A 144,179-nucleotide genomic window follows, 5' to 3' on the forward strand; every position below is an offset into this window, starting at 1 on the left:
AATAATTAATTCTTCATTGTCCATGTACATGGAGAAGTTTTCAAATTGTGCGTTAAATAGTTTGCTGCTACTCGTCGTAAGCAAAACGCGCATCTTCTGAAATGGTTAACAATAGCTTGAAGATAGGATTTCAATTGATTTGTTTCTTAGTACCATAAAATCGGTGATCAGTTTTATGTCGACGGTCGACTGGTCAATTGCTTGTAAACCTCATGAAGTGTAACTTTAAACACCAAATTGTATCTCAAAAATTTCAGAGTGACCCTCGTATGTACGTAACTGACTCTGCCTTATCAAGAGATTGTTTAAAATAAATGAACAGAGCATCGCGAAGTCCAGATACATCGTTGTCAAGGAGAGACCACGTAATCAGAGTTCGTCCACAACATGTATATGTACATTGATAGGAAAAATTAAACTGGCGCTAACGCCGCTAAGATTCATATACCGCATAAAAATAAATCGCACAGAACCAAAATCGCATAAATAAGGACCGCACAGAAACAGGATTTACTGTATTTGTAAATTTTAATTACTTCTCCTGGTCATCATAGGTATGTATAAAATTTTAAATATATTCTAAGTAAACTAAGAAATATTGAAAAAAAAGGAAAAATCTGAAATAGACTAAAATTATGGAAGAAAAAAAACTTAACGCTTTTTTTTTTTTTTTTTTTTTGCATCCTGACTGAATTAGGAAGTAATATGACCCTTCATCCATTAGTTACATATGTAGTTTTAGTTTAACACAAAAGAGAAATTCTTGGAAATTGATCATGATCCGATCTAACTGTACAAACAAGTACGCTTTTAAAACATTGCCCCTGTCCCTGAAACTGATATGCCTTCAACCATCAAGATTAGAAGCAAAGCTATTTTAAACTGAAAATATTTTGCCAAAGTAAAAACGAATTGACTATCCTTTAATGGCAGAAAGGGATGTTTGTCCTGAAATGTATCGTAACATACATTCCATTCGTTTTTCAGCCTGGAATGTACAATGCGCAACAAAAGGAAAAAAACAACGAACTGGACCACCCTGAATAACTTTTGATTTGATGATAAGATGTCTAGGACTTGCAAGTCTGTACTAAAATTAGGACATTTGAGGTCACCATGGTGACCTCAAATGTGCTAATTTTAGTACAGACGATATTTTAAGTGCCAAAATTAAATAGAAATCGCACTTTCTTCCAATAAGCATACCATTTTTGACGGATTTGGATTTCTAGACCCCAAAATATACGGGTAGCAGCAGTCCATGAAATATGGCGGTCAAGAAAGTGCTCCAAAGTTTGGACCTCTTAATGTTAATTTTACTTTACGCATTGTGTTACATCAAAATTTTTTAAGCGAATCGAAGAAAATTTTCACACACTTATAAAATTCATTTATCCAAAAATAATTGTTAGTTAACTTTCATTATTTTTTATTATTTTATTCAATTTTGGTAAAAAAAACTTTTGAAAAGTTATCAAGTTTTTTTGCATCAGTTTTTAAATAATATAATTTTACATGGCAAAATACAAAATTTGAGCGAAATCAGTCGAATAGTCTCTTAGAAATTGAATTTCAAAAGGGCTAGATATTTAAATTTCGATCTCTCAGGAACTATTCGATCGATTTCGCTCAAATTTTGTCTTGTAAAATTATAATTTTTAAAATGGGTGCAAAGAATTGTATACCTACTTTTAAAAAATTTTTCAACCATTATTGAATAAAATAATGAAAGTTCACTAAAAATTAATTTTTTGCATAGAATTATCTAATTTGCTTTAAAAGTTCTCGAGATGTAGCGAAATACACAAAATAGTAAGATTTACATTAACTTCTCCTGGCTATAAATTGTTGCCGCTTCCACCTATATTTAGGGGGTTCGTAAATCTGTCTGTAGCCTTCCAAAAATGGTATATGTTTATTCAGAGAAAGTACTTTTTTTTTTTTGTCTGACTTCTTCGTAACTTAAAATATCGTCGACTCTTATTAATTAGCATATTTGTGGTCACCCATCTCTTGAACCATTAAGATTGAGCCCTAAGCGTGAAGGCCTCTGATCATTAGATCAAAAGTTATTCAGAGTGCCCTTAAGGATAAATTGAGGTATTTTTCAAAGGTAAAAATGAAATTAATATTTAAATATGTCATTAGGTTGAAAAGGGTTCAAATGAATATCTCAAAATTTACCTCAAATATACCTCCAGAGGTATATGTAACAACCTGAGGTGTTTCATCTTACATTTGAGGAGAGGTAGATATTTACTACTTTAAGGTGTTTCTTTTTCAACCTTAGGTTATTACTTATCAACCTGAAATATAATTCTTTACACCTAGCTATGGAACTATTTGTTCAACAACCTTAGGTGCTTCATTTTAACACTTCAAGTTATTCTGGAGCTGCCTAAAGTGTATTTTTTGACAATTGTAAAGGTAATATTTCATTAACGTGAAGTGTTCGCTGCTCTACTCATTACAGATATATAACAAGAAAACTGACTAGAGCCTAAAATAGCTATTTTTAACGCAAGTAAGTAAGAATGTTGGGCCCAAGCGTTATAAATGTGAATGCACACTTTAAATATTGCCAATGATTTCCCCATCATTTTAAATTTAAAAACATTAATCTGAAGACAAAATGTTGAGTGTAGATATAGATTCCTAAAACACGGTTTCAAAGTATCTGTCTTTGGATGGAGCTCCCACTCTGCATTTTTGCATTATAAAACCAAGTGAGAGGTTTTCTTGGACGATGGGTTGGATTTTGTCATTGGAATCCGTCATTCACTAAGAATTTTGGAATTAAATGACTAAGCAAAATTAATTACTTTTGATAGTTAAATAAGACAAAAATTAATTTTTTTTGCCATTAAATCCTCGTTATTGGATACATAATTTATTGAAAAAAGTTATTTAATCTTCATTTAATTTATAAGTCAACCACCGAAAATAAATTACATAAAATATATTTGATCAATATGAAGTTAATAACATTAATAATTTATAAGGCAAAATGTTTTCTCTCGCAGTCCCAACAATTCTCTACAAAAATAAATAACTATTAATATTAATATATTATGTTCAAATGCTAGATGTATTATAAAAAGCTGTATCGCAAAACATATTTTCATATATTTTAATGGTATACCATTAATTCCTCTGTCACTTTATGTAGTGTATAATTATTATTATAAAAACAGTTGAATTTAAATTATAATTATGAAATATTATTATTAAAAAATATTTTTCAACCAGACAATTAAGTTTAATATAATTTATTTAAATAACCGTAATAGCTATCGCCCCTAAAACTGTCTCAAAAAATTTATAAATTAAAAGAAAAATAATAATTTCGAAAATTTTGGTACCCTTTGAAATAAAGGATAAATAAAAAATAGATATACTTCACCAGAAAAAAAAGTAGGAAAAGACACCTTTATTTGTACTTTAGTAAAAACTTTATTTAAATTATTAATCAAAATATAAATGAGTCGAAAGAAACAATTAATATATTTAAATAAATCCAATATAATGTTAATAAATAATTTAGTTTTTAAAAATTCTATGAAAAATTTTATACGCTTTAAGGAAAAAAGAAATAATGTTCTTTTATTTTTAAATTTTTTGTTGTTAGTGAAACAATAACAACCCATCAAACAATGACAACCCATTACCAATTTCACATACACAGGTAGAAAAGCATAACTTATAGCTATTGTACCGATGAATTAGTTTCTGTAAAGTGGCGCTGTTGTCAACGTCGGCGCGATAGCTCTGAGGCTATCTTACCGATAGTCGGTGCAATAGACACTGCCAATGAAAATATACATATTTTAGTCAGACGCATACGTTATATGGATAGGATTTAATAAGTAAGTTATTTAATCATAATTATGTAATTTCAAAGTAAGAATATGAATTAGAATTATCTATTAACATACGCCAATGCTGTTGCATGATTATATCTCATGATTATGTTAACATAACCTTTAATTCAGCCGGTTTTACTGCTACTACTTTCGATACAAAATGTAAATAAACGATGTTCATAAACCCGTAAAGTTGTATAATAACATTCTAAGAAGATGATAGAAATTTTAAGTAGAATATTTTTATAAACTTTCTTTATATGTATAATGAAAACCGATTATTTTTCTTCTTTACTTAATTCGCCCACTTCAAATTCTTTCGCTGTAGTTACTTTTGATTTGACACTCGGTAGAAAAATTTAGTTATTTTTTTTTTTTACACTCTCTTTAATTGAAGTACTTTATTGATAATCTTCTAATATTGTGGGTTGTCTTGAATATTTACTTGGGATTTAACTGCATTAAAAATTACTTGCTTCGGAAGAATAAATATCGTGATTGCTCTGCATTTGGTATCACATGGAGTTGCAATGTGTGTTGTTCTATGAATCTTGTCATTTACATATGCTTCCATTTTTTCATAAGTATTTAATGAAAGTATGTTATTTCCTTTAATATTTTTTATTTAACTTGAATTTAAAGGATTTTAAAAACATTCTGCTTACGTTTTTTTTTTTAATTCTTTGAGGCACTTTTAATGATTTTATATAACAAATAAAAAAAAACTTATAAAATTCCCCAAACAGGTTGTTTAATGAATATTCTAATGTTAGTTGCTTATGGAACCGGAGTTAAATCAAAATGGAGAATTACGTTGCAAGTGGCTTACTTTTGTCATCTCCTTAATTCTCCCTTCTAACATTTATTTCAGTAAAAAAAATATATTTTAAAACAATAATTATTATAATATAATTTAATTTGTGATATAAATTCTTATGACGTTTTATTGATGGCTAGATCATAATTTTTTTGTTGTCTGTCTCTCATTGCTATTTATATTAATATAGGAAACATTGCTTGTATGTTGTAACCTATTGGTAACGTTCTCAGTTCATGCATTTTCAACTTCTCATGCTAATTATTGAGATGTTCTATTCATTGTTTGATTGCACATTCTTATGTTGTTTCTTCCTCATTTTTTTTCTATTAATGTAACATATTTACATAATTGTTTTCATTGAAATTGTGGAAGTACTGTTTTTTATATTTTTGTTGGTCTGTGTTCCTAATTTTTTGTTTTGTTTGTCTCTGACATATAACAATCTAAATGCTTTGCATTTATAAAAATAAATAATTAGTGTGATTTTTTTTAATTTATATATATGTTTTAATGTAAATTTAATAATTCTGAAATATATAAACAACTAAAATTTTAAGAATTTGAGGGGGAAAAAACATTTATACAGGTGAATATATTATAGCATATAAAAGTTACTCAGAAAAAAAACTAGTTTTTTACTAGATTTAGATTGCCATACCAGAACACCTTTATGTACTCTTTAAATTGTTGTTGAATTGTATTAAGTTGACCTTTTAGTAGGAATACTAGGTGTAAGCCTTTAGTTTAATGATTGCAATTGATTGATAATACCTATAGATTATCTGTTCAATTGCTTTTTTTTTTTGACGTTGTATGCAAATGTATGTATGCTGTAATCTATAGTTGGCAGGAATTGCTAGAAATTATTGTTTTTTATACCCCAACTCACTTTGCTACTTTTTTTAAATGTGGCATACAACAAAGTGAGTTGGGGTATAAAAAACAATAATTTCTAGCAATTCCTGCCAACTATAGATTAAAATAGCCATGTTTTTTGTACCATGTTGTTTGATTTGATATCCATGTAACTTGGGTTAAATACCCTGGGTATTTATGAATTTTTTTTAAAGTTCAATAATCATTTCTTTTGGATTTTACAAAATTATATATATTTAAGGTATAATTAAGTTTGCTTACATTGTTAATAGTTAATTAGTAAGAAAAAAAATTCCTTCAATCAAGTATGAAAATTATTTGAATCATTGTATTTTAGTTTTTATTTGAGAATGGCTATGGTTTCATCGACAGTCCATATTTCAATTCATAATTCCCATTATTTGTAGTTTAAAAACTAATTGTTCATTTGCAGTCTAATTACTGCTAATAGTCCAAATTACTAAATTTGCAGATCCTCCAAGCAAATCTTGAAAATCAATGCTAAACAGAACTGAAAGGTTCAACAAAAATTGATTGATCTGCTGGAGTTGACTATTTTGAGTTGGCTTACTTTTAGTAATGTTTCAGTCCTGAAGTGCTTCTTACAAATTTTCAATTTTTTTTAAAATTATTATTATTATCATATTAGTCAAGCCAGCTTTGCATTTCAATAGAAAAACCAACTTAAGGGACAAAGAATTCAAAATTGATATTTTTATATGTTTGGTAGCTACTTATTATAAAAGACTTTTTTTTTTTTTTTTCAAAATTAAACTTTGTTTTATCAGATTTTTAAAATCCTATTTTAGCGTTTTTAGCAATAGAAGGGAAATGGTAATTTTTTCGAAATCTACCAGGAGCGGTTTATTTTTTCAATTGCACTGCTGATCTGCGGTGTTATATTTACATTTTCATTGGTCGTTATTAATAAAATATTAGATTTTCCAGCGAGATATGAAGTGAACAGTTACGCGTTTTAGATGACATTGTCAAACTCCATAGCTTCAGAAACTAAATTTTTAAGCACTTAAAATGTTATTGCTGTAATTTATAAAGAGAGTATTTATCCAAAATAGTTTTATTGCATTTTATAGATTTAGTATAGTTTAGTATTTATTATTACATTTTATAGGTTTAATATAGTTTAGTATTTTTATAGATTTCGTTTATGCAATAACTAATTTGTTTTGTTTCACTATACAAGAATTTTGTTCAATTTAAAATAGTAAAAATGATGATTTTTAATATTTGAAAAAAAAAAAAAAAAAAACTTCAGTAGTCAGAACAAAATGATTTGTGATATGTTCACCTATGTACTACAATTTTTTTTCCCTTTGAACTAACGTTAGAAAAATTTAACAAATGAATTAAATATGAAGCACATTGGATATTTCTGATTTGTATTTAAATGCTTATTAAATAATGGTCATATAAAGAAGACACATGTAATCTGATTCTGCAGTCTGATTTGATCTGTTGTTGAATCCTTATCTTAATTAAGTTACAGAATTCCAAAAAAGGAATTTAAAACGTTCGGAAAATATAGTTGCACCATAAAATGTCATGATTTTAACTATTTTTTTTTTTAAAAAAAAATGGAATTTACCCTCCCCCCTCCCAGTTTCACGTTGTTCAGAATATCTGAATTGGTAACAACCCCCCCCCCCCTCATAGTCATATTTTATTAAAATATAAAATTTTTTTACCCTGTTCTTTAAAAACTATGATGTTCTTTCAAAAAATGAAAGAAAGAACATCATTTCTAGAGTGAATTATCTTTTAAACTTCTCTAATTTCAGGATTTTTTTTTTCTTTTTATTATTTATTTTTCATATTTTATCAATTTGAAATTCTAGTTTAGGCTTTTTGTATTATACACTTACTTTTAAGAAGTTACCCTGTTCTGTAAGGTTTAAGTAACTACATATATCTATAACTGTATTTAGTTAATTTGCTTTTGTATTTTTTTTTAGCTATTTTATTGCTTCAACTCTTTCGTTTTTTACGTTTAAACTCATTAAATATGAAGATGCAGAGTATAACAGTTTTGGTTATACCTATCATTTCTATTAATGTTATTATATAATGCTTTTTTAAATTTAATGTTGTGTTTTTGTCCGAGAAAATAGTAATTTCCGTAATTCATGAAAAATTCTTCGAATTGTTCATGGAAAGTCATGGATTTGAAAAATCTTAAATGTAGCAGATACCCTGATCAAGGGTCTGTTTAGAAATAATTTGGGTCCGTTAACGGACCCTTCACAAAATATCTTTTCATAAAAACGGACCCTTCACAAAATATTTTAACTTAAAAACGGACCCTTCACAAAATAATTTATCCTTTAATCCGACCCTTCACAAATTTTGTTTATCTTCATTATTGTTTTGTTAATCGAATAAACCCTTCCCAGGAAGGAGGGGGGGGGAAAGACAGATGTAAACAAACTAAATTTTCTCTTCAGCAGACGCTTCTTCCTTTATTCGCCCGAAATGAGTATTCTGCGTTCAGCAGTATAGGCTAAATACCAAATATTTGTATGTTGCATCTCTAAGTAGCAGCAGTTGCTGTTTATTTTTTAAAATTTAATTTTTTTAATTATAATTTTACAGTGTTAGATTATATAATCAGATTATATAATCAGTGTTAGATAATATTATATCAGTTATAATTTTACAGTGTTACAGATAGCTCGCCTCACGTGTTTTAAAAATTTCTTGAAGTATTCGTAGTACATATAAATAACAGTTTTTACGTACTTTTCGTTTTTAACATAGTCAATGCAGAATAATAATGGTGACCTAGCACAGCTCGTCAGCGCGCATTGGAGAAAAATTTCACTACCGCGAGTAGTGCTCGTTACTAACCAGTCAAAATCTTGCTCCCGTGCGGCACTCGTTCATTATGAGGCACGATTTGATTGCGAGCTGAACTCGTTCATAACCGTCAAAGGGTTAATCGGGCCCTTCACAAAATTGTTTATCTTCATTATTGTTTTGTTAATCGAATAAACCCTTCCCAGGAAGGGGGGGGGAGGAGAAAGACAGATGTAAGGAACTAAATTTTGTCTTCCGCAGACGCTTCTTCCTTTATTCGTTCGAAATGAATATTCTGCGTTCAGCAGTATAGGCTAAATACCAAATATTTGTATGTTGCATCGCTAATTTAGTAGCTGCAATTGCTGTTTATTTTTTAAAATTTAATTTTTTAATTATAATTTTATAGTGTTGAGCATAATCTTGTATGTCTTTACAATTTAAAAACTCCTTGAAAAAGTTTTTTTGCAATAACGGACCCTATTTGCACAAATTCACAAAAGCGGACCCTGGTTGAAAGAATGTGACTTAACGTTTATTTTATATTCACAAATTACGAGTAATTTTCTTCATAATTTTACAGAAGTGGACCTTTCACAAAATGTCTGGGCAGACCCCTGCTGATTATAGCTTCTTTTTAAAGTGCTGAGTATAAAAAAATTTCAAGATTTTTAGTGTATTTTAAAGTAAATAAGTACGAAAAATATAGTGTTCTGAAAAAAAGACTCCATAAATATTAGATTTCCATAATAATTGTAAAAATTATACATTTAAAAGGATGTTCTTTTAAATGGAATAAATAGAAATATTTTTTAACACTTCTTTGGTACTTGATCTGTCGTATTCTAATAGGCTGTAATTGATTGATTTATAGCTGAACTCTCGATTTGATTTTAACATTCTTTTTGCAAAAAAAAAATTTATTCAGAGTTTTTCTTTAACATTCAGAAGACAACAACCGCGACGTTTCATTGTAGAAATAGTAATAAATTTTATTTTATAGACCAGGAATTCTTCTCGATTGTTGTTTCGAAATCAAAGCTCGAGATAAGCTAACCCACATGAAATGACATTTTGCACGCGTATCACCAGTTGCGTGATATGTTCGGTATGCGACGACGATTACGGCGACAGAAGCATTGGTTCTTAAACGTCTTATTTATTTTAAACAAAAACTGGAAGACAATATTTGTTATCAGAGATAAGAATAAAAATGGAACTTTTTTTTCTTCTCCATTTAAAAAATTCTTAGTGTGCAAAGTCTGTAAAGGATGACGAGTCTTGTTATATGGTAGTGTTTTGTGACATTTAGTGACAAGCAGTTTTACTGAATTTATATTTTAAGTAAAAATAAATGCATATCGGCCAGCTCTCCAAATTTTTCGGGAAATTTTTTTTTATATTTAATGTGGTTTTAAAACTTATGTTTAAATATTTAATACTTGTCTTAATAAGCAAATAATTTGAATCAGTAAAGAAATCCTGTACATCTTTTTTGGTTTAAATTTTAAATGTTATTAATATTCATTATTGTAATAATTTTTGCTCAAATTTTTCAACTAAATTGCTAATTACCATTGAAGAAAACTTGCGTCGGAAATTATCGATGCTGAAAGCAGAGTTAGCTAAAATGAAAAACTTTCTGCTAACTCAAAATCTCTATTTAAGCATTGTATTGATTAACTCTTGTAACTACTAGTTTCAATCCTTTATTCGTCACCTCATTTTCGCGAAATTCGTTTGGAAATCACTGATTTTTTTATTTTTTTTAATGTTTAGTTTTTAAAGAACTCCGTATTGATTCATTCCACAGGGATGAGTTTTCTAAAGAAAAACAAAACCAAAAATGCTTCAACTAGAAATCAAAAATGTTATGTGAAAAAACACTTTTTAGATAATTGAAAAAAATACCTGAATTTTAGGCTAGAAAAAAGTGTATGTTGAAAACATTTATCCAAAGAATGTTAACAGCGCTTTAGTAAAAATAATGATGCAAGATTTTATTTATTTAAATTATGTGAATATGAATTTCAATGTTTAATTTTTAAATCGTCTAAATACAAATCTCAATGTTTAATTTTAAAATTTTTAAGTCACAGAATACAAAACGCGATAATTTGATATAAAATCGTGAAATCACGATGTGCGATCTTAAATTGCGTTAAATAGGAATCGCAATTTATGATTTTATATCATGTGAATGTGATTTTAAATCACGTTTGCATTGGTAGGAAAAAGCGTAAAAACGAATCTTTTTCTCGGGAAATAATTCGTTAATTCTTTCTTTGAAGAAGCGGATTACTTTTTTCTTCATTTTTTAGTAATAGTAAAACATTTTCCGCGATGTTGGCAAAATTTCTGCAAATGGCGTTCGTGTATATTATACAGGTCTCAGGGGTTTGTTTAGAAGAAATATGGGTCCGTTAACGGACCCTTCGCAAAATATCTTTTCATAAAAACGGACCCTTCACAAAATATTTTAACTTAAAACCGGACCCTTCACAAAATAATTGATCTTTTAATCGGACCCTTCACAAATTTGTTTATCTTCATTATTGTTTTGTTAATCGAATAAATCCTTCCCAGGAAGGGGGGGGGGAGAGAAAGACAATTGCAAACGAACTAAGCTTAGTCTTCGGCAGAAGCTCCTTTCTTTATTCGTCCGAAATGAATAGTATAGGCCAGGAGTGGCGAACCTTTGTACACCAACGTGCCATTTTCTCTAAAAAAATTGCTTTATGAGGTCATAGACGTGCCGTCAAATAATTTTGACTTCATGATTATTGGGAAAATAATAATACTAAATACTATCAACTCAAAACTCTATATTCACAATGAAAAAATATGCATTTTGCAATAGCTCAGTTATACGCGTAATTCAACTTTCAAGTAACATCAGTGTGACTTCTGTTGTTGCAGATTAGATGACAAATAACTTATATTAGGTTGTAAGATGTCAGTTTAAGCAGGACTGTTAATTTTTTTTGCTAGTTATTTATTGTTTCTTTATGGTTATTAATTGTTTTTTTAGCATTATTTTTTATTTTTTTATTAATATTGTTTATTATTTTTTTTTTTTTGTGAATTTTAATTTAATTGTTACATATGCTTCAAAGTGTAACAACAATTGTGAACGGTGGAGTGTCCAAAATATTGTGTCGCGTGCCATTGGTTCGCCATCCCTGGTATAGGCTAAATACCAAATATTTGTATGTTGCATCTCTAAAATTGTAGCAGCAATTGCTGTTTATTTTTTAAAATTGAATTTTTTTAATTATAATTTTACAGTGTTGAGCATAATCTTGTATGTCTTTTTTAAAGACTCCTTGAAAAAGTTTTTTTGCAATAACGGACCCTAATTGCACGAGTTCACAAAAGCGGACCCTAGTTGAAAGAATGTGACTTAACGTTTATTTTATACTCACAAATTACGAGTAATTTTTTCGAAATTTTTCAAAAACGGACCTTTCACAAAATTTCTGGACAGCTGGGTCTGGTTAACAGCTAAGTAACTGATATTTTTTCATTCCTTAGAAAATTCTGTACAGATATACGACATGTTTTACCATTTAACTAATGTCGAGTCCACCTGCGAGGTGGTGTACACAATTTATTACATTCGTTGCAAGGTAGAAAATAATAAAAGTAATAGTTTCAAGATCATTTCTACCTGCAAGTTTTATACGCTAATTGCTTCCATCTTAGCATTTTCTCAAACTAACTATCCATCATTGAGAAAGTCATAAAATTTTGATGCTTAAAAGAACAAATTCGTAAAGAATGGATAAAAATAACAAAATGGCTTCTGAAAACATGAATAAATATTTTCTTAATTCCCCTTCTTTAAATGAGCCAATTTTTTTTCTTCTCAAAACCGTTTTGAGCATGGGCGTAAATTAAATAATTAAATTCCCAATCTAAGTTTGTCTTCTAAAAGTAGTCACTATATTTATATAAAAAAAAAAGGTAGTTGCAGTTAATTACAAAAATACTGTAGTTTTTCTAACCACTGGTTACTAGACCAATTTATTTCATACCTTTATTATCTTTTCATGGTTATTCATTTAACTTATTTCGATTTTGATAACTATTTCATTTTGATAACTCAATGTGTGCATTTTGTTCTGCTGTTTTGTAAAAATACGATGCCAAAGCCATGTGTATTATTTTTACTGTATGACAAGAATTAGAACACAATCAGGTTGATTTTTAATTGTTTTCTTTTTTTCTAATTATGATGCTTTTTAATTTTTTTTCTTCGTCTCCCTAGATCAGTGATTCTCAACCACTGTGCCGCGGCACTTTTGTGTGCCGCCAAATTTTTAAAATGTGTCGCCAAATATTAGAAATGATACAATAAAAATTAAAATGCTTTTTTTATTACGAGTAAAGTTTAAATTAAAGAAAAGTGTATATTATGTATAATATCATATATATATATATATATATATATATATATATATATATATATATATATACTTTTACAATTTTTCCGGGCTTTAACAGCGTGAAAATCTTTGTCATCGATTGTCTTGTGTCTGACAATCTCAAAATAAGTTAAAATAAGAAGGAAGCATTTAAATTTAAATTGTCTATGGCAATTTCAAAAAATGTTGAAATAAGTAGAAAATTTAATGACCATTAAAATTATTAATTAGCAAAAGAAAGAAAACTAAATATGATTTTCAAACGGAAATAAAAGCTAATCATTAAAGTAAGCTATGCAATTAATAGTTATAAAAGTGAATTAGCAAAGGATAACTAACAAAAAAACATGCTAACAATTAATTAGCAAAAAAACTAGTTAACAAGAAATCACACAAAAATAGCAATGTAGAAAAACTAACAGTTAATAACTGTAGAAAACAAGTTAACAATTAATAACTAGCAAAAAAATAAATAACTGTTACCAACTAATACAAAATTAGTCGAAAGAAATAATTATCTCTTAATAAACGTGCTTTTGTTGTACATATTATTTTATTTCACATTCAAAATTATTATCACTAACTATTTAACACAGTGTATTATAGGTAAGTAAACAACTTTTAAACTAATTTTTTTTTATTGTGTGCCGGCAAATTTCGAAATCGTTAAAATTGTGCCGCCACAAAAGAAAGGTTGAGAATCACTGCCCTAGATCTTAATTTTATAACCTTGATAATTTAAAATATATTTTGGTATTGGGATGAGAATTTTAATTAAATCTATTTTTACATCATATAAATCTGTACAAAGTTGGAGCAATAACGTTTAAAAATCTGGCTTATTATTGGATGTTAGTGAGTTTTATGTTTCAAACTTCATTAGTTACAATACACTGATTTTAATTGAGTTGATAAATGTCACGAGTGCAAAAAGAAAGTTATTGTGCTGTTTTATTTATTTATTTTAATCGCTTTACTTTCGTTTTCGCATTTTACGAGTGATATACGATTCAATTATCTTCGCGTGGTTAGTGTTTTATTATTTATAGCAATTCCAGATATGTATTATTAAAATAACGTTCGACAATTAACGCCTCGTTTTCACTGGGGCACATACATGCCACTGTCTCGACATATAATTTGATCGCCTATCACAATTGATCCCCTCCTCTAACCTAAAATAGAAATTGCGTGGGGAAAAATCAATACGTGCATGCTCATAAAATATAGACCACGTAGCAGAAATGAAGAGTTCTTTTCAATTTTGTTTGCTATCGAGGCTTATCTTCGATTTGTTTTTCTTTTTTAATTGATAAAAATACATTTTAAATGATTATAGTTTCGAAACTAAAATCTGTTTACTCTAAATATGCAGATTAGAACGCTGACGTCCTTTATTTTATGATTTTTTTTTCAGACATAATTTGTTACACTGGTTTCTTGACTTAGATTGCGTAGTATCATTTACATTTGACACATTTTAATATTCATTATTATTATTATTTTTTTTTTATAAAAGTTACGAACTTTATTGCTGTTGTTGCCCAGTTCCAAAAGTTAATGCTGTGAGAAGAGGTCTATTAGAAGCGTCTAGCAATAATTCTGTTTTCCAACATTTAATTTGATTTTAGCGCTTAATCCCATCATAATGATTCACATAAATATTGATTCTCTAGAGCAGGGGTTTCCAACTAACATGAGGCCGGGGGCCACAATTAAAAGCACAAATCAAATGGCGGGCCGCAACTTTATAAAAAAAAATTATGTAGGACTCTTTTATGTTTAAAAGAACATTAAAATATTACTGTCAGATTTTTACCAAGTTGTACAAAACAAAAATATTGAATTGCATATTAAAACATTCGGGGTACAATGACTTTAATGTGCACCTATGTATTAAATAATTGATGTGCAACAGATATCTAATTGTTAAGATATGAAACTTTAAAAAGGTTGGTATTAAAACTTACATTGTAGCACACAAAATGTTCAATAAGAAAATTGAGGTTTGTCTACTGCAACCACCAGAGAATCGATATTTACATTTTAAATTTACAAATGTGTGTGTAAATATTTTCGTTCAAAATGAGTGGTTTAAAAAAGTTAAATCGGAGAATTTCTTCGAGAAAATTTCTGATACACACATGCTAAATTATATTCACAAAATACAAAAAAATTAAATAAAAAAGAGCAACATACACAATTATTTTTGTAAATATTTTCTTAGATGCAAAACCTGAGAAATAAATTTTTTCGCAGTGTTGGTATGTAAAATTTCGCAGAAACGAAGAAATTAAGTTTTTATTAAGGAGTCAAGTATTTTAAACCCATATAGATTTTTTACGAAAATTGTCCGCAAAAAAATGACATCTAATATATTTTAGTTCTCGGGCCACAAAAAAAGGCTTCGAGGGCCGGATGCGGCCGCCAGTTGGAAACCGCTGCTTTAGAGTTTGATTAAGCCTTAACTATTCTTTTTTCCTTCCCTTTTTTGTCAAAAATAGTATATATTTATGAATCTGTACCACCCGTAACTAATATATATATATACCTCCTAATATATACCACCCGCAATCTATATTTTTAGAATTCTTTTTCAAATATGAAGTGAAAAAAAAATATATAAATTAAGGATTTCAAATTAGCATTAGGGCCAGAAAAACAAAAACACTATCTTAATTACTTTTGACCGACCATTACTAGCGTTTTGTTTGAAATCGTCTCTGGAGGAGATGTTTTAACTCAGAAATTAATAACGATCTATTTCATCAAGAGTATTAAAATTAAAAGATTGAATTGGGCTGTTCATATTTCCAGACTACATAAAAAAGATCTACTAAAGGAAATTTTTGTGTCAAAACCCTTAACTAGTCGAAAATAAGAAAGGCCAAAACAATGATGGCTTGATTCTGCAGAATTGGATTTTAAAGTGATTGGAATAAAAGATTGGTAGTCCAGGCTCAAAAAATAGACTGTCTTTGTGGGATCTTCAGCAGAGGGCTTTGGCCCACCTTGGGCTGTTTAACCAAATAAGATGATGATGGTTGTAATAATTACTACCGAGGAAAACGGGGATGAAAACTTCAGAACCTGTTTCATTGCTAGATGAAAAATAGGAATTTAACACAAGAAAGACTGAAACGTAGTATATAATTGCACAAAAGCAGTAAAAATGACTGGATTGTAAAAGAATAAATAACGTGTAAAAAAAATTGTTTAAAATTAATTTTTTTATATTATTTACAGTTATATAACAAGTTATTAGTAAACATTAACAAAAAAAATTATATGTTGTACAAAATTCTAAGAAATTGTGTCATTTTGTACATCATTATTTTTCGAATTGAAATTAAAAGCAGTCAAAATGACTTCCTTAGGCTATCTAGTGTTAAAGGTGATAATTAAAAACACCTCTAAGTTTCGGGAATCAAATTGGTTTTTAGTTCCATTTTCTCTTAGTGACTCAATAAAGTTTTTGTCCCCTTTCTCTTAGTGACTCAATAGCGTTTTTGTCCCCTTTCCCTCTAATATTAATTTGCAACCATTTTTTTTTTTCGACTAAATTTTGTCCAAGATTTTAAAAATACATACTAAGAGCTGTCATTACAGACCGTGTTCCACTTTTTCTTCTTTATTTATTTTTTTACTTTCAAAGATATTTAGTTTTAGAAAATTACAAAGCATTCCAAAACGAGTTATTTAATTTTGTTATCTTAGATTTATTAAAAAGTAATCATCGCCGAAACAGTAAATCGTTTAATTAAAAAGAAATTAAATTATTTCTTTCGCAGAATATTGCATTTTCCAACAAAAAAAATGTGAAGTTGTTACTTTGTTTTAAATATTTTTAGCAATTTTCAAAACAATACTCTTGCAATTTTTGAAACAATAAAAATCTTCATGCACTAACATTTTTATTTTTCGTTTTCTAAAAATGATTACATGTACTCAGTTATTATCCGTAAAATATTTCCAGCAATGCATAAATTCACGTTTAAATTGATTCATTTTTTAGACTTAATTAAGTAATGTTCCTTTTGCTGAAAGCATGTGTTCAGTTCGCGTTCATAATCTCAGAAAGCCTTTTCTTTCTTCATTTTCATAATTTTTCAATCTATTCGACGAATGAATTTATTATCCTTTATTTAATTATAAAGTATAAAGCGAAAGTGCTTTATGAAATTCTAAGAATTTCTTGTCACTTGCTTTTAATAATGTTTACTTATGATTAATGATTATGTCTGATTATCTTTCTATTCTTTTTTTACCCTTTCTTTTTGAGTAGGGAGGCTGGTGCACGAGAACTTTAAATGTATAAAACGTACTTTAATGATTTTCAGTATTGTACTATTCTAAATTAATATTTTTTCACCGTCACACTATGAATTTTATAGAACAAAAAATTTTATTAAGGTGTTCATCACCCTCATTAATTTTAGATTAATATTTGAAACCCCTCTTAAGTTATTTTTAAAAGTAAAGTCTTAATCTTTGTTTGGCACATCAATCAATGAAAACAAGAAATATTCGAATTTGCGGACAGGTCACGTGATAAAATACTTCCGTGAATTGCTATAGCAACACTCTAATGTATAATATTTTCCACCCAATTGTGAATTATTAATGTATCGAACGTTTCCTTCAGTCATTTGTAACTGCTTAGAATAAAAGAAAGACTTTCTAACCTGGAAATAATAATTCTGTTCTTGCAGAAACTCGATTTGGTGTAAAAATAATTTCATATTTTTTTTACAAAAAAGAGAAATTATTTCAATATTCTTACAAATTATTATTATTACCTATTTCTTACAAAGTTTATGTTAAAATTTATAACTTGAATCGTAGATCACAAAAATATGACTAATTTGAAAAACTAATTAAAGAAATATGGAAGTAGATGGATACGGTTCCCTGCGTTTTGTTTGGAACACTACGCTTTCGCTTTTTTTCCTTAACAATTTTCAAAACTATTTACTATGTTCGTCAACAGATGGCCTTTCTAGATTTAAAAAAAAAACTAGAAAACAATATTTGGACCAAATAACTCACCAGGTACAGCAAAAATTGGCGCAGTCTGATGCCAATTTAACTGGAGGTTGCGCGAAAATATTATCTATGATGATCTGAAATGCAGCAGAAATATATTTTTATATTTTCTAGTACGCAGTGCCATCTGATGACAAAATTCATAACCACATTTGAAACTTAGTGAGGATAAAATGCTAGCTTCCGAAGCAGAACGCAGTCAACTACAATTTTATCTATTTTACTTAAATTGATTTTTTAAATCGTTAATATTTTTGTGTCACTCGGTACGGTATGCCGCAATCTGAATAATAAGGTCCAAATAGTTTGGTTAAGAGAGCGGTATGGTAAGTGTGGACCCCTTAATGTTTAGCGTATTTCACCGTATCTCGAGAACTTATTGAAATTTGATTTCGCAAAAACTGTTCGACCAATTTCGCTCAAATATTGTTTTGCCATTATATATTGTTTTGTCTTTAAAACGACGTAGAAGATTGTCTACCTTACAATTCAAAAAATTTTCGTGTATGATTAAATAAAATAATAAATATTTATGAAAAGTTATTTTTTACAAATTATTATATTTGGATAAGCTAATTTTATACAATTGTGTTAAAAAAAATTTTCGATTCGTTTAAAAAGTTTTCGAAACATGGTGAAAAACGCGAAAAGTAAAACATTAAGTGGTCCAAACCTTGGACCGGTCTCCTGACCAAAATATTCTAGCCTTATTTCCCAGATTGCGGCTACTCTCTATTTATGGAGTTAGAAATTTGAATCTGTCTAAAAAAAAGTTTATTCAGAGAAAGTACGTTTTGTGTCTAATTTCGTAACTTAAAATATCGTTTGCACTGACTAATTACATATTTGAGATAATAATCCCTCGAACCTTTAAGATTGAGTCCATGAACTTGAAGATCCGATCATTAGATCAAAAATCAGTCGCACTGCTGTACATTTTAGCGCGCACTCATAATATAAATAAAAAAAGGAATTTATATCTCAATAAAAACGAGAATCGAGGATTTATCTGCAATATTGATCTCTTATGTAATATGCATTCATTTTATCCTAATTCTAGTTTGTATATCTCCAAAAAAAATCGAATCAGTTATGTAAATTATCTACATCTTATCTTACAGAATGAAACAGATTATACACTAGAGCAGTGGCTTAGCAAATAACTGATTAAAAGAAAAGTGAAAGGGAATGAAAAACACTGCTCCTCTGTAGAAAAAAACAGAAACTGAAATAAAAATACTTTGGAACTTCGCCGACTAGTCCGCACGCCTCTAGGGTAAAGAGAATAAAAAGAATAACGATGGTTGAACTTCGGTTGCTAAGTAACCGGAACATCCGGGTGCTCGCAACTAAATACCACTTTTTTTTTATTGTTTAATATCGCTCCAACTTTCTTCTTTGATATGTTTCACTCATCATTTGTCCGAGGAGTGTTTAACTTATCGGTTATCACTGTGTGTTTATTGACTACAAATTGCTAGTGTGACTGGTTCGAAAAAAAGTTTTGCTCGTTCATTCATGACTGTTGGATTAGGAATAACTGGATTTTGCTGTGGAATAAATATATTGTGTTTTGTGTGTGCAAATTAAGAAATGATTCCGCGTGTGCTTGTAAAATTGAAGATATGATTTTGATGAGCGATTTCTTGCAGTTAATTGCTGGAACATTTAATTGGTGAGTTTTGTATCTCTACACCTGCAGTTTCCGAATTTTTTGGGCCACTGAACCCTAAATGATAAAACTTCTTTTGGTAGAAACCTTATCGGTTAACCAATAAAAGACTACTTGGATTAGTTTAATTTTGGATTAAGATTAGTTTTTGTTTTGAAAATAGGAATGGGAGGAATGGAATTTTTTTATTGTTTTGTTCATTACTAGTCTTGCAGTTGAATTTGCACTCTAGGAGCTGTATCTAATTTAGTTTTAAATTTGTTTTTGTAGGAATAGGGTTTAAAATTATGGTTTAAATAGGGGCTTAAAGGAAGGAAAAATATTTCTTTATTAATGGTTTTAATTTTATTTTGAATTGATGCAAAGAACTAATGCAGTTTTTCTTAAATGCGGGTTCCTTTCATAATTTATTCATAATATTGTTATTAGAAAAATGATTTAAGTGCTTACTCTCGGAACGCTAGGGTTCCACGGTATACCATTTAGGAACCCATTTTTGATCGCATCATTTCAATAAATATTTTTTTATTAACGCTGGGACTTATATTTTTCACTAATTTTATTTTTCTGCTATTGTCAAGTGTTCTAAAGGCAGCTATGCGAAGATAGCCCCCGAAAATGAGGAAAATCAAAAATTCAAACTGCATTCGTTTGACCATTTTTTGACCACAAATGACCACCCTTTAAATTTTTTTGACCACCCTTATTTTGGACATAATCCTGAAAATTAAATTCGGGGGCTAACTTCGCATTTTCACGCCAAATGAATAAAAATCAAATTTTTATATTGTATTCGTTTGACCACAAATGACCACCCTTTAATTTTTTTTGACCACCCTTATTTTGGACACAATCCCAAAAATTAAATTCGGAGGCTAACTTCGCATTTTTTCGAAAAATATATAAAAATCCAATTTTATATTGTATTCGTTTGACCACAAATGACCACCCTTTAATTTTTTTTGACCACCCTTATTTTGGACATAATCCTGAAAATTAAATTCGGGGGCTAACTTCGCATTTTCACGCCAAATGAATAAAAATCGAATTTTTATATTGTATTCGTTTGACTACTTTTTGACCACAAATGACCACCCTTTAATTTTTTTTGACCACCCTTATTTTGGACACAATCCCAAAAATTAAATTCGGAGGCTAACTTCGCATTTTTTCGAAAAATATATAAAAATCCAATTTTTATATTGTATTCGTTTGACCACAAATGACCACCCTTTAATTTTTTTTGACCACCCTTATTTTGGACATAATCCTGAAAATTAAATTCGGGGGGCTAACTTCGCATTTTCACGCCAAATGAATAAAAATCAAATTTTTATATTGTATTTGTTTGACCACAAATGACCACCCTTTAATTTTTTTTGACCACCCTTATTTTGGACATAATCCTGAAAATTAAATTCGGGGGCTAACTTCGCATTTTCACGCCAAATGAATAAAAATCAAATTTTTATATTGTATTCGTTTGACCACCCTTATTTCGGACATAATCCTAAAAATTAAATTCGGGGGTTAACTTCGCATTTTCACGCCATATGAATAAAAATCAAATTTTTATATTGTATTCGTTTCAGGGTTCGCCAAGTGGGCCCACCTTGAAAAAACCCACTTGGAAGGATAAGTGGGTTTTTTCAAAAAAAAATATTTTTTTTTTACTAAAACTTATTGTTTTGCATTTACTTTTATATAATTTATAGTGCAGCATAAATTTGTCATGATTTATATGATTAAGTTTTTAATATTAGTAAAGTAAAAGAAACTGGAATCTTCATGTAATTTTATAGTAGGTATCTACTATTGAAAACTTCAAATGGGTTTTTTCAAAAAGTAATATTTTAATGATATTAAATCAAATAAAAATTTAAATAATATACTCTGAAAAGATCAATTTTTCAAATATAGTTGCATGCTTTATATAATTATAAACAGGTTATTATTATTAATTCATATGTTTAAAAAAATTGAAAAGAAATTTTTTTCTTCTTTTTTTACCAAGTGATACATTAACAAATTTAAACAGTTTTATTTTCTGGCTTTAAAAAAAAAAAGCTAAAACTTTTTATAAGAGAACTTTTTAAAATTATTTATCTAAAAATGAAATCATTTTCCTAAGGTTAATTATTTGAAAACAAATGGGACAAGTAACTGATACTCTTTATAATTATTCGTAGTTTTAATTCCACTTTCTATTAACCTTATTATAAAAACATGTAAGACCATTAAATATTTATTTCAGTTTTTTATTTAACTCAAGTCAAATGAAATTTTAGTTTTTACTGATTATAAATATTTACAGATTATTATTTTATAATAGGTAATATCCATATGTTTAATAAATATAGTAAATAAATGAGTGTGAAAACAAAAAGATTAATAAACTTGTTCCTTTTATATTACTGCATTTATATTTTATAATTCCAAATTTAAAAAATTATGAAACATAATGCACTTAACAATAAAGAAGATTCAAATAGGTAGTGATAATGCATTATTTAAACTTAATATAAAATACATATAACCAGGGTTCCCCAAGTGGGCCCACTTTGAAAAAACCCACTTGGTGTTTTTTTACAAATTGGTTTTTTTAAATTTGATTCAAAAAGAAGTAGCTCCTAATACTATCATTGGACACATCGTTGAAGTTAACAAATATTTTAGAAATGTGCATCAAGCACATGGATGGACAAATGAAAAAAATGATAGGTGGAATTCATATTATGAGCACGTAAAAACTTTTGCCAATAATTACCATAAATATGAAGAGAGTGTTCTTGAACATCAAAATGAATCTAATAATAATACATCAAAAATATTAAATAATGTTGGGCTTTACCAATAAACTATCAATTGGGAAAAACAGATATCAATTGTTTCTTAAGCTTTAAAAAAGCTTCAATCAGAAAACATTTCAATTTCAGAAGCTGTAGAAATATGAATTAACTTACTATCGTGTGATGAATTAGAACCTCATAAACATTTTGTAAAAAGATTCAATCAGGCTGCTCAGCCACATCATTTATTAGCATATGCGTCCTGGATCCCGAAACAAGGGGACAATTTTTAAATGATGAACAAGACCAATTAGCAGAAAACTGTCTTTCTAAGCATCATCCAGAATTCCTGCCACGTGTTATGGCATTCAAAATTTCCGATCCTGAATACTTTCCAAAATCAAAGATGCTTGAGTGCAAAAAATAGTGGAAAATTATGGCAAAAAAAAAAAAAAAAGTAAATAAATAAATAAAATTCCTAGCTTCCACAAAATTTCTGTCAATTCTTTTTTATTTGAACTCAGCACCAGCATCCTCTGTCTCTATCGAAAGACACTTTTCAAGTTTCGGTTTGGTGCAGAGTAAACTTCGAAATAGATTAGGAATAGATAAAGCTACAAAACTCGTAAAAGTGTATCACCATCTAAGAGAGAAATGTAGACCCTTTGAATCTGTTGTATGATAATAATAATAAAGGAAAAAATTGGACTTTTTTTTTAAGTTAACTCTTAACATCTGCTGACAATTTTTAACTATTTGGAGAAAGTTTATCACAATTAAAAAACAGTTAAAAATTAAAATATTACTTTAAAGATTTTTTAAATATTATTTTTAAGATTTCATTTGAATACAATTTATTTTGTTTCTTTTAATCATGTCTAAAATAATGAAAGCAAACAAAAAAAAAATTTCTATTAAGTGATACATTAAACAACAATAAACAAATTTAAAGTTTTATTTTCTGAATTTAAAAAAATAAGCTATAACTTTTTATATATGCTTTTTTTATAATTTTAAGATTAATTTGTCTTTTGAAACTATAAAGTTAAAATGTATCTAAAAATGCATATATTTATCTAAATATTTGAAAAAAGGGGCAAATAACTGATACTCTTTATAATTATACGTAATTTTAATTTCACTTTCTGTTAATCGTATTATAAAAACATGGAAGACCATTAAATATTTATTCCAGTTTAATTTTATTACAGGTAAAAGTCAGATGAAATTTTAGTGTTTACTTGTACAACTCTATTTAATAAATAAAAATATTTTCACAGTAAAATTTATGAGCACTAAATGAAAAAACCCAATTTCCCCCGGGTTTTTTCAAATAAAACCCAATTTTCCCCGGGTTTTTTCAATAAAACCCAGGTGGGTTGGGTTTTTTCAAAAATCCCCGGGTTTTTTCAAACCCTGATTCGTTTGACCACAAATGACCACCCTTTAATTTTTTTTGACCACCCTTATTTTGGACATAATCCTGAAAATTAAATTCGGGGGCTAACTTCGCATTTTTGACGTAGATGACGTTCTTTCGGGTGAATCCACAATCGAAGGGACGAAACTTCTTCAGTCTCAACTTGTAGAATTGATGAAACGAGGAAAAATGAACTTGCACAAATGGGGTGCAAACCATCCTGAACTGCTTGCTTTCGAAAATAAGGGCATTACTGAATATAGTTTCAGCGATCAGCCAGAATGCGAGTCAGTTAAAACTTTAGGTGTTCTTTGGAACACACTTACAGACTGTTTCTTGTTCAAAATAGAACTACATGAGAAGGACTCTTACACAAAACGAGATGTCCTTTCTCTCATATCAAGAATATTTGATCCCCTTGGACTGATTGGCCCTGTTATAACAAAAGCCAAAATTTATTTGCAAAAACTTTGGTTACTAAAAATAGACTGGTATCAAATGTTACCAGACTGTATAGAAAAGAACTGGATTGACTTCGTTTCAACGCTCCCAGAATTGAAAAATCTCGCAATTCCGAGGTATGTCTTTCGAGAAGAAAGCATTGTGATTCATGGCTTCGCTGATGCCTCTTTAATGGCCTATGGAGCAGCGATTTATGTGCAATCGATTCCAACTGATGGAATACCTACAGCTAGACTTCTTTGCAGTAAATCTAGAGTTGCTCCTTTAAAATCACTCACCATCCCACGCCTGGAATTAAGTTCCTGTCTTCTGCTGGCTCAGTTGATGCACAAGGTTTTGCCTTCATTGAAAATTCCAATTGAGAAGGTGATCTTATGGACAGACTCAATGATTTGCCTCGCATGGATTGGTAAATCACCGCATGTTCTGAAAACTTTTGTGAGTAATCGAATAGCTGCAATCCAAGAACTTACAGAATCGTATGAATGGAGACACATTTCTTCAGAAGAAAACCCAGCAGATATAATATCTCGTGGATTAGATGCCAAAGACATTTTGACTTGCAAACTTTGGTGGGATGGCCCGAGTTTCCTTCGTGAAGAAGGCCCACCAGATAGGAACAATTCAGTTGAACTAGACTCCAACAATGACTATATTAGTGAATTTAAAACCACCATTGACTCTAACTTTGCCACTCTCAACTCTAATTCCTTTGTGAATAATTTTCTAAATCTAAGCAATAATTATTTGAAATTAATTCATGTTCTTAGTTTTATTTTCAGATTCATAGGAAATGCTCGTAAAGATCAAATAAGGGTTGTAGGTCCCATTACCTTGGAGGAATTAAGGAGGGCGGAGCAAGGGGATCAAATATTCTTGATATGAGAGAAAGGACATCTCGTTTTGTGTAAGAGTCCTCATGTAGTTCTATTTTGTACAAGAAACAGTCTGTAAGTGTGTTCCAAAGAACACCTAAAGTTTTAACTGACTCGCATTCTGGCTGATCGCTGAAACTATATTCAGTAATGCCCTTATTTTCGAAAGCAAGCAGTTCAGGATGGTTTGCACCCCATTTGTGCAAGTTCATTTTTCCTCGTTTCATCAATTCTACAAGTTGAGACTGAAGAAGTTTAGTCCCTTCGATTGTGGATTCACCCGAAAGAACGTCATCTACGTCAAAAATGCGAAGTTAGCCCCCGAATTTAATTTTCAGGATTATGTCCAAAATAAGGGTGGTCAAAAAAAATTAAAGGGTGGTCATTTGTGGTCAAACGAATACAATATAAAAATTTGATTTTTATTCATATGGCGTGAAAATGCGAAGTTAACCCCCGAATTTAATTTTTAGGATTATGTCCGAAATAAGGGTGGTCAAAAAAAATTAAAGGTTGGTCATTTGTGGTCAAAAAGTGGTCAAACGAATACAATATAAAAATTTGATTTTTATATATTTTTCGAAAAAATGCGAAGTTAGCCCCCGAATTTAATTTTCAGGATTATGTCCAAAATAAGGGTGGTCAAAAAAAATTAAAGGGTGGTCATTTGTGGTCAAAAAGTGGTCAAACGAATGCAATATGAAAATTTGATTTTTATTCATTTGGCGTGAAAATGCGAAGTTAGCCCCCGAATTTAATTTTCAGGATTATGTCCAAAATAAGGGTGGTCAAAAAAAATTAAAGGGTGGTCATTTGTGGTCAAAAAGTGGTCAAACGAATACAATATAAAAATTGGATTTTTATATATTTTTCGAAAAAATGCGAAGTTAGCCTCCGAATTTAATTTTTGGGATTGTGTCCAAAATAAGGGTGGTCATTTGTGGTCAAACGAATACAATATAAAAATTTGATTTTTATTCATTTGGCGTGAAAATGCGAAGTTAGCCCCCGAATTTAATTTTCAGGATTATGTCCAACATAAGGGTGGTCATTTGTGGTCAAAAAGTGGTCAAACGAATACAATATAAAAATTGGATTTTTATATATTTTTCGAAAAAATGCGAAGTTAGCCTCCGAATTTAATTTTTGGGATTGTGTCCAAAATAAGGGTGGTCAAAAAAAATTAAAGGGTGGTCATTTGTGGTCAAAAAGTGGTCAAACGAATACAATATAAAAATTTGATTTTTATTCATTTGGCGTGAAAATGCGAAGTTAGCCCCCGAATTTAATTTTCAGGATTATGTCCAAAATAAGGGTGGTCAAAAAAATTTAAAGGGTGGTCATTTGTGGTAAAAAAAATGGTCAAACGCATGCAGTTTGAATTTTTGATTTTCCTCATTTTCGGGGGCTATCTTCGCATAGCTTCTAAAGGCATCTATAAAATATTAGTGTTAATTTAATAATTAAGAGTAAACACTTTTTTTTGAGAAATTTTTAAACTACGCTAGTTTCTTGTTAACTTAAAACTAGTTAACTTGAGTTGGTTATTGACAAATACTACTCTTTGAATATTTAAAACTACTCTTTGACATAATTAAAAACTAGTGTATAACCAGGGTTTGAAAAAACCCAACCCGCCTGAGTTTTTGGGTTTTATTGAAAAAAACCGGGGGAAATTGGGTTTTATTTGAAAAATCCCCTGGGAAAATTGGGTTTTTTCATTTAGTAAACATAAACTTTAAAAGTTTTACTGTGTAAATAATTTTATTTATTAAATAGTGTTGTATAAGCTTAAAAATAGAAATAAATCCAAAAAATTAATATAAAATACATATAACAAAATTAAAATAAGTTTAAATAACGCATTGTCACTAATACATATTTGAATCTTCTTTACTGTTAAAGACATAAAGTTTCACTATGTTTAATTTAGTATGTAGTATGCTTTGTTTAGAAAAACTAAATTCATGGCCTGCTTTTTTGAACCTTTAAATGTTAAAAATTTTTATGTGTTTTTTCTTAAGAATTGCCTATTATTAGTACATATTAGTTTACAAAAATTGAATGAAATATAAGGTCAAATTTATTAGTATATCATATTTTACTTATGTTATAAATAATTATTTTGTAATATAAGTATTTTATTTAGTATAAGTATTATTATGAAGTAAAAATCGTATGTAATTAAACATGTGAATTAGGTTTAAAGTTAAGACCAGCGAGGCCCCAGCTATTTTCTGACTGCACAAGTTATTAATGCTTATAATAAAAGCCCACAACTTATAATATTTATAAATTGAAAAAAAAATCTTTATTTTTTAAAGTAAATTTGCTGTCACTAAAGGCAGAATAAATGTTTTACTTATTGTGCCTTTAAGTTTTGCAATTGTTCGAAATTCACCAAAATTTAAAGTTCAGAATATTAATTATGCATTGAATAATATTTTCTGTTTCGTTAAATGAAATGGAAGAACTAAAAGTGGTAGTAAATCTTGTAAAATGCGTTATGAATAGTTTCCCGTTTTAGCTTACTCTTAAGTTTGTAGAAGTCATATCAGAAGAATGTCAAAATGCATCCCCCCCATTCTCTACAGTCCCCCCCCTTTACTTCATTTAAAACTGATTAAAAATGTTGCCGCTTATTTAAATTTTCTTAATTAATAAAAACATCGAATTGAGAAATTTTAAATTATATTATTATGTATAGCAATGAATCTCGATCTAAGCATTTAACTTTCAAAACTGTTGTAAGAAAAAAATTAATTAAAATTTTAAAATCAATTTAAAAAGTTAAAATCATTCATTCAATTTGTAATTTAAGAGAGAGCTATGTTAAATAGCATTTTTAAGTATTTGTGAAATTCTGCTTTTGTAAAGTTGAGAAACATATTCAAAACACATACGAAACATCACTGACTAAAGCATATGCTCATATTCGAAAATTTTGTGTTTTTAACATTTTACATCTATTAAAATTAACCTAAAGTCATCATTTATTAATGGAGTAAAATTTAACGCTATAAAGTTTTATTAGTATTTTAAAATTATTGTTATTTTTTTTTTTTTTTTTACTTAAAAGAAACAGGGTTGCTTAAAATTATCAGGAGTTCCCTGGACCACCAACCAATTAATGTAAAGGGTTGTTTGATGTATTATTGATTACTTTCTTCAAGACCAGTGAGAAAATTTTCTTAATTTCTCTCCTTGAAAGATATTGAAGTTATATTTACCTTGTTCATGACTCAAAAATTTTCTTCATTATGTTCCTTTTTCGAATTCTTCTTTCCCTCTCTTACTTCTTCAGAAACAGAGACTCAGTAATTAACCCCACACACATCTAGTCCAAGTTTTTATTTTTCATTTTGGCAATTGTAAAAATGTTTGCCAAAATGAACAAAAATTAATAGAGAAAATTTAGACCTGCCTGTAGTCTAATAAATATGTAAAATAAGAAAGTTATGAAATACTTTTAGATTGGTAATGGTCTGTCTAATGACATAATTAGTTAGACATGGAAAAGTGTGCAACCATTCCACAAGAAGTCTGTCAAAACCATTGTACTACCGCTATAGTAAGAGTCTATTTCTCGGATATTGGAGGGTTGAGAGGTCTTGATTCCCTCTATATATGAAAGTATGAACTATTTGAACTAGGGATTCGCTATATGCTCTATCTATAATATCCGAAAAAATTGACCATTATGATAGCGGAAGCCAAATTGTCTGGGCAGAATTTTTATTAAATGACGGCTGCACATCTCTCCTTGTCTTTAAGCGAGGCAACTGGTTTGGTTTGAGATATAGGGATAATATCTTGGAGACCCATGTTCGCTTTTCACCGATGCAGTTAGCCTTTGTTTCATTTTAATGGCAACATTGCGCGACCGCATAGACCTCTTGTAATCGGCAATTTTCTGGAAAGTGAAATTTCCTGCCAAAAGAACACGCAGCATCTCTCTGAAAACCATCTAAGGACAGAAAACAGCATTGCTAAGCGAATGAGAACGTAAGGAGACGCATCAAGGGCACAGCTTCTGAACTGTTTCGTTTTATCTGTAAATGTTTACCTTAACTTTTTGTTGTTGTTGTTGTTATGATCCGGGAAGGAGTTTCGAACGTTTCTATTGCGTGACGCACTTTGTTTGTAACGAGCAAATACTCTTAAATCCGTTATTTGTTTAGATTTTGAACGAAGTTGCTGCAAATATTTTACAATGTTTAAAAACGTCTTAGCTATTTTAACTTTGCTACGTCACAAAATGTAAATATGACTTTAGTCGTCCATTATCTCAATTTCTAAACTGCTTTATTCCCAGTACGAAACCAAGTTCTAACACTTGTCTATTTGCAGCTATACCCACAAGCGTTTTTCTAAATCAGACGTCTTCTAAACCCTTATGTAGCACAGCTCGCACTTTCTCGTCAAAATTGGCAGATCAGTTTATTCAAGGTTCCGTTATTCGAACCAAAAGTTTAACTAGATATGGAATTTTTTTTTTTAGGTTACGACTTAAGAACAATTTAAATTCTCCCATTATCAATAAAACATTTGATCCAATTATATTTTATTTTATAACCGTCGTTGAACAGCCGACCCAGTTTTATGGGTTTACGACTACTAATATTCAACTCCGTATCCTTGTAATTTTGAAAAAATCCAGAAGACAAGGGAACTTCTGGATCAAATATTGGGAGAAATTTGCCTTTGTGGAGGACTTTTTGATGGAGCTAACCCGCATTAACGTTACATGGAGAGGAAGACCTCGAGAACCTCGCACGGTTAGCCTGACGGCAAGGGGACTCTAATCCATGATCCGTCTACCACTGAGGATATTTCACGTCAGCACTGTGGTCGGTGCAAGCCGGATGTGGAATTCGTATCGACCAGTCATCGCCGGGATCAAACCCTGGTTCACCTCATTGGAAGGCGAACGCTCTGTGCTCTGATCCAATTATATATAGGATTAGTACCCCAGAGATATTGATTTGTTATGGGAACATGTAGGGCTTTGCGACTCTACGATTTAATGTGCATCAGTCACCTTTTACTACACGGGGAGTCTTCGGCCGGCTGGGATCGAACCCACGAATCCAATTATAGACTTAAAAGAAAATTCTTTGACCTTCAACAGGGAAAATTAAAGTAAAATACAAGCACAATAAGAAATGAGCAGAAAAAAAAAGAACGCCGAGGTTTGATAGTTTTTAATTGTCTGTAACATTAACTAAGTTTCATTTTTTAAGGAAAATTTTGTTTTTCTTACTTTCGATAAAGTAAACTTAATTTGTGGTAGAAAGTAAGATCATTATATTTTTATAACCGGAATTTAAGTTGGAAACTTGCACGCCTCATTAACACAAATTGATACGTATTCTTCATTATTGCAAACTTACAACATGTATTATTAAATTATAAACTACGGATGTTGAGAATTTAATATTAATTATTCATCATTTTCATGGGTAAAAGTTATAGTAGAATCAAAAACTATTAATATACATTAAAAAAGATATGTTCTTAACAATACCTTACTAAAAAAAGATTCCCCCCCCCTCCCTTAAATCATATTCATTTGATTGTACAATTCTGCAGTCAAATAAAATATCTGACAAAATGGCTTTAGTTAGTTTCCGAGTTTATAAAACTATCTCGATATTTTCTCTCATACAAATTGTTAAATTAATGTAAATAAGTCATGAAAATATTATCAATATCAAATGAAAAACAGTTTTTTCTTTGCCAATTCGTGTAACATTGTAACATCAGCAAATTGTCATCATCTTCATGATGACAACTACTATGTAAAATATATTTTTATAAACATTAGAAAATGAATTTAAAAATATTAGTTTTTTGCAAATTTATAATCGTTTTGCCTTTAAAACCGCTAACAAATATTTTGAAACGAAAACATAATTCTTCTAAGAAATAAATCGAAAACTTAGGAAGACGTTGGCTAATTCAGTCTAGGAGCCCTCGTAACTAAGATGTTTCAACCTAAATTGATTTAATTAATTTATATATAATAAAAAAGTTGCACTTAATTCTAATGTGTTTTGGACATTATTTGATGTTAAAATCTATCGGGATTTTTATTATTATTACCATTTATCTACCAAAAAAATAATTAATAATAGTTATCTTTCCAAATAACAACTAATAAATATAAGATATAGTGATCTGTTAAATTATAAGCTCCCCCAAATTTTCTTTATTATTAATAAAATACTTATATATATATATATTTTCTTATTTGGAATTTTAAATTTATTGTATTGCACTATATCTAACAATATTTATTTCTCATTTAATTACAACGTATGACAAAAATAATAAAGCTTAAAGAATTAGAAATTACCGCCAGGAAATAATAGTTGCACTTTCAATGGTTTTATTTTATTTATTTTTGAATCATTTAGTTAGGAGACTGCCTTTGCTCACCAACCCCCATAGATATATTGTTTCTAAAGTATAAAATTATTATAATTTTGGGTAATAAGAGTTTATTAAGGCATGTATATCAATCGTAAAAAATGAACGATTTGGAAGTAACTAAACAGAAGTAAATTATTAAATGTTAAGATTTATATATTGCAACATCTAATACCTTTTCCTATTTTTTTAAAAAAAAACTTTTTTTTATTCATTTTATTACTTTTGACATCAAGTCAAGCGCGAGCTTATAAAATAAAGACCTCGAGAACAATGTATAAATAATCGTTTCAACAATGCAAAAATAATTGCTTTATAAAGCGAAAAAAAAATTGGGAGTTTCGAAGGGAAAAGAAATCTATAACTCGTGTTTAGTTCATAGATAACACTGGATCCTTTCAGTTCGTCAAATTTGAAATCTGTGCTTGCATTCAAGACCCTTTGATTTTAGAGCAAGTAACAAGAATTAAGCTAAGTTATCTAGTTCAACAGTCGTTATAAAATGTAAAATAACTCTGTTTATTTTTAAATAAAATAAATAACTTAAAAAAACACTTTGTGAATATAAGTGCGGATTGGTTTATTCCTATCTATTTTTTCCTTTTTGAAATTTTAAGCGTCTGTTATTCATACTTGAATAAAATAAAATTATAAGTTTCGAATTATCAATCAAAACCAGTCGCATTGCACGAAAGAAAAGTTGCTTAAGAAAGAACGAGAGCTCTGCTTCTAATTCATGGCCTTTCGAAGTTCTTTCGCCAAGGAAAATTAAAAAAAGCCACACTTTTCGTGCCTTACACTTGAAGCAAGGCTGTAATTTTAAACCATAATTGCCACCGTGCCATAACGAATTATCTGAGCTTCATAACGGACCAATAACTGGAATATTTTAAACTTTTTTTAAAATCGCCAATTTGGCAACATTTTCCACCGAGATCAAAATTATTAAAATCAATGCCCTTTTCCCATATTTTGCAAATTTTTGTAACCCGAAGTAATGAAGGACTGGATGCCGTTTTTAAATATTAAAAAATTAGCCAACAAACCCATTAATTTTTTTCCCCATTGATTCAATTTTGTGGCCGTTATTTCGTACTTCCTCTTGTGTTACGCACGATCTTTCTTGTGTATAATAACCGTCTAATGATTATTTTATTTGTATTATATCAATCTTAGCTCTTACCAAATTTTATCAAAATTTACTGAGTAGGTTTTAAGATAATCAACTAAATCTGAAATTTATTTTACTTTTAAACCCCAGTGTATTTTAACGGCTACAAACTATGTACTTGTCAAAAATCATTTCTGAAAGCGAATCAGTGAACAGAAGTGAATTTTAATTTTATAAACAGACATGAATATTTTTGTATACTAGTTAACAGAAATTAATATATTTGTAGACTAGTGTATAATTTTCATGGAATATTACTGATTATTTATTTTGCTCTCCCTGGATTGATTTTATATACTTTTTTTTTTCATTGAATTTTATTTGACTACATGCATTGGATAATTGGCTATGTTCTATATTATTCTGTATTGGCAATGTATTATTTTTCTGCAATCGAAATTTGCAAACTTAAAATAGTAATTTAAGTCTAGTATGCGAAAACTAGTCATAAATAGTAATCTTTATAATTATTTTGGCAACAATTCAGGTTTTTTGGCAAGATCTTTGTGTTCTATTTTATATGTTGTTTATTATATGATGTACGAATGCATAAGTGAACTATTGCCAAGAAATACTAAAGAATAATAGAATATATATGTTCTCAAAAAGATAACGGATCAATTCGATTGGGCATGCAAGAAAATGGGTTTGAAAACGCATTGATTTGAATTTCAAAATGAGCAAGCATTCCTATTAGTTGGCATCGTGCTTAATATACTATGTATTCTTATTTTCGGTAACGAAACTTAGATTCTTATAAACAATTGCATTTTGAGTATTTTCGGCGTTTTTTGTTATTACTATGTTCAATTTTTTTAAATAAATTATTCTGTGCAAAATGTCCTTTGCGAACACGCGAGTCGATAATTTCAATCCGGTGTGCAAGAAAATCGGTAGGAAGACGCATTGATTTGAATTGCATAAAGCTGGAGCATTTCTATTACTGAGCATTATACATCGTTATTTTTCTTAAACAAAATTCTATAGACCTACGGTGATTGCATTTTTAGAATTTTCGGTGTTTTTGCTATTATTATTATGATTGCTTTATTAATTTTAAAAAAATATTTGAATTATTCTGTGCAAAATGTCCTTTGCGAACACGCGAGTCGACCATTTCAATCCGGTGTGCAAGAAAATCGGTAGGAAGACACATTGATTTAAATTCCATAATGCCGTGACTTCGCTGAAGAACGACTTACTGAAATTTCTCATCGCTGTTTTCCCGAGGGTACGATCTATTAAAACATTCCAAGACTGTGTGTTCTTTAGGTAGGAAGGCAGTGACTTTTTTGTTTTTATTCCCTGTCGTCATTTTTATGAAGTAAAAAAAGAAGGAAATTCGGTCGAGGATACCAGCTCATGATGAGCTGTTTTGATGTCGGTGGGGGTTCTTCCTGCTGCAACCGCCGATGTCGGCATTTTTCATCCCGTGGAATTTATGCTGCTTGAATTATTTCATAGTAATTGCATGGTATCGGAGATTTCTGTTGAATTCTTGATATTGAGAATAAAGAAAAACAAATAAAAATAGTTCTTTTTCAGAATTAAAAGGATTATTAAGAAGTGGCGGAAAAAATAAATATTTCTGATTTTTTTCTTCCTTATTGGCGAGATAGATATTTATAACCATATTTTATAACCGGCGTTAAACAGTCAACTCAATTCTAAGTTTATGCCTGTCAATGCCAACTCCTTAGCTTATTTTGAACCCAACCCAGAAGACACTGGAAGTCCAGGATCAAGAGCCGCGATGGCTCAGGGGATAGAGCGTTCACCTTCCATATGACGAACAGGGTTCGAATCCCAGTCTATACGAATTCCGCATCCGGCTTGTACCGACCACAGTGCTGACGTGAAGTATCCTCAGTGGTAGACGGATCATGGGTTATAGTACCCTTGCCGTCAGGCTAACCGTGGGGGGTTCTCGTGGTTTTCCTCTCCATGTAACGCAAATGCGGGTTAGCTCCATCAAAAAGTCCTCCACGAAGGCAAATTTCTCCCGGTAACTCGATGCTGGAGTTCCCTTGTCTTCTAGATTGGTTTCAAAATTACAAAGCTACGGAGTTGAACATTAGTAGTCGTAAACCCATAAAATTGGGTGGGCTGTTGGTTATATTAAAAAAAGTCCTGAATCAAGCATTGGGACAAACTAGTTTTCCTTGAAGAATTTTTTGTGAGAACTAACCCGCATGTGTGTTACATGGGGAGGAAAACCATGAAAAATTCATGACTTAACCGGTGGCAAAGAGATTCTGTCCCATATTCCGTCTACCACTGTGAATAATTTGCGTCAGCGCTGTGGGAGTAGAATTCGTATCAACCAGCCACCACTGGGATTCGAACTTGAATCAAATCATTGGAAGGCGAACGCTCTATCCCTTGAGCCACCGCGGCTCGTGTCCATTAATTAAATAAAATTTCGGAAAAAGAACCTACTATGTTATTCAACTAGTTAATTAATTTTAGCAAAGCAATGCAAATCAAAATGGTAGCCGTACGGCTTTTATTCGGTGAAGCCTTTCTTTCACTAGGGAAAGACTTGAAAATTGCATATGCAATAGTTTCAATTAAGTTTGAGTTGAAATTGAGCAAAATTTTGGAAACTTTCGTGTTTAACTTTCTCTTATTTAAAAAAAAAAATTTAGTTTCCGGAATATATGCCAATATGTACAGAAGTATGACTTGCTTTTTTTATGTTTTACAAATTTTAGCAAGAATGACAAAAAATAAAATAGAATCCTCTCCCAAAATTCTAGCAAATTATTTTTGTAAAGAAAATGCAATAAAATAATTCTTCGTCTGTAAAAAAATTTAATTTGATATTCGCAGTTTATAAACAATCGGTAAGTACGATATCAGTGATAATCTACAGCTTAAAAACAATTGGTAAAAATTAGCCGATTAGCCGACGTGCAAAATGTAGATGACAATCTTAACACACAACTAATGTCTTAACTCACAGAGCAGACTGTATAGTTGCTTAAATATTCAAATTTCGAATTCCTGTCACGCAGATATACATTTGGTATATCATTTTAAAGTTTAACAACGCGCATATGGAGAGGGGGGAAGGTAAACAATTTTCCCAGTGATATTGAGCTTTTTACAAATTTCAAGTCACCTGTCCGCAGCAAACGATTTTTTCACGGGAAATTTTTTTTTTTTTTTTTTTCCTTTCAAACGAAAACAAACTTAAGTTCCATATTACATTTTGAAACTGAAATGATATATTATAATATTTTGTAAGACTATAATTGTATAAAATTTAACTGCTTAGAACGTGTTCAATTCAAATTATGCCCGTGTACAAACCATCGTTTTTCTTCAACAAATCTTTTTTTCAAACATTTACTTAGGCACCAATTGCTCCGAAGCCTCATTTTGTTATGAAAAAATAAAAATAATCATAATAAAAACACTCCCTCCTTCCTTATTCTTCCTGTGTAATCCTATTAAATGTTCTCGCACAGTTGGTTCAGAAATCATCAAAAAGAAAAGAACACCCCATCTTCTTCAAAGAGTCATCCAACTTCGTGTAGTTATTAAAGAGGTCTCGCTTTGTCGAGCATGCCTGATTTGGACAGAGCACTCACCAAGGATTTAGATCGGTGATAAGCTTTTCTTGTAAGCTTGATGTGTGTGCTCCTAGGAATTATTTTTGTTTTCTCTAGTAAATGGGTTGAGTTTTATGATGGCTTTTGTTATTTTTTGTTATAACTTTTTAGTTTTCCTTAAAGTTATCACTATTTTTTTAAAGTTTTTAATGAACCCTGGAAGGATGTGTCGAGTTGAGATGTCATTTTTAAAGTAGTGTCAGTGTGAAACTGGTAGCTCTAATCTAAATTTGTCTCCAAACCTTAAAGAAAGTAACATTCCGTATTTTTATTTTCTGTAAAAAGCTAAAATTAGCTTTCGATTTCAGTACAACTAATCGTTTATTACTTATGAAAAATCAGTTAGCCAAAATAGTTTTCATTATATGTTTCATTTCAATAAACAACAAAATTAAAAATTAGAAAACGATTCCATATAATCGTTTTATCTATAAAAAAAAATAATGTTCTTCGCTTACAATATTTATTATATATCTTTAAAAAAAAAATTTAAAAAATGGGCCTTTATTTTTGCCCAACTTACAATAAACTTTTGATTACAATTAATTTTGTCTACGAAATAAAACCCAAAAATATATCTTAAGTATGAGATTTTATTTTATAAAACAACTAAAGGTTAAAATTAAAAAATATGAAAACGATTCAAAAACGCGGCTCTTAATATATTTTTTACCTTAAAAAAATAAACACTTATTTTATTGATCGTCGAAATGCATATCGAAAAACCTTCTAAATTCATACTTGTTCTACGGCAAAAATGTGCAAAATATGTAAGCTAATTATTTACCTTATTGAAAATTCCTGAAATAAACAATATTCTTAATTTAATCTTACTATGCATCTGCTTTTCTGTAAAATCGATGTAATTCATTGATAGATATTTATAAATGATAAGAAATTTATCATGAAAACGAGATTTAAAAATATATTTCTTTCCTGCTCAAATCGAAAAAGTCAAAACTAAATATAAATTATTCTTTTTCGCTCGATGTTGGAAAAAAATTTTAAGCGACACCGCCCTTTTAATATATAACGATGCAAATTATTTTTTTAAAAAAAAGTTTTAATTATTAACTTTAAAAAATTTTGAGTCATTAGTGAATGACGAAATAGCTTACTGGACAAAGTAAAAGCCCAAGACAATATTATTTATGAATGGCAAAATAGTTAATATATCTTTTATGTCGAAATTTTCTTGAATTGGAACAATTGTCTACCTACGACGTTAAGATCATTAAAATATAAGTCTACTTGCGTTGTTTTAGATAAAAAAAGATAACTTTTGTTATCAGTTTGATTTATATCTGAATTAAGAGACGTTTTTTCCCCTATTACTGAAAGAACTTTGCTTAAGGTCTCGATTCAAAGTTTCAGAGAAAATAAATCTTTTTTGTTCTCCGTTTAGTTTCCTATTTAAGTGCCTTTATTTTCTCTGCATGCTGGACAGAAAGAAAAAAAAAACTGAGTGTTCGTATAGTGAATACGGTTTTGTTTTAATTGGTATGGTATTTTAAGTATTCCGGTCTACATAAGGATTTCGCATCCGTTTTTTATCGTTCGCTATAAATAATTGTTTTTTGTCTTGTGCCTCTTTCTTTGTAATTCCCTTTACCAATGACATGTTTGTTTATATTTTACAAGTATCGAGATTTTATCTCTTCTTTTATAAAGGATCTTAATTTTTATCTTATCGAGTCCTGAATATTTTAATTCTGAGACCCAGAATCTAGTTTATTGGACTACATTTTGCATAATTCTATCACTTAAAAAATATTTTTAAATTATTTAACAGTTAAATGTAACAAGCTATATATCTGTTGGCATTAATTAATTTTACTTCCGTTGATAATAATTCAGTTGTAGGAATAGGAGTTAAAAATTATTTGAAATGTTCGAAGTTTGCATCTTTTCTAGACAGTTTTATGGCAAATAAATGTCAGATATTTTTTTAGTGAAAACTTCATTTTCTACAATTATTTAAAACTCGGGCTTCGAGAGAATGCAGAGTTTGTAATTATATACATAAAAAAAAAAAAAAAAAAATTCTGTTATGTGATTTAAACCAAATTTTTTTTCTTATTTTTTTAAAAATACTATTAAAAATTTAGTTACATTTTGTAAATATAATTTATAACTGAAATGTTATTAAAAAAATAAACCATAACCAGGGGTCTGTTTAGAAGAAATTTGGGTCCGTTAACGGACCCTTCACAAAATACTTTTCATAAAAACGGACCCTTCACAAAATATTTTAACTTAAAAACGGACCCTTCACAAAATGATTTTTCTTTTAATCGGACCCTTCACAAATTTGTTTATCTTCATTATTGTTTTTTTTAATCGAATAAAACCTTCCCAGGGCAGAAAACAGGAAAGATGGATGTAAACGAATAAGTTTTGTCTTCGGCACACGATTCTTCCGAAATGAATATTCTGCATTTAGCAGTATAGGATAAATACCAAATATTTGCATGTTGCATCTGTAGTTTAGAAGCAGCAATTGCTGTTTATTTTTGAAAATTTAATTTTTTTTTAAAATTATAATTTTACAGTTCTGAGCATAATCTCGTATCTCTTTACAATTTAAAAACTGCTTGAAAAAAATTTTGCAATAACCGAACCCTATTTGCACAAATTCATAAAAGCAGGACTCTGATTGAAAGAATGTGACTTAACGTTTATTTTATATTCACAAATTACGACTAATTTTTTCACAATTTTACAAAAACGGGCCTTTTACGAAATGTCTGGACAGGCCCCTGTACTTTGAATTTTGAAATATTTTTTACTTTATAACGGGACAGAATGTCATCACAATGGAAATGACTAAATTTGCAGGAAAAACTATCAGTTATGTGACGGTAATATATTCGGGTATAAATAATATCAGGTACATAAATCTGCTTTAGTAATTTATATTCCCTCCTCCTATGAAAATTTATCACTTCGCCCTCTTTCAGAATATATGTTAACTGTGCAAATATTTAAAGAATAAATAAGAATTATTGTATGGATTGTAATATATTAAAGATTATGTAAATTTCCACGCGTGTTTAGGTGGAAAAAAAAGCTCTAGTTTATTTTTGTTCAAGGACTTACTGATTAAAATCTGTAGCATCTAAGAACAAAAGACTCCAATCAGCGCATTGTTCGATATTACTCTATTCTCTTAATCGGGCTATCAATCTTCAATTAATATTCTGATCATTCTCTATTCTCTCCTTATGACCGCTCTGATAGCTTTCATCCTAATACCTTAATCGGACCGACAATAAAACCCATTGTAAAATAATGGCTTCCATTTGTAAGTTGTTCTAAAAAGAGTATTTTCAACCCTTTTAAAATGTCCTCTCTGATATTAAAGAAGTGTTTGTGATAGCGTAATAAATAATATGCGTTTTCATGTTTGTAAATTTTATATGTTTTTATGAGGATTTTAATGGGGGTTAAATGTTTTAGAAAATATAGTTTCTATTCCGTGGAATTCTTTGACTCAATTAGCCTGTGATGTTTTGGGGGTCATTTAAATATTACCTAAGCAACTGAGAACGTTTCACGGTTTTTTGCTATTTAGAAAGGCGACTTATATTATGCGATTAATTCTTACGTGATATGCTAAAGTTCTGTATTCGAAGAATCCCTCTTTAATTGAGGAATTACATTTTCGAGAAGAAGAAAAAAACACATAAAAATAAGGTACGGTCTCGAATCACTGGTGTTTTTTGCCTCACATTGCACCATTTCTAAAATGAGTGAAAATATAAACGATAATAACCCCCCAAATCCACGAAACAATGATAATTTGAAACGTAGCTCACCGGCAGACGATCTGTGAAGATGCAAAATATATTTATTTTAACTAACTGAACTAAATTTTAAGTGCATAGAAAACGGTACAGTTGGGACAAAAAGCTCATATAAAGTTTCAATGTGTTTTAAACGAAAAGCTATTTTCAAGTCTTCATATGATTTAAAAGTCAGAAGATATTGTTGCTTATTCATAAAATTATTAATTGCCTTTTTGTTTAAATAAGCATTAAATATATTTGAAACTTGCATAATTGGGCATTGTTGACTTTTGCGTACTTAATTCTGTGCCGAGGTATTGAAATATCTTTTTATAATTTATTATAACAGAAAAAATTAATAATAATGAGTAAACTTATTGATTTTTTAATTTCATTGCCCTAAGCACTTAAAATTTTTGAAAACTATGAATTTAATAGCTCATACACATCGCAGAACAATAAAATAGTTCAAGCATGATATTTACACTCTTTTCACCGTAAGCATCAACAACTAAATACTTGTTTTCTAAAGAGTCAATAAATTAGCTCCATCATTCAAAACAACTAATCATCTCAATTCGGAAAAAATCCATCCCGATTAAAACTAGGGATGCGAACTTCCCTTCTAAACATAAGAAAAACCTTGAACTTCTAGGTCACTATCATCTCTCTTTATCCTCATCTTCTATGGAAGATGATGGGATTCAATCGCCTCGCACCGTCGGCTGTACATCCTCAGCTCCGAGTATCGCTACATGATTAATTTTTTTTTCTTTAAATTTTATTTTTAATAACTATGATGTATTTGTGATGCGAACCGAAGAACATTTTCGGTGAAATAAATTCACGCCTCGCGAGTTTTGTGTGTCGTCCTTTGCGAAGCTTAATTTGCGGAGATGACTGGATCTCACGTTTTGAGCCGAGTTACTGGCACAGTTCCGGCGTGTCGGTGGAAAAGTTAATAGTGCATTTTTGCGATAGTTTTCAACATTTTACACTGTGCTTAGACCCTCATTCAAACTCGAAAAGAGAGTGAATGATGGTTTTTATCAAAATGATGAAAGACACTTTTATGTTGCGAAAAGTCGTCTGTCGTTTTCGATGCTATCGTTTTGAATAATTAAGATTTCGAATAATTCGAATTAGATTTTGAAGAATTAGAAAGTGTAGAGAATGAATAATATCTTTTATCAAAATGAATGACATTTTTATGTAGCGGAACGCGACTTATCGTTCTTTTGCTATCATTTTAAAGAATTAAACTGCGTGGAACGAATTTTAAAATGCTAACTGTTTAAAATTGGTAATTAGAAAACGATTTTGGAAACATTATTTTTATAAATCGTTTGCTTAAAGAAAAAGATTTATTCTAATTTTAAAGCATGCAGTTTATATATTTTTTTTTAAATAAGGCAAAGAACATGAAAGGCCTTTTGGAATCACAAATCGTTGTGCCATCAAAATTATTCTACAGCAATGATTTACTAGTTATGTAAAATGTAAAGCTTATTTTAAACGTCTATCAGTTATAAATTGAACACTCATATTAATCAATATAAAGTCTTTTTTTTTTAAATAATAAATTAGCAGAAAATGTTACTGAAATCTTGCCTGTTTATTGGAATGATCCAAAAATAAAAACAAGCATCCCACAAGTTCGTAACTGATAATAAAATCTGGAGAAAAAGAATACGATTAGTTAAATTTTATCTATCTAGTTTTTACTAATTGTACATTTTAAACCACATTTTTACACTCAATAAGTTTTCATGTAATGAATTGAATATAGAATATCATATGCATAATTTCGATATTCCTAACTAATAATTCGTTATTGCCGCTTTCAAAATACATTCGTTTTGCTTTAATCAAAGTTTCTCTGCCTTAAAATAGATAATTCTATTATTTTAATTTTGTGTGAATCATATGAACGTTTTTCTTCTACATTGCATTGTATGTTGATACTATATTTGGTTAATTAAAATTAAATAATTAAAAGAAATCGGGTGTCATTTAACTGTCCTAAAATAATGTTTTAAATGAAGCACGAGAGTTACCAAACTTTAAAAATAAGCTTTATATGTATTTTTATAAGGATTGCAAATCATATTGTATAGGTTTGGGGGGAAGAAGGTATTTCCAAAAAAATTATGAGTTTATTTGATTTCAATCAAATAGTAGGCTTTTTGCACGCACTACTGACGAGCAAATTTAAATTGTTGGAGGTAGTTTCTAAAATTATTTTGTTACCAAAACCCAAATTCATACGGTAAACAGCATAAATACCACCCCACCCCCAAGAAAATGTAACATTGGCGTTATTTGTCTAGACTAAATTTATTTTTCAATTTTTTAAATATTTTTGGCATTAAAATTATTCATTAATAGAAAAAAATAAGTATCGTTTTCTAATGGTAAAAGACTTATTTAACAGAGTTTTTGAATTATTAATAACTTAAAAATGTAAAAATAGCCGTTTTCGGGCTATCTGTAAGGGCTAAATATACAGCCAAAAGGTTTTGGTCTTCAATGTTTACAAGTATCTTGAATATTTGTTCCATTTGTCACTAGGAAAGACTATTCTTTAATGGCAAAATTTAGGCAAAACGCTTAAATGCCAAAAAAATTGCTATATTTGAGCTTTTAACCACATTTACATAAAAATAAATGTTTTTTTTTTTTCTTCCTCCTTTTTCTTAACAAAAGAATTTGTACTGTAATCATACATGGTGTAAATATTCTATTTTTATTTCTGATAAATACCTTTCTCATTCCATTGCATCATAAAAATAACCATCTCACCTGTCATCCGAAATACATATTTTGCTCATCATTCTTCACTACTACACCGAATTCGTTCATTGGCACCAAATTAGCTTCGGGCTCTTTTTTCCCGTCATCTTCGCGTGACCATTTATCCTGTCCGTGGCTGTAGCAATAGCACCAAACGATGCGTTGACAGTTTTCCTTTTTTATTCTTCTTGGACGAGATGCTCCTTTTGATTCGCAAATGGGCCTCTTTCGGTATTTTTCTGGGTGTTTAGAAAGAGAAAATGTCTCTTTATTTTTTTTGATGAATAGAAAAAAAGAGGGGGAAATCACGAGAGCGTTACCGAATGAAATCGTTTTTCCAATAATGTCTTCGGCTTTTCGGATCTGTGCATTGGTGGACATAGTAGCTCTGTGTGCTTAGGTTGTTTTCGAAGGAATTTTTGAAATATTTGTACGTTATTGTTATTGTGGTCTTATTTTGTTTGAAGATGGGGATTTACGCCCGAAATGTCATTTGGAATTGATTTATTAAGCTGAATTATTATTATTTTTTTTCATTCGTGCTTGATTCTTTAAAAAAATGGTGAGTAAATTACGTTCTATTTATGATTGATTATATTGGAATAATTTTCTGCTGTGAGCCCTTTTTTTTTTGTTGCGACTTAATACTATAATAATACTTGTAATTACTATACTTAAATAATACTTTTACACTGACATACTTAATACTACTTTTAATATATACTTAATATGTATACTTAATATGTATACTTAATATGTATAATGTATAATAATACTTTTAATATGTACTTAAATTAATAATACTACTAAAATAATACTTTTTTTAAAAATTATTTTTTTATTGAAAAAAATTGTGAGTCATTTTAGACTTAATCCTGATTAAATTAATATAGTTTTTTAATTTATTTTATAAAATTTGTTATTATCTCAGCATATCATTAGTGAAATTTCCAACTGTTTTTCTCTCTTCTGTGGTGCAGATTTAAACTGGCATTGTCATTTATTTTATTATATTATTATTTATTTTTATTGTATTTGTAGTTTAGAAGGGCATTATTTATTTTACGTTCACCTTAAAAAAAAATTCTATTTTTTTCTTCTCGTTAAAAGATAATCCATATAGTTTGATTTTTCTTTGCAAGACAAATTGCATACTTCTCACTATTCGATCGCTATTTCTTTTTAAGTGTTTCTTGGAATTTTTTTTCTATATTTTTAAAAAAAATCCGCGTACAAAACAACATACCAAAAATATTTAGAAACAATATTGAAGGAGATAAATATGATATCCAATTCAACAATCGCATTCTTGTCCTCGTCATTTAAAACTTATTTTTGAGTTCAATTGTACAAAAAAAAGAACAAAAAAATTTTTTTTTATCCTTATACATTTCTGTTTATTGAATATTATTGTGTCTGGTGCTTACTTATCTTTACCTATTTTGCACAACGAAATATGAACCATATATTTTTTTCCATTCCACGACTCTTTCAATTCCTACTATACTAGTTCACACTCTCCCTATATATATTTATATATCTTGATGAAAATTTTCAATAAATATTAAAATACTTCTTATTCATCCACTCAAGTACAAATACATTTTTTAAAACTTGTAGTGGATGACACTTGGATGTTAATACAGTTTTTTCAATATTAATTAAATTTAATTAATTAATTTTGTTTTATATGGAAGGAAAAAAAAATTCTCTTATGGAGGACATTGAGCAGGATATAAATTTAGGAATAAATACCGTCAAAGAACATAGAAATTATAGACCACCATCAGCTTCTTAAATTAGAAACTAAAAGAATAGAAAGCGATTAAATAGTAACAAACAAAAATAATAGTCCAACACCATGTATAGAAAGGAAAATTGCAGGGAAATTCGCTTTCTATTTTGCCACTTAATATTGTGATTCTGTCATATGTATATACATATTTATATTAATTGTAATTATTTAATAAGAAGTAACTAAAATAAAAAATTTCTTTGTTTGACTTAAGTAAGAATTGACTTTAATTATTTTTATATATATTACTTGTTCTATTAGGTCTAATTTAATACTCCAGTTTTTATACCTTAATATCTTTTATAGTTTGTTTCAATTACATTAAAAGCTAATGCCCTGTGCTTATTATTACTCACCAATCCTCGAAACCAGTGGTTCCCAAAAGGTGTTCTGCGGAATCAATCTTAGGGTTCCGTAGAGAGGTCATTGGGGTTCCTTGAGTTTAAATTCTTTTTTCTTATCTTTTTTGATTATTTCTTTTCTTTATTATGCCTTTTCTTTTTTTCTTTAAAGATAAAAAACAGTTGAGTTTTTAAACCTGAAACTATGTTCGTATCCTACCAATAATCTATTATTTATTTAATATTTCGAATAATTTTATGAAACTATTTTAGTAAAGTGCCAATAAAAAAAATAAAAAATTCATCAATATTTATCATCAATATAAAATAAAATAACCAAATTCAAGAATAAGGAATAATTTTACTCTGAAAACCATTCTTACAGTTTGTGAGTCCTTTTTTTAAAAAAAAACAAAAACATAATTGTGCTTAAATATCAATTTACGTGTACGTCAAAAACTACTAAATTAGAAATCATTCTTGACCTTCTAAAATAAAAACTTATTGTAAGTACTTTTGTACTTATTGTTGTATTGTTTTCGATATAACAATGAAAACATGTTTTTCTAAATTAATTCGTCCTCTTTTTTTTCTTTCTTTTTTTTTGTTGTTAGTATATTAAAAGTTGTTAATGAACTTAATTCATAAAGTCGGGGTTCCGATCATTTGGTGTTCCGTAACCGGAAAAAAAAATTGGGAATTTTCGCTCAGAACTGCTTGATCAGTCCTTTTTAGATAGCTTCGTTTACTCTTTTCACCTATCCATCCCGCTATGGGGGAAAATTACCCATACCGTAACTGTAAACCGAACGAAGTTTTGATCTGAGTTTTGTAAAAAAGGAGGCGTGCGTTTTCTTCGGAAAAAGCAACTTTGCAATTTCATTATTCCCAAAAATTACGAAATTTTAACAAAAGAAGGCGTATTTTTACAGGGGTCTGTTTAGAAGAAATTTGGGTCCGTTAACGGAACCTTCACAAAATATCTTTTCATAAAAACGGACCCTTCACAAAATAATTTATCTTTTAACCCTATGACTGTCAGGGAAATGAACAGTTTTCGTTTCATTTATTCGCACAGTATTACGTGCAAACAGTAGTCGAAAGTGGCATCTGTTTTCCACTTCCGTTCTTCCGAAAATGTCACCCTTCTCTAGCGATGCCAACTGCTCCGTCTTCTGGAATTGGTATAATAAAGTGGTAGCAAATTATGTAGTAAATTTCGTTGGAGAAGAACAGTTATACGCCTACTTTTTAATAGAGTAACCTGTAGATTGTTGCTTTAACGGTGCATTTTATATGTTACTTATAGTTTTTTATATTTAGTGGTGAAAAAATGGGTGAAATGCTAAACTGAAAGTGACTTGACTTTCGCCATCACTAGGAAATACTATCTTACAAAGCGGAGCAAGTTGGCATCTCTGGATGCGGTAGATAGCTCGCCTCACGTGTTTTAAAAATTTCTTAAAGTATTCGTAGTGCATATAAATAACAGTTTTTACGTACTTTTCGTTTTTAACATGTAAACATAGTCAATGCAGAATAATAATGCTGAACGAGCACAGCTCGTCAGCGCGCATTGGAGAAAAATTTCACTACGCGAGTAGTGCTCGTTACTAAACATTACGGTCAAAATCTTGCTCCCGAGCGGAACTCGTTCATTATGAGGCACGATTTGATTGCGAGCTGAACTCGTTCATAACCGTCAAAGGGTTAATCGGGCCCTTCACAAAATTGTTTATCTTCATTATCGTTTTGTTAATCGAATAAACCCTTCCCAGGAAGGGGGGGGGGAGAAAGACAGATGTAAACGAACTAAATTTTATCTTCGGCAGACGCTTCTTCCTTTATTCGTCCGAAATGAATATTCTGCGTTCAGCAGTATAGGCTTAAATACCAAATATTTCTATGTTGCATCGCTAATTTAGTAGCTGCAATTGCTGTTTATTTTTTAAAATTTAATTTTTTTATTATAATTTTATAGTGTTGAGCATAATCTTGTATGTCTTTGCAATTTAAAGACTCCCTGAAAAAGTTTTTTTGCAATAACCGACCCTATTTGCACAAATTCACAAAAGCGAACCCTGGTTGAAAGAATGTGACTTAACGTTTATTTTATATTCACAAATTACGAGTAAGTTTTTCACAATTTTACAAAAACGGACCTTTCACAAAATGTCTGGACAGACCAATGGTTTATCATTGGGCGTTAGAAATACAAAAAATAGGAATAATTAAAATATAATAGATTCCATGTTAATAGTTTTCTCTTAAGAAAGTTACCAGGTGCTTTAAAAAAATTTAAAATGTCTAAAAAAAAGTAGTGCTCTCCTATTTGAATTATATTGAATAGTATATGAATATATTATATAATTATTTGAATTATATTTAAGAACCTTATTGCTGACTATCGCTCGCAAACTCTTGGAAATGCTTGCACAATTTTTTTTCATAGGTGAAATTAGCTTCTCGCTAATTTCACCTATCATGAAATTTATATAAAATATGAGTATGTTTAAAAATTCTGAATAAAATTATAATTGCGCATATGTTTTTAATTAGAACTTTAAAAAATCCATACTTTAAAGTGATGAAACTTGCTTTACCTCAGTCAATGAAAACACTAATTCAGTGTTTTAGTTGCTAGTTTTTTGTGGCTTTTTCTAATGGTTAAAGTTATAATTTTAAAAAAAGAAATTAAGTTTATGTTTAAATAAGATTTTACATATTTGTCAGTTCATTATCCCAAGGCACAACTTTCTACCATGAAGTTTAAAATGTGCTAATAGAAATGAGAACAAGCATTTGATAATTTTTTTCATAGTTATTTTAGTTTTAAAATATTTATGCACTATTCTCAGTATTAAGTACTGATAGACATTAAAAAAATGGAAATTAAAATTGAAAAATTTATAAGCTACGTTTAGTTAAATTTTTACCTGGTAGTAAATACATTTAAATTGCCAAATTCAACCCTAAAGAAAATAAAATTTTAAATGACGCATGTATGTTTAAAAATTCCAATCAAAGATTTAAATTTTAAATTAATAAAAACATCTAAAAGGAAGACGCAAAAGCGATAATTTGAAGTGAAACTAATTTGAAATATAAAACTAATGTGAAATTACAAAAATATTCTGAAATTGAAAAAAAAAATTTTGCCTCTAGTTACCTAGTAAACACTCCAATAAAAAATTACATGAATATCGGCTGAATTCCTATTTTTACAAAATTCAAAACAAATAATAACATGGAGCATTTTTTATAAAATTTTCGTTGCAATGGGACTTCATGTACATTAAGTTGACTATAAAGGAGGTAATGTCAAGAGCAAGGCGAAACAGGTTTTATGGGCCCAGAAAAAAAAATTTATAACGGATCCCTTCCTCAAAGCAGAAAGTGCCCTTATTTTCATATTTTGGGAAAATTTTGAAGGTCTTTCGTACAAAATTAAAGTTTTCATGCAGATATAAAGATATCCTGTACAATTTTATTTTAAAATATTAATTAATAAACACTATAGTTTTTGTAATAAATTTTGGTTGGGCCCTCAGCAGTCCAGGGCCCTAGGACAATTGCTCCTCTCCCTTTTAAGTATGACTTTGGCCAAAAGCATAACAAAAACAGGAAGGGAAAAAAACATTTACATGGAAGGAAAATTTAATATTTCATAATCATGAACCTAATTATAAATTATTGCTTTTCCATCATGGGTTAGAACCCGCTTGCTGTCGTGCTAACCATAGAAGGTTTTTCTCTTCATGTTAATCAAATGCAGATTAGTTCCATCAAAAAATCCTTCACGGAGGCTAGTTAATCCCAAAACTTGATTTCCCATGTCTAGGTTTTTCTGAAAGGTGCCTATTTTGTGAAAATTTAGACTTAATTTGTGAAAATTATATTAAAAAATCAATACAAAAATAAAATTTTAAGAAAAAATATTTTGTGAAGGTACAGCTAAACAGTAGTAAATTTGGTCTGGACAGACCCCTGCATGTCTTCTGGTTTGGGTTCATATTTACAAAGCTACACAGTTGAACTTTGATAGCCGTAAACTCAGAATTTGGTCTGCTATTAAACACCGGTTTTAAAATAAAATTATTGCTTTAGATTTAAACGGATGTTAAACTTTGTTCTCTTAATATAATTCTTTCATTTGGTCTTATTGTTTTTAGTTAGATAAACAGACAATGTCACACCACAGTGATGATGCGATGCTGCTTGTGGGCAGCGACAGCTTCTGGGAACCTGGTAACTACAAAAGAACAACAAAAAGGATAGAGGACAGTTTTAGATTGTGTAATGATCTCATACTTTTAATTCAAGAAAGGAGTGAAATAGAAAAAACCTATGCCAAAAGTTTGCGGAACTGGTCTAAAAAGTGGAATGAGACAATAGAAAAAGGTATGAACTTGTTTATCTATATTTTTACCTGTAAATACTTTTACTCGTCAGTTTTTACTTTGTTATTTTCTCTTACTGCACCTAAAATAAAATTTGATAGGAACATTTTATTTTGCAATTGATGATGTTGATACTTATCCCTCTGATCAAATCCATGAGTTTCTTCATCCTAAACACCTCCAAAACGGACGTATGTCTCTTCAGAATGTCTTGGCTTCCATAAGTTTGTTTATCCCAAATACCTCCAAAACGGACATAGGTCTCTTCAGAATGTTGTGGCGTCCATGAGTTCGTTCATCCTAAACACCTCCAAATCCCAACTATCTCCAAAACGGACATAGGTCTCTTCAGAATATTGTGGCGTCCATAAGTTTGTTCATCCTAAACACCTCCAAATCCCAAATATCTGCAAAACGGACATAGGTCTCTTCAGAATGTTGTGGCGTCCATGAGTTCGTTCATCCTAAACACCTCCAAATCCCAAATATCTCCAAAACGGACATAGGTCTCTTCAGAATATTGTGGCGTCCATAAGTTTGTTCATCCTAAACACCTCCAAATCCCAAATATCTGCAAAACGGACATAGGTCTCTTCAGAATGTTGTGGCGTCCATGAGTTCGTTCATCCTAAACACCTCCAAATCCCAAATATCTGCAAAACGGACATAGGTCTCTTTAGAATGTTGTGGTGTCCATGAGCTCGTTCATCCTAAACACCTCCAAATCCCAAATATCTGCAAAACGGACATAGGTCTCTTCAGAATGTTGTGGCGTCCATGAGTTCGTTCATCCTAAACACCTCCAAATCCCAAATATCTCCAAAATGGACATAGGTCTCTTCAGAATGTTGTGGTGTCCATGAGCTCGTTCATCCTAAACACCTCTAAAACAAACATAGTAGGTCTATTTAGAATGTTGTCACATCCATGAGTTCGTTAATCCTAAACGGACATAGGTCTCTTCAGAATGTCTTGGCGTCCATGAGTTTATTTATCCTAAATACCTCCAAAACATGCCTATGTCTCTTCAGAGTATCGTGGCATCCATGAGTTCGTTCATCCTAAATACCTCGAAAACATACATAGGTCTCTTCAGAATATCATAGTGTACTAAGTTAACACAGTTAATCAGATGTTGCAAAATGGCTTTTGCTTTACTACATTTAGTGTAAAATGAAAATGTCTTACTGCCATGGGAAAATCTGAGAGTTTTTAAATGTCCAGTTGGCAGTCGAGTTAAAATAGATTTTGAAAGTTAATTGGAGGAATAAGAAACATGACATCTAACAACGTATTGATGTTAAAAATTTTCTTTTTGCAACCCATAACTTGAGATCCCGGATGATATGGCACTCAAAAAATCATTGTCAGCACCTAATATTTTTCTGTGTTTTATTTACTTATTGTTTAATCGACAACCAGGGCTCGAAAAACCACCCGTCCTCAGCGGTCAAAAATTCCCCGCGGGCAACAAATTTCTCGAATCCGACGTCCGCGCGGCCGGCCATTTTCCCGCTGATGTTCGTGATACATTTTCAATTTTTGTTTTCTTACAAGAGTCTAGCAGCTATAGGGGTGCTCAACCTGCGGCCCGCCAACCCTCGATGTGCGGCCCGCGGCCGCAATCTGAACAAAATGAAAAAAAAAAAAAAAATTAAATATTTGTTTTTGAAAAATAATAAAAAAATCGGTAATTTAAATTTGCACTTTTAAGTTTTTGACGCACCTCCCAATATTTTTAATACATCATTATTACGATTTACGAATTTTGATTACCACTTTTGACGATTTTCGTATGTGCCGATTCCAATGACTTTTCGGTAGTTATTGCTACCCATTTTCAAGTAGTTTCTGAAATAGCGATTTTTGAAAGTTATGAAACGCTTTATTTGTGTAAACTTCATGGAAAATCTAAATGACTTAAGATCCTTTCTTCAACAGTTATTGCTGCACATTTCCGCCCGGTTTTTGAAACTTCCATATTTTAGCTCGATATTATTACGAATCGCGAGTAAAGAATCGCTCATTTAGATAACCATATTTTGACATGGCTTATTTGTAACGATTTTATCCCAAATCAAATTATTTTTCAATCGTTATTTTAGAAATTATTGCTACACATTTCTACAAGGTTTTGAAAGTGCCGATATTTTTTATACGCTATTGCGATATTTTAATTTCAAATCCCGCATTTAAATTACATACAATATTGATGGACTTTATTTACTCCAATTTCATCTGAAATATAAAAGTATTTTGGTTATTGTTTTAGTAGCTATTACGTTTTCCCCGTGATTTAAAAAGATTATGATATTTTTAATACTATGGTTTGACAACAAGCGAGTTTTGAATCGCGCATTAAAATAATTATTTTTTACGTGCTCTGTTTGTGCCGATTTTATCATTTGCGTTGTACCGATTTTAACACGCATTTTTTAAGAGGTTTTTCGAACGTGTTTTTTCTTCTTTCCCGTTATTGCTGCATTTTTATTTGTGATTTAGAATATACCCGATATTTTCACACAATATTACAACTCGTGAAATTCGATACAGTTTTAATTTTTTTTCGTAACTTAAAAAGTAATTACGTATCTTAGCCAAATCAACACCTTCCCAGGAAAAAAAAAACGAGATGTGTTTATATTAAACGCGGTCCGTTTTGCAAAAAAAATAATTCAAAACACGGCATAATTCTTTAGTCCCATGAACACGTGCAAGTTTAACAACACACATCGAACCTATTCTTTTTGTTGTCACATGTAATTTAAAAGTCATACATCGTAATTTGTATTTACGCTATCTGAAAATTGCGCATCGCATTTCGTATTAACATTAGCGAGATTTAAAAATAATCCATCGCGTTTCGTATTTACGGGATTTAAAATCACATATCGCGATTCGTGTTCTAGCGTTTAAAATATCATCCGTTGCTACTTTTCTCGCAATTCATATGCACACGTTTTAAAATCCATATATCGCTATTCATATTCATGCATTTTAAAAATCAAGTGTTGTGAGTAGTCCTTTCGCAATTTAAAAGCCACACGATTCGTATTCACGCGATTTGAAAAACAAGCATCGAGTTTTTTATTTACGCAATTTAAAAATCACACATGGCAATTCGTATTCAAGCAATTAAAAAATAACACATAGCAATTCGTATTCAAGCAATTAAAAAATAACACATAGCAATTCGTATTCAAGCAATTAAAAAATAACACATCGCTATTTGTATTTCCGCGATTTAAAAACCCAGAATGGAAGAACACCATATAGGACAAATTCCAAAACTGATTATGTTATTTGCTCTAAGTTTAATACTACCCACAACAACAGCTTCTGTCGAAAGACTGTTTTCCAGAATGAATTTGGCCTTTACCAAATTACAGAGTAGTCTTTAAATACAATCATTACATTTTCATTTAATGGCTCAAAAAATATCATATGATCAAGTAGATAAAATTATCACAATATTCAAAAATTTTGCAAATTACAGTATAACCATTAAGAAATTTTTAAACCATTTTCTACCTTCTTGGAGCATTTTATATCATTTATGATTATATGCTGGGAAATGATTTGTATATCATTAAATTTTAACTGTATAAAAAATTTAATCAAGATAAGTTTCGTAAAGTAATGTAAATTTTATTGATTGTTAATTGATTGTGTATTAATTGTAAATAGTAAGTGCCATGTTAAAAATATATTCGTCATAAAAAGTTGTAAACAAGTATCTTAATAGTTTTTTATTATTAAGGAATATAGTTCCTTAAAATTTAATTTGTTTTCTTTCTTTCTTTTTCTTCCCTCTGTCAGCCTCTTATTATTAATTTAAAATAAAAATGTCTGAAAGTTAAAGTACATTCCTAAATAAATGCTAAATCTTATTTTCCACTTCAGGGGTTTTGTTTTCGTTTTAATCATTTTTGAACCTATAAACTTTCTTTAAATCAAAGTATTTAACTTGAATTTATATTAATAACTAGAATATTTATTTATTTGAAATTTAATTCTATGAAAAAAAATTTAACGTTAAAATTTATGTTTAAATGGATTTTTGTATTTTGTAATGTGATAAAAAAAATTAAATTTTTCCATAGTTTTTTAATTATTTCAATTTATCTAAATTTTTTCTGATAAATTGATTCTGATTTTCGAATTCTGTTTTCCTTCTTAAATAATCAGTTTTGCATTTTCTAATTTTAAACGCTTTAAAGTATTGTATTTTCTGCAAAGAGATTACAAGGTTAACCGACAAAAAGAATTTAGTGTTATATAAACAATGATGTTTATATAACAATCACCACCAACAATTGCTTTCAATATGTCGGTCTAAACACTTTGGCATGCGGCCCTTCATTGGTCAATCTGCTGTGCATGTGGCCCTTCACTGAAAAAGGTTGTGCACCCCTAGTCTAGCACCTCACTTCTAAAATGACCCTCTAATCTAGAAATCCCGTTAATTCTTTTATTACTGAATAATGTAATCCTAGTAACTACTAATTCATTGTGCAATTATGTAAATGTTTGTAATAAATAAGAGAAAATTACATTTTTATTTATTTAGAAGCTACGGGTTAGTTTCAAAGGTGGACGGGTGCGTTGTTGGACAAGCCGTCCTCGGGGACAGGTAAAATTTCTGAGTTTTTTTCGAGCCCTGTCGGCAACTATTTCAGTAGAAGAGCACACCAACGTCAGGTGTATTAATAAATTACAGAAATTTAAGTTTTTCTAGAGGCTTCTTTAGTATACAGATGTGTCTAAAATATGAATAAAGTTTTTTTTTATTATTATATTTTTTTTTATTGTGTTCCCACATTGAGTACAAAGATATTTCAGGTACAGATACATATTTACAAAAATGCTTTTTCTCTTTACTATTTATGTGTAACATATGCGAGACGAAACAGTGAAATTGTCTTGAAAGTTTTTTTTTTTAAAACTAGGTTCAAAAGCTTGAAATATTTTACAAATGTATGGCATACAAGGCCAGGAATAAATTTTTTAAAACCACTATTAACTAGATGTTGTATTTTGTAGGTCCTGAATATGGTACAACAGAAGCTGCCTGGAAAGCTGTTCTCATTGAAGCAGATAGGCGCTGTGACATGCACCTTAGAGTTAAAGACCAGCTCCTAAATGATACAGTAACACAAATTAAACTGTGGCAAAAAGACAACTTCCATAAAACTATGATGAATATTAAAGAAAAAAAGGAAATGGATGATAGTTTTAAGAAAGTAACTATGTACTAGATTATTTCAGAGCAATTAAAACTATCCAATTAAAAGTTCTAAATATACATTTTAATGGTTTATGTTTTAGGCTCAAAAGTCCTGGGCAAAGCTTTTAGCGAGAGTCAATAAATCCAAAGCCGACTATCATCAAGCTTGTAAAAACGAAAGGTCGGCTGTCAACCAAGAAAGAAATGCTTCGGCAGATACCTCATTATCACCTGATCAAGTAATTTCTTTCATAGATTTCAATGAGTTCAAAACTTTAAGAATCTTCACAAGGATTTACTAAATCTAAGGTTTTATAAATATCATATAAGAGCAGTGCGGCAAAAAAAAAAAAAAAACGGACCACTCTGAATAACTTTTGGTCTATTACTTAAATTTTCTCGTTTTGGGAATCAATCATAATGGCTCAAATGTGACATCAAATAAGCTACTTAATAAGTGCAAGCGATATTTTAAGTTACAAAATTAGATCCAAAAACCTACTGTGTCTGAACAAACATACACTTTTTTCCAAGGAATTTGGATTTATGCCTCCAAAATATTAGGGAATATAATATTACATCAAATAAGCTACTTAATAAGTGCAGGCGATATTTTAAGTTACAAAATTAGACCCAAAAACCTACTGTCTCTGAATAAACATACCCTTTTTTTCCAAGGAATTTGGATTTATGCCTCCAAAATATTAGGGAATGTAATATTTGCAAATTTACTCAAAATATAAGCAATCTGAGAAATATGGTCCCCATAGTTTGGTCTGGAGAGTGCTCCTAAGTTTGGACCCCTTAATGTTAATTTTACTTTTTACATATTTTTCTATATCTCAAGAACTTTTTAAGCGAATGGAAAAATTTTTACACTCAATTATAAAATTTGTTTATCCAAAGATAATTTCCATGCAAAAAATAACTTTTAGTAGATATTTATTATTTTTCATTATTTTATATGAGAATGGTCGAAAAAATTTTGAATTGTAAGGTATACAATTTTTTGCATAATTTTAAAGAATGTAATTTTATATTACAAAATTAGAGTAGAATTGGTCAATTAGTTCCTGAGAAATTGACTTTAAAAAAAGTCAGATACTTAAAAATTGATTTCTCATGAACTGTTAGACCGATTTTTCCCACAAATTTCTCCCAAAATACTTGATCCAAGAGTTCGCTTGTCTTCAGGATTGGGTTAAAAATTACAAGGCTATTGAATTGAACATTAGTTGTCGTAAACTCAAAAATTAGGTCTGCTATTCAAAGATGGCTATAAAATAAGGTATATTTTCAATCCCCTGATCGGTATAGATCAGGGAATTGAAAGTTCACCTAACTGGTGTTCCAGGTTCGAATCCCAATATAGGTTGGTCGATTATATACTACTCCCAGCTAGCACCCACCACAGTTCTGACTTAAAATATCCCCAGTCACGTGACTGGGGATATAAATTTCACTTGTACAGTTCCTCAACAAGTAATGCTATTGCATGTTAGTTCCATTAAAGAATTCTTGAAAGCTAATTTGTTCCTATGCTTGATACAGGAGTTCCATTGTCTTCATGCTTGGTTCAGAAATTCCAGGTTGTGAGTACTATAAAATTGAACATTAATAACCGTACATTTGTTAAATTACTGCTTTTAAAATTTTTATGGCTGTAAGTACCAACTGAGTTAATTTTGATCATTATCCACTGTTTCTCATTTAGCTTGAAACATGTATAGAAAGCAGTACGATAAATTTTGTGAGCTGTACTTGTTCCTAATTGTATGAAATATGTCCTTATGTTGGGCAATTGAAGTGCATCTTAGTTAACTTGAAGAAGTTATTATTAATATTTTTTTAAATTATCTTCTTGCAGGTCATTACAATCTAAAAGCAATTTGATATGATTTTTTATAAAATTTAAACGTATCATTTTGTTCAAATACGTGAAAGTCAAATTTAAAACATCAACAACAAAAAAACATCACATTATGGCATAAATTTATGTACAGCATAGGTAATATTTTCATTAAGATTATCTTTATCTGCAAATCATTTCATCGGCATTATTTCTTTTCGTTTCAGATAAAAATTTGGAAATCTTACAAGTCTGTAATTGTAAGTAAAAGCAAACAATCTAGTTTAGCCTAGGATCAGCTAATGATACGAAACTTAAACGTACGCACTCCGTTTCAAATCTTATCGAAAATAAACTATTTGGTTTAAGAATTGGCTGGGAAGTTTTACTTTTATTGTTTTTGTTCCTGTCATAATTTAGTTTAGCCAATATCCAATTAAATTGCTACTTAGTTTTTGCTAAGTAAGAGATATCATCATTTTCAGCTTTTAATTGCTGACAGAGATTGGTCTTGGGTCTCATTAATGCATTCAAAAATTAGTCTAATTATCATATACAACCGCACACATAAAGGTTTCAAATTTTAAATAGGGAGTGATAGAGATCAGATTGTCTACTATGATATTGGCTGGTAAACTATTAGTAAAAAAATAAATAAACAAAAGTTTTTAATTATATCAAAATTCTTGCAAAGCTGGATAACTAATTTCTTTAATATAAAAAAGACATTACTGACTCCATTGCTATTACAGAAATGTTTTTGCTATGTTTCTGAATGTGAAAACTAATAGATAAAAAAAATAATAATAGATTTTTCTTATTTCTAAAGAAAACTTATATCAGGAGAATTATAAATCTTTATAACTGTTATGCCTGAAGATAAAAACTGCATCTGACTTAGTTTAAATTTTTAATTACTGTTAGAGTAATTAGTTTTTTTACGGTATTCAGAATTTTAAGTGTAAAAAAAAAAATACCAATGGCTTTAAAATTATAATATTTTTAGCAGTCATTCAGAGAGCAATAGTTAGTAAGGGGCTAATCCTTGTAGTATTTAAATTAGAAATAAGGTAAGAGTTTTAAATGTAGAACTTAATAAATAGAAAAATTAAATTGGGAAAGGAGGGAGTTAATTGTTATTGGTTTTGATTTATTCAGTAAATGAAAAATATTAAAATTCATAGCTAATTTAAGAAAAACATGTATGTTTATCCTATTCATAACTATAAAATTAACAACACCATTTAAGGGAAAGATGACAGAAACAAAATTGAGAAATCAAATGCTTTTCAAGGTCATTGAAGTTTTTGTGGACCTTAAGTAGTTTACTCTGATGTTAATGCATATGTATTATCATCAGAAAAGTCAGTAATTCCTATGATTGCCTTTACAATTTCGGGGAGGATTTTTTTTCCCTCTAACATTGTCAATTTAATTATAAGAAAAAATTCCTCCTTTCCTCTTCAAATTCCTGAAGGAAATATTGAATTTTTATCCTTTTTCCTCTGTATGTAAACGTGATTTAAAAATCTGACATAGGCATTCATATTGACACAGTTAAAATCTGGCGTTAAGATTTGCTATTCTCACAATTTAAAAGAAAAAATTGTGTATCGGTATTTTTTATTAAAATGTTGATAATGTTCTATGGATATATGCTTCTTACACTCCCCTTTTTTTTTTCTTTTTTTTTTTTTTCTTCCTCAAATTTCAGATATTTTTTCAATTATTTAAAATGTGTTTTGCCCCTAACATTTTTGGATTTCTATTTTCAGTTTTTTAGTTCTTTACCAAAATCTTGCTTTCAATTTACATTAAATAATTGAAATTGTTTATCTTGTTTAGGTTAAACTATTAAATACTTATACCATTCAAAATTTATCAGTTATTAGTAATCTATTTTTTAAAAAAAAATTTTAAAAATTTCTTATCATTTACTGTATTTTTTTAGTAGTGTGTTACAGAATTTTTTAATTTATTATTATTATTACTGATTCACTTTGTACTATTGTTCTTTAGACATTTTTTATTTCATTTAGGTCACTAAACTACAGGACCGTGTTACTAAATGTAAATTTGAAGCACAGAGAGCGAAAGAGAGATATCAACAAGCCTTAGAAGAAATCAATGATTATAATGCCAAGTATATGGAAGACATGACAGTTGTATTTGATAAGTGCCAAGAATTTGAAGAAAAGCGATTAGATTTTTTTAAAGAAATGCTTTTTGGTATTCATGGTTGCCTTAACATTTCAACAGATCCTGAGTAAGTAACATTAATCTAAACATTTCTATGTAATGACATAAATAATGAGTTATGTATTTCTTCTTATTCGTCAAAACTGAAGTATCAGTGGTCCCAAACCTGCTTCTAACTGTATCAATGGATATTTCCTGATCCAAATCCTGTGTCAAGTTGGCTATATATTCTGAAGTAATTCAAAAAATTAATTTATTTAATTGTTCCAATTACATACTTGCCAGCTCCAAATTAACCATATGAAGCCGAACAACTTGAAAAGTTGTTCCAAATCTCTTTATTATTTTTTGACCAACTGTATTTTTAAACTAGTTATAATTCTAATGCGATAGTGATTAGAGACATATGCATCAATTAGAAAAATCTGAAGAAAAAAAAAAGGACATTCAAGTTTATAGTATTACGATACACAAGTCTTAAAATGACTGGAAAAAAAATTTATAAAGCAGTGGAACCAAAAAAAAAGAGTAGATAAGGTAGTAAAAGAATTTTTTATTTTAGAACTCTACAATTATTAGCGAGAGCAGAGGAATGCCTGCCAAATCGGTATATTCCCCTTTTAATAATAGAAGGGATTATTTGGAGTTATGTCATAATGTGCAATAAAGAGGAAAAACTACATACTTTGAATCCTTTTCATCATAGACGTCATACTGCTTGAAGGAGAGAGAAAATTATGATAATTATTTCCAAAAAATGCTTAACATTTAAAACGATAAGAAATTACTTAACAGAAAATAAAATATTATTAAAAGGTAAAGAATGTTTGTGAATACAGGGTTGCCCCAGTCGACTAAAGTGCAACTATTTTTGGCTTGAGGCGACTGAGGCAACTATTTTTGCCTTAGAAGGCTAAATAAGCAACTATTTTCAGGAAAAGGAGACTATTGGAAGACTTTTCTGTACTCCTATCGATGTTTTTTTTTTTTTTTTTTTAACATAAATTAGGTGGAAAATCTACACCCCACAAGATAGTTTCTGAGCACACTGAACTTTTTTTTTTCCTAAAAAATAAAACATTTCGCAAATTTGAGACTTTACTTTTTAAATCGTTCAATCTGCCAGTTAGATAAATAGATCCATTGTAAGTCTATTTCATTTCTCGATCACCTTTTTAATGATTATTTCTACGAAATTCTGCATGATTTTAAAAAAATAATAAATTACGATGTGCAAATTTTGAATTTGAGTAATCACTATTCATATATATATGTATATAAACATTAACGTTTATATTAAAATGATCATATTTGCCACCAACTTGACTGAATGGATCATGGTATATGACAATAAAGTTATTAACAAAATTTTAGTCATATTTTTGATGAATTTTTGTTCTTATTTAGGCATCTATTTTTCTAGTTTTTGGCTACTATTTTCATGTTTTAGGCTACTAAATGCAACTATTTTGTTCATTTTTTTCTGTGGCAACCCTGTGAATATTAATGGCATAAGAGGGGTTGATTTTGATTTAAGGAGATACAGCTTTGAATTAGATTAAGAATCATAAATATTTTGATGATTAGTTTGCAAAGATATGTTACATGATAAAGAACCCTTTTTTTTCCAGACTTCCTCAGATATATGAAGAATATAGGCACAGTATACAAAATGCTGATGCGAAAAAAGATTTGAAATGGTGGTCTAATAATCATGGAGTTGGAATGGCTATGAACTGGCCCCAATTTGAAGTAAACATTGAATATTGTTTTAATATAAAATATTTTTTGTTTCTCTACCTCTTATGATTTTAAAACTATTTTAGTTAAACTTATTTTCATGATTGCTTTTTACTTTGTAATTCCTAAAGTCTTAAACTTTTTAGTCTTATTAATACGAATGCTATTCACCTCTATTTTTACATATTGTGTCAGTTAATCTAATTGAACACAAATTGTCAGTCATAAAATAAACATTTTGAATGTACTTTATATTCCAATTTAGCTAAGCTGACAAATTCAAATATTATTTTTTATTATGAAATATTAAATATAATGTTATTTTTAGTATAAATATATTCATTCTTGAAAAAAATCATTAAATGATTTTTACTTATTTATGATAGCTATGCTAGCATAGAAGTAAAAAGCTTCATTTTCTACTTATTCACTTGTTAAATCATTAAAAATAAATCAAAGCTATACTGGTTATAACAGAAAATGGTCTTGCAATACTAGTTGACTTGATTAGAAAAGCTTTATTCACTTCAATAAATATATAGATAGGAAATAACGTTTGACATGTTTCAAGCGCACAGAAATAGAGACCCATTTTCTTGCCAGGCGTAAATGAGAAAAAAACATAAATTATTTGTAAAATAAAAGCATAAAGCTTCCAACAGAAAATTGAAAAATAAAGATGAGAAACTAAACTAGAAAAAACACAGTTGGTGTGAGAAAAAAAAAGAGATGAAAAACAGAACAAGAAAAACTGCATGGGCAGAGTAGGGTAAAATGTTTTTCCACGTGCCATGGAGAGGTGATGAGGAATTAATGCCGTTAACTAGGGACTCTGCATTCATACCGGTTCCAGTTTAATTAAAGACTTGTTAAAACAAAACTAGATGTAAGTATGCTGACAGTGCATTCAATTCAAAAGTAGGTTGTAAAGATTTTTTATTATTATAATATTGATATGATTGCATATTCTCCCAGTAATTGCCAATGGCAGTAGAACTTATTACAAACATTAGATGATCTAAGCAATTGCTTGCATAGAATTTAATAATATCCTATGAAGTTTTGCCAGCATACATTGTTTCGTTGTATGTTTTATAAAAACCACAAATCTCAAACAAAGAAACCAACAAAAAATCTAAATTTAATAGAAACTAAAAATTGCTTAGTTATTAAGCATAGGTGCTTGTGTTGCTCATTTATGTTACTGCTTTAAAAGTATTCTAATTTTAGCTTTTTTACTATACTTATGACAGCGTTTTTACATTGCTGGAGTGCTTTTATTGTAAATGTGTTTTTGAATTTCTATTAACTATATCTTATTTTATTCTTGTTGTCATCTGTGATTTGCTTTGTATCAGGAATATTGTGAAGAGTTCCGTGATATTGGTAAACTTAAAAAAGGAGCTGTACCAGAAAGCGGAATCCTGTTGGTCAACCAGCAGAAAATTGGAGAAGATTTGCCTGTAATAATTGTTTTGTTGTCTCTTTTTCTAGCTTTGTCTACACTAACATGGATATGGAGTCTCTCAATCTCTGCTTTTCTTCTCTTAGCTGCTCTTTTATTTGCTTAATGTGTTGTTTTGTACTGCTGTTCCAATTTACGTGTATCTGCCTTGTTAGTTCACTAGAAAAATATAATTTCTATATTATAAAATCTTTATTTGTAGCTATAAGTTTAAAAAGAAATCAAATAGTCATTAAATATTTTATATCTTTTAGATTCTATTTATATGTTAATAATTGGGTGCCAAAATTTCTTCAGGAATCAAATGATGAAACTCGTTGAGCAATTTTTATGAATAATGTTAAATTATTATTCTACTTAATGTTGGTTATTTTTAAGAAAATTAATGTTTTTTGTGCATTTCTATTAGTAATGCAATAAAATTTTTGAATATTGTTAGATTAAAAAAAAAAAAAGATTCTATAGAGTTTTTGTAAAAATGTGAGAATTTATTTTGTTTAGCTTTATTAAAAGTCAAATATTGAATTTTTATTTCTTTTATCCATTAGATCAAACTTTTTATCTAACTATCAGATTATTTATAAATTTCTTAATAAATTATTTTAACTATAAATGCATTTAAACAATCTAGTAATACACTTACTATTATCAATTCAGTATTTATCTTCAAGTCAATCTTAATACCAGACATGAAAGTTTTCAGCTTTTACTCTGAATTCAGCTTTTTTTAAAGCTCCATACATTTATTAATTTCATAATGTTTGATTGCGTTTATGTACAATTCAGCTTTTTTTGCGAACTGGTACTTTCATCCCTGTAATACTCATACTTGTCATAATTAATGTTCCAGTTTTTTATCATTTAAAGTTTTATATTTAACAAATTTTAATTTTCTTCAGAAAGAAAATGGAAAAAAAGATTCAGAAATACAAATAATCTATTTAAAAAAAAAACGCTCAAATATTTGTGCTGCCAAATTAAATTTCATTCTTTTCATGTATAAATGTTATTAACTCAATTTTAATCTTTGAAATATAAAGAAAGAAGTTTAATACTTGAAATATGCACATCATCACACTGTCAGTCAAACAATTTCATGTAGAAATGCTGTAGAGCTAACTCAAAACAGATTTCTAAATTTTTCTGTGTTTAAAAATATCTATATATCAAACAATGAATTTTGCAAATTTCTCTGAGGATCTTGTTTGCCCAAGTTTGTGTGTTGTCCAAAACTGCAATATTTTCATTGCTTTGGGACTTGTGTGCCTCTATTTTTGTAAAAACTAAGGCATATACAATAATCAACAAAATTTACTTGCGATATTCGCTCCATTTTTTATATTTTTAATTTTCAAAAACATCTATATTGTATTTAAACAACTATTATACTTATAGATAGTATTAACTCCATGGAACCAAAACTATAATTTTTTTAGGTGTTAACAAAATGTAAATGGAAATTTTTTTTGTAAAGAATTTGAAAAAACTCAGCTGTATACTTCAAAAAAAATATTTATGTGAATTTGTTTTTGTATGGTGGAGTGTTTCAATTGCATTTCTTGTCTTACACGTTTCTTCTTTTCTATCGCAAAATACAAACTATGTTAAACAGTGTAGACTCTTTTTAATTGTTGCTCATGTGCTATCTTTATGTTAATTTTTTATGTTATTAATTCTATTGTCATTGTTTGATATTTTCATGAAAAGCAGGAAAAAGCCCCAGTTACCTTTTAAGTTTTTTGAAGAAAAAATATGTGTTTAATGGCAAAAATTTTGACCTATTAGAACTACAGAAACATTTCCTTGTGTAGCATATTATTGAATTTTATTACCCTTCTCAAAAAAGCTAAATCAAGATACTCAATCCCCTCTGCAGCGGATCATCCTCCAGGATATTTCCCAGACCGTCGCCAATAGCCCATTGTGCAGCTCTAGTGCGACGTAAATTAACTACAACAAGATATTCAAAAAGAATTTATGAAGAAAAAATATAAAATAGATTTGAGTGATGTTAATATAATGATCACAATAAAGATGTATGAAATCTAATCTTACAATATGCCTTGAATAAGATAATATCCAATAATTATTGATTACAGTATTATGTCCCAAGTCGAAATATATATTTAATTTATTATTATTTAAATATAAATATATTTTTAACTTAAATATGTATTTTTAAGCTTAAGATGTATACTGATGTCAAAGTAAATCCTTAAACAATTGTATAGAAGCATTTTTGTATATCTATATCAGATTATGTATATCAGAAAATAGCTTGCTATTCCTTAATTTTAACGAAATTACACTTATTGTTGCTTGAAACATAGTATAGAATCCTTTAATTTTACTTTGATTATCAAATCAAAATTTTTTTCATTTCACGTGAAATACTTAAGTAATTATAAATGTAATATAGTGAATTTGATTAACTATTTGACCTCAGACTTAAGGGGATAACTATGCTTTGCTTGAATTATTATTTTTCCCAACCTCTTACTTTAAAGGGCACTTTTTATTGGTATGCTTCCCATTAAATGTCAAATACCATGGGCATAAACTATTTTATTTCAATGTTGGTAATAATTTTATTGCTAAAGTAAAATCTCCATAATTGGCTATTTTATTTAATTATTTTCCTCACAAAAGTTTGGCACAGTTAGAATTATTGTTAGTGGGTTGTAAGAAAAACATTAAATCCAAGTTGAAAAATAGTATTTTCACAATACATTTATAATCTAAAAGAATTAATATTTCAAAAATAAAATCAAAGTTTTTATTCTAATAAAAAATGCTAGTAATGCAATAGATTTTTCATTGCAATTCTGGTTTGTACTTATACAAATTATGAGTGCTATAAAAAATTCAGATTATTATTAATCTAAGATTGAAATTACTTAATACAAATTCCTCTGAGAATTTTTTTAAATTAAAAGTAGAAGAAAAAGCCCTTAAAAACTTAACTCTATTTTATTTTCATGTAAATTGACTACTAAGTGCTATTTTCTTTTATTCATTCTAATTTTACAAATATTATGTGTATCCAACTTATAATAGCAAAAGTTAACTTAATTTGTAATGTAGGAATATTCTACTGAAACTCAAAATGGTTCTAAAAAGGAAAAATGGGAACAATTCTTCAGTGTTATTTCCTTTTATTCATTTTAATTTTATGAATATTGTGTGTATGCAACTTATAATAGCAAAAGTTAACTTAATTTGTGATGTAGGAATATTCTACTGAAACTCAAAATGGTTCTAAAAAGGAAAAACGGGGAACTGATGGACCAGCGACCAAAATGCGTATGGACAAAAACAAGCCATCTTCAAACCGAAATTCAGGAATCAACTTGTGAGTATGAATTCCAAATTGATATTTTCAATGAACTATTGATGTAAAAAATTTTATGTTGCAGGGATGCTACATGTGACAAAAAATGTAAAAAGTGGTAGAATTTTTATACATTTTTATTTATTTTTAATCTCTTTAATTATTCAATCGTAACCTCCACTATGACTTACATTTCAAATTCTTATTTAAAGCAAAAATATTCTTAGCAATCAATTTCAATAGTAAACTGGGGAAAAAATATGCTATAAAAAGTAGCTAACTTCTAGTGGCTTTTTTAATAAAATTCTAAGTAGCTCTTTTAATAAAATTTTGAGTTTCATTAGTCACCATTTTTTGCCTGTAGCAATCAATATAGAAAAGGCAAATAGTTTGTCTGTGTATGTAATATAAACAGACCAAGTTTTTTCTAGAATAAAGTAAGAAGTTATTTGCTAACATTTATTTAAATTAGTATTGTTACCTAATCTAGTATAGGCAAAGCAATAGCAAAAACAAAGGGGGAAAAACTTAGAGTGTTTAAATTTATATAAATATTTGAAATAAGTTATTTAAAATTGAAACTTAACATCTAAGCATGACTTTTTTTAAACATAAATCTCTTCTAAATTGTTACAAAACATGATTTTTCTGCTTTACATAAATTAGCAAATTCCGGCAAAATTAAATTCCTAGTGCACTTTAGCATCCAAATAGAGTCTCGGTGCTGCCATCTAGTGTGGCAGAAACTAGACATCCAAATTAACATGACCAACAGTATCTCACCCATTGTGGTGGTCCTGAAGGAGTGGTTACCACCTCTGGAGAATGCAGTAGGTCTGCTCATTGGCTAGACCGATTGTGCAGCTCATTGGAAATAAATTAGCAAATTGCTAATAAACTTGCAAACAACTACCCCCAACTATATAAAGCAGGTATTCCAAAACATTGCATTAAAAGTTAAGATTATTGTAATGATTAAAAAGTTCAATGGATTAATAAATGTCTAAGTCCTTTTCAAACAAGGAAAAGTTTCTGCATCTTCCATTTTAACTTAGAATGTTATGAGCTTATGTTAACTTTAATGAAATTTTCTAATTTATTAAACCAGTTATAAATGCGCGTCAAGAACCTATGCTCTCATCAAAAGTAGTGACTAGTTCAAGGAAAAAAACAGTCATTCCTGCTCCAATATTCATCAGCCTACGTCACCAAGAGGGGTGCATGCAGGTGACTGAAAACGAGCGTATCTATACAATTTTGCACGTATCAAGGTCGATTTTGATGATGAGGTCAACGACACCTTCAAGAAGAAAGGAAACGTGAGAAAAACTTGCCCGAAAGCTTGTTATGTAACGATGTCACATAATCATTATAGCAGAAAACTGTGGATGGTGTTTTCAACACTAGGGAGCGCTGCAAGCTGTATGCCGCTTATACTTCCGGGTTACTGTTTCTAGTGTATTTCAAAGCCATTTGGCTCACAATGACGAAATGAAAAAACAATACGCTTATATCATTTTGTTAATGTTAAAATCATAAAGGGTATATAATTTTAACATTAATTGTGGAATAGTAGCCTTAAGTAGTAGTAACATGTGGTTTGATCAATAATAAATATGTAAACCTAACATATGAAAAAAAAATTTTTATAAAACACTTCTTATCTTGTCAATAATATATGCCAACTTTCAAATTTAAACCTGAATTGTAATGTATAAACTTAATCTTGCTCCTCGAACAATATGCTAACACTAACGTAAGATGGTGCACAGCTTGCAACAAGAACAAACAGTAATAAACAAATGGAAAGAGGCCAAATCAAGACTGCCAAAAAAGCGAGTTATTCAAAATCTAGCAACCATGTCACCTTTTTCAACAATATATCTCTAATTAGCTAAAACATATTTTCACTTCAAACTCACTAGAATTACATAATAACATTAATATCTTATGAAATACGGCAGATTTGAGCTCAGAAATAATCTAATTTATTTCTTTTATTGAAAACAAAATTATAGCCTCGCAGAATAACGTGTAGTAACCAGCTGCAAACTTTCTAACCGGAACTAAAGCAGGCATACAGTTCGAGATTGTTATTATTTGCATTTCTATTGAAAACACCATCCATAGCATTAGTTTTATAAATAATGATATGTTATTCAGTAGGACCTCTATTGATAATTTCTTATGGGACCATCCATTGTGAATGATAGACGAGAGAAAACAACGAAAGTGGGTGCACATAAAATATCAAATAATTGAATAAGGAGTAATAAAAAAGCAACGGACTTCGTTAATGAATTTACAACGAGTGTAAAACATTTTAATTGAAAAAATTATGTACTTACCATTGCAAAAATATTTATGATGTAAAAGCCAGAAAGATAAATAAACACTTTTATTTATTTAAAATTTTGGTTTCAGCACTTTTATTTTCCCTCATTGCAAAGCAAATAATAAATCTTCAACATTTGTGACAGATTGATTTTTATTTTCTGTAAGTTTGTTTTAATAAAGAAAGTTCCTCATTATTTCAAAGACAGCTGTTTTCGACGCTGGTTGTGTTTCCATTTCGCCATTTTTATCACTTGTAATTAATTCTTGAACTGACCACAAGTTTCAGCATTTTAATCAACTGTAGTATAAGCATCAAATGTAATGTTCCAGATGTTTCTACCAAACTGTAATCCTCATTTTCTGCTTCATTAGTATCGGGTGTTATGTTTTTCTTCTCAAAATGAAATACTTTCATTTTTTTTAAAAGTCCGAAGAATTTCTGAATGCTAGACACTGCTAATTACAAAAACGATCTAAACAAGTTTTAACAAAAATAGAATTTGTGTTAAAATTATTAAAACAAAATATTTACGGGAAAATGTGGAAATGATGGATCGATGTTCGCCTGTATAACATGCTTTCATAATACTTTTATCTGCAAAATGATTGCTACTAAACTGTATGGTTTACTTTATTTTGGTTAGACTTATCCGTAAATTCTATATTAAAAAGTTAAAAAAATATTTTTTATTTATAAAAATATATTGATATTTACTGTTATCCATATTCTGTATTACTTGCTAAGTGTTTTCCTATATTTTTCTTGTGTTAGCCAAAAACTACCTAATAATCCTTTTGAAGTTGGTGAAAATGAAGCATTTGAGGAGAAAGAGACGTAATTAATGGATTTTCTATTTTTTAGATTTTCTGCTATTTGCATTATAGCATGCTATGCCTGTTATTGAATGCTTCATTCTAGTCTTTAATGAATGTTTATCTAGTCTTGATTACTAGAAAAGTAGTGATATAAAGAATAACTGTTTTTGTACTTTCTAAATGTTTGTTTTTGCTTTACTTTGCTAGCCTTGCAAAAATATTGTTAATTATTCAATTTATTTTTCATGTTTGGTTTGTGTTTGATTGTTTGTTTGCTAATATACGCTATAACTGTTATGCATTTTAAGCTTCAATTAATTCAGTTTATCTTTCATGCATTGATTTGCAAATTACAGGGGTCGCATTCCTCCTAAAATTCCTAAAACTATGTGCAAACCCTAAAATTCCTAAAAATCTAATAAAATTTTGTTGATGTTCCTAAAAAATTAGAGTTATAGGCTATATATAAATAAAAAAGCAATAATCTAAAATATAAGAATATAACTACATTAATTAAAATTGTTTTAATTTTTCCACATGGGAATTCTGATCCTGAGAGAGGTTTTTCGATAAATAAAGCAATGCTTAATGTGAGTCACGATGAGAATACTATTATGTCTCTTAGACTAATCAAAGATACCATTCGATAATAAGGAGGAGTGTTGAAGATCACCACAACACTATTGAGGGCAGTAAAAGAATCTCACAAATCACATCAAGAATATATTAGCAAAATGATCATAATTAATTTGCTTTCTCTAACTTCTAATATAAATTGCTGATTTGAAATATCGCTTATAATAATTTTAAGTTCGTAAAGTTTTAGTCAAATATTCCTTAATTTTTTATTTGGCGTTGCATTTTAATTTACGAATTGTTTTCAATTTAATAAAGTATATTTAATTATTCCAAGTTGGTGTTAATTTATTTTTTCTCCTGATTTATTCTCACTTTTGCCTGTTCCTGAATTATGCACTTAATTTTTGATAGGTAATATGTAAAGTTGAAATTACATTTTTACACTTCGGAGCTTTCATCCTTGACTTCATAAATTTGAGAGCTTTATTTTATGGCCTGCAATTATTTATGATATGTATGGATGAATTATAATAATCTTCTGTTATGTAATAAACTACCGTGTGATTTGTTTTTATCCTAGTAAAATCATATATTACCCCTAAAATTTACCTAAAATTTTTTGAAAAAAGTTCCTAAAATTACCCTAAAATTTTAAAAAACTTAGCTGCTACCCCTGAAATTAAGACCTTTTATTTAAATTTAGTTTCATGTAAAGATTTGAAAAAAAATTACACCTCTTTTAAATAGTTGTTCTTCAGAAGTGTTCACATTCGAAACAGATTTTTGACTACTTTACCTTCTCGCTCCCGTGAAAATGAAAGGGTGAGGTTTCGCCTTCTATTTCTCTCTCCTGTGATATTCCTGTGGGAGTGATCAGTAGTAACGCGCCAATAAGAATAAAACTAATTCATTTCTTTTGCTCGGAAAACATTTTATTTCTCATTTTACACACCAGATTTCAGTACCAGAATATTTTTAAGGTAATTGTAGATAGTTAGTTTATTTTAAACTAGATGTCAGCACTAATCAAATACGTGTATAAAAAAATAGGCACTTTTATGATAATTTTTTTGAAAATTAACCGATCGTTAAAGGGTTAAAATAGTACAATAAAGTTTGTATTATCATTAGCTGAACTGTAACAGCCAAATTATGTTAATACTACTTATAAAGCTAGGCTGATAATATAATTTTGTTTATGCACAAAAAATAATAAATCACTTTTTTTTGTATTTTGCCATTCATTAATTTAAATTCTCATGTTTTGAAAAATGACTTGAGTACATTTTTAAGCTACTAAATTGATCTTTAATATCAAGGACAACGAGCAGTTAAGTTTTTACGCATCCACATTTATTTATAAAAAGATTGTATTCGCTTTTTGTAATATGTTCTTCAAATTAATAAAGTTTTAATTTTTGTACATAGTTAAATTTTTAGCTGTTGCTATTCAGTAAATGTGGCAAAACAATTAATGATGGCTTTTCAGTTAATTACATAATATAAAAATTCTGCTTTTCCTTATTTAATGATATTGAATTTAACTTAAGAATAAATTTTGTTGTTTTAACTGTAATTTTAATGTGTTTAGAAATGGGAAACAAGAACAAAATCCATTTGATGATGATCAAGAAGATTGGGAAGAAAGTTCCAATGATGCTTTAGTTGATAATGGAGAACCTGGAGTACCAGTAAGAGCTCTGTATGATTATGAAGGCGCAGAAGCTGATGAATTGTCATTTAAAAATGGTAACAATTCAATTTTAATTATCATTTTTAATTAAAAAAAGTATTGGTTATGGACATATTTACTTAACGAGCCTAGGTGGCTATGGGGAAAGAGCCTTGCAATAAGGCGAACCGGGTTGGAATCCCAGTCGAAACGAATTCTGCATCCGACTTGCACCGACCACAGTGCTAACGTAAAATATCATCAATGGAAAATTTATCATGGGTTAGTGTCTCCTTGCCGTGGGAGGTTCTCATGCTCTTCCTCTCCATGTTACGCAAATGCGGGTTAGCTCCATCAAAATGTACTCCACGAAGGCAAATTTCTCCCAATGCTCGATCCAGGAGTTCCTTTGTCTTCTGGATTCGGTTCAAGTTGAACATTAGTAGTCGTAAACCCCAAAATCGGGTCGCCTGTTCAACGATGGTTATAAAATAAAATAAAATATTTACTTAACAGGCACGATTTTACCTATAAAATTTAAATTGTGATTACAAATATTTCATTTAAAGAAAAAACAGGATTTCCCCAAAGTCAGAAGACTAATTTTTAGCACAAACGTTAAAAAAAATTTCTTCGATTTATTAAAATCAAAAGATTTAAATATGCCAAAAATACTTCTTAATTTTTTCAAAAAAAAATCTTAGGAATAATGGTTTTTGTATTTCGCCTATGCTATTGGTAATAATTTATTTATAAATTATTTCCAGCCATATTGGTATGATGGCTGGTAATAATTTATTTATAAATATCAAGTTTTTTGTTTAAATTTTGGTTTTTAATCCCAAGATCAATGATGGCTATATGACTGATGTGACTATAAAAACAAGCTATTGTAATTGTGAGTTTATTAATTTTTTAACTTCTTGCACAAAATATTGTTTTTATATTGTATTTACTTGCATATTACAAATCTGTACGTCTTTGAATAAAATTCTGTTACTTAATAAAATGTAATAAATAAGTGAATTTTGTTTCTAAACTTTTGTGTAAAAAATATAAAATTTATATGATGAATAAAGATGTCTAAAAAGTAAATATATAACAAATTGAGGATATCAGTTTAAGAATATGCATTTCTTTGCAATTTATTTTTATCACTTTTCACAGGTGAAGTTTTTGAAAAACTGGAAGATGAGGATGAGCAAGGCTGGTGCAAGGGTCGGAAAGATGGCAGGGTTGGATTATATCCTGCTAGCTATGTAGAACTAGTTGCCAATTAAAAACTCACAAAACATAGCAAAAAAGTGACGATCCCAGTGGGATTCTAGCACTTGTGTTACCTGCTGTACAAAAGCACAAAAAGATTTTTGTCCCTTGTCTAACTTAATGAGAAGTGCAAAAGGAAGGAAAAAATGCTTTGTGCAGTTTGAAGTCAATGAGCAGTTTACAAGAGTCTATGTTTTTTCGGAAAATTTTATTTCAGAGTTGGTGATATCAGTGATAAACTGGAAGTATAATTAAGCCAAGCTTCTATTTTAAATAAAGTTTCCTCCTCTAAATAAATGTGGTTTCTGTGAAGCAACAAACTGTTAAGCAATTTTCATGTTTTATATATTTAAGCCTGGATCATTCTGAGGATTTTGATTTTGTTTATGTATCATTTGATTACTTTTTTAAGAGCCTCTAGTTTTTTAAAGCAAAGCTTCTGTTTAGCAGAAAGGAAATAAGTATTTTGCTAGATTTTTTTTTTTTCTTAAAACTTTACCTCAACATAAAAACACATCAAATGGACCTTTAAATCATAAATTTTGTATGTGTTGTGTAATATGTATATTAACACAAAATTTATTTATTTTAAAAATAGACTTATAAAAATGTTGTAGTTAATATAAAATACTTTTTTTAATTGCCTTTTCAAACTATAGGCATGTTAAAATAATATTTGAACCTGATATATTGGTTAAATGTTTCAGTGTTTAGTTAATTAGTTATCGTTATAATCATTTATTTTCTTCCAGAGTTTAAAGGTAAAGCTTTGCAATTTAAATACTCTACTAAGAAAGTTCGTGAACATGCATTTTAAATTATGTCCATTTTTGAAATGTTGCCAATTCGTTCAAGTACATCAGAAACACTTTTTTAAATTTGAAAAAAAGAAACTTAAAGCTTTTTAATAAACCAAATTTTGTGCATTTTTTGTTTAATAATTATTGAAATAACATCACTGTATAAATTATTTTTTTACTTCTGTTAGAAGTTGGGAAAATTTAGAAATTTTTCCTGTTCAGATGGAGGGGGGGGGGGAATAACTTCTCATATTTATGTGGAAAAAGAAACGTTTCAACTCTAAGAATAGTATTTCTGAGATCCAGATAATTTTCATCCCTTTTTAAAAATAAAACAAATTTTATTGTTTGAAAATGTGTTTTTGATATTACACGAACATATCATGAGCCAACATTTTCAAAACTTCATTTAAAAAGCATGTGCACAAATTTTGGTCCATGGCACATGTATTTTCAAAATGATGTCAATATACGTGCTGATTTTTTAAGTCCAAATACATATAAAAAATTGCTTACCAGAAATAGAAGTTTTTAAAAAAATTATATATGTATAGTATATCATTTTATAATTACACTCCTCTTTAAATATAAGTGATTGTAACAGTGGACACAGTCGAAGTTGCACTTTTAAAAAAGTAAATTTTAAAACTATTCAAATGCTATTGTTTATAACATAAAGATAATTTTCAATGTGGCATGCACCCATAATATAACATATGTATGGATAATTAAAAGAAAACTTGTGCAACTTGGTAATTGGTAAATTTAACTAGACACTAGCTTCATATTTTAATAGTTAGTTTTCAAATAATTGAAATTATGCTCAGTTTTTTATTTATCAAATATAAGTTATTTTTATAATTTAGCATTTTATTTATTTCAATTTAAAATAATAGATTAGCGAAATGTGTATATATATTTAATTTATTTCTGTTAGCTTTGTTACATATTGTCCGTACACTCATTAAGTTAGCACTTCAGAATTTTGATTATAAATTTTTGTACATTACAATTCTTTCTTATTATTTTCTTTATTTCAAAAAATATGTGTACTTAAAACTAAATTTTTAATGATTTTAACCTATCTAATTGACGTTTTATTTGTGTTTGTGCAAATTATAAATTGGGGCAATATATTTTTGTGTGTTTTATTTCATTATTTGTGAAACTTTTAAATAAATCACTACAATATCTATAAAAATATTTTTTAAAATTTATGCTGTCACTGTTATTTGTAAGAAAGTTGTAAATATACTAAAAAATATATATATATTTTGCTGCTTTGGCTTCTGACAATCTAAAAATAGATTGTTAAATTCCAGTTTGAAAAGTTGTAACAGACAAAAAAAATTCTGGATGAAATCTTTTTGAAACTTAAATTTCAAATGATTTCATCACTGTATGAATATGCAAAATCCAGTTCTAATTGTTATGATACATTCATACATTTTATTGATATAATTAATATATTAAACTAAGTTTCTCAACAAAAATTAACAATATATCTATCAGGGTGCGTAGCGTTTGTAAAAAGTACTTAAAGGTGCTTTTTTCGGGATTTCGTTTTTAAAAGCTTTTAAAGGTGCTTTTTTCAGCTGGCGTTTTTAAAAAGTGCTTTTTATTTCCGAATAATTCTTTTCTCCCTTCAGTGATATCTGGTGGATCCCATGCATTTCACGAAAAATTGGGAGTTTGCTACATAATCATTCACGCGGACTGCATGTCGTACCCACGTTATGACTTGCGCATGCGCCCGAGTGCTCCAATTCGAATAGAGAATATCAGATCCTTATGAAATGTTTTTCTTTTTAATTTATTTTAATTTTGTTCTTGTTTATTTTATTTTACTTCTTAACACTTTTTTTGACGTAGGGGGTAAGGGTACTTTTGTTCTGAGTTCAGGGTCAAGTTGAATTCACTCGGTGATGTGGGAAAGTACTGATTGTTTCGATTTCCGGCCGTTTCTTTTTGGGTTTTTTTTTAACGCTAAAACTGTTTATAAAAAGTTTTTGTTTTTCAATAATATCATTGATTAAATATGAATTTTTTGAGTGCTTGAAAATTTTTTAAAAAGTGCTTATTTTTGATTCAAAGATTTGGCTACGCACCCTGTCTATGATTTATTGCTCAAATTGGTATAAGTATAATGAATTAATGAGGGGTGGTGTTTATTACCTTTCAAAAACAATTTATTTTTAATTTATGTACCATAATTTTATTAAAGAAATATTTTTCAGCATTATAATTTACATTTAAATAAGCAATCCATGAAACACAATTTTTTTTATGAGCTAACAGTTTAAATTGAGTAAAATTAATAAACATTTTTCTGCAATACGTGTTTATTATGACTTTTAACAATGTTGAGTAAATAAATAAAAAATCCAAGCTTTTCAAAAGGTATTTATGTTAATGATAAACAAAGATTAAGATGTATAAAATAAAGGGACCAACTGTACTACAGGATTGTATCCTAATAAATCATTACCAAGCTTGGCAAATTGTTGTATTCACAATTTTTACCTTGAATTTTTTTTTCAATAAATCTATAAACATAGACGCAACAGATTTATCTCTTAAACTAACTTTTTATATCTTTGTTTATTTTATAATTTTATTAAGTTAGCTTTTTTATTTCGAATAAGAAATCATCATCACCCTTGATTAATTGCTAATAAATTCATTTCAGTTTAGATGATTTTGTACACTGATTTAATCCAAGTGCTTACAACCCTATTTTATAGAAGCATACATTACTTTTATTCCTTGAAACTTTTTAATTAAACACTTAATGATTCCACGTCTTTTTAAGACGGATAGTCAAATTAAACAGGAGCATTGTTATTTGGCTGTAGATTATGAAGTCAAGATTTTTTTAAATTATTATTTGTGTTACTGATTTTGCTGTGCAAAGGTTTTGATAGCAAACTAATTTTTAATTTGGCAGAATTGAATTAATTAAAGAACTTGATAACTGGATTTAGCAATTTGACCTATTAAAAAAATATGTAAAATTTGAAGAAATATTGAGAAAACCTATATTTTTCTAATGTAAAGAAAATACTAAGAATTAATTACTACCATTATATCTTATATTATGTTAATATACATTAAAAATTATTTTAAAAAGGTCTTCCATTTTATTTAATTTATTAAAACTTGCTTTAGCTGTGTTACAATTTCAAAATTGTTTGCAATGCTTATATATGGCTATTTATAAAATTTTAATAATGTAGGTGTTAATTGCTAAGTATTCACTGCACTAGTGTGCACAAATTCGTAATATCTTACAATAGTTAATGTACTTAACATATAACACTGATCATTTAGATTATTTTCCACTTTCAATCATTTATGTTGTACATATTTACTGGTATTCAATTAAACTGTAAATTTACACTTGATGCTTGTGTTTTATCTGAATATCATTTGGCTACTTTTTTGAAAAATCAATATTGTGTAATATCTTGTTTCTAGGCTAAATGTCGTTACTGTTAGAAAACATATTTTTTAACTATATAATTATTACATGAAGAATAGTGAAAAAAGACATTCAGAAATTAAATAATTTGGGACAAAAATATTGATAATAATCTAACAAAAGATAAATTTTCCATAATACAATTAATAAAAGTGTGGCAATATGGTCAGCACTGTGCACTGGCTGCCTTTACTTCTCAGATATATATACAGGGATGAGATTTTTCCACTTTTTTTACTTTTGCCTCTCGAATTTCAGTCTTTTTTTTAATATATATTCTATTTTTTCGAAAAATTCAGCCATTGAAATAAAATAATTATATTTATTTCCGATTTTCAAATTTAAATAGAAAATTCAAACTACATAGCTCCTTCCACATTTTTATTTATTTCAGCTATTTTCTCCGCTTTTACACACAGAAGACAAGATTTTCCGCATTTTTACTCGTCCGCCAGATAGTTTGTCTTTTTGTAATTCAAACGAGCCTTTTACAAGCCCGGAATTTACTAACATTTTTATTCTTATTTACGAGATTTAAAAGTCCAATATCACAATTTATATTTACACGTTTTTAAAAAATCTATGTAGCAATTCATATTGACGCGAGTTTAAAATCCAATGTCGTGACTTGTTCATGCGGTTATAATATCAAACATTGATTTTTGTATTTATACGTGATTTTAAAATAAGACATTGGGATTCGCATTCACGCGATCTAAAAATTATGCATCATGATTTGTATATACTCAATTTAAAAATTCTATAATGCAGTTTACATTTTTTTAAATCGAATATCGAGTTTTATATTCAAGTGGTTTTTAAATCCATTATCGTGATTCATATTCACACGATTTTAAAATCCAAGATCGCTATTATCGGGAATAAAATCAATTATCATGATTCTTGTAAGAAGTAAGTTTTTCTTTAATTAGTCACTATAAATGTGACTGTTTTTCTATCAACAATTATTATTATATGTAGGCATATTCAAAACTTACATTCTGTGCTTGCTAAGAAGAATGTGACAAAGGCAGGTAAAGAAAGAAAAAATAGGATTTGTCAAAAGATGTTTGAAGATGGGCTAACGACTAAATTAATCACCAATCTGTTTCCTCTCATTCACAGGCTGCATTACGAGCAATTTGACCTTGTTAAAGGATCTTTTTGTGTGGTTTGTAAAACATGAAACATTTGCAGCAAATAAAACAAAAATTTTAAAAAAAGATATAGCAAACAAAAGTTATTAAATTTTTTGTGGAAAAAAAGTTGATTAACTCAGCACCAAAATTAAAAAAATAATGCTGCTGTTATTTATGGTATAAAATGTAAAATTCTTATCTAAAGAGTTTGATTATCATGTAATATTTTCAAACTAAAATAGCAATTTTTGTATGTTAAGGAGTTACTATATGTTTCTACTTCACAGTTATTGGCATGTTTCACAAGGCTTTAGCTAGATTAGATTATAATATGTACATAGTGTTGTAAATGTTTATTTTATTTTCTAAATAATTTTAAAAGTCATGTTTCTGATTTATTTGTTATAAATCACGTAACAGTATTTATTAAAAGAAAGGTACTGTCAATGTATGTTCTCAAAAGTTTTTATTTGCTAAATCAGGCAATTCCTCAAGTAATAATTGTCTCATTTATGTGAACTGAAGAAAAATATAATTTCTAGCTTTATTTTTTCAATTGGTAATTTTACTTTTTACTAAATGTTAAGTATCGATGTAATCATTCATTTATTATCTTAAATTGCCTGCAATTTATTATTAAATGATTGCACACACGTAAAATTTACTTGCGTGGAAATTCAGATTTTTTGCCTTTTGGCCAATCTCATCCCTGTATATAGATAGATAGATCACCTTGCAGTTTTTTTAATGAAGTGCTTCAATTTTACAAATTATACATAGATTAAACTAGAAAAAAAATTTTAAAACTCATTTTTATTTACTTTAAATGTTAGTTATGAATACTGTTCAATATCTCAGAAATATAGCGCCAACTTGGCATCTTTGTCTCAGCATCCTCGCCACCGTTTGTTGTAACCCTAATCAGTTGAAAATTAGTTGTTGATCTTATAGCATGAGCGTGCTCGTAGCACCAATCATAATAAAAATCTTTAATACAGTCCATATCATTTGTTAACAAACGAACCAGCATAGAAATCAATCAATTGGTAACGAACATTAGTGATCCGTAAAAACCGGAGATGGAAAAAGAAAAACTAAATAGATCGAAGCGTGCCGTCAAAGGTACCATAACAAAGCTAGAAACATACATTGACCAGACAAAGGAACATAACCATACTGAATTAGAGGTCAAGCTGAAGCGTGTGGAACAATTGTATGAAAAAGTTGATGAATTAAAGGAGCATTATTATGGGCTAAAAGACATAACTGACCCTGAGGTAACTGAAGTAGAAACGGACTTGGAGGGAACAGTAGACAGACTCGAAGCTCTGGAGGTAAGAATTAAAGATATTCTTAACTCTTTGATAATTAAACCTTCAATAATTAATTGTGAAAATGAAATATCTCAGGCTGATTCGAAAACAAAACTAGAAATTAAACTACCCGAGATACCACTACCGGTATTTCATGGTAAATTTGAAGAATGGCCCAATTTTAAATCGCAATTTGATAACATTATAACTAAAAACAATGATTTAAATGACTCTCAAAAACTGCATTATTTGAAAGCGTCATTGCTGGGCGACGCTAAACGTCTGGAAACTGTAGACGATTCTTTTGAATCACTTTTAAAAGCATTAGAAAATAGATTTGAGAATAAACGTCTCCTCACTGAGACTTACATAAATCAAATTTTGGAAATTGAAAAACTTACAAATGAATCAGCTGGAGATATTAGAAACATGGTAGATATTTTAAAGAAAAATATCAGAGCTTTGAAGCTTCTAAATTTTGATCGTAATAATTTATCTGACATACTTCTGCTTAACATCATTTTGAAAAAGGTAGATCGAGAAACTAGAAAACAATATGAACAAACGATCGCATCAAATGAAATACCAGAACTGGATAACTTTTTAGAATTTTTAGAAAAAAGAAGCCAAATTCTTGATAGCATTAGTCGAACAGCTTCTTCTTCAATTTATAAACATAAGCAAGCTGTTAACAAGAGTAAATCTTTCCTGAATTCGAATAATAATCCTAACTCTTGTGTAATCTGTAAATTACCACACATGATTTATAAGTGCAATACTTTTCAAAATATGAAGGTTTCGGATAGATTTAATGAAATAAAACGATTAAATTTGTGTATTAATTGCTTAAAGAATAATCACAAAGTTAAAGACTGTAAATCGAATAATTCTTGCTTCGTTTGCAAAAAACGCCATAATACATTACTGCATATTTATGAGATTTCGTCCCCGCCTCCTACCTCCTCAGTTTCTACGATGCCAGGCGCCGATCAAACAACTGTCTCGCAAGTGCATGATTCATTCCCACAAGAACATTCGAACACTTTTTCTAATTATTTAGTATCAAAAAAGAAACAAAATATTCTCTTGCCTACTGCAGTTGTTTATATTAGAAATGAATTGGGAGACTATTATCCATGCAGAGCGATTTTGGATTCCGCTTCTCATCTTTCTTTCTGTAAACAAAATTTAGCTAATAACTTAATGTTGAAAAAGGAAAAAATAAATGCTTCTGTTTCTGGATTGAGCGATATTTCGGTAAATATCAAACAAAAGGTAACCACTGCAATTAAAAACAATAGTGGGAGTTTTTCAACATCTTTAGACTTTTTAATTGTTCCTTCGATTACAAATTTGACGATAATTAATCCGGTTGAAGTATCTAATATAAAGATTCCATCGGACATTAATTTGGCTGATCCAGAGTTTAACACACAAAAAGAAGTAGAATTAATTATAGGTTGCGAGCTCTTTTTAGAAATTTTAAAGCCAAATCAGCTTCGATCGCCATGTAGTAATTGGTTGTTTCAAGAAACTGTTTTTGGTTACATAGTCGTAGGGAGCTCCGATAATAGTACAAATAGAGCATATTGTGGATTAACGCTTAGTTCAGATATAAATTCGGAAAGCCTTGATAAACAGCTACAAGCATTTTGGAATATAGAAACTGTTGAGGAGCCCTCTGTTGAACATAGTGTCGAATTTGAGTTATGCGAAACTCAATACAACAATACTCATTATCGAAATCATGAAGGGCGTTACATAGTACAGTTGCCTTTGAAGGAGGATCCCTCTTCGCTCGGTGATTCTAAAGCCGTTGCCGAAATGCGTTTAAATCAGTTATGGAAAAAACTCTCAAAAGATGAGGAGTTGCAATCACTTTACAAATCATTCTTAATGGAATATGCTGACTTGCAGCATATGCAATTAGTTGTAGAACCTCTTGATAAAACAACTTCGTATTTTTTACCTCATCATGGTGTACTTCGCCCAGATAGTAAAACCACTAAGTTGAGGGTGGTATTTAACGCTTCCTCCAAAACGACATCCGGTCTTTCTTTAAATGATATTTTGTACAAGGGCGGTACTATACAACAAGATTTATTTTCAATACTTTTGCGATTCAGGCAACATGTATATGTGTTCACTACTGACATTTCTAAAATGTTTAGGCAAATTTTGATTCACCCTGATCATCGAAATTTACAGTTGATATTATGGAAGAATAGCGTGAATGACCCAGTGCAAACCTTCAAACTTAACACTGTTACATACGGAACTTCTTGTGCACCCTACTTAGCAACCAGAACTATTAAACAACTAGCCATTGATGAGGGGAATAGTTTTCCCTTAGCCGCTGCTGTAATAATTAGAGACACTTATATGGATGACATTTTGTCAGGTAGTTCAGACTTTCAAGAATTTCAATTACTACAAGAACAGTTAGTAGACCTGTTTAAAAAGGCGGGTATGAGCTTACACAAGTGGTGCACTAATACTCCAAAATTTCCTAATTCCATACCATTAGAAGACCAAGCCTATGATTTCTCTTGTGAGCCACCTAATACCATTAAATCCCTTGGGGTTATCTGGAACCCAAATTTAGATTATTTTACTTTCAAAGTTGATGTAAATATGCATGACTCATACACCAAACGAAAGGTCTTATCCACCATCTCACGTTTGTTCGACCCCCTTGGATTCCTTGGTCCCATACTAACCAAGGCTAAATTGTTTCTCCAGAAACTCTGGATACTCAGATTGGAATGGGATGAACCGCTTCCAGATTCAATGGCTAAGGACTGGCAGTGTTTTGTTTCTACTCTGCCTGCCATTGAAAACATGCAAATTCCTCGTCACGTGGGGGAGAAGAGGGGAATCCTGATTCACGGCTTCTCCGATGCATCAGCCGTTGCGTATGGAGCAGTTCTGTACATGCAATCAATTTCGGGAGAAACATCATATACGAGACTTTTGTGCAGCAAGTCCCGCGTTTCACCAGTAAAGCCTATCACGATCCCTCGCTTAGAATTGTGTGCCAGTGTTTTATTGGCACTGCTTTTGAACAAGGTTCTGAAGTTTCTAACCTTGCCCATTCAACAAATAATGTTGTGGACAGATTCTACAATTGTGTTGGCATGGCTTCAACGGTCACCTGATCAACTCAAGACTTTTATCAGCAATCGAGTTAAAGTAATACAAGAACTCACTAAGAACTGTCATTGGAATCACGTTGCATCTGATAAAAATCCTGCAGATGTCCTCTCTCGTGGTCTGAATGCTTCGGAAATTGCTTCCCATGAACTGTGGTGGTTCGGACCAGATTTTTTGAAAGAAGAACTGAATATTGTTCCAATAGAATTTGAAAAACTCTCTTCGGACAGTGAATTTTTACAGGAACTCAAACCCCCTGCCAAAATACTTTTAACTTCTTATAAACTGGACTTAATTGACAATATTTTAAATCGTAGCAATAATTATACTAAAATTTTGAATGTTTTAAGTTATGCTTTCAGATTCATATTCAACTGTAGAAATCCAAGTAGCAAAAGGTTTGGTAAGTTATCCTCTAATGAACTAAAGGACACGGAATCCTTTTTGGTTAGAAATGTACAAGCATCTGCTTTTAAGGAGGAAATAGAGGCCATGTCCAAGGGCAAGGCTTTTTCAGGTAAGAGTAAACTTAACTCTTTAAATCCTTTCCTTGATGGTCATCAGATTGTCCGAGTCGGTGGTCGTTTGCATAATGCTGCTCTGGATTATTCTCAAAAGCATCCAGCTATACTTCCTGCAGACCATCCTTTCACTAAATTGTTAATGACTCATTTGCATATCAAAAATCTCCATTTAGGACCTCAAGCGTTGTTATATTGCACTAGAGAAAGGTTTTGGCCACTTCGTGGTCGATCGATAGCTAGGAAAATTGTACATAAATGCATAGTTTGTTTTAAACATAAACCCCTTGTTTCAAATCAACTTATGGGAACCTTGCCTCGAGAAAGAGTAAACCCTAATTATCATTTTTTGCATTCTGGTGTTGATTATTGCGGCCCTTTCCAAATTAAATATAAACACCAGAGAAAAGGGAATTTCCAACGGATTTATGTTGCAATATTTGTGTGTTTAGCCTCGAAGGCGATTCACTTAGAAGTTGTTTCCGATTTAACAACCGATGCTTTTCTTGCTACTTTAAAGCGTTTTGTAGCTAGGCGTGGCAAATGTGCTACGATATCATCTGATAATGCAAAAAACTTTGTTGGGGCTAGTAGGGAATTGCAGCGATTGCAGAATTTAACTAGATTTCCTGACGATAAACTAGCCTCCTATTTGGCATCTGAAGGGATAGTTTGGAATTTTATTCCTCCCAGAGCTCCAAATTTCGGGGGCCTCTGGGAGGCAGGGGTCAAATCCTTTAAGTTTTACTTAAAACGAGCAAGGGAATTGTTAAACGTAGCATTAATAAATTGTGCCTTTTGCCATTGGACAATTAAAAAAGATGTGTGTTAATTTTCTCATTATGTGTACCTACAGCATTTATTCAATAATTGTAAATTTTATATTGGAATATGTTTATGTACCATTGTTATGCTAATTTGTATGTTTATTGAATATAATTCAACGGCGGGTGGATGTTCAATATCTCAGAAATATAGCGCCAACTTGGCATCTTTGTCTCAGCATCCTCGCCACCGTTTGTTGTAACCCTAATCAGTTGAAAATTAGTTGTTGATCTTATAGCATGAGCGTGCTCGTAGCACCAATCATAATAAAAATCTTTAATACAGTCCATATCATTTGTTAACAAACGAACCAGCATAGAAATCAATCAATTGGTAACGAACAAATACAAAGAGATAATGCTGCATATTTTAATTAGCTATTAAATATGATAAGCAAAATAAGAAAAAAAATACAAAAACATTTTGAGGAGATTTTTCAAAATGTATATGTTCAATTTATAACTTATCGGTTACACAAAAATAAATCATAATAACAAAACTAATACCCTGATATTTATAAAATAATAACTTGAGAACTATTAAATTTTAAATAGCAAACACAGCGTTGAAAGTAAGTATACTATGAATGTTTGATTGCAAACTTGATTTTAAAAAAAATTACAAATCTAGAAGTAAAACAAATAGTTTTAATGCAAAACAAAATCACTTTCAGATCATTTTATTTTATAGAAAATATTTTTTAATTATAAAATTTTGAAACCAATTTTAAAGCAGTAAAGTTCTATGTATGACTTAAAAAGAAGAAATTATTAACAAAAATCTTAAACTTAAATGCTAAGTGCTGAACATGGGTGCAAGTCTTCCGTCCCCAGGACGGATTTCCGTCTTTCGAAATTGTCCGCGGACGGAAGTAAGACGGAAACAAGACTGACTCTAAGACGGAAATCGGAATTATTTTTTTTTTCTGTCCTTAAAAATACTTTTTAGGTCTACGTTATTGGTCTACTTTCTTATGTCCTGTTGTTATTTTATCAAAAGACAGATGAATAAATATTTTTTGTACAGTATTTAAACTTGATGTATTATGGTAAAGCTTTCTCAGATAGTTTGCATATGTCGAGGGGGTATTGTGCATGTTAGGTATTTCAGTCAAAAAATTTTCAGTCTTGGCCTTCTTTCCAACTGGCACCCATGGTGCTGAATAGAAAAAATCAATAACGAAAACATATTATGAATAAATCCAACATAAAATTTATCACAAAATAGTATTGCAATTCTATCTCACATTTCATGAAAGGCACTAATCGCAGAAAGAAATATTTGTCTAATAAATAGTATAGATACCGTAGCAAATGTGTAAGTTACAAGTATCGACAAATTTATTTTCACAAAAATTGCTTCCTGGAATGAAAATTTTGAATCATTATTCTTCTATATACAAGACGATGATACAGTGATGTGTTACATTGTATGGCGGGTAAACAATGCTCAAATAAATTCATTTAAAAACGTAACACTATTTGTTAAAAGACGATAAATTATTAAAAAACGATTATCTTTAAAAGTAAACAAATGATTTAGATAAAATTAGTTTATCTCTCTTGAGTTGCTTTTGACTTCTGTGGTGGTATTTTAGCTTCTTTGAATTTGCATTTTTCTATTATTGCCTGAAAAGAAAATTAGTTATTTAGTATTTGCTATTTTATTAATTTTATCAAAAGACAACATGAACGATATTCACAATACATCATCCAGTCGCAATAAATACATAAGATAAGAAGGAAGAAGTCTCTTCCTGACTTATATTTTCAAAGAAAGAAGGTATTTTTAAAATGACTTCAATTGTATAAGAGCATTAAAATTATTAATTTCTGAGGTGAAAATTAAAAAAATTAATGACATAAATTTTAAAAATAAAAAAGGCATGTCCCAAATTATTAAGTAGTAAATAAATAAATTGAATGCATATTATTATACTTTAAAAATAATTTTCTAAGAAAATGTTTCAACAAAATTGGATTAAAAATAGAAAACATAAATAAAGACACTTATGTACGCGTCCTGTGCACTACTGTGTTTCATGTACGTGCATCTCATAATTAAAAAATTTTTATTAAGATTTCTTTAGTCAATGCCTTTTCTTATTTTTACTTATATTCAGATCATTTCAGTAAATATACAGTTATGTTATAAACACTTAAATTTAAATAAAATATGTAAAGCAAACTTTAAAAAAAAATAATTTGCTGTAGCTTCGTTAAATTAGAAACAATAGGACATTCCTGTACGTATTTCCCTTCATTCTCATTTTTCCTGTACGCCTCTACTTATTGGAGAAAAGCCGTTTTTCTTTTATCGTTCCATTGCTAAAAAAGTCATGCCAAAAACAGACTTGGATAAAATGAAAAATCTCAATTAAAAAAACTTTCTGCAAGCAATTGCAACTCTAGTAACTAGTTTCAACTCTTTCATCAAAACCTCTCTCATTTCAGCAAAATTTGTTAGAAAAGCAGGCACAGATTTCATATCGAATTCTGCACCGACCACAGTGCCTGAATTTCAAATGCAATGACGTAATCACAAGAAAAATACGGCTGTGCAAAGCAGTGAAAAAAATTCTCATGCCATATTGATCTTCTCGTTAGGATATGGAAATATTGACAGGGTTTGTTTAGTAATAATAATTTTCCGCCAGGGTGACGAATTTTACGTGAATCAATATTGTTCATGTATATTATACGTATCTTGTCAATAGATGAGAAAAAATTGGCTCAGTCATAGCTTGGGTTATAACTTTTTTTTATTACTAAGGGATTAACATTGTTACCCCGAAGAACAACTTCAGACAGTCAAAGTGACTAAATAAGATCTTTCCACAAGATATGTCATTTTTTAAAAAATGTTACCAGACCCTTATAAGATATATAAATGCCGATTGCGAAAATTAGTTTACTATTACCAAAAAAGAAAAAAACAATCCACCTGTTAAAAGAATATTTGTCTTTTTTGAATACCAAAGATAAAAAAAAAAATATTCCTTTTTTATGCAATTATTTCCCTACAAATGCAAACGTGATTCCTATTTATGCGATTTAAAATCACATATCGTGATTCCTATTTATGCGATTTAAGATCGTGCTTCGTATTTCAACGATTTTATTATCAAATATCGTGTTTCGTATTCATGTGATTTAAAAGCCACTGTTAAGATTCGTATTCAAATTACTTAAAATTATGCATTGCAATTCATTTTCTCGCGATTTTAAAATTAAATACCGAGATTTGTATTCACACGATTTTAAAATTAAATGTTGAGATTTGTATTCGTGTGATTTAATAATCACACACTGAGATTCATATTCACACAATTTAAATAAATAAAATCTTGCATCCATGTTTTTATTTAAACGTTGATAACATAATACCTACTTACATGAATTAAACAATGCATGCAGGAAGTTTTTCATTTTATCTAAGTCTGAATATCTCTAAGGACCGTCTGCAAGCTCTTTAATTTAAATATTTTGTCACAAGTCCAAAAAACTAATAAATACTTTTCACTAAAAATACTTCGATTTTCAATACATTGCAGCATGCACAATCTTTTCTTCAATGTAAAATTTTAAATTCCATTTATTAATTAATGTAACTTACTAGGCTTGGTACCTATAAAAATATACATGGATATAAATAGAAATGAAAATGGGAGAAGTATAAAGTGATTAATTATCAGCACTCTAATGAAACATTTCAAAATTAACAACAAATCAATAACTATTGTAATCGTTAAAGACAGTAACATAAATGCAACTTATAGATTTTTTTCAGTTTTAACACGTTCACGCCGGGGTGGGTCACGCTAGATTGTCTCATCGGGCGGCGCACCGGAGTAAAAACTGATAACAAATAAATTTCATTCTTTAGTTTTTTTCCGGGAATAATAAAAATCCATAACTACCAATGGTTTTTAACGGATGCAATTTTTATATTGAATTGCTTCTTCGCCGTGATAAATTTCGTTACAGTGAATTGTTATTGTTGAGAATAGATTTAACTCCTCCCGAATATTATCTAATATTGAAATAGTTCTTCTACCAGTATTTTCTCTTTTCCGTCCCGCTTTCAGGTGCAACACCCGGCGTGAACGTGTTAAACAACATTACATGGTAATAGTTAACAAGTTGGTTTTAATTTTTATATCTTGCAAACATTCTGACCTAAATGTCCAATATTTTATCAAATCAACTGTAACTAATGCATCGTAATTTATAACACATAATTATTTAAATATTAACACATAACTATTTGTTAAAAAAGGGGGATCTAACTTAATTAATTTGTTTTTAATGAAGTATAAACTAGTCATAAATAATTTTTATACGAATAAAAAGAGTTAAGTTATAAAATAATTTTTTTTTTTTTTAACTTATGGGAAATTTGCACCCTTCCCTTGAGGCAGGGTCAAACATCTTGCACGCAAAATAGTGTGTCTTGCGTTACTGCCACTCTTCAGTCCTGAGGACTGAAGTAAGTCTTGAGAAAACGTATGTGGAAAAAGATATTGGATAACCAAAAAATTGGGTGATCAAGCTTTGGATAAGCGGTATTCTGCTGTATTATATAAAAATGTGTTGTTTTTTTTTATAGAAAAAAATAGTAACTTACCTTCCACTCTTCAAGACTCATGCTGAGTACACTTTGTTTGTTATCTTTATGATCTCTAGCCCTTTCTTTTTTCTCTTCTGGTTTAACATCTCCTGCAATCACAGCAAAAAATTAAAATTAAGATAATTTGTGACGAAGAATTTTTTTTAAAGGTAAGAGCAATGTTTTAGAAAACACTTTTATATTGATCACATTACAGGTTTATTTTTTTTAGTGATTGTTAATTTTTACAATACAGTTATGTAGGTTACAAATTCAAACACAAAAATGTACTTTCTTTGAATAATGAATTTGATTTTTTTGCAGGATTTATATTCTTTACCTTTAAAATATGAGTCACAGCCACATTCAGGAAAATACTGCCTCAATAGTTTAGGCTGGATAAAAGTTTGGGCCTCTTAATGCTAATTTCACAAAATATATTTGACAGTTTCTGTTCTTATTTTAGATTTTGTCACTTAAAATTGCACAATTAAAAATGATGTTAAAATTTCTGTACCTTAAAATTCAAAACTTTTTTGAGCATTAATAAAATAAAAAATCATAAAATGTTATTTTTGACACAGAGTCAGCCTTTTATAAATGAGTCTTACAATTATGTCCAAAAATTACTAGACTATCCAAAATTCTAGAGATTTGGCAAAATATACAAAAAGTAAGTTTACATTAAACAGGGTGCGTAGCGTTTGTAAAAAGTACTTAAAGGTGCTTTTTTGGGGATTTCGTTTTTAAAAGCTTTTAAACGTGCTTTTTTCAGCTGGTGTTTTTAAAAAGTGCTTTTTTTCCGAATAATTTTTTTTCTTCCCTTCAGTGATATCTGGTGGATCCCATGCATTTCACGAAAAATGGGGAGTTAGCTACGTAATCATTCACGCGGACTTCATGTCGTACCCACGTTATGACTTGCGCTTGCGCGCTCACTTGAAACCGAAACCCGATTGCTCCAATTCGGATAGAGAATATCAGATCCGTATGAAATGTTTTTCTTTTTAATTTATTTTAATTTTGTTCTTGTTTATTTTATTTTACTTCTATCACTTTTTTTTTGATGTAGGGGGTAAGGGTACTTTTGTTCTGAGTTCAGGGTCAAGTTGCATTCACTCGGTGATGTGGGAAAGTACTGATTGTTTTGATTTGCGCCCGTTTCTTTTTGGGTTTTTTTTTAACACTAAAACTGTTTATAAAAAGTTTTTGTTTTTCAATAATATCATTGATTAAATATGAATTTTTTGAGTGCTTGAAAATTTTTGTAAAGTGCTTGAAAAGTTTTTAAAAAGTGGTCGTTACTTTAAACAAAATTTACCAATTGTTTAATTATGAAGTGTTTTTAAATTATTTATAACATAAATAAATTACGATACATTAGAAAATTTGGTTTTATATTTATTTTAATCTTTGTTAACACATAATTCTAATAGAAAATTCTTAAGAAAAACACAAAATGAAACTATTAAACAATTAGGGGGCCCCTAAGCCTGGGCTTTTGAGGCCTTATCAGGCACTGGTCCTACTGGTTAAACTATTAGGACCATAATTTCCAGTTTGCAACAACTATCCATATTAAGAGCTAAAAATCACAATCTGTCACAATAAAGACACGTTCATTTAGAGAAAGTACATTTTTGTAACTTAAAATATAGTCTAGATGAATTTGTTAGATTCAATGTTGATTCCTTGTATCATGTATCTCAGTACGTGAAAATCTGATAAGAGATCAATGGAATTTTATGTTTACTTTGTTCATCTTTTTAAAACACATCACAAAAAGTAAAATTAACAAAAATAAATTTTATGTAGATCTGCTCATCTAAGCATTAGAAATTAACAAATTGCAAATAAAACACTTACTTATCCAAGGAAGGCCTTGTTCATCAGAGAAAATACATACATTTCCATTCTAGAAAAATACAAACAAATTTATTTTTAAAAAAAAATTAATTTAATTAAATAATCAGGGGTCTGTCTAGGTTTTTTTGAGAGGTACTTATTTTGTGAAAATTTAGACATTATTTGTGATATTTAAAAATTATATTAAAAAATCAACCCAAAACTATGGTAAAATAAGAAAATATTTAAATGTTGTTCGAAAAGATGTTAAAAGTATTTTGTGAAACTACTGTTTTTCCATAAACTGAATTTGTGAAAGTACTGCTAAGCGGCAGTAAATTTGCCCTGGACAGACAACTGATAATTGGGGATTTTTTTAAATTTTCCTTTACTTTGATCATAAGTTTAATACTGTGAAACCTGTCTAAGTTGACCTCTATTATCAAAAAACCAAATTTATCCTATATAATAAGAGAGACAGAAACATTTGTAAACTGACCACTTCTCTATCTTGCATGTTGACCATTAAAATAACAAAAATTTGAACGGGGGTGTTACTTAATTCTATTTTAAACCCTCCATAAACTGGCCAAAAAAAGCTTCAGAAAATTTTCGATGCTATTATATTATTAATTCCTAATAACTGAATTAATTAATTAGTGATATTATGAAATGAATGTAGGAAATTGTGAAATAGTTTAATACTGAATCAATTGAAAGCCAGCCTAAACCTCTTTGTGAGCTGACCATCTGGGAAACAATTGATGGCTTTTGTAATAATTAAGTTTGAAAATAAGATACTTTTCCATTATACCGGCGCAGGCGATAAAGTTGCCAGTAATGATGCAATGAACGCCAAAACGGAATATCGCTTCTGGTAACCTTTTGCCTCCACATTTTCAAAACAAACCGCGGCCATTTTTTCCCCATCAGTCACGTCTTTTACTTAATATGAAAAATTTAAGCAAAAAGCAATGAAAATTTGGAATTTACCCAAAACAGAAGATTCAGATTCTTTCAAGAGAAAGGAGTTTTGCCTGAAATCGTAACTTGTGATAAGAATCATGAAATGAAGTTGTATATCTGAGATGAAATTCAATGGTGCTGCAACCTTTCATCTTGTCACTGTAAAAGAAGTGTCCGTAAAGGCACTTGGTTTCAATCATCGAAATTGAGCTTTTTGAAGTGTGTGCGGTTTATTTATTGTTGTTGCGAAGAATTAACTTCAGTTAAATGGTGTGAAAAGCAGTTGGAGATCAGTCATGGAACAGTTGTAGACTGGAATAACATCATGAGTGAGGCTTGTCAGAATTTTGTCTTAAACGAGAACAACGGAAAATAGGGAGACCTGGCATGATCATCCAAATGGACGAAAGTTGGTTTACGGAGAGAAAAAACAATGAGGGACGGATCCTACCACAACAATGGATCTTCGGTGGAGTTTGCCAGGAAACGAACAAATGTTTCCTTGTGGAGGTGCCAAATCGATCCATGAACACTTTATTGAAGGCTATTAAGGGAAATATCGTAAAAGAAACTATAATACATTACGATTCATGGAAATCACACTGCACTAGTAAGCTGGAAGATGAAAGTTGCGAACATTTCAAAGTGAACCATAAGTGCAACTTTGTGGATCCGGAAACTGGAACGCACACGCAAAAAATAGAGAGGCAGTGCTAAATGACGAAATAAGAAACACAGAGGAACGGCACGCCATCATCTCATAAGTTATCTTGCAGAATTCATGTGGAGAAGGCAAACGGAGGAGCCATTTGAAAAAGTTTTAAGCGATGTTAAAATTTTTATGCCTCCAAAGTAAACAAATGTTTGAACCATTTATTAACTGTTACTTTATGTGTATGCTGCGCCTTGTGGCCAATAAAATCTGCTTCGTGCGATTTGTTTCGGCGACTGTGTGCCAGCTCAAACTCGCCATAATGTCTGCTTTGCAAGATATGCGCCGGCATAATGGAAAAGTACCGAAAATAAAACTAATTTTAAATAATAAAATAAAAATTCTGTCAAGTTTTATGTATGTTTTTGTGTATTTATTTTTAAGAAAAATAGTCAAAATAATAGGCAAGCATACCTAAATAAAATATGCATATCTATTTTTCTAAAACTAATCAGTTGGATACTAAATTTATGTAACAAATTGCAGTTCTTTCTGTAATTAAATCATGTTTAATGATATATGGGTTTGCTAAATAAAATTTAGAAGTCAAATTAAAAACATTTAATTACACCACTTATTTGTATTTCGTTTGAATATATGTGAGAAAAATATGTGTAACATGGTATATCTAAAAATAACATGATAAATGTGATGATGAAAAAAAGGACTTACACCCCTTTATAAGTTGACCACCATAACAATGCATTGCAAGTGGTCAATTTCCGCATGTTTCTCTGTATTATTAAAAACGAATAGGAAAAAATAAAATGTCTTCAAATAAATTCAATATTTATAAAAGAATATTAAAATAACCTTACAAAAAAAAAACTGACTCACCCCCTTCGTAAGTTGACTACTAAAACAATGCACCACAAGCGGCCAACTTACACAGGTTTCTCTATTATTAAAAATGAATAGGCGAAGATAAAATATTTTCTACTAAATTTAATATTTTAAGAATTTCGATAAGAACAATATAGCAAATGAGATAATAAAAAAAAGTGCTTACCCGTAGCAAAAATGTCACCAAAAATATATTTTCAATTGTGCGTGAGAAAGAATGAGGATCAATTACAAATTCATAAAAACATATAGCTTTCTCTGAAAAATTAAATATTTGAATAAATTACAACTAAAAGATAATTTTAAAAAATTTAAACAGTTTTGTTAATACGAGACAAAAATCTAAACTTTCATTGTTATATCTCAGATGTTGAATAAAGACCAAAAAATATAATAAGTGTCTCAAAAATAATAATTAGAAAAATTAAACAAGTGATACAATGAACTTTTTACTAAGCAAATATTAAACACTATTATTTTTAAATTTTAATTAGATAATAAGCATGAAAATGTTTTTTTAAATAAAAAACATGATTTATTTATTCATTTATTTTGCTTTCACTATCAGTCGGTATGCTCATAAAAACTCCCTTTATAATGTCCAAAAAATCCAAAATTTAAATTGAATTGGTGAAGTTGCTAATGAAAAATGAAATTTTAAAAACATAAATTTTTCGTATTTCATTGCTCAGAAATTATTCACCAATTTCACTCAAATTTTGTCAATTCAAAAAGTTTTGTCAGTTCTTGCAAGTCAAAAGTTGTCAACTATTATTGCAATAAATAATGATGTTGTTGTTGATGTATGCCTGTTTAGGCAGAGAAGCGGTGCGATTGTTCTTGTTTTCCAGTGGCGCTATCTATGGCCAAGAATTCATAAACAATGATAAATAATCATAAAAATAAAAAAAATTTTAACAGAAAATTATTTTTGAGTTTTATAAAAGAGTGTGCAAAAATCTTTTGATTTTTTTAAACAATACCTGAGATATAGTGAAAAAAAATTTTTAACAGAAAATTATTTTTGTATTTTTGAGTTTTATAAAAGAGTGTGCAAAAATCTTTTGATTTTTTTAAACAATACCTGAGATATAGTGACAAACAGAAAAAGTGAAATTAACATTAGAAGGACCAAACATTCACTCAACTCACGTGATGCCTTCGTGGATCAGTTTTCGGAAACCACTGTCTTAGTACAGAAAAATTTGACCACTAGATTATATGTTATTAAGGTATTCTGCTTTTTCCCCCTGCATTTTGTGAACTGTGCAACATTATAATTCATTATTTTAGTGAATGTTATCCATTTTACTTTAAATTTGCAGTTGTATTACTTATATACAGTAGGGAACCTATTATCCGGAACGATTGGTACCATCGCTATTCTGGATAACGATTTTTCCGGTTTTCTGAATCGCCACAAAAAGCAGTTTTTTTTCATTGTTAAACCCAACTAAAAAAAATATTATTTGGAAATAATCTTAAAAAGAAGAAAAAATGATTAAGTAAGACACTAATGATTATTTCCAAAATGATGGTAGGGTAAACATCTTTCAAAAAAGAAAGAAAAATCCTTAAATCTTACGAGGGAAAAAAAACATTTTTAAAAATGGCGGGAAAATTTATCGAATTTCGTTCCAGTTTTTTGGTTTTCTGATTTTCGGATAATGGGTTCTGTACTGTATTAGTACAACTTTTTCATAATATGAGATTTAATTTCAGTTTCCATTGTTCTAACATTTTTGACTGCAGTATTATGAGAACCTGAACTTTTTCAAGGGGTACTTCTTTTCTGAGTTCCTGAACAATTTCATTTTATTTTGTTTTTATAAAAATAAAGATGGATTTTATTTCAATGTAGATGTTATACCAATTTTTTAAATTTTAATTTAAGTGTTTTTATGCATTTTCTTATTAATTTCTCAGATATTAGTTATTGTTTTTTATTATTATTATTTTATAGTGGGCCAATAATAGGTGAGTCTATCCACAAGTCTTACCCTTTTTGGATTTTGATTTCTTTTTATTGGTTGGATAATTATTTTAAATTAAACGTAGAATCATGCTGTTGTTTTTTATTGCATGCCTAGCTTTTGTTAGAGAGCCACATAATGATGAGTCAGGGTGTAAACTTTTAAGTTTTCTGGGTGGCATGTTTAGGCTGAATTATAAAACTTGGCTTTGTGGTTTTCCTCACCATGTAACACAAATGCGGGTTAGTTTCATCAAAAAGTCTTCTACGAAGGCAAATTTCCCCCAATACTAGATCCAGGTGCTCCCTTGCCTACTAGATTGGGTTCGTTCAAAATTACAAGGCAACGAAGTTGAACATTAGAAGTTGTTAACCTAAAAGATTGGGTCAGCTGTTCAATGATGGTTATAAAATAAAATAAAAATTCTGTATGGAAAACAGATGAGCTCTGAAATGAAGAGTGATCAAAATGATAAGTGAGTAGGCGAGGCACAGCTATGAGATAAAGCCCACAAAGATTGGCATACAGACACAAAATAAACAAAAAGAGTGATTAAAAAAGAGAGAAAAAGCCATTAGGAAGCTTTGAAGTTTTCAAACATATACAATGCCATTAACAGCTAACCACTTTTTCCTAATATAACAAAAAGATAAAAAAATGCATGTTATCGATAACATTGTTTAAATAACAAATCACGGCTCGAAAAACCGCCTGTCCTCGGCAGTCAAAAATTCCCCAAGGACAACAAATTTCTCGAATCCGATGTATGCGCGGACGGCCATTTTCCCGTTAATGTTTGTGGTACATTTTCAATTTTTGTTATCTTACAAGAGTCTAGCGCCTCACTTCTAAAATGACCCTCTAATCTCAGCCGGGAATTCACCAAAGGGAACATAAAAATGTAATAGATGACTGTGATGAAGCTATCGGTCCCATATTTGCAGCTGATTTTATTGATAGTACTGTTGAATTTTTAGATACTAGATTCAAACAGCTACAAGAATCTCCTGTGTCATATTTTGGTGTATTTGATTTCAGCGAGTGGCCATCTGAAAAACAGCTGTTGATATCTTTTGACAACCAAAACATGCAGATGTTACTTGAAGGAGTAGATAAAGATATTTTTTCTCAAGAATGGGTTTCATTAAAATTTAAGATACATAACATCGTTAAACACGAGAAAACTTCAGCCCTTCAAGCCCAAGCTATTTATAAAGACCTAATGCAGCAATATGACCCACAATACAGTAACATACTGCGCATGGTGGGATTAATGTTTTCTCTGCCTGGGAGTACTGCAGCGGTTGAAAGGAGCATTTCAGCAATGAACTTACAAAAAAAACTGGTACTTACTGGTCTTAAGCAAGAAGCATTAAACGCAATTATGAACATCTACCTAAATGGAAAATCCCTTCCAGATTTCTGTGCAGAAACTTTTGTAAATCATTGGCTTGATTGTGGAATTGGCAAACGTCAGGTTTGATTCATTTAAAAAAAGCAGTATCCTTGGATAAATTGACGTTCCAGATAACTTGACCTTTGTCATTTAAATTATTTCATAAAAGAAATACAAGGTTACTCATAGTAACCTGGTATTTCTTTTATTACTGTATAATGTAATCCTAGTATTTGTAATCCTAGTAACTACTAATTCATTATGTAATTTACATAAATAAAACTAACTAACTCAGTGGCGCGACAGCCCATTAAGAGGGCCAAGGCCGACTGTGCCCATCTCAGTTTTCTTGACCTTGGGCTCTGGGGTGCAGGAGCATATGTTCCGGTCAGGTGGTCAGCCGAACGCGGAACCCCCAGTGTTAGTTCCCAAGCATGCTTGGTACTCATTTTATCGACCCACTGAAGGGATGAAAGGCTGAGGTCGGCCTTGCCCGGCCCAAGGATCGAACCAAGGACCTGTGGCACGACAGCGCGAAGCGCTACCGCTCAGCCACCGGGCGTCTAATTTACATAAATGTTTGTAATAAATAAGAGAAAATTATTTTTTATTTATTTAGTTACTATGGGATAGTTTCAAAGGAGGAAGGGTACATTGTTGGACAAGCCATCCTTGGGGACGGGTAAAATTTCTGAGTTTTTTCGAGCCCTATAACAAATTAATAAAAATACAAAAATTGACATAAAAGAGAAACTTACTACTAGTCTTGCTAACATATCTTGCTAAAATAGACAATATTTTAGTAGCCCGATCTAACATTAAGTCTTTTTCTTCAGAACATTCTTTCACATCAACCTTAAATAAAATTTAACAGATTAACAACAAACTTAGTTCATAAATTACTATCTTATTTTATTAAACATTTATTAATGAGTCATACAAAAAAGAGCATTTTAATTACTAGAATGTCTGAATAAAATTGATCAAACAAGGGATGTAACGAATATTCGGGAAAAGTATTTTTTTTTTAAATTTTTTTTTCTGGAATTTGAATAAATTAATTAAAGAATAATCTAAAATATTATTTTCACTATACATTATTTGAAACAGTTTTTACACATATTAAGTTTTAAAATTCGTGTGCTTGCAAATTTATGTTCAAGAAGACAAATTAATTGAAGTTAAGTTATTTCATACCACGTGTTTTATACTGCTGATTTTTTTTAAAATTATATTCAGGCAAGTAATTTTATCTTTTTTTTTCTCAACACTTTTTGTTTGAAGAATCGAAAACTTTTTTTTTTTCATTTTTGCTTATAGCTTGGCATTTTAGTGGAGCATTTCGAATAGACTTTATTGTTTCTTCCTGTACGATAAGACAGATAATCGGTGACAAAAAAAAGCTGCGAATTTATCCTTTAAATTATATTTTAAGATTTTTTTTTCCTCTTTCTCTTTTACTTTTTTCATGAATTTTTCTTTTTATCTAAACTAAACTAAAAAACTAAACTCATTGGTGCGACAGCTGGCCACAGATAGGTGCGACAGATGGGCACAGTAGGCCTTGGCCCTACTGAGATGGGCACAGTAGGGCCAAGGCCTACTGTGCCCATCTCATCTCTCTTAACCTTGGGCTCTGGGGTGCAGGAGCAGATGTTCTGGTTAAGTGGTCAGCCTATTGCGAAACCCCCAATGTTTAGTTTCCAAGCATGCTTGGTACTCATTTATTGACCCACTGAAGGGATGAAAGGCTGAGTCAACCTTGCCCGGCCCGAGGATCGAACCAAGAATTTTCTTTCTATCAGCACTTTTTTTATTATGACACATTTTTTAAAGAGCGTTTCAAATAAACGTTATTCTTTTATTACAATTTTTTTCTAAGAATATGACACAGTACGAAAAAGTTATAATGTTAGAATACAATGAAAGAATACGAAAAAGTTAAAATTATTGTTAACCTCAAAGTTTTCGTTTAAAAAATAGGAACAATTTTTGTTTAACATATCTAGCTTTCTCTTTACAAAAAAATTTTTTTTATCAACATTTTTACTATGGTGCCAGCAATTAAAAGGGTTTCTGTTAGACTTTATTCTTTTTTTTTTCACTTTTTCTGGAAAATACAGTATTGGAAAAACTGAGATGCTCAGCTTTAAAATTTTCTTTCCAGAATTAAGATAAATTTTTCCTGTTTAGCTTTTGTATATAATCTCGTTTTTGTAGGCATTTTTATGACAATTTTATGGCATATTTAAAAACGTTTCTGATGGAGTAAATTTTTTTAACGTTTTATGTATACTTTTTTTCAGAAAAATATTATTTAGCAATAAAGTTTTGTTTGGAGAATTAAGAAGATTTTTTATTCGATTTCTCTCTCTCTTCTTTTTTTTTTTTTTTTTTAACTTTACAACTTCAGTTTCTTTTTATAGCTGTTAGTCAGTTTTTTATTCATCTTAAATATTTATGGATAACTATTACAGTTTTTTACATTTACCCCATAACAATAATATATCTAAGTTTTGATTAATTTTTAAATAAAGACTAAACTTATTTATGTATTAAAATAATATTTATTAATGATTTTCAAAAAAAAAAAATGCTGATGCAATTCAGTCGTTGAATATTCTGTCTATTTTTTTTTGGCTGAATATTCAGTAATTGACTAAATGACTATTCGTTAATCCCTTGATTATGTATGGTTAAAATAATCTTAATTTCATTACTCAAAAGCATACAACAATACTAACAGTTTTAGGTTTAACAGCATTGGCTACTTTGTCTTTTTCAATTCTTCTTCGTTTCTTTTTTACAGGTGAAGCTGGCTGCGCATCAAAAGTGCCATATCTAATATAAAACATGAAATATTTAGAAATATAATCTAAAATACTTTCTAAAATGTAAAATCTTAAAACTGATAAAATCTGGATACTTTAAAAATAAAATTATACAGCATATGTTCTTTTTTTTAATTTTTTTTTTTTTACAAGAAACAAAATATTTACTATTTATTTATTTAAAGTATTTTATATTATTAAATTACTTCACAGCAGCATTACATGAATTTTTATGAAAATAAAACTGTTCTAAAATTGTTCACTCTATTTTCCTATAGTTATGAAATATTTTGCGCCTAGTTACACAGAATAGAAAACACTATACAGTCAAACCCCGCTATAGTGAACACGGCTTATAGTGAACTCCCGGATATAGTGAACGAAATGCTCGGTCCCATGCCTTGCTATGCTCGTATAATGTTATTTTTAGTGGATATAGTGAATCAAAAAAGTAAGGAAGTTGGATATAATGAACTTTTTTCTGTCTTTGACTGATTCCCCCCCCCCCCCCATTTTCTTTGTAATAATTTTGAAATTTGTACTTCAAAATAAATACATATACCGATTTTTAAAACCATCTATAGAAACTACTTTTATGTGCTCGAATGGCAGGTTAGGCAGGTTTAAAAAGCGGAATAACAGAAATTCGGGAAGTGTTTCCATATCTGATGTTGAGGATTGCTCATCAGCTAAAGATTACTAATTTTTATTTGTACGCAAGACGAAGAGTGATGAAAAATAACACATTTTTTGCTACTACGTAATATTTTTCAGTCATTTATATAAATATAATGTAATAAAAGGGAGGAGTTTGGGAACCATTAGTGAAATTGCCTGCGCAACGGATATAGTGAACTCCCGGTTATAGTGAACCGAAATTTCGGTCCGTTGAAGGTTCACTATAGCAGGGTTTGACTGTATAAACTAAATATGTGAAAAAACATAAATTTAATAAAATCTTGAGGTAATATAAAACTAAGTTCACCCTTTTTAAATAATTTTATCCTTAAAAAAGTGAAAAAAATTACCTAAAAAAAAAATATATAGAGTATAATTAGATGAAAGCGAAAAAAAATTTCTTTAGCATCAAAGTATTTTATTTTTTTTAATTCCATAATTCCTCATGCTTATTATAGTTTTTCTTCTTCTTTATTTAGAATTTGAAATTTTTTATTTTAAATCACATTTGTTTCGAGAATGTAATATGAAAAAAGAAATTAATTATTTAAGATCTTTGAATACATTTACAGGTTTTGATCTTAGTTACTTAGACAATCTTTCTTACCAACTATTTTCCAATACAGTAGATTAACATGCAGCTGTACATAATTATTTAATAATAGCAAGAAAAATTTCATCTTCATTTAATAAGGTTAACAACCAAGATCATGAGTCAATACATTTTTCTGTTGAGTAATACCAGCAGAGCTGGTCCAAAAAAATGTCCACCTTATATGTATATATATAATTCAGTTGATACTTGATAAAGTATGTGATTGATATATTGTGAATGCACAAAATTACAAATCTTAAATAATAATTGAAAGACTAGTTTGAACAAAATGGTTTGACTTAAACTATTAACACTCAACATACTGCAGTTCTGGCAATAGCACCATATGTTGAGGTACAAGAGAAGTATTTTGTGAATATAATATCACCGAAGTTTTTTTTAAAAATTTCTTCAACAAATACGGAGAAATTCGAGATCATATGGGTAAACAGGAGATAGTCGTAAAATACAGGAGTCTTCGTTAAAAACAAGAGACTTGGCAGACATGTAACATCAGTAACTCTACAGCATTCAGCAAGTTTCAACTATTAAGATAAACAATATATACAAATAAAATTTGAGCAAATAAAAGAAAACATACAAAAAGTCAAAAGTGGGAGCAGTGTGCATTTTTTCCTGACTTTCTTCACCTAATTTTTGCCATAGGATTGAATAAAATTGATTAGATGATCTTTTATTATTTCTTTCCTCATCTGATACAGCACAATTATAGTGCCTTTTCTAAAAAAGACAAATGAGCATGCTTTAGTATTTTTTTTAAAATATATAAAAGAAAAAAAAATTACATTTATAAAAAATACATACAATTTTATTTTTAAAAAAAATAATAATTAAACTATATCAACAAAAATAAAAGAATAAAAAATACCAACTACTTTGAATTTTACTAACCTTATCTGACGACATTAAACAAGCATTTAATTATGCCGCTTCATTAGCGTAACTTAAAAATGTGATTTATAATATTATAATAACATCTTCATAATATTATAATGATCATCTTCTTTCATCCAGAATGAGACACAATTCTTTCTTGTACCAACAAGGGTTATCAATTTTTTTCATGCTAACTACCAGTATTAAAACTACCTGATCTTTTTTCAAACTAGCATTTAATTATGTTTTTTAATTTTTAAGACTTAAAATTATGATTTTTGATAATATTATAATAACCTTCATTATATTATTTATTACGTACCTGTCAACATTGGAGAAATAAAATAACAAAAATTTTACTAGCTACATATTTTAGGCTACGCGTAAAGTTTTGATACATCATGCATAAACATGTAGTCAAAAAGAGAAATTCAAAGTTGGAAATAATATCAGCACTTACAGTTACGAAGTAAAAATTATGTATGAAATCTTAATCTAAAGAAGATTTTTTTAAACCATTATTTATAATTACTTAAACTATTTTATAACCGTTGTTAAACAGCTTACCCAATTATGGGTTAGCGGCTATTAATGTTACACTCCGTAGCCTTGTAACTTTGAACCCAATCCAGAAGACAAGGGAACTCTTGGATCAAGTATCGGGAGAAATTTGCATTTTGTGGAGGATTTTTTTATGCAACTGCATTTTTGTCTTACAGAGAGGAAAACCGTGAAAATGTCCCACAGTTTGCCTGACCGCAAGGGGTACTTAAACTATTAACACTAAACATACTGCACTACTGGCAGCACTATCTGTTGAGTATTTTTTCTTATCGAGTTTCTATTTGAGTAAGGTCGGGTTTATTCTTCTTTCTCTTTCATTTCCCGTGTATATTCGTCGAGAATCCCGCTATCAGTGCAATGAATGTGATGTTGGTTTATGTGTCCAACCATGTTTCAGGATTTATCATACAACAGCTAAGTTTTAACATATTTTATATTGAATTTTTATTCTTTAGTTTAAGTTTTGTATTTTCTCTTTTTCTTCTCTTGTGAAAGTAAACTGTTTTTAAATTGCAACGCGTGCATCTTTTTCCCCACCAAAACACCGCGTAACAAAGCGCACTTGAGCGAAAAACGGTGGCACTGGGGAGTGAATCACGTAAATTTTACTCGACAGGTAAGGGGTTAAAGGAAAATATTCAGGAAATGGGGGCACAAGGGTAAGCAAACAAAATTCTTTTCAGGACACATATTTTAAGTGAATAATTTTTAATTTACGCAGAAAAATCCCAAGAAACAACCATTATTTATTGCTAATCAATCATCGGGGTTGGTGAGCAGAAACGAATAGGAGGCTTAGTTCCCTAGTATATATTTGTACACATGCATGTGTATATATATATATATATATAATTAATCTATGAAGAAACAGAAATAAATACAAACCAATTTTTCAGAAAATTCTCTTGGGTCAAAGACTAGAGTATCTGGTTTGTAGATTTTTGTACGCTTTTGCACAATTTTGGATTGAAGTTGCATCAGTCCAGAATCGCGCGAAAACTTGGTTGTGTTGCTTGTTTGAGAAAACTCAAGTTTTTTGCTCGTTTTGTCTTCTAAAAGTGATACAAAAAAAAAGTCAGGAAGAAAAAAAATAAACTCAATAAAATGAAATGTATGATTGAATTCTTAATAATATGATTTTTATTTACTTAAATAGCTTAAATTAAATAGTACTTCATAAGCACAGAATAATGTTAAATATATGCAACATAAATTTCTGTGAAAGGATTACAGAAATCTTAACCCACTGACAGTTCTGCACGTAAAAAGTCGCATTTTAACCTGCAGTCTTCTCTGCATAGCAAAACCGGTTTTCCCATGTTAACTGATAGGGGAACTGTGTGTAGGGGAGAAACGTTCTCCCAATTTTGCCCATTTCCTTAACCGCCAGTGGGTTAAACTAAAAACTTATTACTGCCTGCCTATTTTTTTTTCTTTTTTTTTTGTAGTTTCTAATTACTATTAAATTTTTAGTATTTCATAACCACTTTCATACTTTTAAGGAATTGGTCCTAAGAACACTATTTTTGGCATTTAAAAACTTTGCCCATCTATGCTTGATTATTTTGTTTAAGCTAGCAAAACAAAATATAATTATATTTAAAGCAATGTAATTTTTGGGTATACAGTAAACATAGTTATCTTTTGTAAATTTAAATTTACATATTATTAATAATATAATAATATTCCAGTGTCATATGAAGTATCTTAATCTAATATGATAAACTAAGCATTTCAGATAAGAGACTTGACAATTTCCATTACCTAGACAAAAAATATAAACTAAAAATAATTATAATTTCATGAGAAATGATAAAATAGAGAAGTGCACATATTTTTAATTATTTGTAAAAATTACATAATTTCAATAATAAAATTTTTTTTTAAAAAAACCATTGTTTTCATAAGTCCAAATAAAGCAAAAAATTGTTTTCATAAGTCCAGATAAAGCAAAATATTTTTAACAATAATAACTATCAGAATTTGAAACAAAGATTGCAAACTATCTTTTGAGTATTAGTGAGGCTAGAAATGATGATAAACGCCATATACGAATAAAGTCTTATTCAAAAGTACAATATCCGGCTGCTTTTATTAACATATTTTGTGATATAATTTAAATTCTGCAAATTTTTTTCTCTGTATATGAGTCAAATGCTTTATGCCAAAATAATTTTGTAAAAGACCCAAGCAATCAGCTTCATTTATTAAACTTAGATTTTGAGAAAGTCAACATTTTGATAAGATTTGGCGATTTTCAGTATTTCATTAATTCAGACATGGAGTTTATTTTCTGATTAATACCATTAAACTCTTCATAATTTTTAAAGGGTTTACTTACAATTATAAGTTGAAGTTTAGAATCTAAAGAATATTCACCTTAACTTTTTTTTAATCCACTACTGAAAAATGCTGCTTTACCTCAACTTCAGTCCTTGCGGCAAAGAGGTTCAAAATGACAAATTTATATTAGCAACAGAGCTGGTAGCCAAAAGCGGCCAGTACACAGAATTACTAACTTATCAATATGTGTAAGTAATGGTAAGTATAAAAATTAGATAAAACAATAAGCATTTTGAAATAAATATAATTTGGGTATATTAGGATAAAATCAACTTTACTTGAGTATGATTCTTCATAGGCCTTATCATATAACTCTTCTGTTTTCCTCAATGGCTCATCCAACGTGAGCTCTCCACTTATGTATCTATCTTCATTTTCTAAAAAACCAAAGATAATTTTTCAAAAGCTAAAATAAATTTTCGAATAAACAGGACTTCCACTAAAACTTTATAAAGCAATATCATCAGAGATTGTGGCACAAATTGATAATTTTGCATATGTGATAATGTGCACAATTTCAGAATTACTTTTTGTACACTATAAATGCTACAAGTCGGGTTTCGATTCTTACAATTGTTTTCTTTCTAATCTGAGTAAAAAAAAACTTGTAGCATATGAATGAAAACTCAGGTAGAAACAAAAGGGAGGGCAATAATAAGGGGAGGAATAGGTGTCTTATTAATGAGATTTCATGAAAGTTCCAAATTTAAATTTTTAGAATATAAGGTTATCAGTATTATGACTTTGATTTGCAGAAATTCTTGAGATATGCGAAATTGCATAAAATAATGCAAAAATCCCATGCACTGTTCCTAGTTTTAAAATTCTGAACTTTTGGGTACCCTCAGAATATAATCATTCCTGTAATATATTAGGGCATGGTTAGATAATATCAGGGGTGATTGTGAGCTCAATTCAAAAATCCTGAAAATTTCTTGAGTAAAATCATTAATCACGCATTTCAAAAAATTAATGTCCTTAAAAATTTAAATCATCGATATTATCAAAACATGAAACTCTAAATAAATTATATACAGCATAATTTAATTGAATAATTGTTTAAAAGTTTACTTTCATCCCTAATCACATTTATTATTCTACCAGAAAAAATATATTTACAAATGAAAAATATACAAAGTATAAATTCTAGTTCCGATATTTCTAAATAAAAGATACAAGAATTTTTATACATAATTTTTTTTTTCGAACGGCAGGCACTGAACTTTATTGGTTTCAGCTTAGAAGATGCCAGAGGTGTTACTCATTTCGCGTTATCCTGCGGGCACCTGTGAACCAAAGTCGCGGAGGCGAGTAACATTGCCCACGCCACAAACCCATTCATAGGGTGGGCCACATTCACACATCGCACACAACAGAAGGGAGAGAAACACCCATGCCTAGAGCAGGATTTGAACCCGCGGCCGTTGGCTTCGCAGTCAGGCGCGCTAACCGCTCGTCCACCTGGCCGGCACATAATTGTAATTTATGATTTCTGGAACCTTGGATTTCCCGATCGCTATTAACAAAAAATCTGGAGTTTTTCCAGAGCACAATCATCTCTGTAATATAGACGCACAAGTGCAGTATTACGCTGACAGTAGGAAACCTTTATAATGCAAGTTCATTTGTTAATAAATATTAAACATAGTTGCCCACGTTTCACACGAAAAGTTAAATATGGATCTCGCAATGAAGAATTATGGGATCAAAATTATTAATATTGCCTAATTCTTAACATGACTTATACTATATATTACTTATCACTAAACATACCAACACTTTACGATACAATACACTATACTATAACCGGTTTTTTGACCGGTAGATACATGCTAGTAAACCAGGATATGACATTTTAGCTCTAAAGATACTGACCGGACTTAAGTGTTGACAATATTTTAAATTCATGAAAAATAAGAATAATTTGTTAAGAGATGTAAAGTATTTGGTGACTAAAACCATACAAGAATGAATTTATTGGAAAATAATAATAAGAAATCAAAATAAGATTGTCTTAAGGTTTTAAAATCAATGGTTTTATAAGTGGATAATTTAGAATTTTTGGTTCTAAAAAATGTTGTCGCTTGATTTCAAAACACTTCCAGGTACCGCTGGATTGAGACAAGATAATCTATGCAGCCCCTTCTTTTTTAAAGAGTATATAATTTAATTTAAAACTCAACATTTTACAAGATAAAGCCATACATATTTGATCGCCAATGGCACTCTGTAGTATATACTAAGTATGAAAAGAACATTCACTGAAATTTTTTACCATTCCAAAAGCAAGGCTAGAGCAGTATTCAACATACCTTTTATTTGCAATTGTAGTAACCTCGCTTCATAATCAAAATCAGCCATGATTATGAAGTTTGTTCAGTGAATAAGCTTGGAACAGAGAAAAAATATCTTTTATAATCAACATAAACACAGAAATGGAAAAAATGAGTTATTTATTTACTTCTCAGTTGTTGCCATTAGAAAAAGTTTTTTAGACTTAGATAAACTTAGCTAGGAGTGGAGCCTCTAATTTCGAAACAAAAACAAAATGTGTCAAAATTTTGTACAAAAATGAAAAGTTTCGTGCAAATTACATATCGGCCTCAAAGTACGTGGAAAGAAAAAACAAACATCCAAGGTTAGACACGACACATTTAAGTCCGTGAAATTTAGGACGGATTTTCTTTCCATTTTATTTATGTTTAGCTTGAAAAAGCAACGTGTATTTGTGTCATTTGATGAAGTGTCATTCGTTTTATAGGTGACAAACTGTTGGTATTGTACTGATGAAATCATCGTTCCGCCTCGATACCATCTGGAATTTTGAATTATTTATTTGCTTTTGAAGGATAAAATCAATTTTATTATCCTAAATTGTTGGAGCTACACAGAAGAATCTTCAGGAATTGAAAGTCAGGGTGCTTTTTTAACGTTAAGGTATTGTTTTCAAATTAAATCTCTTGCTTTTCTTATTTCAAAAATTATTGAACTTTATTGCTCTCCCATTAATTAAATTATCTGAATTGAATAAGATAGTTAGTAATATTTTATTTGCATTAGGTGCAGGAGCATTACTGAAAAATCAATATAACATCTTTAAAAGTTATCACTAATTTAATATAACTTCACATTTGTAGGGTTTCTTACAAATCGACTTCCTATTATCAATAATCGCTTACATTAATTTGAGAAATATTAAGTATTGAAAAATCATCTAAAAAGTGAGACGATCTTAGAAATATTGAGACTTCTGTAAGCTACTGAAAAAATATTATTAATAAATTAAGATTAAAAATTAATTGCTATTGATCATAGAGTAAAGAGCCATAATAAAAAGGCCTTGGATTTCCCATTGGCCAAAATTGACCTTGATTCCTCAGACAAAAGCATCAGATGGAATTTAATCCCGTTATCCACAGATTTTCATTAGTGGTTTCATTTAAAATAAGAAAAAATCGAGCAAACGACTTTCAAAAGAAAAATCTATGCTAAGGAAAAAAATAATTATCTTTCAAAAATAATTATCTTCCAAAAATAATTTTCTGGTTTTAAAAGAATAGAAAGAAACACTGCTTTTTTTTAAAAAAAAAAGAATAAAAACTTTAACATTTGAATTTTTTTTTAAATACTAACAATGGTTTAGCTGCAAAAGCTTTTCTTATGTTTTTGCTGTTTCATACTATTGCATTTCAGAAGAAGTAGTTAAGGGGAAGATTTCCGCATCTTGATCTGGATCACAATAATCTCTCATTTTAGTGACTTTCAGGCAGTGGCCTACGAGAAACTTTAAAAAAAATCATCAGAGATGAACGGAATTCCATTTCTTCAAGGGTATAACTCCACCTCCCTCCTGGACTGATTTCTGTTGCTGTTTTTTTTTTTTTTTTGAAAGATGACTAGTGCCAAATAGATTTTAAACTTTTGCAAGTTTAAAATCTATTTGGCACCTTGGCAATTAAAACTCTTTAGAAATGATGGGTTCTCTGAATCATGTTTTATCGTTCTTGATGTTCATTGATGAATCAAAATTGAGAAAATTAGTAGTCCAGTATAATTATCTAAGAACTAAATTAGTGTTAAGGTGAATTTTTTCATAAAATAAAATGTTTGTTTACAATTGAACAAACGGAAGCAGGTGGTTTGAATTATCATAGTATCTGCAGATTATTTTCCATCTCAGGTTTTTTAAAAATACTGCAAATTGAGAAAAAATTGCTAGCGCAAAAAACTGAAAACATGTAGATATTAAAGATAAAATTTTAAAAAGAAAAAAAAAGCTTTTCTATTTTCATTCATGAACGATAAATAATCCTTGTAATATCACAATATAAAGTTTTAATATTAAAATCAAAGAAAGTTCATAATGTTCATTTTTTGGTAATTGTTTAATTTGTTCTTCTGTTTTCAAATCAGAACACCATAAATTACAATTCTGCTAGTTTCTTCTTTGGAAATGAAGAGAAAGATTTTATTTCAATATTATGAACTCCAAGTAAAACCTGTCTTTCTGATTTCTTTATTAGGCTTAATGTAAGCCTCTGTTTTTACTTTCTTTTGGGAAAAGCTAAAGTAGAGTTCTCCCTAGGAATAAAAAAGGGGCAGATGCTTCCTCACAGAAAAGAGTACTTTAAGTTTTGAAAGAGCACTTACCACCATTAAAATTTATCTAAATATGTAATAACTAAATTTGATCCTCAATAATTTTTGAATTACCCTCCTATACTATATTATATACATAATTCAAAAAGTAATTCTCTCTCATTCAAAACAAGAAAAAAATTTGTAGTTTATAAAAAATAATTAAGGGCATGCCAAAAAACAACCTCTAAGCATATCTTTTTTTTTTTTTTAAAGTAAACAAAAAAATTATTAATTGATAATTAAATTGAAAGCTTTTTCATAATTTAAACTGAAAATTATGAAAAGTGATTTTTGGAAAAAGGTATTTATTTAAAAAATAAGTTTAAAATAACTTAAAAAATTCATTCATATTCCCTCTGAAAAAAAGAGAAACTTATAAAAATTTAACCATTTGAAAATAATCCTGACAAATCAAAATTAAACCTATATATGCCGATAATTTTGCCAGTGTGTAATTATTATTTAAGCAGCGGATTATTGTTTTTTTTAATGGCAAGAAGGCAGTGTTTTTAAGGAATGGTAGCTTACTTTGTTGACAATACATATTTATTGACCAGAAGTTTTAGTTCTTTAACTTCCATTTTTTTTCTTTTTTAATTGTTATCAGCATAAAATTATGATGAATCATTCAAGTTACATTTTCCTAAAATAGTGTTTACTGTTTCAAACAAAAATCTCTTTTAGTGGATCTGTTAAATGCCACTTCTTTTAAAAACTAATTCTTATTCCTCTATATCATTTTCCATGGGAAAATTGCTTGCATCTTAAAATTAACTCAGCTTGAAAATCACCGAATTAATTAAATCAAGGAATGAATAAAGGTCACAAAAATTTTTGTTACCAGTCGACACCTGTTTTTTTTTTTTTTTCCTACTCTGCTATTATTACGTTTTTTATTTTCATTCTCTTTCAAATCAAGAGTTTAAAACTAAATTAGAGTTAAAACTAAGAGTTGTGTGATATTACCTCATTATTTTAAACACTTTTTAAATTAAATCTGTGTCTAAATGTATTAAACCTTTTAGAACTAATATTCTTCATGCAGATTACTATAATATACTATTATAAATAACTATTAAAAATGTTCGTTGAATTATTGAGAACTTAATGATCAGCTTCATGCAGTGTCCTTCTTAAAACTAGGAACCCTAATTCATTAACTGTAATTAAACAACAAAAAAAGTGAAGATGGCATCATCTTCTTCACAACCCAAAGTGGAAAGGTCATATTGATTTTATGTTTAGGTCATACATCATAAAAATCCATGTTTTATACGTGTCTACCTTTTTATTGTTTATCTGTCTTTTATTATATTTTACGTTGATTGGATTTTTGTAAGAAAATATTTGCAAAGCTTTCAAATAAGTGCCTCGTAAAATCCATATATTTATTTCTTCATGTTGTGGTATTTCCTCATTTATTTCTAAATAACTAGTTTTACTTGACAAAAGAATAATCTTTTTTTTTTTCCCCTGTTTTTTCTGGGGGGTTTTTTTTTCTGCTTTTGAGTTTTCTGATATCAATTAATATAATAATAAATATTTTTAGCATTTTTACTTCCTATGACCTTTAATAAATTTTGAATTTTTTTTCTTCTTTTAATCAGTCCATTTAGAAATAACGTATTATAAACAGTGTGAATCCTTTAACTTTCTAAGTGTACTTTTAAATATTACGTTATGTTTGCAAAATCCAGCTTTGAGAAGAAAAAAATATATTTGAGTTTTGTTCAGATAACAGTTTCATTGTGTAGTTGTTACTTTATATTCAGTTATACTTTAGAAAATGAATTAAATACATGCTAATTTTTTTTTTTTTTTCTGTAAGACTGTATCTTTCTTCCCTCAATTTAATTAAACTTTCCCTGTAGAATTGGTTTGAGCAGAATATAAATAAAAACAATTATAATGACTAAAATTGAACTATCAGAGTTGTCACTCCACCAAGAAAACCTAAAAAATACATTGAATAAAAAAATCATCTAAAATAGCAGGGAATTTTGTTTCTTATTTACGTCTTTAAAAAATTGGTGACCAATCAAAGTGCAATCTGCTGGATATTTCAGCTATATTTAACTATTTCATTTACTATAGCATTATTTAAATATGTTCAGTTGTTCCTTTTTTTTTTCAGCAATTTCAGTTTTTTCAGCAATTAAAATTAGTATAGTTAGCCCAATATAGCTCACACAAGAGAACGGTAATTGTTATCTCTTAATATATTGTGTATAATATGCACCAGAATTTTTTTTCACATTTGAGTGCCAACTGTGACTATGTTTCTCCATAATTATGATTATATCTCATCTTAATTGCTTATAATTAATTGCATCATAGCGACCAAGGTGTAATTAATTATCCTCAACCAAGACTTTAAAATTGTTAAATGTCTAGGTTCAACTTAATCGATTTTTAGCTGACCTAATGTCTGCCATATTAGCCAAAACTTATCATTTGATTTTCCTGAAAAGCAATGCAGGGGAAATTTTGTCACTAAATTTATTTTCACCTAGCTAACCACTGTACCTAGCAGATATCTCTTTTTGTGCTACCAAATATCTCTACAGTACTCTGTACTCTTGTAAACCATTTTACATCAGTCACATCATTCTTTTTAAAAAGATATCTTAATAAACATCTGAATTTAATGAATTGCTCTATAACAATTTGAAAGAAAAAAAATTCACTAGACTTAATTGATGAATTCTGGAAGAAAATTAATTTTATCAGAGGAAGGGGCTTACCTTAGTACTAGGTTAAAGATTTTAAAGGGTCTGCCAAAGTGTCTACAAAAAAGAAAAAGCCTAATAATTTTGAATATATTTTTGAAATCAAATTTTTGTAATAAAAAAAGTATTTGTTTTTAATGTGCTTATTAGATAATGTATAGCAGCTAAATTAATATGCTCTTTATTGGAATGTAATCAACTAGTGATTCTTCTGTAGAGTTCATTGACTCTTATACTTTTCCATTAATCAAGAGTAAATGATACACTGCCAAGTATCAGTCTTGCTATGCTTCATGCACCAGTAACATTATGAGGCACTTGTAGTATAGTAGATTATATTTGCAAAAGTGATAAATGGTATTCCATATATATTCATGATTACAGTTAGAGTTTTCCCATTTATGTTTTGAGTTACACAAACACTAAATCAGTCCCCATTTTAGTAAACCTTCTATAAGACTATTACTTCAGGTGTTGGTTTATTATTAAGATATATTAATTGTTGCGTATATATTTTTAAAAAAAAAACTAATCTTATTGAATTATAATATGAAAAATGCTGCTTCATAAATTTAATATTTCTTGAACTAATTTGTTAAAATTATTCCTGTTTTGTTTTCAGATGTGGAAATTTTTCTGCATATTAGTCCTTCTAGTCTCCTTGGAGATGTTTGTAGCACCACCAGTAGATAAAAAGAAAGAAAATAATGCCAAGAATTCAACAGAAGAAATGGATGATTTTGTAATTATTGTTAATACTGCTCTTTATTGTTTACTTATTATTAGAGATGTACTGGGTCCTAAAATTTTTTAGCTGGAGATTTTTTTTCCTGGCACGTTCTAGACACTTTGCAAAAATTTTATTTGTTACCCTGTAGGTTTAGCAAGTTTTTGACAGTTGAAAATTTTATTCATCATGTCAAAAAAAAACATTTTTTTTTTTTATTTTTTTATTTTTTTTGCAAGTGTCAAGAACCCAAAATTTTAATGTAAGGATGAGTATTAGCTATTATAAATAAGCAAACATATAAAATTACAAGTGATCAATCATGTTCTTGAATTATTTTGATATTAAACTCTCTTTTTGTTTTGCCAATTACTGTTAAAAACCCAAATTTTTTTTATAGGAAATGTTGAATAATTATAAATAAAAATTTATAAAATAGAAATTTATCCAATCTGTTAATTTCTTAAAATATTGAAAATGAAAATACAAAAACAATCTGCTTAATAAAGCTGATTGTTTTTGTATTTTTATTAAATAATGAATCATCTTAATAAATAATAATAAATCAGCTTAATGAATAATAAATCATCTAAGAAATTAATCTTCAACTATGTTTTAAATTAGTAATAACATTAGAATAATTTATGTGCTATTTCTAAATAATAATAAATATTTATGTTTTATTTGAAACTGTTGTTCATTATATTTCTTTGAAATGCTAAGCCCATACCCAAATAATAAAAACTTATTATTGTATTAATTAATTTGCTGAAAACAAATTTAGTATGAGAGTAATCTTTTAATTTTATTTATTATGATTTTAAAAACTGTAAAAAAAAATCAATATTACTACTTATTTCTAATTTTATATTTATTTTAACTGTCAAATTAATTTTGTTAAACTGGTTTCTGTATTTCCATGTCTTCCTAAGGGTATACCTCTCATTAGTGAATATATTTTTCTTTCCTGAAAATGTCAATTTTTTCACTGTTTCATTTGGAAATTGATATAATACATAGCTTTCCAAAACTACATATATAAATGAGGTTACTATAATTCTGAATTAGACTGTGTTGAACATAAATTTGTGTTTTTTTGGCTCTGGATGCCCGGATAAATTGGCATGATACCTTGGGCCTAGTAGTTAATTTTTACTTTCCTGGATGTAATATCTCATTTTTTATCATGAATTAGTGCAATTTTTTTTCTATAAAAATTTTAACAATTCCTACTAAACATAAAGTTTTTCTGAAAATTTATAAGTTTAATGAAAATTTTATTTCTACAGTATTCTTCTCAGAATATAAAGTAAAATACAATGGGAAAAGGCTTTTAAAAGATTTTTTAATATCTTACTTTTTTTTTATTCTTAATTAGAACTGCATCTTTATATATTATTTTTATAAACCCATTTAATATTTATTTTTTACAGGGACTTGAGTATGGTCGCTACTTAGCGCAAGTAGTTCAAACTCTTGAAGAAGACAAAGAATTCGCTAAACGATTGGAGAATATTACTACTGATCAAATAAGGGTAAAATATTTTGTTACTGAAATTCATAGTAAATGTTTCAAAAACTTTTTTTTTTGTAAAATAAGGATTCTATATATTTACATAGTGTTAAGTGTGCAAAAATTCTTATTGATATTAACTATATTTATTACTGATGTTTTATGTTTAATTATTTTAGGGAAATTAAATGAGTGTAAATAAAATTGAAAAATTATTAAAATTAATGTGAATTGAAAAATTAGGGAAATTGCATTTGAAATAGAAGATATTTTATAGCATTTAATTTTCGTATTAAAATTATTATTCAAATATTAAGTTTGCTTTATAAAATTAGTTATTGTCAAAATCTTAAACTTTTAAACGAATGTTTGTTTTATGGCCTTGGAAATTTGCATACTAATTGATTCACTATTAAGACTTTCAATCTTTATTTTTGCATTAAAATCCTTAAATTCTTTTATACTAGAAAAAAATTATTGCTCTCATTTTAATAGCCTTTCCTACATGACATTTTGATCAATTCAAATACATTCCATTCTTTGTAATACAAATAATATTTATAGTTTTATAAAACTCGCTATACTTGAAATAGTGGTGAAATTACCAACTATTGCCCTGTTAAATGAATACAATATTTTTAATGCAAATTGTGTGTCATTCTTTCCGTTAGATGTCTTATTGGCCGAACTGTTTTTAATCAAATTTTTAACTTTAATCATTTATTAATTCTTTTATTTTATTCCTCTTGGGTATTATATTTTAGTGTTTGATAGAGTAAGTTTTTATTAATGTTAGCTAAGTAAAACTATTTCACTTAATGCAGTCTAATAAAATTGATACACATTTAATTGTTTTTGTCTATTACATTTTTTAACAAATGTGTTAATCTTTTCAGAAGGTTGTATGTAATTTTCCTCTCTAATTATTTCAGTGCATAGTTTTAATAATTTATAAATGTTTTTTAATAGTAATAAAACTTTACAAATTTGTATCAGTATTTTAGAAATGTTTTAAAATCATTCTATTATTGTGTGGTCATTCTCATGACACTTTGACTCTTAATCACTAACTGAATTCAGGATAAATTCTGGTTATGTTTTTGCACATAAATATCTGTTTTTCCATGTTAAAGTAAAAGCAGTGCTTCTCTACATATTTGACATTCTGCATATTTGACAAAACTGTTAAGTAGCTTTGTTAATTTATTGATTTGATTTATCAAATTAATACCTTAAAATTAATAGATTAGAATTTCCAGTACAATTATTAGTGCCAACATACATCAAATGAAAAAATGATAATTAATAATTAAATATATTAATTATTATGCATAAAGATCTTTCAACAATAGAAAGAAGTGCATATATTATTATTAGAGTGTATATATTTATTTTGCGTATATTATTATAGAGAGATATTGTGTATATTATTATGCATATATTATTATAGAGAGATAAAATTGGTTAAGCAACCTGATTAAGCCTTCCAATTGAGGCAACTAAGCAAATTCCAATGTTTAAATTTTTGGACATTTTCGAGACACCCTAATTTCTACACTCTAGTTATAAGAGTATTTATCAAATCCTCTTAACTATAGTTAAAAATAATCTGTTTTAATCAAGATATTCAAAGTTTATTAACTGGTTTCAATTCCTAAATTGAAACAACAAGCTAATTCAAATTCCTTGTCTAACTTATTTATCAGTCATGCATTTATAAAGCCTTCCAATCGATGACAACTAAACAAATTCAAATTTTAGAGGGTTTTTTTTTTTTTTTTTTTTTTTTTTTGAAACTTTCAAGACACCCTACATTAAAATTATTTGTTTTGTTTAGTGGTAAAATTATTGTTTAATTTAATGAATAATTTAAATGAGTAGAGACATTGATCCACATTGACTTTTAAATGGATATTCATTAAATAGAAACCAGAATGTAAGAACTAAGATTTATAGACATTATCAACTATTATTTCACACAATTCTGATTTATTTTACAGAGTGGGGCCATTGCTAAAGAGCTGGAATTCGTGAAGCACAACGTCAGGTCTAAATTGGATGAACTGAAGAGGATAGAAGTGGATCGCCTCCGTAAGCTCATTCAAGAACAAATGGAGCGCACTGAATTAGGTCTGTACCGTGATGGAGACGGTCATCTCCTGAATACTCCTGATGGTCGGCGGTGGAGAACTATTCCTAGCTATAAAGGTGGTTTAGATGGTGGTATTTGGTGTTGGGCATTTCTGTTTAGGTTGGCTTCTACCCCGTTTTTATTTATATCCCATCCCTTGTACCTTCTTTCTTCTTATGCTTGCAGCACCTCTCTCCCTCTGCAGTAGGATGACCATCGGAAATATATCTTTAATATAAAGATTTATTTATGCATAAGTTGTTCTTATCAAAGCATTTCATTTTGTGCTACTAATAAAAAATTTTACCTTGGTATGTATAAAAAAATTTGCATAGTTTAACTCCAAATAGTGTTAGTTCAATATTGATTAGTTAAGGAAGTGTTATTGATTTTTTACTAATTAAAAATTACTGAGACTGTGTTTTTTTTTTCTTCCAAATTAGGATTTTTTTTCTCCATTTCTTTTGTTCTTCATTATTGAAAAATTGGAATTGTTCACTAGGGACATGTAATAAAACTAATGTTTAATATATTTTTTCCCCTTCATAAGACTAATGTTTAATATATTTTTTCACCTTCATAAGACTAATGTTTAATATATTTTTTCAATTTCATGATACATAACTTCTTTTTACATGTTACTCCTTTCTTTGGTAAAGTAGTGAAACAAAGCATGATTTTTTTTTCCTAAAACATTTTAATGAAATTTAAAAAACTAATGTGTCTAAATTATAGTTAGTCAGTGAAGTTTATCTTTTATCATTGCAAAAGTCATTGGCAGATTTAGATATTCTTATTCCTTAAGAAGTTACTGTTCTATGACTGGATTATTAATCTTGATCTTAATTGGGTCTTTTCTAAAGCCATTTGAAAAACTGATTTGACATAGATGCCTGTTTATACAACCATATTTCTTGAAATATCTCATAGCCAGAACCTGAGTTAGATTAATTTTAATTTAATTCTAAATTGCAGGTTTTATACCATTCTATTTAAATATAAAGGTATACACATTCAAAAGCCTAGTTTTACTTAAAATATTTAAAATTAACATTTTTTGTCCATATAGTAAGAGTTAAAATAAATTTCAAAATTACTTTAAAACTTCCATTTTGAATAATTTTTTTATTTTGGAAAAAAAAATTATCTGAAACAACTCATTTCAGCAATTATATAAAAAAATAACTATTTATATCTAGGTTATACAAAGATATAGCTTTTCTTATTCATTTAATATATAGATTTATTTAGCTTTTTTAATTTCTAATAATTTTGATCTCTTCTAAACCCTTATTAAAAATTAGTAAAAGCTAAAACACTCATTAATTTTTCTTTACATAATGTAAAAATTGCCATTCTACTGTAGTCTTTTTTATTTTTTCCTTAAATGGATGTTGATAATTTTTCAAATTAACATGAAAGCTTAGATACTAACAAACTAACCTTAATTTTTGTTATTGCATTTTATTTTAGTTAGATAAAGCATTTTATTTTGCTATGTTATTCCTTTATTTTTATTCACTAATATTTGTTCTGAGTTAAATGCTGATTACTTTCACAAGTTTTTATTTTTTGTTAAAATACTTGTATTACGCTTTTGATCTTGTCACAATGTAGAATATGTTTAAATATATCTGAAATGACCACCTAATTTACAAATTATTCTCAATAGTCTGTCACAGCAATTTAATTCTTTCTATGCCACTTGCCAGTAGTTATTTTCTCACTTTGTTTGATTATTTCCCAATGATTTGCTCAGAATAACTATTTCCGTCTTATGCCTCAGAAAACAAGAGAAAAGTGGATCTATGTATTATAAATTTGCAATGAGATTTCAGGTGTACAAACTTGCCCTAATAATAGAAGTTTGGTCAAAACTTTGCTAGTGTTACAAGTTGGGAAATAATGTGTTGTTTTAACTTCCGGAAAAACAGTTTCTCTCTTGTTATTCTTTCCATGATAATAAAAGGGCTCAACTCAATGTGAAAGTAATTGAGAAAATATTTATGTACGAACTTGCCCTAATAATAGAAGTTTAGTCAAAAACTTTACTAGTCTTACATGTTAAGAAATGATGAAAAATTTTCTTAACTTGAGCATTTAACTAACATTTCAAAGATTTAAAGGTAGACAAATATTTCTCTGCATCAATATTTTGTATTAATTGTAAATGAATGTCTTTTGTTTGTTTTAGGTTTAGATAGGAAGAATGGAGTTAAAATACCAAAACATTTAGACATAGATAATCCTCACAGTTTTGAAATGGAGGATTTAAAGAAGCTCATTCAATCAGTAAGTTAATACATATTGGGATTTTCTATTTTTTTATTATGTGGTCTTATTGTCTAATATGTAATGATTGATAATTAAGTTGTAATTTCATTATCATAATTCTCTAACGCATAGTTTTTATTATATGAAAGACTGCCTTGTATGGTTTTAATTTTTATAGAAATTGAGTATATGATGTTCAGGGTGCCTAGCATATTTAGAAAGTGCTTATTTTCGATTTTCGTTTCTTAAAAGCCCTTAAAGGTGCTTTTTTCATTGGATGTTTTTAAAAAATGCTTAATTTCCCTTTTCCAAAATAAGATTTTTCCTTTAACATGTTGATTTTCGCTACGAGTTATTGTTCACATTGTTCTATTCATCGTTTTCGCGATTAATTCAACCCCAATATATTTCTGCTTATTGTCAGTCAGTAGCGTTTGAAAACGCCATTCGATTTACATGATTAAAGAATTTTGACAATTGTCAAAAACAATGCCGAAAGTTTTTTTTTTTTTTTTTGACATGACGGTTAAAACCAGATAAAAACCGTCAATCGTCAAAAACTTTCCAATCCTACCTAATTGTGTGTGGTTTTTTTTTTAAGTGCTTAAAAATATTATTTGAGTGCTTGAAAAGTGCTTATTTTTTGTTGAATGATTTGGCTACGCACCCTGATGTTATGATGCCAAATGATAATTTCCAGAAAATCTATTTATTTTTTGTTTTTACCTTACCTTAAGTTTTAATTTGATCTTAAATAAAATTCTTTTTGAAAGGCTACCACTGACTTGGAAGAAATAGATAGACAAAGAAGAGAAGAGTTTAAAACTTATGAGCTTGAGAAGGAGGCTGCCTACCGGGAAAGTTTGCAAAACCTGACATCAGAAGAGAAGAAGAAAGCTGAAGAGCATCACAAAGAATTGATCGAAAAACACAAAGATCACCCTAAAGTTCATCATCCTGTAAGTTTCTAATTGAATTCAAAATGTCATAATTGTCTTGATTTTCAAAACACCTTGGAAAAAAAATAGACAGCTTGCTATAAAATAAATCCTGAGATTTTTAATGGTTTTAAAACAGTTCTTGATTGGTTTCAAAAATACATAGGGGCCAATATTTTTTAAATCTAGAAGATACATAACTATAGAATAAAGTAATTTTAGTTTTTGTTTTACCATTTGAGTTTTTAACTACCTTTAAAATATGTAACTAATTAAGATTACCTTAAAATTGAAGAAAGCTTGTAGTCTTTTTAAATTGTTCTTAAGCTGCAGATGTAGAATTTCGCTAACCATGTAAACCATTTTTTTAAGAGTATAATATGGGTATGAGTTACTTACCAGTAAAAGTTTAAAATATTTTATATTTTAGCAGTTTTTCCAACCACTTTCATTTGACTAAAACATGCACCTATAATGACCATGTAGCCTGCTTTTTTTTTTTAACTGCTCTTATTGTTTAATGTCTGTAGTATGCACTTCATGTAGTTTTGACTAAACCAGTGTTAGTTCCGGAGCTGGTACTATCTCTTTAAACTTCCACCTCATTGTAGGACTTCCAAGAATTGCAAGACATTTTACCATGACTTGTTTAATGTGCATGTTGCAATGTAAACTTACCTAACCTCCTATACTAAACAGAGGACCTTTTAGCGGAGGTGTGTGTTCCAACCAACTAACCAGGGCATTAATTTGATTTATCATCTTTTCCAGCTCTACAGCCCTTGGTGGGCTCTGGCTTTCTGTATAATAGAGTTCCAAGACACTTTCTCCCCTTTCCCAGTTTTTTTTATTTTCATTTTTTTTTTATGTCTTCCTCAACATGCTCTAGCCTTCTTAGCTCTGGTCTTTCTCTTTTTTCTAAAGTTATATAATTTTTTTAGCTTTGATGCATCTTATGTTTAATATAGATCTGAAATAAATCCATACATTTACAATGTTCTTAATGTGGCTAGTGTAGCTTTATATTAACTATGGTAACATATTTAGGTAAAAACAGGTAAGGGTTGAAGTGAACTAAATAGTTTAATTGTTTTGCAATTTTCAGGGAAGCAAACCACAACTGGAACAGGTTTGGGAAGAACAAGATCATCTTCCAAAGGATGAATTCAATCTGCGTACATTTTTTGCAATGCATGGTAAAAATTTTAAATTTTATATTTAGTTGCTTATACAAAATAGATATATTGAATGCCCACTAAATGTGTAACCTGCCTTTTAACTTTCAAATGCATTCACTTATGGTTATAAAAGTGGTGTCTAGGTATATTAAAGTGGTACAACTAAGTCATGTAGGTAAAATAAAAAACTTAAGGTTGTAATAATTACTCTTTAAATTCTTTCATAAATCATCCTATCACAGTGTCAAAAAAAAAAAATTTCCTTTGTCGAATAAGTTACCAATACCAATAAAATGCCTTTTTTTTTATCGAATATTCATAAGGTTTCTGTTTAAACTACTTTGATGATGTTCTGCAACTTTGCAATTTATTTTTAAATATCAATAATATATATATATGTATTATTTTTATATCAAAAAAAGAAAGCTTATTCAACAGTTTTCCACCTGACAGTATTTAATCTGAATTTAAAAGTTCTTTTTTCTTAGAAAAAAAAAATAAAATAAAAAATTTAAATCACTAAAAAAGTGTTTACAAAATGCTGAAATAATAATTTCGGTAATTATTTCAGAAAGACGAAGGCTGCATTTAACGGATGGAAAATGTTTAATATTTGCAACCTCCAGCCATTTGTATAAAGAGCACCACTTAAGATTCTTTGAAGAAATTAGAATTTTATATTTTTTACCCACCCTTACACCCTTATTTTCATCCTTTGTTTGTGGTGAACTGCACTACCAGTGAGATATATATATATATATATAAAAGAGGCAATTGCGAATAAAAAAACAGAAGATAAATTAAGAATTTGAGATTTATTAAGTTTCATTTAGCTGCGAATGCATAGAAACCCATAATATGAGATAAAAATAGAGGGAAAACAAGGAAAGAAAGAAAAAACAGGGGGGGGGGAGGGATATTTAGAGAAGGGAAGAAAAACCAAGATTATTAAAAATTAACCAGCTAAAATAATAAAATTTTGCCAGCTGATGAATAGATTATTTCTTTTAATTATATTTTCTAATTTTACTTAATTAAAAAAAAAATTTATTCTTCCTAAAAAAAAAAAATTCTTTCTTTTCTTCCTTGTTTTCTTTGTGAGTTCATTTTACATGTACATACGTGATAAAACTTCATAGTAACTATTTTGTGATATTTAGATCTCAATGGAGATGGTCACTTAGATTATCAAGAAGTTGAAGCAGTTCTCATTCCTGAGGTAAGCAAATTTTTAAAAATATATATTTATTTATTTTTTAATATTTTTAATAAATTAATTTTTTGTGTTTTTATACAGTTTTTCACCTTTTTTTTATGTATAATGATTGTATAAAATAATCACAGTTAATTTGGCACACCCAAAAAAAATACTTATGCAGCCCGTGTTTTTATAATTTTGATTATTTTTGTGTGTTGCATCCTCACTTCATCTTCCAAACTGATTGAATAAAGAAAAATTAGTTATTAATTTTCATTTTAACAAATTTAAAAACTGAAATTTCAGTATTATTACCTTCAAAAAGATATTTTAACTTTTTTCAATTGAGTTTAACTTATTAATATTTATTTATTCCGAACTAAATAAATGTTCAAGCATAATACATGTTAAAACATATTATTATATTGCTGCTTTAATTTCTTTAAAATAAATTTGTTTAATAGGTAAGAAAGGTGTATAATCCTAACAATGAGGAAGATGATCCAGTTGAAATGATGGAAGACATGTATCGTATGAGAGAACATATCTTTAATCAGGTATCTATCTACTCTATTTTTCATTTTTAATTGGAACTTTAGAAATATTTATATTGGTTCTACATAGCTCGGCTCATTATTTCATTCACAATTTCCTTTTTACTTTCATTACATTATTTTTAGTGAGTTACTAATTTTCTTTTATTTTTTTCCATCATATTTTCTTATATTTTTGTTGCAATTTTAATTCATTTCCTACTATTCAATTGGTTTCTTGAACAATTTTGATTTTTATCTTTAAAAAAATCAACCTGCATGATTAGCAATGTTTCGTAAGGCTCAAAAACTGTGAGATATTTCATTAAGTTTAATAATATATATTAAGTATTATTTTATATTAAGACATAATTTATGCTTACTTGTTAGCTGGTTATTCTGTTGTAATGATTCATTAACATTCAATAAAGATATTTTCCTGATATCTTCAATATTTTTATAAAAATATCTTTAACTTAAAGCAGCAATTTTTGAGGGAAATAAGAATGTGGACATGAATTTTAAAACTAGCTAATAAAATTTTAGAATTGTTTTATATTTCTGGCATTATATATTTCAAAGAACAATAAGTTTTAATTCAATTTTCATTTTTATTTAAATCAACTTGACGGATGTGATTAAAGTATGTCAATTCAGTTACATTTTTGTGTGCATTATTAAACACAAGATATATTTTTTTTTAGTCTGACCTATTTTTGTACCAAAAGTGTTTAAACGCAGCCATTTCAATAAATATTTTTTTTTACTGATCACTATTTTATTTTCCTGCTATTGTCATGGGTTCTGAAGACATCTATATCATATTAGTAATTCAAGTAGAATAAACACTTTCTGGTGAGAAATTTTTAAACTAAACAATGTGAAATGGTTAGTCATTTTTAACAGGTCAAATTTGACAGTAAATGGTTACTGTCAAATTTAACCTGTTAAAAATGTATAATTATTGCATCTGAGATTAATCATATGTTTTTATGATGAGTTAAATTTGCAAGTTATGTAAATGAAAGGTCAAAAAACTAGTTTTCAATTTAATGATTTGTCCAATGATGCTTATACATACCATTATTTTTTTGATATAATATATTTTTCATGCATAAAACTTTTTTTTTGTGTGTTTTAATGAATATAATTTAAGCATATTTCAAAGAAAATAAAACCTCATATTATGAAACTTCTATACTTGACCTGAAATATGTTAATCTATCCTCAGGGTGCGTAACGTTTTTGAAAAGTGCTTAAAGGTGCTTATTTTTGATTTTAATTTTTTAAAAGCCCTTAACCCACTGACGGTTCTGCGCGTAAAAAGTCGCATTTTAACCTGCAGTCTTCTCTGCATAGCAAAACCGGTTTTCCCATGTTAACTGATAGGGGAACTGTGTGTAGGGGAGAAACATTCTCCCAATTTTGCCCATTTCCTTAACCGCCAGTGGGTTAAAGGTGCTTTTTTTATTGGGTGTTTTTAAAAAGTGCTTACTTTTCCCTTTTTTCAAAATGAGATTTTTCCTTTACCATGTTGATTTTGCTATGAATTATGCAAAAAAAACAAAAAACAATTCACATTGTTCTATTCAACATTTTCACAATTAATTCAACCCCAATCTATTTTGGCATATTGCCAGTCTGTAGCGTACGAAAACGCCATTCGTTTTACATGATTCAAAATTTCATGATTTTTGACAATTGACCAGATGAAACAATGCCAAAAGTTTTTTTTTTTTTTTTGACTTGAGGGTTAAAACAAGATAAAACTATCAATTGTCAAAAACTTTCCAACCCTGCTTAGTTATGATCTTTTTTAAAGTGCTTAAAAATATTTTTTTGAGTGCTTGAAAAGTGTTAAAAAGGTGCTTATTTTTTGTTGAATAATTTGGCTACGCACCCTGATCCTACCAATAACAGAAACCTTGCAGCAGGCACTACTGCTTAATTTTTGATTACAGATTTAAAGAGAAAAAATATATACTAGCACCAAAAGAAAAATATTTTTTTTAAATAAAAATTTCTAAAAGAAATATGGATTTATGATTTTGCAAATAAAAACAGTTTAATCAAAGCTGATTTTTCTCAACCAGCTTTTTATAGATTTTAACCATGATCAAATTTATTTTGTTAAGTATATGTATATAAATATACACTGGATTGATTTTTTTTAAAAATAAAATTAAATATCTTTTTAGAGTGATACAAATAAGGACCATCTTATAAGTCTTGCTGAATTCTTAAAGATGACTGAAGATGACAGCTTTGAGCAAGATGAAGGCTGGCAAGTAAGTAATAGATGAAAAGTCTTTCCTTCATTGGAAGTGCTAAGTTATTTTATAACTTTCTTGGATGAAATTTGCTTTTAAATTTATATTGCTTTTGATATTTGGTAATTAATGTTAGAACAAATGTAATATTAAAATTGGGAATATGTATACTTAATTTAATTTGTTACCTAATATATTCAGCATTTTATTTATATTTAAGAATTTTTCTTATCAAAACAGCTAATTAAAAAAAATATATTGGTTTTTGAAGCTATTGTAAAAATAGAAAATCTAATGAGTAACGTGCTAGCTTTATCAGTTTAGATTTATTTCCATTATTGAGCGCAATTCTTGTTAAAAGTATTTTTCTACTTCAAAAAACAAAATTTTTTTTTCAAGTTTTTGCTAGTATAAAATACAAAATTCTCCCTAGGAACAAAAAAGAGCATAGTGTTTCCTCTCAGAAAAGGGCACTTCGAGTTTTTGAAGTTCAGTCATGTTTAAAATGTATCAAAATATTTGCAATAACATTGAAAGTTTTCAGGAGACTGTGAATAATTTGAGTAATAATGATTTTCCTTTTAACTTTTGTAGTGTTAATTTTTTGATTAAGAAAATGATTGAAGAATACTAGATTTTTATTTCTTTTAACTGGGCGCAATTCAATTCTCAATTTTTATTTTCTCAAGTTTTTGTTTGAATTTCTTTTCTGAATTGGTTTTATGTATTTCATGTATTTTTTCCTGGACTTATACTAAACCTTCGGGGTACTGAGAGAGTTAATTTTGGCATTTAATTTGGCCTCTCTCTCAATAGAAAAGGTTTTGCTTTATGGCTTCCGAGGCCGGTACCCCCTGAAGACGTCGGCTTCGGTGGTCATATTTTTCTTTTCTTCGTTTTCTTTATTGCTATATTTATTCTTTCTTTTGAAAATTCTGCTGCTTTTAAGCCCGTTCCTTTCAAAGATAGTTTTGTCAATTTAGAATTAAATATTTTGTATCCTCTTATCCTATCTTATATTTATATTTGCCTCTGTAATTCTCACTCATTATCAAAATAACAGAAAAATTTAAAGGTTTTAAAATATAATTAAAGGCAAACTAAAAGACTATCACTGTATATAAATTTTCTTCAAAAGAAAATAAACTAAAAAAAAAGGAATTTTTTTTTTAATATTTTAAACTGAAAGTTATGGGAAAATTATATAACTAAAATGAAAGAATGAAATTAAAGTTAAATAATTATCAATAACTAAACAAATCTGAAATGGGCTTTTCATGAAAATTGGTGGTTAAAAAAACAACCTTTTTGTGAAAAAATGAAATAAAAAGGCAGTGTTCTTAAGGAATGGTGACTTATTTTTACAGATAGGCAAGGAGAGTAAATTATTAGAGATCAAAGAGCAGGCAGAGCAGACCATCCTTCTAAAAATGCTTATGGAGAACACTGTAAATTAATGTCTAATTACGAAAAGGAATGTTCCTATTTGCTCTATCTACTTTTTTTAATTGTACAGTACAGAACCCGTTATCCAGAAATTCAATACATTTTCCCGCTATTTTTTTTTTTTTTTTCTTAATGTTTTTTTTTTCTCATAAGATTTCAGGATTTTTCTTTCTTTTTTGAAGGATGTTTTCCTTACCATCATTTTGGAAATAATCATTAGTGTATTACTTCAAGGTTTTTTCTTCTTTTTAAGATTAGTATTTAAAAATATTTTTATTTTAGTTGGGTTTAACAATAAAAAAAAAACAGCTTTTTGTAACGATTCAGAAAACCGGAAAAATCAGTTATCCGGAATAGCGATGGTCCCGATCGTTCCGGATAATCGGTTCCCTACTGTATAAAATTAAATCAGCTTTCTATATTTCATAGTTTTATGTGCTATTTTAACTTTACCAGACTATTTTTGTAATGCCTACTATAAATAAGTTAGTACTGCTATTTATTATTCAAATGTCAAACTGCACTTCAAATTGCTTTCGAAATCAAATACTATTATAGCAAATTTTTGTTTCTGGTATGTTTTATCCTTGATTATTATGGTAGCTATATATCCCTTTTATATTATTCCAGGGCTTAGATGAGCAACAAGTCTATTCTGAGTCTGAACTTCAGGAATATATGAAGCAAAGAGCCATGGTAAGTCTTGTAACTAAGTCATTTAGATCTGATATATTTTTATACTTTATATTTTCAATGTTCTTTTATGTATAGCAACATCATGGAGACTCACGAATGTATTATGATGTTGGAAACGCCCCACAAGGTATGCCTCCACACATTAACTTTCAAGGTCATGCAGGTGCTCCTCCTCCTGGATATCCTCAACAACCTCAAGGATATCCTCAACAAGGTCACCCCCAACAGTTTCAACAAGGTTATCCCCAGCAAGGTCATCCCCAACAGTTTCAGCAAGGTCATCCCCAACAGTTTCAGCAAGGCCATCCCCAGCAATTTCAACAGGGCCAACCTCAACACTTCGAACAAGGCCAACCTCAACAATTTCAGCAGGGCCAACCTCAACATTTCCAACAAGGCCAACCTCAGCAATTTCAGCAAGGCCAACATCAGCAATTTCAGCAGGGCCAACATCAGCAATTTCAGCAGGGCCAACCTCAGCAATTTCCGCAAGGCCAACCTCAACAATTTCCGCAAGGCCAACCTCAACAATTTCCGCAAGGCCAACCTCAACAATTTCCGCAAGGCCAACCTCAACAATTTCCGCAAGGCCAACCTCAACAATTTCCGCAAGGCCAACCTTTACAGTTTCAACAAGGTCAACCTATAGTTCAACAAGGACAACCTCAACAGGTTCAGCAAGGCCAGCCTCAACAGTTTCAGCAGACTGGAAATAATGTGCAGCCTTCTAATCCTCAAGCAGCTACTGAGACACAAAAACCATCAGATCAACAGGTAAACTCTTCATTCTTATTTTATATGTAATTTTTCTATTATGCATATAAAATGTTTGTGTTTTGCACTCTTTTACTTAACTTTACTTTCTTATGTATGTAAGGATCGAATCTCCTGATCGATTTTCCGACTACTTGATATCCTAGAGCTATAAAATTTTTTACAGGTCTGTGTTCCCATTAAAAATATCATATTTTAATATGTCACCTAATCTTTAAAATTCAAAGAATTATTTTTTAAATTGAAACTTATTTGAACACTTACAGGAGTGATTGTATTCTGAGTGAACCCTGGAATGCTGAATTTTTTGTGTTATCCTTCCAGGTCTAAAAACTAGGAGAAGGGCGTGTGATTTCTACTTAAATTTCGTGGAATTCCGCGATTTTCAAGACCATTGATTTGTGGATCCGCTAATCAAAATTTATAATCCGACATAATTTTCACTACAACATAAAATTTAAAGTAAGAGTTCCAGAATCTAAAATTTAAATTTTGAAACTACATCTAAATCGCATTAACAAAACATGCACATGATTCTTCCGCCAATTTGATTTATTTATTTTTTATTAAAAATCAAATATCCAAATTCATATTCACGCGATTTCAAAATCCAACATCGCAATTCTCTAGTTTTTCTTAAATAAGTTACTACAGAAGTAAGATATTCTTCATTGATAGGTAATTTAATTATAAATCTCCGTTCAAAAAATTATATTAAATATTTATAGTATGTAAATTAATGTAGGATCATATTTCTTATGCGTAACCAATCGAACTAAAGATAAAAGTGAACTAAGATTTATTAACAAGACTAAAATTTTATTCAGTTAATATCTTAAGAAATGAAAACAATTACAGATTAGGTTGCAATTTATTAGATGAATTTAATATTAGACTGACTCTTTAAATATATATGTATATCATTAGTGATGTACGCCAGTTATTTAATATGAATAATTTCTTAAAGCTATATTTCAAAATTCTAAAATTTATTTTGTTACACTTGTTGGATTGTTACAAAAATATTTGACAGTTTCTTATACGGCCAATTCACACTAGTTTGTTTAATACTGGATGAAGTGAAATTTTAATAGCTAACATAATAGCTCAGAAAAGAAAAAAAATTTCTACCTTATAAATTTTTGAAAATCCTAATCCTTGTCAAATTTAACTTATTTCAACAGTCACCATACCAAGATCAGCCTACAAAAGTTTTGCACCTTGTAATTTATGTAAGTTAGCCCTTTGATTAAAATAGTGCTTTTGTATGGGATAATCTAATAATTCCATCAAAACATATTAAGGTGTTCCACTTTTTTATTTTGCGCATTATTTGTTCCATTCTTTTAATATAGATACACACTGTACTTTCTTTTATTATAAGTGTGTTTTAGTACGACAAAATAATTGAACAAAATTATTTCAAAAGTTAAATATAGACATTGTAGAATTAATATTTTCTAGTTAAATTCAAGCATTCGTAAGGCATGAATTAATCATTTTCTTTCTTAAATTAATTTTAATCTTTTTTCCTTTGGTTCCGTAGAAGTATAAAATTATTTTGCAATTTCATTTGTTTTCAAATAATTTTTTAATTTATGTAAATATATGTTATTAATGCAATAATTCTTATTACAGTTTGTTATATATTAACCTGGTAAGTTTTTAACTTGCATTAAAGTTGTCAATTTTGTTCTATTTTTGAACATTTTGTTCAATTATTGTTTTACTATTAATTGAATATAATTAAAACGCATTAATATCTTGCAACATTATCAAAACCTATACATGCAGCATAATCCTAATTTGGGTCTAAATGGTATTTTTCATGTTTGGTTCTTTACTAACCTAACAAAAGTGCTGAGTAAATCTCATGGTTGTGGCATTTAAAAACATGGAGAATTACTCAATATATTACTGCTTTATTTGATACTCTTTAGTTGATTTCTTATTTTTAAAATATATTCGAGATATCCTCAACATTATACTTCTTAGTGTTAAGTTATGCTTTGTAAAAATATGACCCTATTTTAATTATTGCTTTCCTTTCCTACCAAAATTATAAAGATTAAAAATTCAATATGTTTCAAGCACTTAAAAAAAACACCCATTCTGCACGTCTGGGCAGTACCTATTTTTGAGCTCTTAAAACATGTCTTATAATTCTTAAAGCAAATGAAGTTTTTACACTTTAAAGTATATCTTTCTGCTTCAATTTCTTTGGATTATTAATTTAATATTCAAACACTTGTTTTCAGTCTATGTAAGATTTTGCATGAAATGGCAAGTACGTAACGTGGGGCAGTGTTTTAAGATTTTTAAGCAATTCAGTTAAATGTGTTCACCAAATTTATTTCTTATAAGTTATCTAAAAAATGTATTTTTAATTTTTTTTAAGTATTATGTATTTTGTTATTTTACTATTTAAAGTTTGTTATCTTTGTGTGCAGGCTCACAAAACTGAAGGAAATACTGCTCAACCTGGAGCTCCTAGTGTTGCAGCTACTAAGCAACAAACATGAAGCTGAAAAGATTAGTTAAAAACAAAAAAATCAGATCAAAAAATAATAGTTTTACTATAAAAAAAAAATATTGAATTACTTCAAAGAGACTGATTGGTATTTTTGACAAAAATATATTGATATTTTACTTAATTGCTAACTGTAATATCTTAAATTTAAAAGTTTTGTCTAAATGTTCATGCGTTGTTAAATGAATACCAGTATTATATATTCAATCTTAATATTTTGTTTGTAAAATTTTTACTCAGAACAAGTTTTTTACTAACATTGCATGGTTTTATTGAGAGATTTTTGAGACATTTTAATTCTGAACAATATTTATACTATTTTATAGTTTTAGTTGAAGTGTTTTATTAGATTTTTTAAAATACATTCCATTTGTATATAAATTTTGTCTGTATATTTTGTACATATAATGCTGCGATTGAATCATTATTTGAAAAATATAGACTGCTGATTTGTTAGTCACAAATTTTCCTTAAGTGTAACAAAAAAGAAATGTTTTATGTTTATAAATTTTCATTTTGCTGTTGCACTCTGTTACCTCCAGAATAAATGAGCACTTAAACTGTTTCTTATCATTTATTTTTGATATTTACAAATTTCTAATATGTTACTTCCTAATAAAAGCTATAGTATAGCAGAGAAATAGTAATAAATTAGAAAGAATTCTATGTAGCACAGAATTATTTAACTCATGGTTCGATGCAACATAATTAAAAATAATTAAGACTAAACTTAAAGAGTAGGGTAAGCATGCTAAAATAAGTACATTTTACTGGCATGAAAAAAAGAGAGACTTCTTACAATGGTTTAGCTAGGATTAAGTCTCAAATTGACAAATTTTTAACCATATGAGTATGTGAAATAAAAAATAAATTTTTTTTACTATTATTAAGTTTACATTGTTACCCATAATACTGTAGAACCTGTATTTTTTTTTTTTTTTTTTTTTTAAGCAAACCAAATTAGAGACCAGATTATTCATGTAATTGAAAATAGTGAATCATTTATTATTTAATTTCTCAAGAACTAAACTAATTTCATTCAAATAATTACCACTTTAAAATGATGCAAACATTTGCATCCTTATTTGATACCTCCTTGTGCAACAGTTACTGGAGCACTAGGGAAGATTCTTGATTCAAAGACTTATTTTCTCAATTTGTGATGCAATGATCATGAGTAATCTCAACCATTGAAAATTAAAATTAACGAAACTTTTCACGTACCTAATAATAAAGAGATTTTTATAATTAAGACTCCCTCCAAAAGATTTTGAAAGGCACACAAAAAAATGAAATTGACAATAAGGGGTTCGTAACTTTCGACTGATTTTCTGACAAAACTAATAAGGCCATCCCAACTTTCCAGAAAGTAGTTAACCCCACAGTCAAGAATCCAAATCCATAAAAAAATCATGTCTTTATGATGTCTGATTTCCTAATTCATAGATAAAACAAATTTATTAACATGTTTGAAGTAATCTTTTTGACCTTAGATATTTAAAAGAAAAGGAAAGTTAGTCAATTTGCTCTTCGTTTAACGCATTCATTAATTTCATACTTTAGACTAATGGTAGAGGAATCTATATTTTAGCAATTTTCCACTGACTCGTGTCTACATAATCCTTTGCTTTAAAGTTCTGGTGTGGAATTTTATTATACCAAATTGATTGGTAAATGTTTCACATCATCTTGTAAAGCATGGTTGTAAAGCATCATCTTGTAAAGCATCAAAAATCTATCATGGTGAGAATATTGCCTGTTTGAACGAAGTACAGTGTTATGTTTATGTTATTGCTAAATATCTAGACGTGGCGAGAGAATAAACATTAGACTTCATATCTTCTTGCTTTAAATGCATCATTTAAACAAATTGAATGCTACTGACTTCAGTCAAGATGAACTTTAAAAAAAAAAATTGGATTCTTACTTATGTACGACCTTTAAATTTTGTGGGATCAAGAGTCATAGTGCTTTCTCTAAATATAAATGGCATTACCAGGTTATAACTCTTGATCCCACAAACACTGGAAAGCTAAATATAGCGTAGGGTTGAGTGGTGCCCACAAAATTCCAAGATCATACACAAGTCCAAAAAAAGTTTCTTAGAGAACGTGATGAGCATTACACTTCATTATAGCATTCGCAGCCGAACTTTGAAGCAAAGAAATAAGCAGCCACGATTAAATAGGAAATCACTCAAGGGTAAAATAGTGCCACACGGCCACAGCAAAAATACCGTGTGGATAAGAGTAAAAATTAGTTATAGGCACATTCTTTCGAGTATACTGCTGTGAAATTTAAAATGCCATTAAGCCGTTTATAATTTTCAGCAAGCTTTATCATACTTTCAATCTAAATTCCAACAACTGTGCCAGAAGAGTAATTCAAATTAGTCTATATATGTAACCAAAACCAGAGATTCAGCACTTATGCTTGTCTTTTTTGTGGAGTCTTAGATAACTTAACTTTCACATAGTGGGCTCTGAAACGATTGACTGGACTAGCATCAATTGTTACATCATTTGTAACGAATTTACGCTCCTTTCCAATCTATCTGCTACACCACATTTCAGGATTTTAAGGCAAATTTTTGATGTGAGGGGCCTTTACAAAGCTAAATTCAATGACAATTTGAGGGTTTTTAATCGAATTTTGAAATAAGTCCTCGCAGAAGATTTGAAGAAAAAAAATTTTTTTTAATGTGCTTATAGATAGACCACTTGTCTGGTATTAAATTAACTTTAAAAGAAGTTGAATAATGAGACACCCTATTGTACATCTGAACTCCTGATTAACCACAGAAATGAATGGCCCATGAAGCATGGATAATACATAAAACACTTTTTAAATGAATTTAGTATCTATTTAATAATCAGTTTTCTTTTAGATATGTTTTATTTCTGTATGAAAAAGCCCGTCAACTTTTTTGCTCCTTGGTGTCGGAAAAGCAAAAGGCTAAAATAAAAGAGCACAGACTTCATACACTATTGAAAAAAAAGAATGCACAAAACAAGGTTCGAAAACTGTGAATTAGTTATCATAGAGTTGCTGCGCATACACAATCTTAAGAAACTTATCCCTAACATAACTAAAAATAAACTGGTGAATATTCTGAAATCCTGCAAATGGGCCTTAAATTATTCAAAGTCCTGCTTTTTTCTTCAGGGGTGCTGCATAGGGACCAATCTCATTTATTAGTTATCAATTTTATAACTGTTAACAGCTCCAATAATGTGTTACTTGTTTACTAAACGAAAGACAAAAAAAACAATTTCTTGTTATAAACGCCATTGCTTAGAAAAAAATTAGTTAAATTCTGAAATCACACAAGTTAAGGAGAAATGTTTTTATTGTTTGAAAGAACGCCATAATCTTTAAGGAACAGGATAAAAACATTTTTTAAAACAAGACTGAATGGGGTTTCTGCTAAAAATTCCGATATTTGGAATATCTGGATTTGTAACAAAGTTATGAACTTGATAGAAATACATACTAGAAGTTGAATTTTATTCATGCACAAGGATAGTTTTCTTAACTATACCATGTTAACTAAGTCCAATTTCAAGGAAAAACAAGCCATACTAATATATAAGCACCTTAAATCATTCCACTTCACTTAATATTTTTAATCTATTGCAATTTTTTTAGGAAAATTTTAATAGGATAAAAACATAATTATGTTTGAGAAGATTTACTATCTCCAATCCAATGTTTTTAATATTAATTATCTGCATAACATAATTTTAAAAAAAGTCAAAAGCTATTTTTCAAAGGTATCAACAGTCCTATGGCCAGAAAATTGATAGAGCTCCTTAATTATCAAATACTGATTAATCATTTATAGGTATTTGTGATACTTCTTTATCTAATTTTATTTTAATAAGACATTAACAAAAAGTTTGGGATTCTTTGAGATTAATATTTATGCAACAATTTGCTTATCCTTAGCTTGCATTACAACAATATATTATAGTTATGAGATATTTTAACTTTCTTGTTAGGAGCAAATCTTGCATTCTTATTCAGCACTCCGAAACAAACATTCACACACATCCCTTGTCTCTGTAAAAGGCACTACCCTCAATGCATGGCTCAATGATGAGAGAAATTTAATATTCCAGTGATAAAAGAACTGAAAAAATTGTTTCTATTAAGTATAATGATGCTGAAAATTTAAGGACTTTCAATATCAACAAGAACAGAGAGTTAATTTTTTCAGCACTTTGGCTCTCGTCTGGGTCCCAGTGACAATTTAAGAAACTATAATGTTTCGATTTTTAATCTCAACTCCAGACAGTTTCCAGGGCTGCTTAAAAGGCCCTTCTAAGCATTGCAATCTAAATTAATAAAGAAGGGGCTCCACAAAGACGAAATAAGTCTAAAATGCCGCATCTTCTAACTTAAAAATAAAGTATTTCAAAATATTGTGCATATCAAAAATGATAGTACTCAATAAATTTTAGCCTAACCAGTTGTCCAGACTACCCTGTTAAGTATGATTTAATCAGATAAAAAGTACCTCTATATATCAAAATAGAATAAAAAACTTCAATGCAAAACTAAAGTTAATTGAATAAATTATTAACATTACAAAAAGATTAACATTAGCTATTAAAAATTAAGATCACATGAATCGGCAACAAACAAAAGTGAGAATAAATGACAGACAACTTTAACAATGAATTATTTAATTACTAAATGACGGAAGACAATGATACATATGATGATATTGAAATGAAAATGACATTGTTCCACGTGAAAAATTATCCTTGCTGGCATATTTTACAAAATTAGTTAACACGTTAAAAAAATTAATGAGAAATGTGACAGTATGAAAAAAACATCACTGAAGAAATTGTATCAAAACGGAATATAATAAAAAGGATTGCAAAATAAATGCATAAATTGAAAATTCGTGAAATAGTTCAGACTGTGCACAACCCAAAGCATATGCTTTTCTTGAACCAAAATCAGCAGATTCATCTACAAAATAAACTTACACTGTAAAATGTACACACAATGTTAACCTGCTTATGCACTAGCTTCAACAGCTGGCACAGCTTCTTCAATTGGCTTTTCAGCTTCTTTTTCAACATTTTCATCTAATTTCTTCTTTTTAGGACTAGTTTCAACAGCGTCTTTCTCATCCTCTGCTTTTCGTTTCACTCCATTTTCTTCTGAGGCAACTTCCATTTTCTCTTTACCATTTGCCTCTTCCGATGGTTTTTCAGCTTCGGCAGGCTTCTCTTCCTCTTTTGTTTCTTCAACAACCTCTTCTTTCTTTTCTTCAGCTTCTTTTTCTTCCACCTTTTCTTCTACTGGTGCAGCTTAAAAAAAATAAAAAAGAGATTGAGCAAGTGACATTTGAATGCACAAGTGCTTAGCAAGCATTTTCAAATATCCATATTAAAAATTTGGAATTTTCTCTTTTTTTTTTACATTAGACAGGTGGCAAGCCAATAACATAGTAATAAAATTAAGCCTCATTTTAAGTAAATGTAAAAAAAACACATTTATTAATATTCTACTTTTTAACAGTCTTAGATGGCTAACTAAGTTGGATTGGAACAAAATTTTATGACCTAGCCTCCTAATGTTTACATAATAGCTAAGTATTACCCTTGATGCAGATTCCACGATTTTTTATTCATAACAAAATTGGTGAAGTCTGCATGACTAGTGAGGCTAAAGAGTTTAAATTTCTGAAGACCAAAAAATTTAATGTGTCATTTCAGGTAGCTAATATAAAAAATACTTACTAATTAACCACATTATACAACACAATATATAATGCTTACTTCATGATTTTTAACTATCAGGCATGAAAGTGGCCAAAAATAAAAAATGTTGAACTTTTACAAAGCAGGTCACTGGGAGGACGGGGGGGGGGGGGGGGCTCTATATGATACTGAGATTTATAAAAGCAACTTTTAACTATGCTGGGAGTATAAGTAGCAGAAGCATTTAGACAGTTAACTTCAAATTTTTCTTAAATAGAATTTTAAACTTTTGACTACCATATCAAAAAAAAATTAAGCAATTATAGGAAGACTCAACTATTAAATTACTTACTAATGAAAAATATACCACATCTTCACAGTAACTATGGATTTTAAAACCGCGTGAATCTGAAACGAGATATTGAATTTTAAAATCGCGTGAATCCGAAACGAGATATTGAATTTCAAAATTGCACGAATCTGAATCGTGCGGTTAGATTTTAAAATAGTGTAAATATGAATCGCGATTTTGGATTTTAAAATAGTGTAAATATGAATCGCGATTTTGAATTTTAAAATAGTGTAAATATGAATCGCGATTTTGATTTTAAAACTGTGTGAATATGAATCGTGCGGTTGGATTTTAAAATCGCGCGAATATGAATCGCGATATTGGATTTTAAAATCGTGGTTAGGGATTTTTAAATTGCATGAATATGAATCGCGATTTTAGCAGATTCCGGCAATATTTAAAATTCCCAATATTTAAAATTCTGAAAATCAGCCAAACAAAAGAAATCAAATATCGGTGGTCAGAAACGAAACCCTTAGACTCCTTTCCACTCTATAGCGGAAGTCGCAGTAATCCGACTATCGTTCGGGCGACTTGAGTTCTTTAATTGGACTCCTCAAAAATTTTAGTTTTTGGAACATGGTCGAAAAATTTAAAAATTGGGAGAAAAAAGCGGATTTACGCTTTTTCGCAGAAGTCTTTCATCCCTAAACCATGTTGACCACTTCTTTTTTTTTTTTTTTTTTAAATTTTGTCAATTTGAGTATTTTTACTTCTGCATTTCCACAAGGAATTCAGAATACTAATATTTTAATAAAATGCCATTGCAACATGAGAAATTCAAAAAGCAGACTGAAATTTAAGGCTACTGTTTGTAATATAGTTTTAAATTTTCTGGGTGGGTTTTTAGGAAAAGGAAATGATCAGATTTAAAATTCAGAAAACTTCTAATAGTTCAAGATATATCAGAGGTATTTTAAATTTTAAGCTTAACTATTATGGTTTTGTCTTAATTTCTGTTCAAACCATAAATTTTCTGTAAAAACAATAAATTACAATTTATATTACTAATACACATTCTACTGATTTCATACTTTCATTTAGTAAGTCTTGTAATTCTTTATTTTATTAGAATTTTAAAATGAACTTTCATATATTCAATGGTACAATAAAAACTCTTCCTCCCAGCATATCAATTCTAAGCTTAAAAAAAAGGGAAAAAAACTAATAAAAATTTTAATTACCATAAACTTGTAAAAAATCTCATGTTAGTGTATTTAGACAAGTAAAAAATCTATTCTCCAAAATCCCAAAAAGGAAATTAGTTAACTCTCCAATTAAAAATTAAATAATAAGACTCACATTAATCGGAGGTTGATCTAGACATTCTGTTAAAGGTCCTGATTTTGTAAAATTGTGAAAAAACTATTCCTAATTAGTGAACATAAAATAAGCGTTAAGTCACATTCTTTCAACCAGGTTCCGGCTTTTGTGAATTTTTGCAAATAGTGCCCTGCTATTGCAAAAGTTGCTAAAAACCTTTTCAAGCAATTTTTAAATTATAAATAGATACAAGATTCTGCAAATATTTGGTATTTAGCCTTTACTGCTCAACACAGAATTTTCTTTTCGGACAAATAATGGAAACATAATTGTTCACATTTTTAATTATTTCAATTGACGTGTTTTAAATAACACAACTTAGTAATCACTTTTAATGTGTCACGCATTAAGTAAACTTGAACAATTCTTAAACTTATTAATTTTATTTAAAAAATTATCAGAAATTAACTTTTATTTACATAATATTCAATTTAATCAATTTCATGAATATATAAATTGATCAATTGTTTATTTTCAAAAAAAATTATGATTTAGTATTAATAAGAATGTACACAATATTTGTAAAAGTAGAAATATTTTCTTAGAATACTACATTAGGAATCTAAACTTAGGGAAACTTAGTTTGGCTTATACCACCTTTCTCTTCCCCCCCCCCAGGAAAGGTTTATTTCATTAACAAAACAATAAAGACAAATTTTTTTTCAAAGGGTCCACATTTATGAAAGGATATTTTGTGAAGATTTCTTCTAAAAATGGATAGTTATTTTTGCCAAGATATTAGAGCAGGAAAGTTACTACGCAACATTGAACAAATAGGTTTCAGTTTCAGAGCTTAGGCTTTAGAACATAAATGACACCTTAGGGTTTGTTTTCTTATTGCTCTTTTTTTAAACACTTTTGACCTGCTGCCCAGAAGTTGCAAATATTCTACTACAGAACACCATATAGAAGAAATTCAAGCAAAAAGCTTAAATTAGCTAATGCACTCCACTTTATCAACTATTTAATGTGTTCTATCTATAAAATATGCAACCAGATAATGATTTGTAAATACTACATAACTGAATCAAAAACAAGGAGTTCCAAGATATTTTTAATCCAAAAATATGAAGTCATTACAGTTTAAATATTAATAGCCTAAAATTAACAGTAAGTATCGTGTTATCAGTTGTTAGAAAAATATTTCAAATTCAGCATGAACCTTTAACTTAACAGAATACTTAACTACCAATAAAATCATAAAAGTAAAAGTTAAGTTTCAATTATTAAGTTTAACAAGCAGCAGAGGAAGTGAAACAACTAACACTGAACTAACTCACAAACCTTAAAAAGTTTGTCATAATTATGGAAATTTCTGATAATAATAACTTAATAACATGTAAGAATAATCTTGATAAGAATTTAATTTTTGTGATACCATTTTCACTCAGTCCAAAAGGATTTAACAATAGAGCTGGCTTAAAAATAAAAAAAAATTGAGGCTAAGCAGGATAATTAAATAGATTTAATCAATTCAACAATGGAACAATATTGTAATATAATAACACCTCTAGATCTAATATTTAAAATATATAAATTTTAAAGCTAAAAAGAATTCTTTTTTAAACATACCACCATTTTCTGTTACTTTTTCCTCCTCTACAGCCTTTGCTTCCGAATTATCATGAGCCTCTCCATTTTCTTCTTTTTCAACAACAGAATCGCTGGAATCTGCTTCAGCTTTCACATCATTTTTTTCAACTTCTTCAACCTTTAAAAAGATTATAAGAATTGAATACAATGTCTCGTGACATAATAGTAAAGCATTAGTGAAAAAAAAATAAACCACTATATATGTGGAAACTAAATACTTTGCTATGAATAGAAATAAAATTTAAGTTTTAATTAATTAGGTTAATATAAACTGCTTATGAAAGTTAATTTATTAAAAGTTCGAATATTCACAACTTTAATTTGAAGTATTCCTTACAAGCATTGCACTAACTACTTTAATAAAAACTAATGACATTCGATTAGTAAAACAAGCGAGACAAGAACAATAAGTAGCTCACCTTTTTGTCTGCTTTAAGGCTTTCTTCGACAGGCGCATCAGTTTTAAGTTCCTTCTTTGGAGATTCTTTAACTTCGGCAGCAACTTCAGCACTGAAAATAAAACGAATCTTGATGATTTAGAATGTTTTAAACTCAGGAACGCTCAGCTCACATAAATATGAAGTAGCATGTGCTACTCAAATATGTGTAGCATATTAATGATATGGCATCTAAAATATTCTATAAGTTTAAATCTAAAATGAAAACAACTATTTGAAAAGATGTATAACAAAGAAAGAACGACGATGCGGAAAATAAAAATTTAAAATCGAAAACGAGTCTTACCTGCTTGTTCTAGAACGAGTAGCCGGCATTTTAAATTAAGTTAGTTTATAGCTAAGTAGCAGAATTAATAAATAGATGAGAATAAGTTAATGCTTCTTGAGATTATGAAGCAATATATTAAATTTAAGTATATCAATAAATAAATATACAAATTAGAAGGAAATTAATAGAATGCAGCTACGCGCAAACGAAACCGTGCGTGGATTAGAACGAAATGGCGGTAATAGTACCGGCAACAATGTATTTATATAGTATTACCATGTGACTGATTTTAACCAATAAGATGCTAGCATTATCTACCTGTTCCAATGGTGTTGCTTTTACAGTTCCCGCTTTATATTCTACCTTATGCCAGAAATTAGAATGAATCGCTCTTTTTATTAAAAAATAAATAAATGCTACATATTTTTTTTCATGTCTCTTGAACAAATCAAATTATTTGTTTTAAGCAGGGAGAATTATCGAGAAAAATTCGCTCGGTTTTCAATGTTTTTGTATTCAAAATTAATTACATAAATTAATTTAAAAAATAAATTTTGCTTTGAGGGAAATTGCTTTTTGTTGATACAATGAATGTTAATTGTTATACATTTGATGAGTCATTTACATCGAAATATATTAAATTTATGAATTAACAAAAAAATAATAATGAAATTTTTGCTGTTAGAAAAATAAAACGAGATCAATAAGAAAATATAACCATGTGTTGAACTACTTTTTAAGAACAAAAAGTTCTTGCAACCCTGTAATTCGATAACTTCGTTTCAGTTCTTTGTTGTATTGTATGCTATAAGTTAATGTTTAAAATTATCTATGATTCTTAAAATAAAATATTTATCTTGTTTTATTGTATAATTTTCTTGAGATTCAAATTATTATAATTCATTGGAGAGTTTTTTCCCCCTTCAGAAAGTTGAAAATGTGTTAACGTCAAACTGTAGTGTGAATGGTACAGTTCGTTCCGAATTTTGTGTTGAATCAGTTTTATATTCTGATATTCTTTTTATGAACTAATATTTTGATACCACAGTCCTTGGCCACCACAGTCACACCATTTCGAAGTGTTTATAGTCAACTTCAAAATTTGGAACTTCTTGTATTTTGCTCAATTTCGCTAATGAATTTCGAATAATTACTTTTGATTTTAAGTAATAATTAAACTAAAGTATTTGGTTTTTCTTACAAAATGAGTGCCTTAAAAGTTTCATTCAGTATTTTAAGAAGTAATGTTTTACGAAAGGCTTCTGTGAGTATAGTTTTCATTTTTACGCGCGTTCGATAAGGTTTATTGTAATTAGCAATGTAAAACGTTGTTAAAAGAAAAAAACAAAAACATTTATACTGTTCTAAAACTTGCAAAATCAAAAAAAAAAGTGTTAGAAATGACTAAAGGTTTATTCTGTAGAAAGTAAAGTTGCTGTTTCATGATGATATTTACAAAAAAAATATTTTACTTTCTTTAGTAAATTGTACTAATTATCATACCTAGTCTGGGAAATTCCTTTTTGTGATTTTCCTACAGAATTGTTTATTAGAATTATGAATTATCAAAGATTGATATAAATATAAGTTTAAATTAATTTACTTGTGTTATAAAAGTTTAAAACAAGAAAATTTAAAGTGAGGACCAAGGAGCCCATGACAGTTCTCTGAATTGGAATTAGAAAAAGAGAAATTAGAATTGGAATTATCAAGAATTGATATAAATATAAGTTTCAATTAATTTACTTGTTATAAAAGTTTAAAACACTTCATAATGAAACAACAAGTAAATTTAAAGTGGCAACCAGGGAGCCCATGACAGTTCTATGTGACATGCAATAGGCCTTGCCTATTGCATGTGACATAAAAGAATTTGAAAAAAATTCTCTTCCAGGTACAAAAGCTTTACATCTGAAATCCTACATACTATAACTGTGGATGATAGTTATTAGTAGCTGGGCATCTGACAAAATTTTGGAAAAAACTGAAGAGCTTTGTCAGCAGTTCATCAGCTGGTTACTTATTTGACCATGATGGACTTTTATTTCTGTTACATTCAATTCATATAAATAAAAACACATAGAAAAAAAAAGAATGATAAAAATCAATTTGTATTGCAGACATGTACTTGCAGATTTGGTTATGCTCTAACATGTTTAAATAGAGAGACACAAATTGAAGTATAATGTCAAGGCCAAGATTAGCCTAGCAGAATGAGTGTAAAAGTGTGGATATTATTTTTACTGTAAAAGTTAGCTAAACGGCAAAGACCTATATTTTTTTTCACTTTAGTGCAGATTCAAAAAGGAACAAATAAATATATAAAATTAGGCAATATAATTACACTTGCAAGAAACAAATTATTATGACAATATAGAAAAAGAAGATTGAAATGTTTAATTATTCCGTAAGTTGACTTTATTACTAGATACTCACAAACAGAATTTGCAATACGAATTGTCACAGTGTCAGGTTGAACTTGTTACAACCTGACACTCTGAAAAAGACTCTGGATTAGCTCATTAGTTTACTGTTTTGTTACAGAACAAAACTAAAAAGAAAAAAAAAACTTTTTTTTTTATCTTTATTAATATCTGATACTGTTATCTTTATTAATATCTGAGACTTTTGTACGACAGTTATGTCTCGTTTGTCATGAGTTGTAATCTTGGTACATTTCTGTTCATTTTTCTTAGTACTTTGAAAAACATTTTGATGGAGACATTTTTCTTATTTGTCACATAATGGATTAGTACTCTTGGGAAAACTCTTTTGTTATTTAATGATGTCATATTCACTAACTATATCAGAGTAAAATTAGTTTGAATAAAAAAAAAAAAGAATTTTGTAAAAGTAAGGATTTTTTTTCCATAAAATAAAAGATCTAAATATTTTTTATTAGACTAACATTTTATTTTTATGCAATTATGTATGTAAATATCTGTGTTATGAATATATGTAAAAGAAAGTTCTGCAAAATTTAATCTAAACAAATTTTTTTATTTCAAATTTTGCTCAGCTTAACTATTGGTTGTTTTCCAAATAATTTTTAAATTATAAATGCTGAATTTAAACTTTGAAATTAAGAACCCTTTTATACCGGCAGATTTCATCAATGATTGAAACATTTTTTCTTCATTGTTTTTAATTTCTATTTATTATTATTTTTTTTTAAAGAAACCTCTATCCGTGATGACTGCTGTTCACAAGTTTAATGATGATCAAACGTCACCTAAAGTACCACTTGAAAAAAGTATGATTTATTACCTGTAAATTACTGCTCTTTATTTCTGTATATATCCTGAATAAAGTTTTGCATATATTTAAGATTGTATTTTTTTTAAAAGGTCTCTTTATAAATATGAATGATTGAAGTCTTTGCTATGAAATTTAAAGATTTTTAAACCCTCTTGTAGCTTTTTTTTTACCTACGACAAACTTAGTTTTAGTTAATTAAAGAAACATTTTGTTCCCGCAGGCATTTCTATATTGTAATGCTGAAAATTATTTATGTAAAATAATTTAAAGGTTAATATTTTTTTAGCTCTTCAATAGTACTTAGTTTGTTTAGTAAATAATATAAATTCTACTAAAATGAATGATCTCTTGTTTTTATTTTTAGTCATTTTTCATTTGGGGGGCTTGTAAAAAAATACCAAGCTATTATCGATGCCAATGAGATGTAATTAATTGTGGTAATAGGTACTTAATATACTTATATTGGTGCATTTTTTTATAACCTCCTTAAAGGAAACAGTATCTTTTTTTTTTCTTTTTACAGATTTAACTTTTGTGTATGCCCAATATTAAAACCCAGGAGTATAAGTTAATCTCATTAGTTTTTATTAGAATGTGGGGAATTTTTGGTATGTCAGGTGAATAGGTCGACCACTGAAAAGAACAAAATATGAGCCTACAAAATTGTCTCAAGCTAAAAAAATTATTTCTCTTAAAAAAAATGCAAAGTTTTCTCCCTTACAAATCAATCTTGAAAACGCAATGCATCATATATCCAATGATACTAGACTCGTGGCAAGAATTCAAATTTTAGTATGAAATCTGTTAAAGAAATTTGAATTTCAAATTCTTTGGATAGAGAGGTGCAGGTGATTTTGGAAAACTTATCAGTTGAGGTGGAATCCATTGCAGAGAGTATGATGACGCTGCAAACTTTCGGAAACAGACTAAGATAATGTTCTTGAATCTTTAAATTTGTATCTTTATGATTTGTTTTAAAAGTTTTCCTTGAGTTATATTTTTTTAAACACTCTTGAATAAATTATTTTTAACTTTAAATATTCGTAATTTTTTTTCTGAGCGTTATTTCAAGAATTCCAATAAAATATATGTATAAATTATATGTAAAGAAAATAAAAAGTAATTGTATATAACTCATTAAAAATTTGTATTCAGAGTTATGCATATCTATCTCATTGTTTATAGTGCATCAACTTTACATAATCGGAAAATATCCATCTTTATTACCAGTGTATAAGTCAACCTCCTAATTTTCAGAAAATTTTTAGGGCTTTAAAAGTTGTTTTATACATCTGGATACATGGTATTAATGTCTTATTTCGATACTGCGATTATCATTTGTATCTTGAAATTTAATAAACTATTTATCAACTGTGATGAAAAACAATTTTTTCGAATAGGTATAGTTTACTGCCTGATTTCATGATCTAATTAGTTTTTAGCAGTTATTAATTAGTTTAATTCAGTTTTGTTTGTCTTGCAATAATTATAAATAAATCATAGTGTATGAAATTTTAATTGTAACCAAAATTGTTTAAAGTTTTATGTTTTTTCCTCTAAATTGATGGGTATTAATCATTTCCTCTAATTTTATAGGTATTAATCATGTAACTTTGCTTGGAAGAGTGGGCACAAATCCACAAGCTAGAGGATCTGAAGCTAAACCAGTTGTAATTTTTACTTTAGCAACAAATACAAATTACAAGTATGATTCAGGTTTGAACACATTTAAAATATCTCTTAATTTCTCTATATCGTAATAGGTTGCATTATTAATTTTATTCAATAAATGTGTATTATAGTGCTACATTGAGGAAAACTCCTCCAGACTAAAAGTCAGGGGTTGTCTGCTGCTATGGTAACAAGCAAGAGCACATCTCTAATGGGGATGAAAAGAAGGTGACAATTGGTTTACTCATACCTACCTATGTCAAGATAAGACAAAACTATTCACCCCATACCTCTATTCGAAGCGACTTTTCATTGTTACCATAGTAACCGCCACGATGCAAGACAGGTGTCTGGAGGAGTTCTCCTGAAAGCCGCACTATAAGTGATCCTGTTTATTTGGAGTCATAAAAAATTTTTACGCTACCATCTATATTTTTATCTGTTACATATCAAAAGTGGTAACAGCTTAGTCAAAGATGTTTTTTTTTAAGAAAACATTAATAAATAGAATTAAAAAGATTTCTGTCTTGATATCCATGCCAAAATAAATGCCAAGCATTGGTAACTTCCTAACAACAGCCCTTGAATAACTA

General features: G+C 29.0%; 8 protein-coding genes across 24 annotated transcripts in view; 5 read left to right on the forward strand and 3 right to left on the reverse strand.

The window, feature by feature from the left end:
* Positions 1-3,770: 3,770 nt before the first annotated feature.
* LOC107454101 (protein kinase C and casein kinase substrate in neurons protein 1) lies at positions 3,771-72,785 on the forward strand. Of its 10 annotated transcripts, none has more exons than XM_087161553.1 (11): positions 3,771-3,866; positions 49,174-49,402; positions 54,445-54,644; positions 54,730-54,867; positions 58,517-58,743; positions 60,308-60,428; positions 61,775-61,879; positions 65,112-65,233; positions 68,322-68,384; positions 70,536-70,693; positions 71,784-72,785. In XM_087161553.1, the coding sequence occupies exons 2-11, from the start codon at positions 49,189-49,191 to the stop codon at positions 71,894-71,896; spliced, it is 1,461 nt and encodes a 486-aa protein (XP_087017679.1). In that variant the 5' UTR covers positions 3,771-3,866; positions 49,174-49,188; the 3' UTR covers positions 71,897-72,785. The 10 variants fall into 10 exon arrangements, with proteins under 10 accessions (XP_087017679.1, XP_042895889.1, XP_087017683.1 ...); XM_087161554.1 differs by lacking the exon at positions 3,771-3,866 and adding an exon at positions 19,004-19,521 and having other exon boundaries at positions 71,784-72,039; XM_087161555.1 differs by lacking the exon at positions 3,771-3,866 and adding an exon at positions 43,211-43,427 and having other exon boundaries at positions 71,784-72,039.
* On the forward strand, positions 23,917-24,992 carry LOC122270858 (uncharacterized). The gene is made up of 2 exons (XM_087162275.1): positions 23,917-24,903; positions 24,972-24,992. Exons 1-2 carry the CDS (start codon positions 23,917-23,919, stop codon positions 24,990-24,992), a joined length of 1,008 nt encoding a protein of 335 aa, XP_087018401.1.
* LOC147811906 (uncharacterized) lies at positions 25,019-28,889 on the reverse strand. The gene is made up of 2 exons (XM_087162277.1): positions 28,820-28,889; positions 25,019-25,359 (listed from the first exon to the last, which is right to left on the reverse strand). Exons 1-2 carry the CDS (start codon positions 28,887-28,889, stop codon positions 25,019-25,021), a joined length of 411 nt encoding a protein of 136 aa, XP_087018403.1.
* Positions 72,786-78,097: 5,312 nt separating the features above from the next.
* On the reverse strand, positions 78,098-105,883 carry Nse4 (SMC5-SMC6 complex kleisin component Non-SMC element 1). 2 transcript variants are annotated; one of them, XR_015433178.1, is made up of 12 exons: positions 105,678-105,883; positions 103,644-103,742; positions 101,908-102,074; positions 100,163-100,302; positions 98,202-98,298; positions 96,216-96,312; positions 92,255-92,346; positions 89,589-89,637; positions 87,741-87,832; positions 84,265-84,742; positions 83,463-83,909; positions 78,098-78,144 (listed from the first exon to the last, which is right to left on the reverse strand). XR_015433178.1 is itself a non-coding variant. In XM_043039953.3 (10 exons), exons 1-10 carry the CDS (start codon positions 105,724-105,726, stop codon positions 84,668-84,670), a joined length of 957 nt encoding a protein of 318 aa, XP_042895887.2. In that variant the 5' UTR covers positions 105,727-105,883; the 3' UTR covers positions 83,470-84,667. The 2 variants fall into 2 exon arrangements, 1 of the variants encoding a protein (XP_042895887.2); XM_043039953.3 differs by lacking the exon at positions 78,098-78,144 and having other exon boundaries at positions 83,470-84,742.
* LOC147811907 (uncharacterized) lies at positions 78,382-83,121 on the forward strand. Its single transcript, XM_087162278.1, has 4 exons — positions 78,382-78,636; positions 79,468-81,997; positions 82,131-82,171; positions 82,246-83,121. The coding sequence occupies exons 1-4, from the start codon at positions 78,382-78,384 to the stop codon at positions 83,119-83,121; spliced, it is 3,702 nt and encodes a 1,233-aa protein (XP_087018404.1).
* LOC107454103 (nucleobindin-2) lies at positions 105,872-129,508 on the forward strand. Of its 5 annotated transcripts, none has more exons than XM_087161548.1 (14): positions 105,872-106,003; positions 106,127-106,302; positions 111,358-111,477; positions 112,896-112,997; positions 114,976-115,183; positions 117,301-117,398; positions 118,154-118,339; positions 119,424-119,514; positions 120,657-120,715; positions 121,159-121,251; positions 123,426-123,515; positions 125,574-125,639; positions 125,715-126,413; positions 128,864-129,508. In XM_087161548.1, exons 3-14 carry the CDS (start codon positions 111,358-111,360, stop codon positions 128,933-128,935), a joined length of 1,884 nt encoding a protein of 627 aa, XP_087017674.1. In that variant the 5' UTR covers positions 105,872-106,003; positions 106,127-106,302; the 3' UTR covers positions 128,936-129,508. The 5 variants fall into 5 exon arrangements, with proteins under 5 accessions (XP_087017674.1, XP_087017677.1, XP_087017678.1 ...); XM_087161551.1 differs by having other exon boundaries at positions 114,976-115,105; XM_087161552.1 differs by having other exon boundaries at positions 106,002-106,023; positions 114,976-115,105.
* A 4,106-nt stretch (positions 129,509-133,614) lies between these two features.
* LOC107454099 (uncharacterized) lies at positions 133,615-138,894 on the reverse strand. The gene is made up of 4 exons (XM_016071157.4): positions 138,676-138,894; positions 138,351-138,441; positions 137,911-138,049; positions 133,615-134,270 (listed from the first exon to the last, which is right to left on the reverse strand). Exons 1-4 carry the CDS (start codon positions 138,702-138,704, stop codon positions 133,975-133,977), a joined length of 555 nt encoding a protein of 184 aa, XP_015926643.3. The 5' UTR covers positions 138,705-138,894; the 3' UTR covers positions 133,615-133,974.
* Positions 138,895-139,559: 665 nt separating this feature from the next.
* Positions 139,560-144,179, forward strand: part of mtSSB (mitochondrial single stranded DNA-binding protein) — a 9,639-nt gene continuing 5,019 nt past the window's right edge. Inside the window, exons 1-3 of one of the 3 annotated variants that reach the window (XM_016071158.4) lie at positions 139,560-139,921; positions 141,835-141,910; positions 143,512-143,631. In XM_016071158.4, coding sequence (XP_015926644.3) covers positions 139,862-139,921; positions 141,835-141,910; positions 143,512-143,631 — 256 coding nt within the window. In that variant the 5' untranslated portion in view covers positions 139,560-139,861. The other 2 variants (XM_016071159.5, XM_043039954.3) reach the window with 2 other exon arrangements.

This window comes from Parasteatoda tepidariorum, chromosome 4 (genome assembly GCF_982258835.1).
Source record: "Parasteatoda tepidariorum strain Cologne lab strain chromosome 4, Ptep-v5.0, whole genome shotgun sequence".
Classification (NCBI taxonomy): Eukaryota; Metazoa; Arthropoda; class Arachnida; order Araneae; family Theridiidae; genus Parasteatoda; species Parasteatoda tepidariorum.

Bases quoted from the DNA above. Each gene is read 5' to 3' on its own strand.
- Nse4 (XM_043039953.3), bottom strand. From the start codon at position 105,726: ATGGCTGATTTTGATTATGAAGCGAGGTTACTACAATTGCAAATAAAA. The intron at 100,303-101,907 runs GTTTGTATTTAT...TGTCTTTTTTAG, and splicing joins GAGAATTTTCTGAAAAATTG to AAAAGGCACTATAATTGTGC. The intron at 96,313-98,201 runs GTTAGTATTGTT...ATTTTATTTAAG, and splicing joins ATGCTGTTAAACCTAAAACT to GTTGATGTGAAAGAATGTTC.
- LOC107454099 (XM_016071157.4), bottom strand. From the start codon at position 138,704: ATGCCGGCTACTCGTTCTAGAACAAGCAG. The intron at 138,442-138,675 runs GTAAGACTCGTT...TTTTATTTTCAG, and splicing joins ACTCGTTCTAGAACAAGCAG to TGCTGAAGTTGCTGCCGAAG. The intron at 134,271-137,910 runs GTATGTTTAAAA...ATTTTTTTTAAG, and splicing joins AAAAGTAACAGAAAATGGTG to CTGCACCAGTAGAAGAAAAG.
- LOC147811907 (XM_087162278.1), top strand. From the start codon at position 78,382: ATGGAAAAAGAAAAACTAAATAGATCGAAGCGTGCCGTCAAAGGTACC. The intron at 81,998-82,130 runs GTGAATTTTTAC...TTATGCTTTCAG, and splicing joins TGAAAAACTCTCTTCGGACA to ATTCATATTCAACTGTAGAA. The intron at 82,172-82,245 runs GTAAGTTATCCT...TCTGCTTTTAAG, and splicing joins TCCAAGTAGCAAAAGGTTTG to GAGGAAATAGAGGCCATGTC.
- LOC122270858 (XM_087162275.1), top strand. From the start codon at position 23,917: ATGAACTTGCACAAATGGGGTGCAAACCATCCTGAACTGCTTGCTTTC. The intron at 24,904-24,971 runs GTGAATAATTTT...TTTTATTTTCAG, and splicing joins CTCTCAACTCTAATTCCTTT to ATTCATAGGAAATGCTCGTA.
- LOC107454103 (XM_087161548.1), top strand. From the start codon at position 111,358: ATGTGGAAATTTTTCTGCATATTAGTCCTTCTAGTCTCCTTGGAGATG. The intron at 115,184-117,300 runs GTGGTTTAGATG...TGTTTGTTTTAG, and splicing joins AACTATTCCTAGCTATAAAG to GTTTAGATAGGAAGAATGGA. The intron at 121,252-123,425 runs GTATCTATCTAC...ATATCTTTTTAG, and splicing joins GAGAACATATCTTTAATCAG to AGTGATACAAATAAGGACCA.
- LOC107454101 (XM_087161555.1), top strand. The intron at 60,429-61,774 runs GTAAACATTGAA...GCTTTGTATCAG, and splicing joins TGAACTGGCCCCAATTTGAA to GAATATTGTGAAGAGTTCCG. The intron at 65,234-68,321 runs GTGAGTATGAAT...TTCTTGTGTTAG, and splicing joins CGAAATTCAGGAATCAACTT to CCAAAAACTACCTAATAATC.
- LOC147811906 (XM_087162277.1), bottom strand. From the start codon at position 28,889: ATGGGTCTCCAAGATATTATCCCTATATCTCAAACCAAACCAGTTGCC. The intron at 25,360-28,819 runs GTGCAGCCGTCA...TTTTTGACGTAG, and splicing joins GCTTAAAGACAAGGAGAGAT to ATGACGTTCTTTCGGGTGAA.